General features: G+C 44.9%; 4 protein-coding genes across 6 annotated transcripts; 2 read left to right on the top strand and 2 right to left on the bottom strand.

Annotated features, from left to right (window-relative positions):
• Positions 1 to 36846: 36846 nt before the first annotated feature.
• TFAP2A (transcription factor AP-2 alpha) lies at positions 36847 to 57624 on the bottom strand. Of its 2 annotated transcripts, none has more exons than XM_059485738.1 (7): positions 57531 to 57624; positions 49062 to 49496; positions 46089 to 46140; positions 44222 to 44453; positions 43171 to 43289; positions 40725 to 40866; positions 36847 to 39129 (listed from the first exon to the last, which is right to left on the bottom strand). In XM_059485738.1, exons 1-7 carry the CDS (start codon positions 57561 to 57563, stop codon positions 38841 to 38843), a joined length of 1302 nt encoding a protein of 433 aa, XP_059341721.1. In that variant the 5' UTR covers positions 57564 to 57624; the 3' UTR covers positions 36847 to 38840. The 2 variants fall into 2 exon arrangements, with proteins under 2 accessions (XP_059341721.1, XP_059341730.1); XM_059485747.1 differs by lacking the exon at positions 57531 to 57624 and adding an exon at positions 50774 to 51584.
• Positions 57625 to 62039: 4415 nt separating this feature from the next.
• On the top strand, positions 62040 to 82414 carry GCNT2 (glucosaminyl (N-acetyl) transferase 2 (I blood group)). Its single transcript, XM_059467264.1, is given in 11 exon segments — positions 62040 to 62116; positions 79985 to 80069; positions 80071 to 80215; positions 80218 to 80253; positions 80256 to 80311; positions 80313 to 80374; positions 80376 to 80445; positions 80447 to 80667; positions 80669 to 80823; positions 81812 to 81929; positions 82411 to 82414. Coding segments are annotated over 11 exon segments (1029 nt in total).
• Positions 82415 to 99391: 16977 nt separating this feature from the next.
• Positions 99392 to 102985, top strand: LOC132073071 (transmembrane protein 14C-like). The gene is made up of 4 exons (XM_059471778.1): positions 99392 to 99541; positions 99897 to 99998; positions 101891 to 101975; positions 102194 to 102985. The coding sequence occupies exons 1-4, from the start codon at positions 99466 to 99468 to the stop codon at positions 102249 to 102251; spliced, it is 321 nt and encodes a 106-aa protein (XP_059327761.1). The 5' UTR covers positions 99392 to 99465; the 3' UTR covers positions 102252 to 102985.
• A 2469-nt stretch (positions 102986 to 105454) lies between these two features.
• MAK (male germ cell associated kinase) lies at positions 105455 to 141321 on the bottom strand. Of its 2 annotated transcripts, XM_059488680.1 has the most exons (15): positions 141187 to 141321; positions 134587 to 134924; positions 132870 to 132924; positions 131809 to 131930; positions 130699 to 130778; positions 128815 to 128947; positions 128547 to 128718; positions 124119 to 124286; positions 122072 to 122386; positions 120859 to 121049; positions 120188 to 120318; positions 118152 to 118283; positions 116222 to 116296; positions 109674 to 109802; positions 105455 to 106940 (listed from the first exon to the last, which is right to left on the bottom strand). In XM_059488680.1, the coding sequence occupies exons 2-15, from the start codon at positions 134685 to 134687 to the stop codon at positions 106786 to 106788; spliced, it is 1959 nt and encodes a 652-aa protein (XP_059344663.1). In that variant the 5' UTR covers positions 134688 to 134924; positions 141187 to 141321; the 3' UTR covers positions 105455 to 106785. The 2 variants fall into 2 exon arrangements, with proteins under 2 accessions (XP_059344663.1, XP_059344672.1); XM_059488689.1 differs by lacking the exon at positions 116222 to 116296.
• Between the last annotated feature and the right edge of the window lie 1883 nt (positions 141322 to 143204).

The raw sequence follows: 143204 nt of genomic DNA, 5'->3' as shown, positions 1-143204 counted from the left end.
ATTAGGCAGTGTCAGCATCTACCCTCAGGTGGCACACATGCAGACAATAACCTCCTTTGGATCAACTACATTGTTGGTGTTTCTCAGCCGGCTAGGGATTGGGGCATGGCTCCTTAGGGTCCCCGAAATCCCCCCTCATTGCCACCAAAGCCAGTGGCACTTGAGCACTGGGAGTGCAAGGAGCTGATGCAGCTGTGGCTGGAATCTTCACTGGGCTGGAGGCTACTCCAGGGCAAAATCACCCTTATCTTCACTGGGAGGAAGGTGGCACTCATGAAGTTCCCCTTATTCCATAAGGGGAGAAGCAAATTGAGCAATAACATAAAAACTCCCATATACTTTTCTTGATGGGTTTCAGTCTTCCCAACTCAAACTAAAGGCAACTCAACTGGGTTTAGTTAAACTCTTAAACAAACAATAAGAAATTAGCTTTCATTTTTTAAAAAAAGCCAAATTTTCTCAGCAACAGACTATTAGCAAACATGCCATTACCCCTGCAATATTGATTTTTGTGTTCTTTATGGTTCCTTTTAGATGTACTTTTCTGTATTCTTTTCACAGAGGTGATACAGCTGTACATTTAATTTTCTCACTAATAACTGAACATCCCCAGACACAGACAGTCTGTCAGGCATCATTAATAAATTTGTTCAAAAACATTGGGCCAGGCCCACTTGTGGGGTAACTTTTGGATTTAACAACACCACACAAATGAGTGATCTGACTGCCAATTTGTGAACAATGGTTTGAGTCCTCCCTTTTTTTCCAGGCAAAATAAAGCATGACATAACAGGGTGTACATACTACGTGGGCCATCTCTCTGAGGCATCTAGTATGTGTATTTTGCAACATTTTGATTGACACTGGTGCAAGTCCTAACGTTATCTTGTTTTGCAGACAGAGAAGGCAACATGGACTGCTTCTGGTGAGACCTACAAATTAAATAAGGCAACCAGTTATGCCCTATTTCTTTTTTGTTGCTGTTTGGTTTTGGTTTTTGTCTGTTTTGGTTTTGTTGTTCTTATTGCGCAGTCGCCTGGCTTAGTCCAGGGGCTGGTCTGAGCCCTGCTCTCCTGCAGCACTACCTTGCATGCACTGGGGTGTCCAGCCTGCAGCAGCTGTACCCAAACACGTCCTCGAGTGATTTCAGATTTCAGTTGTCTCCAGGCAGCCCAGTGAGGTATTTGAGAATACACATTTTACAGGTAATGGGAGTTAGGCATGTCCTCCTCACCAAAAATGTCCAAGTCACTGAGAGGCACACGAAGATCCTGGGGCAAAGCAGAGTGAAAAAAAACAAAACCAGTTTATTCAAGGCCTAGAATAAGTGCCCTAATTCATAAATTTCTCTTCTAAATGGGAGACATCTTTGCCATGACACAATTATGACACACCTCACTCCTGGAGGCTATACTAAAGGTGATGTGGGAAGGAAGGACACTGGAAAAAGTGTAGGTATCCTGCACTGGAAAGAATCCCAGCCTTAATTGTTTTCTTGTATATAATGTAATGAAAAGGAGCATCCTTTTTACAATTCAGTCATTGTAGAGGGCTGCTTTGGACTTGTTTTTGTTTTGTTTCGTTCTTCAGTTTCATATAGTGCACGTTGTGGTTGCCTCTTCATAACCACACAGAAGGCAGAAAACAAAATACATTTCCTTCTTATCTTTTGCTGTGCTTAGTGAATGCAAGAATTGTATCAGCTTCACCTCCACTGGCATGACCACCTCCCTCCAGAAATTTCCCAATTGATTGCATTTAATTGCTTTTGTGCTAGCAAAACACATTCCTGACACCACCTTCAAGCCCTATAGAAACTACCACTAAATTAAATCAGTTTTATGGAACTATTCCTACCAGCACTGATCCAAGGGCATAATAGGGCATGGGAGTTCACTCAGACAAGGGACTAGGAAATGCTCCCAAAACATGGTAATACTAACCTAGACTGGAATAGGATGCTATGGACCCCCCGACTGCTCCTAGTGCACCCCCAGTCTCCACACTGGGGTGGTGTGAGGAGCAGAAAAGGCTCTGACACAGTGCAACCCTGCCCAGCAGTAATGAAAACATCCCTGTGTTACCAGCCCTGTGCTCAGCACAAATCCAAAACACACTCCCATACTAGCTAATGTGAGGATAGTTAACTCTACCCCAGGGAATATCCCAGCACTTCTGTTGCAAAGTTCAGGGCTCCACTTCCCACTTTTTGGCTGGACCCAATGGAAAGAAGTTTGGATGATCTAATTACCAATGTCAGCCAGAAAGAACTGAACTAATTGCCTCCCTCTAGAACACTGGTCCCTGCTGCTGTGGGTTCTTCACCCATGGCATGGAATAAAATATAATCTCTGATCCTGCCCCATACAAGGAATTTGGAGGCATGATTAGTTCCTGATCTCTCTACCCATTCTGGCCTTGTACCCAGAACAAGCTAATTTTGGGGCAAAGTAGGCCAAATTAAACCATTTGCATCCATCCATCTATCTAGAACTGGTAGATCCCATGCCCAGGCTGCACTAAAGAGGAATGCTGCCACTTCTGGAGGCCAGGAAATGGCTTCAAGCCAACCTGATGTGCCACAGGGAAAAACACACTATTGCTTCTATTCTTTATGGTAGGTATGGTAGGAGGGCAAGTGGCTTCCTTTTGGAGATAGGCAAAGTGATAACTGTGATTATTTGCATTGGAATAACACTTAGAGACTATATCCCTGCTGTTCTAAATTATATAGCTAACTATCTATTCAGCCAAGGTAAAGGATTTTCAGACTCAGTATAGAAACATGAAGTTTCAGGAATGAGAGGTTTCACATGAGCTGACACAATTTTGGATGATCCTTTGAATTGAGGTCAAAAATAGTCACAAAGTATAGAAAAAGGAACAAGTATGAATGTGGAATTGAAAACATAAGGAGAGGAAAAGCTAAATTAGGCCATTAACTTATAAAAGAGGTATTAAGTGGAAAAGGAATTTGGTTGGCAGGATTTTAGGTTATATAATGGAAAGATACCAAAACAAGGCAGTCTCCTATACATTCTCAGGCAGGCTAACATACCTAAGCAAATTCATCCTGTAATTGGCTTCAGTTAAGTGTTCCATTCAGAAGTCTTTGGGATAATTCAGACTGCCACTAGGATGCCTGGCAAGTAAAAAGATTCTGGGAATTAAACAAAAGAGTATCAGAAACACCCCTAATGAAACCACTGGAGAGCAACAAAGAATGTGATGAAACCTCACCTGGTTTTTGAAGTTTGTTTGTCAACAAGACACAACGGGACTCCAAAAGAAAAAAAAAAAAAAAGAAAAAGAGCTTGCTAATGAAACTCTTGCATTCATGCATTCATGAATGTGGGTAGAAATAAATCACAGTGAAAATGAGTGCGTCCATATAGCACTACAAATCAGAAATCATATTAAGGACGCCATTTATCACATTGTGGCCAAACTGCACAAATCTGTCCAGCAAATTGCAAAATGAGCTCATGCTCAATATGAAGGGAGGAAGGAATTTCAAAAGACTAATATGAAGCAAATGCCCTGCGTTTCCTCATGTCCTATTTGAACCAAAGTCGACTTGCACCTTTTTTGAGGCAAACTGAGAACCTGACCCAGCCTGACTGGATTTAGAAAGCAGGGCTCCAGATGAGCAGCCAATGCACAGGGTCTAGGTACCTCCAGATAAGCACTTTTCTTTGGATAACAGAAAATAAAGACACTGAATAGCACATCATTCTAAAACAGTCAGTAATCTTAGTCAGAGCCTTCAGTGTTCAGCTGAAGCACAAGAACAGAGCTGGAAAAATTCCTTTGTAGATAGAGGAGCACCCACCACAGATGAGATAAGGTATCCAAGCGACTCTGTAATAAATAGCAGGAACAACATCCAACAGAATCAGAAAAACACCAAGATATTCCTGAAAGGATATATTCTGATTTAAACCAGAAAGGTCACTGACTGAGCTGCCTCTTACTTGCTATCTTCCTCTGGCTCAGTTTTGAGTGTTTTGATAAGGTGTTGCACAGCATATGCCACTGGACTAGCCAATTATAAATTCTAGTTTCTTTACATGCATTTTCACTTAAGTTAGAAACAACTACCGTAGCTTAAAAGCAGCTCATCTGACCAAATTATCTTTAAAATTCACTCACCATTCCCAGCCTACACCATGCAATGTCAAACAGCCTGGCAGATGGCAAGTGATAAAGGACTTGATAACAAAAAGTCTTGGTTGAGTAAAAAGGTGGGTATTTGTCATCGTTACAATATAACACACCTCACAACATTTTATTAGGCTCACCAGTTTGGGGCAAACAGGCAGAAGGCAAATCATATTCCTGCCAACTTCTTGAGCAAATACAACTAATTCTGAGGTATAGTTACAGAAGAAGGTTATGCCAGGACAAGAGCAACATCCAAACTTGCCAAATAGCTGCTATCTAAATAAAAGATATTTCAGCAGGTATTTGGGAACCTGACACACGTACGAATGTTGTGTCTGTGCCAAAGTCAAATATGAGGAGCCTGCATTACAGGAAGGCCTGCAGGAAGACCTGGAGCTGCTGGCTGTACCTTGAGGACATCTAAAAGCAGTTGGCATGGTTCTTGCTCTGGCAGAAAGCAGAACGTGCTCCCTCTGCTTCTGACAACAAAAAAAACAAAATGTGAAACTGACACACGTGCCAGGTGCTGCTGAACAAATGCTGCGGATGAGGAACGTAAAACACAATGGGAAAGTCCCGAGAGGTGCTCAGGACATGGTTGCCAATCCAAGCCCTGTGCAGCTCAACACCCTCTTCGCATCAAGGGGTTTCTGGTCTTCTCCTCCTCCCCATCTCCACATGCACAATATGTGCATTCATTTGAGTATGTGTTTGGGGGGCAATAGGAGGTAGGTTGCTGCTGTTTTATCATGTTTGCTTTCAATTTTTTTTTTCCTCTTTCAGGGCTATGGTTAAATAGCAGACAATGAAATAAAGACACTGACCTCTGCCCTATGGAAAGGACTCAGTCCTCCTCTCCCTGGCCCATGAGCAGAGCTCAGGGCACAAGCTTAGCAAAGCTCCTCTCTATGAAAGCTGTAAAGAGTGGTATCCTCCAAAACCTGGTGAAAAACTTCAGCACAGGTGGCAGAAGTGGCAGTGCAATGTTCCAAAGCCTGAAAAAGTTCTTGCATCATTTCCAGGTAAAAGGGTCAGCAATAATCATCAGCAACAAGAGAATTTAACTTCCAATTACTATTATTTTAAAGGACTTTATTATTTGACATATGATGTAATGAAAAGCAAAATGTATGGGGTTTTTTTTAGAGAATGAACTCTAAAAATGTAAGCATAATGGCATGGAATTGGATCTGGCTCACTTGTGGGCAAGCACATCCCAGGCAGTGACAGAGGGACAGAGAATTCGTATCAGCCACATCACCGACATGGGACACACAGACTGAAGTGAGTCTGCACTGCTGTACCACAGAAACACCAACTGCCTTGTAAATCACTTTGGCTTATCTGCCTGGAGATTTCTGAGGAACTGAGTCGTTCTGGGAAGGGTGAGCAGACAGGGACACAGGGAGCACAGAGTCCTGCAGGATGTGCAGCCATAGAGCATTGCAGAGGAGGGGAGGAAGCGTTTAGAGGGATCCAGACAGGGAAGCACACCCAAAACCTGACAGAGGAACTGCATGGGGGCTGCCCATGCTTGTGATCAGAACACAACAAGCAAACAGAAATGAGAACCCCAGTAGGTGCAGGGCAGGTAACAGGGAGGTTGATGCCCTCACTGCCACATGCCTCAGCAGTCAGGGACTCCAGCTCACTAGATTAAAAACTAACACACAGTACTTGCACTGAGGTCAGACTCCTCATTGCAATGCAGATAGACTCAGACTGGGGAAATAATTGACATGGGAACAATAATGAGAAAATCAATTGCTAAGTCAGATATCATTGACTGCAATGAAAATTTTGTGCATGGAGGATTTTCAGGATAAAGACCCAGCTTTTTTTTTAGGCTAGATGAGTTGCTAGAGATGTGAGAAGAGGTAATGTGGTTAATAGTGCTGTCCTTGTTACCCTACCCTTCCAGATGGGATCCAGAAGGAGTCTTGATGGCAAGGTGATTCTTCAGCCAAAATTTGAGGCTGTGCTTGGGTAAACGTTTAAGCATGTGCATGATTAAGACCTTGAGAGGCTAGAGCATTTCACTAACGGTGTGGGACCCTGCAGTTTCATTGAATTTGACATTAGAGCTAATATGTCAGCAAAAAAATACAGCCTAGTCTGAATGAGTATGTCCATGATAAGCCCTGCATATCTCTGCATGTGTGTGGGGCACTCCACTGGGTGAGGCCCACAGCGCTTGTAGTGTTACTTGCAGCAGTTTGCAGCTGTACTCAAAGCTTTTAATCAGTGCTCCACTAATGCAGGCAGCGGTCCAGAGTGTAAAAAAATCCCGATTCTATCTGAGAATGCTTAATACCATCATGAGCCATTCGCTGTTTGGCATGATGTTATCTCCACCTTCTGTCAACAGTATCTGCTGGAAGATCGATAGCAATCGTAAAGTAATGTTTATTATCACCTTGCCCCTCACACCTGCCCCACCGAATGGTTGCTCTTTGTCTCAGAGGCTACAGAAGTGCTGCAGACTGAAGCAGAGACACGCCTTCACCTTACAGTGATGTATATTTGTAGCAGGATTTCAGTGCTAATTAAACACCACGTGCACATCACTACCCTTACTCCTTGAGCGGGAAGAGTGGAGCAGGTTCACTGCAGGAGCCCTCTCCAGAAACACATTCATAGGTACATCCGCACCAGGCACGCTTTCAGCCTGGATGCACGGAATATTCGGATTAAAATCTCCCCTATGAAACGAGACGGCCACGAAATTTCAGGTGTGAAGGTGGCACACGGGGCCGGGTGCGGGCACTCTGGACCGCGCTAGGAGCTGCCCCGTGTGGATGCTGCTCCCTTCCTTGCCCCATTTCTCCCTTCAGAGAGCGGTCCGGACCCGTGGGCGGGTCGCTCCCTGCCGGGGGGCTCCCATGCCGAGGGTGGTGGTCCCCGGGCGGCTCCCGAGCCGGCGGGGAGGAGTCGGGAGCGTGTCGCGACAGGGACCGGCTCCCCTGGAGGGCGGGCGGCGGCGCTGGCGACTCCTCCGCGGCCCCGGAGAACAAAGCGGGGCCGGGCGGGGAGGGCGCTGGGAAGCAGCGGGTGCTCATCCCTCGGGGAGCAAACCCTGCCCGGGCTCGGAGAGCGATGGGCTGCTCCTCCCTTGGCGGCGGGGAGGTGGGGGGAGGGCGGGTTGCGATTTAACCCGCTGTCGCGATTTCGCGATTGTCACGACGTGTGACGGGACGGCACGCTGCTCGGGGCCCGCAGGCAGGGGGGAATTAGTTCTGTCAGGCCGAGGGGAGCAGCGGGCAGGGCGCCCCGAATCAGGCGCGCCCCGGTCCGGTCCCTCCTGCCGGCAGCGCGCCCCGACAGCGGCGGCCACTTCTGGCCCTGACGTCACCCGATCGCCGATACATTTTTTTAATTAGGTGGCAGCTAAATGAAGAGTGATGTAGAACATTGCGAATGTAATTATCCATTGTGCTTCAGAGAGACGCGTATAGATCTTTTCTCTCGCCCCCCCTCCCCTCTGAAAACTATCAAAAACCGGGGAAATTCAAGTAATCTTCTGTCCCTGTGCATGGATGGAGCCTGTCAGACCCTGTGCAAGGGCTACTGACAAACACAAAGGAGCAACAATAACTGCACACCACTTACAGCACTGCTAGACTTATTCATCCATTGTAACATAATAATTTTAGATGGTCATTGAAGAGAAGCATATGTTTCGGGCAGACATCAAAAGAACAACCAGACATTTAGATAAGACAACTAAAACTCAGTTTTAAAGTTTCAGATCTAATCCTGGGTAAAGACCGAACAAAGAGGCAGAGAGCAGAAATTACGTTATTTAAACTGACACCACCTAAATCGGATCCTTTCTTCTGCGATCTCACACAAACACAGCGTGTTCATCACATCCAGCCGGCTTCATTACTATTTATATTACCGTGCGCTGGCTGCGTGCAGTCAATTCATAATTGTCCAGTTTTTCTAATTAATCACAAAAGATTTTTGTTTTGCCTACAGCTACTTCTGGGGTGACTCACAATGGCAAGCCAAAGCTCATACATCAAAGGCAGCCCTCCTTGCTCCAGCCTCCTGCCGGAGGAGCTGCCGGGCTCCCCTCGCCTCGCCCGGCGCACGGGGCATGCGCGGCCCCGGGCGACAGCGCGGCCTGCGCTCTGGCCCCGGCCCCGTGCTCGGTATTTTTATCCCATCCTCGCATCCTCAGCCCAAACCCGACCCAGAGATTTTTTGGCAGGGTTTCTCAATTCAGAGCGTTTGGTTTCCCTCTCTCTCTCGTATGTGCGTGCGCATGCTCCCCTCTGCTGCTCCAGCAATCTGTTCGAGGTCTGTGCGGCTTCGAAGGAGGCGAGCTGCATCAAACGCTGCCCAAACTTCTGCCTGATCAATATTTCCCTAATGAGCTCAGCGCAGGCAGTGTAACCCGGCAGAGGCTGAGGCAGCTGCTGCATCTCTCTGGCTCCAAAGCAACGAGGCTTTTCAGTAACACTTGCAATAGGCCAGGTTGTCCGTGCCTCCTCTGCCCACACCATGAAGAGGAGCTGCTCACAGAAGTAAAATTTCTTGGCTGCAAGATGTCTACATGTGAAAGTCACAGCTTGCCATCCTGAGTCAGAGGACAATGATTTGACCCCTACTTCTTGTGCTGCCAGAGGTGTAAGCACACAGGAGCTGTGTGCCCATGAACAAAGAAATGGGGCAATTTGCCTGACAGCAGCATGACAGTATGTTCTTTCTCCACACTTTAAAAAGAAACCTAACAAAAAAGCCCAACCTTACACACCCCCATGCACACAATCCTTACCAAAAAAAAAAAAAAAACAAAAAACCACACACCGCTCTTTTTTATTACTGGTGACATTGTAATACTGAGTGTCAGCCCAGTTAGAATTACTTGAATTCATGTGAAGAGCAGAAAGCAATAGACACACGCTGCCCCTAAAGTACGCTCTAAGTTAAGGCTGCAAATGTTGTTAATTATGTGGAAGCTTTCTGGTAAGATGCATCTATCAATGCATCTTCCTTGATCACATTCTGCCCACTGCTGGGTTTGCAAGGAGTCAGCACAGAGGTGGGAGAGGGGTGTTTTATTAATAAACCTGCACAGAACCCTGCACTCACTCTGGGTATTTTGGAGTGAAAATGGTACTGAAGCCAAAGCTGGTTTCTGTACAACAAAGCATGGGCAAGCAAATAATTACTGAGAGAAAAATAAATAGGTTTTTAACAGCATAGAAAAGCGTGTTCTTGTATCTCATCGCATAGAGGAAAGGGTATCTCTGATTTATTGCATGAAATTTCAGGTGGAGTTGCTTATGGGGAAAAATATTATGTTTAGAAAGGCTGGGAAAATATGAATTAGCAAGAAATAGTGTTTTCAGAAACTTTTGCTGTAGATTGTTTAGCTTGCAGCAGACCCCTTTCTCTGCAGACCAAGGAGTCAAAAAAAGAAGGGGGAATGAGGTGAAGGCAGCAGCCCTTCTCAGGTCACCTGGGGGATAAATTGCAGTGTACCATTTCTGAATGTACAGCCATACCTCCTGGCATGTACAGCCATACCTCCTGGCAGTTGAAGACATGCTGGTATCCTTGCTTTGGAACTTTGAGCAGCCCCAGTAACATGCTGTCACTTTTTAAGTCATCCATGAGATAAATACTCCACAGAAACTCCTGCAGGACCAGAGTAAACTTTACACCTCTGCAGATAAGATGTCAAAGAGCAGATTCAGAGGATAATCCATGAGAAATATTTTGAAGGATCAAGCCATACTTTCATTCCAGTGCCCAACCCTAGATTTCCACCTCAGTATTTGCTCCTTCACGTTAGCATACACAGGCCCTGTATGTGACAGTAGCACACACATCAGCCCATCATACTGGCTCAGATTTGCTGCTTTGGTGCCAGGGATGTCCTTCCAGGAGTCACCACCAGCCCTGACAGCACACTATGCCTTCCGTTTTCCTCCATTGCATAAATTAGCAGTAGCAAAGTCCCCCTGTCCTTGCTATCAGCCCCTCACTGGGACTCACCTCTGCTGGGACGTGCTGGCCACAATCACAGGTGACACCAGCAACCCCGTCTGCAGCTCCTAAAGCCTTGGTCATAGCAAGGCTGTAGATGCTGTGCTCCCTTCTGGCTCTTTTCACTTGCAGGGAGCCAGATTCAAAGCTCATTAAGCCCAGGGGAGTATTTTTCAGCTGGCTTTGTCTAGCGGGTGAGGCTCCCCCAGTCTATTGCCACCTTGCTGTAAAGACCATAATTTTGCTGGGACAAACTGCTTATTACCCAGTTGCAAGCTTAATAATAACCAAGGGCTGTGATTCCTCCTAAGGAACTGAGGACCTGAATTAAATGTTATTAATACCAACAATATTGTGCTAACACCGGAAAAATAGCAGAATTAATAATAATGTTATCTAAATGACAGTGTAAATATAAGGTAAGTAGTGTACCTGGCTTCTGAAGAGTGTGAAGGCAAATGATGATTTCCTCTCAGGGCAGTGATAAACAACTCAGTCATACTGAGTTTACAGTTTTAGTAATAATTGGCTTGGAGGGAAAAAAATTATATAAAGCACAGTCACAGGTTAACTACATTATAATTACATGGTATAATTTCAGCCCCTGCTCCCAGAGTGGAAGGCACAGTTGTTATCTGATCAGGCTCCGTGTGTAATTCCCTGCTAGGTTTGGGGCTAAGCATTGCTGTGCTGGTTTTTAAAGTGACTAAGTGGAAATGCAGAGACTGCACCGCACCCCGGGTCACGGCAGGCTTGGCAGCAGGCTCAGGAGTGTAGCCTCCAGCCATGGGATATGTGGGGCTGGAGCTAGAAGTGCGGGCAGCAGCTGCTGGCCATCAGTGTGTGCAGTTCCTCAGGCCACCTGGGCAGGGTTTGGGGCTGAGCCTGGTGGTGCTGCCCAGGTTGGTTCTGGGGGTGCCCAGGTTCTCTGGGTCTGGTGGCCTCGAGCAGCGGCAATGACAGCTCCTGTCACGGTGTCTCCCAACAGCTTAGAAAGTCCTGATGCCTGGTCACCTTCCCAAAACACTCTGCCACATTTCTCCCAAAACCAACAAATAACTGGTCACAGCACGTGATTGGAAAAGGGACCTCCAAAAAGGCTTGTTTATGAGTAGCAGCAACAGGCAAAATCGGAAGCCAAGAGCAGCATCAGGTACAAATTGTGACTTGAGTGATGTCTTCTGGGGAAAGGGTAGAAACCTGTCATCTGTTGTTGTTGTTCCTTCTTGAATTTTCATACCTTTTTCTGTTTTCACTGGAAGCCTGATTGTGAAGCCAGGCTCCAGAGATGAGGGGAAGAATGGATGCCTTTCGCTTTTTTTCCTCTCCACAGCCCCTCCCTAACAGAAATCTGTGCAGCTATTCTGGCAGCATCAAAGGTTCTGCTTCCTGGGTGCTTTGAGATTGCCTCTATTGGCAAAGTTTGGGGGAGAGACCCCATGCTGGAGCAAGGGAAGAGTTGGAGAAGTTCTGCCCCTGAGGAGGAAGAAGTGGCAGAGACCATAGTGTGACCCCAGTCTGACCACAACCCTCATTTCCCATCCTCCGGTGCTGCTGTGGGGAGGAGGTAGAGAAAATCAGGAGTGAAGTTAAGCCTGGAAAGAAGGGTTCTCATTATGCTACTCCGATTTGATTGGTAAAAAACTACATTAAATTTTCCAAGTCGAGTCTGTTTTGCCTGTGACAGTAATTGGTGAGTGATCTCTGCCTGCCCTTGTCTCAACCCAGAAACCTTTCACTGTATTTTCTTTTGCCTGCACTAATGAGAAGGGGAGTGATAGAGCAGCTTGACGGGCACCTGTAGCCAGCCAGGGTCAACCCAACACATATACAATGAAGGAAAAAGTTAATCGAAGAAAGGCATAAAGGCATCTGTCGACATCCAGGCGAGCTCTGGTGAGGAACAACCCACTGGGTGTGGGAGCAGAAGTGCAACACAAGCAGCAACAGGAGACACTCCCACAGCTAGCAAAGCTGTCCTCCAACCAGGGGAGGAAAAATGTCCAGAGCTTGCAGAAGGACTTTTGTGTAATTTGGGAATTTCTACCACGCAGTCATGTGAAGTCCAGTTCTGTAATTTCTTGACTAAAGCATTCACCATTTGTGCTGTTTAATAGGGAGCAACTCAAAATATTGTGCAAGCTAATAATAAGCACACTTGGTCTCTAACATCTGTGTCTGCAAGTTTCTTTCTTCCTTCTTGTACATGGGTATGTCCCCAGGCATTTCTTCACCTCCTCTTTTCTTTAAATAATTTTTCTCTCCATCTTCATTTCTGCTACAGAGAATCTCCATGAAAGGGATATCTTTGATATCTTTGCCCTGTTTATCATTACCCTTGTTTGCCTGTTTAGTAAAAGAGCTTAAAAAATGACATAAGGCAGGATTATGTTCAGCAACTGAAGGCTGGGTGAGAACAGGGAAGCCTGCCCAAAATGTTGGTATTTACCCTCTCACAAAAAGCACTCAGGCAGCAGTGGAGCTTCACTCTGCCATAACGCTGCCAGGACCGAGGGTTTCTTAATATTTCTGTGGAAATCTTTCACAGGAGCCCAGGTAGCACAGGCAGCAGGGGAGGTCGCTGGCAGTGCCTTTCTGTCACTGGTGTATTAATGGAGTGATAAGACAAATGTAACGTCTTGACACGCCAAAGGATTTTTCCTGCTGTTGCTAAGCTGGCTGCTCCCCAACGGGGTTCGGCTTGTACAGGGGTTCCTGCTGTGCTGTGTTTCTGCCCCCCTGCCCTCAACCCCTCCCTAGATAGTTGTCCAGCTCCTCTAAGTTATTCTTTAGAATCCAGCATTTTAGTAAGACCCTCGGTCACACCTGGAGCATATTTGTATTGCCAGACACAGATCATTTCAAATAGGTGTGGTGACTCAGGAAAAACCTGGGAAGGACTTCAGGTGGACTCCAGAATATCAGTTTGGAGCTGTGGGGCAGGAAAGCCTCTTTCCTCAGGATGCCCAAGAACAGACCAAGACTGATGTGCTGCCCATAGAGAGCTGATTTCTGCCCTAGATGCACCCCATGAGTGATGGGGCATAATTCTGGTTGACACCACTTGCAGTGCACACAGGAGGCTCCTTGCTGCATTCAGTTTCCTTCCTTAGAGAGTAGGCCCTCTGCTGTGGATTTCTGTTGATTTTTTTGATTTTTTTTTATCAGGCTAAAGAGGATATATTTTATCATAATGGTTTCAAATCCAATGTGTACAGGCCAACGCAAATAGGGTATTACAAGTTGAAGAACTGTACCTCAGGCACCATTTTATTAGAACTAGTGTTTACATCAAACAATACATCCTAAGTACTTCATATTAAGCTTGGACAAATCATTTGCCTGAGGATTAGGGTGTTGTGCCACTGAAATGTAATCCTTCTGTTGATTTTTTTTTCCAAGCTGGCAAACCAAACATGGTAAAATCAGTAACTGTTAAAAAATCAGAAGGGTGAAAACCTTAGCTTCAATTTGACATGCTTAATGAAACATAGGAAAAATTATCAAGGTGGGTTTGAAGACAAATATCTGAACAGCAGGTATCTGAAACCTGCTCAGATCAGAAAAACTCTGCAGGGTTACAAAAAAATTATAACAGTGGGTTTCAGTGTTCCCCCATGGGGGCTGAGAAGGGAAGAGGGGGCTGGTCTGGCTGCTTCCCATAAGGTGTAAATGATGTTTGCATGTGGAACTGAGTGAAAACTTTGGGAAGCTGAGCCAGGAGCAGTGGTCAGAGCAGGCTGTTTCTCACAGGGCAATGCCCTGTGCCCCTGTGCAGCCCAGGCAGCATGTCCTGCCCCAGGGCAGGATGGCATGAGGGAGAGCATCACTCTTCTGGCCTCTGCTGAGATACAACAGTCATATTTGTAACAGCAGCTGTGAGGAGTGGTGGGGTGGCAGGGCCCCAGCCAAATTTGTAGTTTTGTGTGGAATGGAACCAGGCCAGTTCCCGCTGGCTTCACAAAAGCAACCTGCACTCCACAAAAACATCTCACACCTTTTCAGTACTTAGGAAAGCACATTTCTCCCTGTATCTTACACAACCATGGCATTTGTTTTCCCATGCATGTACTGCTTGGGCCCCTTTTAACAAAAAACACCCCAAAGGATGAGTGCTCAGGCACACAGGACGCCCCTGATGGGAGCTGCCATCATGTACTGAAAGGACAAGGATGGCATCAAGGTGAGCACAAAACACCTCCTGTCTCCTCACAGGCATTTAAGCTCAAGTCAGAGGCAACAGGAGTACTACAGAGATGCCATCCCTAAACTGAACCCACAGTAGTGCCCTGGAGACTGTTTTCAACAGAAGCCCCATAGCAATGGCTGAGGAGGATACATTTCCATGCTAGGTAAGAAAATACCTAAATATAAGTGTTTGGCTGTATTGGAAGCAAGGAGCAGGACTCTGGCTCCAAACAAGGAAGAGAGAAAACTTTCCTGGACTTCTGCAGGACTGGCATCTCACCTGTGTGATTTCTCCCACCTCCAGCAATTTGGTGGTGCTCACATGCACCTCAGGCACCTCTTCCCTGCTGTCTCTCCCTTCTCTCCTCCCAGAGCCAAGTCTGACTTTCCCTACAGGTACCCTCCATCCTCCCCTCTGCTTTTCACCTGGCCAGGCAACCTGAGATGTTACCACACTGCTGGCTGGCTGAAGCTTCAGGAATCAAGAGGGAGAAAAGGGGGGTAGCAATCCTCTCTACCCACCTCTCCTACTCCTTTTCCAAAAAGGAGTAGGTTACTCAATTCCACAGTTTCTCTAAAGAATCAAGAAGGTGGAATAGGTGTAATGCCAGAAATCAATATCTTGTTTTGGTACAAGCTTGCCAATAATGACTTTTGCTAATAATTCCAGGGGAATCTGTATTTGAGAAGTCTAGTATCCCATACTTGTCAGTAGTATGAGATAAAAAGACATGAAATGGGTTGTGCAACCACCAGTGAATGCCAGTACCAGCATGTGGTGCACTGGTCACTGGCCCTCATCTCTCATCACTACTACAGCTAAGGCTCCTGCGCAGAGGGAGCTGAGCCTGGTGTAATTTTTCTTTACTGCTAAAGGCACCTGCCCTGCAGGGCAGTCAAAAACAGTGAAGTGGATATTAATCCACAGAATATGCCTTGGGAGGCGCATTTAAGCAGATCTAGGTTTCCATGAGACTTTATAGTCAGAATTCTCCAACAAAGTGTACTTGTATGTTTTGGTTTTATATGTGTGTGTCTGTGGCTATGAATTTATCTACATCTGCACAATACTGCATCTTTGGGAGTGACACACAATAGATGTATGTCTTGAGAGAGATGTAGATACAAACACAGACATGAGAGACCTCTGTGAAGAGGTTACCCAACACAGTGACAAGTGATGGTATGCAAGTACATGGAGAATCCATGGGTCTGAGCCCTCAATCAAACAGATAATTCCCAAGTTTAAAGCTAAGGACAATATTAAGTGTTTCTGAATAAAAAATTAGGCCATCACTGAAGCAACCTCCATTCTTTTGGAAAGAAGAGTCCCTGAAGATGACATAAAAAAAACCCACAAAAATTTGTACTCTTGCATCATTGGGAAGAAAAAGAGGGATTACATCTAAGAAACTATTAATTGGCTAATATGCCCCCATAGTTGAGTGCATACACACTAAACTTACTGCTTGTTTTACCACAGTTTAAAAATAAATCTAAAACTAATTGATATTCTTTTGCCAGCCATGAGTTACCTGCTAAGTAAACTCAGCAGCAGCTCTTTGCCTCTTGTGGCAGCTGAGATGTGTCACAGGCTTGTGAGGGAGCTCAGCAGCTCAAGGCAGGTGTAAGAGCCACAGACTTGTATCCCTCCCTGCAGTCCATTGATGCTCTCACCAGCCTCATCGTGCCTTGCCATAGGTGGGCAGAACACCCAAAGTTGTGTCTGTTGCAGGGTGCCCATAATCACCCACTGCATTCCCATGCTTCTGTCTAAGACTTCTGAAATGACCAGATTTTGGACAGGGGCACAAAGCGGCAAGTTTCATTGAAAGTCCAAAAGGTTCTGTTCACTAGGTAACACTCCCCTAGGGCATCTAGATGCCCAAGCATTTGAAAGCCTTGTGAAGATCATGCTTGCTGCGTCTCCATCAATGTGTCTGGTTTGAGGGGTATCCACAAGATGTGGAACAGATAATGCCCAGTCCCTGCCCATAAACAAAAATTCATTGATGAGTATCAAGGCATAAAAGAACTGCAGCAATGGGAAGTATTATGTTTTTCTTACAAACAGCACAGTTAAAGCTTTTGAAAACGAGTCTTTGGCTCAAAATTACACTCTCAGACTCCAAGCACTCTGCTGTCGATTGGAACTGCTGTGCATTTTGTTAAGCCAAGCCACGTACTGAGAGGTGTCTTGATATTTCCTCTCCTTGTGGGCCCATTCTTCAGCAGAGGAGAAGGGGAGTGCTGACTCGCTGAAGCAGTCGTATTAATTGAATCTCCCAGTAGGTCCCATCCTGTCTGCACTCTCAGGGTAGCACCTCTGAACAAGGCACTGCTTTAAGAGCTCTGCTGTGCCAAGGCTCCAAGTAGCACTGGTGAATGCTGCTGCCTTGGCTTCAAGCAGAAATTTCACAGAGATCACACATGTGTGAGCAGGTTAAATAAAACAGCAAAAAAAAAACACTCAAGAACAAACTAACCCACAAGAGGTAGAACCTGAAAAATTAGGAAATTATAAACAAACGGGGAACACAGGCACAAGTATTGCACACAAAGGGCAATAAACATATGGAATAAATTAGGGGAGTAGGCAATGGAAGCAAAGCATGTAAATGAGTTCCACAGACACCTAGGTTTGTTGCTACAGAAGCAGGGGATGGGGGAGAAGAAAGAAGGATGGAAAAGCAGAGAAGTGAAAAGGGCCTTCTCCTGATCCCATGGCCTTTTCTTATGGTTCCTAAACTCTCTGTTTATCTAGATATTGCTGAGACCCCACATTAATAAGCACATGGTATTTGTAGGTACCACATGGACAAGCACACCTGGACACAGTTTCTCTTTGTTCAGATCAAACATCCAGCCTGCCTTCAAAGTATGGTATGAGGGTCTCTACTGCAAATTGAAATGCAAGTGTCTTGATTTCCCTGAAACTTTGAACTCTCATTTTTACTGTCCTTCTGAGAGGACAGGGGAGAGGATTGAGTTACTAAAAAAAAAAAAAATTAGGAAACAGAGAAAAAAAATTCACTAAAGCATGGTCCGACTTAAAAGTGCAAAATACAGTATGCCTATACATGGGAGAGGAACAACAGATTTTAAGATTTTATATTATTAAGAGTAGCTTGATCACAAGCTGGAGCTGCCACAGTTAATCTTACTTCACTGGTTTTACTGGCATTTTAATGTGTTACCCAGGACTTAACACTATATTATTCACTAAGAGGCTTGTTCCCACCACCGGACACAGAAACATCGCTGCTGTTAGCACGAAAAGGGGAGCCACATAAACACAGGGAAGAGAACAGCCCCTTGTGCACATATACTTTTGATGATGATGCTGTGGAGTTAACTCTCAGGATTTTTCCCCTTGATTCCCACTGTGCTCACTTGTGGTGACAGGATTGTAGCTGCAGCCAGGTTTGACACTCTTGCACTGGGGCCGAGGGGATATCGCCCCATCAGCAGGGCAGAGCAGAGGCAAGACAGAGCTGCCTGCTGCAGCAGAGGAGGTGCTAAATACAGGCTTTCTCCTGGGTTGGCAGGCTTTTTAATTTATCCTGTTGCTAATAAAGCATCCACTGTAGCTCAGGAAGCAAACGGGCCTGGGGAATGGCAGTGGGGGCTGCTGCAGGCAGGAAGAGTCAGCCTTGGCTGCATAAATTGAAGGTTTCACATGCTCTGCAAAGAGTCTCTGTGAGAGATAGAAAGAGTTAGGAGACCATCACAGACAATGTGAACCACAGCTTGCACAGGGGAGCTGAGGCTGCCGAATGCCATGCCAGCCTTTCCCAAAGGGAGCTCCACTTCAGTGGTTGTGCAGGAGGCTCCTCACCTGCAGCTCTTGCCGGGGCAGCGCTGACACTGACCACAAGGCTGGACCCCTGCCTTCAGCAGCACCAACCACCAGTGCTTCAACGCTCCAGTTAACACAAGTCTCACAGGTGGTACCTCTTTCCAGGCATATTCTTAAGTTTCTTTTGCTACTTGATCAAATTTGGGATAAAACACAGGAGAATTTACAATCTCATTTGAAATGGATCTTTTTAAAGGGGAAACAGGACTAAAGAAAAACCTACCACCACCATTTAGGCCCTTCAAATTCACACCTCAAGCAGGAATTAGAAGTTGAATGGGAAACATCTATTCTCACCTTCTACATTTGCAATATCCTTATATTTAAGTTCTGCATGTCTTGAACAGTGAGTTTACGACTATAGTCTACCTCCCGATGCCGGCAATACAAGCACAAAAGAGTGGCATGTTAGTAGGATTTAATTAAAGCAAATTTTATTCATGTTTCCATCCATTGATACAGGACAAATCCTTCTTTGCACCCAATAATCTAAAAAACCATTTAAAAGGCACTTGTAGTTTGTTTCCTGAAAGGTCACACCATAGTGCAAACTGTTTCATGTCTTCCTTTTATTCTGTATGTGTATGCCATGCTTATTTCCTCCAGTACACTGGAAACCCTACATCACTCTATATGGGAGAGTAGAGAAAAATTATTTACACAAGAGTTTGAAAGGCAAGAGGCTTTCCCATGTGGGGTGGGATGTTTGGCCTTGAACAATGTCCTTTAACAAGTTAGTTCTTCTATTCCCCTCTCACTGAAGGACTAACATCACACTGCCCTTCAAGTCCACAACGGAGGTGCACCATGAAGGCACAGTATTCAGCTTTTGCTCCTTCAGAAACTGCTCTAGTGACAAGTGAAACAGCAGAAGTTCCTGCTGCCTCTATTCAGCGCTGCTCTTTGCCCCAAGACACAGACAGCCTGACCCCAAAGCCTTTCCCTGCTAACAAGACCTGCCCAAGTAGAGACTGCTTTAGGGTACGTCATCTGAGTGGGGGCTGTGGGCCAGGCATTTCCCAGGAAAACTGCTTGTGTCTTTGTAAGCCCAGCATGGGTGAAGTTTATCAGTTCTCCTGTCTAAAATGTAGTATTCCAATGGCACAAGGATAAGTGGTGTGCTGAGCCATGGCTGAGGTTAATCAAATATCGTGCTGGATGGACACTCAACCACTTAAAACCTTTGCCCAATCACTATGCAAAATGCATTGCTGGAGGATCTTTTTTATTTGTTTATTTTAGGAGAGAATAATATTTGTGTGTCTTCCACTGCATCAAATGCAAATAATCATGGAAAATGTCTTCCTTTTTTCCCTGGCTTGTTTTCATAAAATATCCTGGCCTGTGCTTAACAGACGATGAAATAAAACCCAGTCTTAACAGGATTTGTGTTGAAATATTAATTGATTGACCAAAACATCAAAAAACAATGGAAAGAAAAATTCCCTTTTTTAGAATAGCCAGTTCATAGTAGCTGGCAAGGGAGTTGCTTCTGGATTTTGTCATCCTGTTACTAGCACATTGCTGTGTCTCTACATACCGGCACTGTTTTAGAAGGTACAGCCACATACAATGGCAGTTCTACTTTTACAGTCCAGAGACCCTTAAAAATCTCTAAGTTCAGAACCTGCCTATCTCCTAGCCCCAAGATGTAAAAATTCTGAGGGCCAGAAGCACTGGACTATAACACTAGACCAACACAGAGAGATCTAGATAGCCACATCTAAAAGAGGACAAATATTTGTATCACTCAGTTTTAGGTAAACCCAAAAAGTAGCAAAGTCTTGGTAGGAAGACCCCTCTGACATCATTGGGGCCATCTAGCTGATTTCTGGGGAGACACACTGGAAAGGAAACAGGAATGATTACAGAGCTTGGCCGCCTTATGCTCCACAAGCTATGGGGTGGTGGCAATGCCTCTCTGCATCCCAACAGCACAGGGGCTGCTCGGGTGCGCGGCTCCAGAACCGATTTTCCCCCTCCAAGCACAGCCATGAGGGCTGTGAACACATGAACACTGCAAGCCATTGCTGTACCCTGACTTGCAGAGCCTCTCCTTGCCGAGATGACTTATCTGACTCACTTAGAACAAAATTTGGAGAAGAAGGACTGATCATGCCCTCACTTGCCTGGGAGGCATTGCTGAACCATCATCAGAAATGGCCTGATTGCTGTGAACAAGGGGAAGCACATTTTGAAGAGGCCTAGGCAGGGATGCCAAGACACATCACGCTGCTCAGCTGTGTTCGGAGTCCTTCTGTGGGAGTTCACGGGAGGCGCTCAGGGACAGGACGAAGGGCAGAGGCTGGGGAGCCACAGGTCTGTCTGTCTGTCTGTCTGTCTGTCGCTCAGAGGGCTCTATGCAAAAGGCCACCAGGATGTGCTCTGCCAGCAAGGTTCATGTCCAATACCAGAGACTGGGGCTGGGGCAGGCCCAGGAGTTTAGGGACACACAAGCCCTTTGAGGAGCAGTGGAGAAACGTGACACAGCCACAGAAGAAACACAGCAGTGGATGCATGCAACTGTTCCCACCCTGGACACTGCCAGGGCAGCAGCCAGGAGGGAATCAGAAGTGACAGTACTACTTTCTCCTTCAACAGGGTGAATCCAGGACACAGGCACAGCTTAAAATGTGACTTTGCCATCACTTTGGGTTCAAACCTTGGTGTTATTTATAAGCAAGGTTGTGGAATTTTCTTCCTTTCCTTGAGAATTTTTCCTTCTCATTAATTTTATCAGTAAAACCAAAAGAGGAGGATGTATCAGTAAGGGTATAAGGGACGACATGATGCCATGGCATTGCAACCACTTTGTCCAGATCTCCAAATACCAAGGCTTGGGAACAGCTTTCCTGAAGTGCCAAGGCTCCCTGAACTGTGTAGGTGCAGACTGTCCCATGTAGATGTCCCATCTGCAGGATCCAGTTTTCCATATGGCTGTATTAGATGCTCCCCTGACAAATGTAAGCTTGAAAGGCACAGAGCTAGAGTACCCTTTTTGTCTATATTTTCTAACTTATTCTTAGAAACAGGCCAGATATTATTTTTAGTAAAATTTTCACCTGCTTCCAAGTCAGTTAGGCTGATCTTAAGATAAGGACATAGACACAAAGCACACAGGGATCAGATTTTTAAAGCACTGAATTACCTGAAAGTGCAGAGAGACACCTAGCTGTTTCCCATTGCTCTCAGTGCAGAAGAACTGGGCACAGCCCAGTGAATGCAATCCTGGTATCCCTATACTGAAAAAAATGTGAAGAACAAACAGTAGATTATAAAAGGGACACAGTGCCTTTCATTACTCTCAAGCTATCAACATCTTGCAAGTCGTATTTTGCAGCTTAATCCACAGCAGACAGCCACGTCAACGTTGGGGATAAACTAAGTACAGGAGCCTGTGCTAATCAGTTATAATCAATTATATTACTCAGACAATCAACAAAAGCACAGTACTTGTGGACTGTATTACAATCCCACCTCCTCCTACCTATTCCCTATGACAGAAGCAATAGAGAAGAGTGTAATTCCCCCTGGTCCCAGTCTGGTTCCAAGTCTCCCCATCACCACTGCCTACATCCCCATCAAGAGATGAATGAGCAGCCCCACTAAAAATACACCCATGAGTGTTCACACTAATAAAAGTGAAATGTTGACAAGTTTGGGCCCTATATGTTGTCAGTGTTTATTCTCATGGTTTAGCTAATTACTCTGTATAACATTGGTTTAAAAATTTACACTTCCCAGTGAGTAATGTACAAACCAAGACTCAAATGAGGATAAATTTTTACCAAAAATAAAAAATAAAATGCTTCAGAATTATGCTGGCAATGGAATTGCAGCCGGCATGACAATTAGACACAATGTTAATCAGATATGAGCAATATGTACCAGATTATTTTATTAGCCTGAGAAAGATGGTCAAGCTTCTTCCAACTTTCATTTACCATTTCCTTTAAGGTGATTGATGATGATGATGATGATGATTTTATTGTTAGAATAAAATTTCTCCTTTTGTTTTCTTCTTACTTAGAGTCCAACTTAGAATACAACAGAGTGGTTACTTAAGTCCATCTCTCAAGGAATTGTTGCTCTCTCTGCTGCTGCTGTTGCACTGAATTGTTTTTATTTTCAAATCCATCTGTCTGTTGCTACTTTTAACATACTCATCCTGATGAGAACTGCACTCCACCACCACAGTGAGCCTCACACAAAGGGGATAAGGGAACACTCCTCAGCTCCTCCAAAATCAGGGTTTTAGGCTGTGAGCTTCACTTAAATCCAGTCTTGAGAAGACAGGCAGAGCACTGTGGACATGCTCATAGTTTTCCACTCAGCTCCTAAATCTCTTGGGCACCCTACCACAAAGAAAGCTACCGCATGGATGCTGGCAGCCCTATCTGAAGCAGGACTTCTTCCCTTGTCAGATAGCTTCCATCAGCTCTGTGCAGGAGCCTTCACGTCCCAGAGGGATGCAGAGCAGTGCCCATTCCAGAGACTGTGAGGGGAGCACCCCTGCAATGCCAAATGTGGGTCAGCTCGCATGGGTGCACTAGCCAAAGACCACTATGGGATTAAGTAGCATAAACTTCCACCTGCAGGTGTGAAAATGAGCTGCGGTATCCCTCCCTGTCGTGTCCTGTCAGTGTTCCCTGCAAGGGCAGTGGGATTGCTCTCCAGGTGTTCACTGAAAACAGCACATAAATGTTTCAAACACCACTTCATAGGTGTCACTCCAAAGCCATAAAGGAAACAGAAGGCAGAAAGCATAAGCACAAACCCTTCTCCCCTCTATAGGATTTTACAGGCTGAAGAGCAATGTTAGCTAAAACCTTCATTTTACAGCTTTTTCTCTGAAACTCAGCATACAACCAGCCTCAGAAGTATTAGTGATGTTGCCTGAAGAAGACCTCTTGGATTTAGGGGCAATAATTAATCTTTAACTGCAGTAAAGATTGTGCTGCAGGGTTAGTAGGAGTCACCATGTTGGTAAATGATGATTGCACCACACACACAGCCCTGAGTGAGTACCCTGCAATTATGGGAAAAGGTTTCCTGGGCCACTCACAAAGGCCCTCAGGTTAGGAAGGTCTTGCCAGGCAAGCTGGAAAAACCCTCCTCCTCTGTGCAAAACAGAATTTAAGGCAGAGTGGCCTGGGCAGATGAAGCTCTGAGGACAAGACATAGACAGGACGTAAGAAAGAAGGATCCATCAGGTCACACTTGTCTTGCTGGCAGCAAGGCAGGACTGCTCTCTGCTCTGTCTTTATACATCAAATTAAATACCTTGGGTAACTGAATTGCTCCATTTGACCAGCTGAGGAGGCATAAATAGAGCATTTGCGTTAGGTGTATTTTGCTCCCTGTGGCTGCCATGGGATGAGAGCAGTGCTGCTCCCCTCTCTCTCTGTTTTGATTTCCACCTCAATTATATCCCTTCTCTGGAGTGGGAGTACCATCCATAGGTCTCAACAATTCCAGCTGAAGGAACCCCTGCTCATCACTTGCCTTGCTGGTGCAGCCCAAGATGCCTGCAGGCACCAAGAAAGTCTCAAAGACAAAGGGAGAGTGGCAAGACTGTGGCCTCTTCACTAGAGACCTATCTTCCTGACACCTGGCCAAGTCTGGCCTCTGGAAACAAAAAAAGCATTAAAAGAGACTAGCTTTTTCATGAGCCAAGGAAAAGACAGCTTTCCTACTGTTACATTTAAGTAACATCAGCCAAACACCCATACCCCAAAACAGCTCTGTGGATATTTTTAGGGGCCAGATCACAAAGTCTTGAAGTCATTTATTAGTCACAGCTTCAAGGGCTTCATCAGACCTCTGTCATAGGGTAGCCTATGCTCTATATTGAGCCCAATCACTTGGATTAGACTAAGTCACATCACCTGTATGGACATCCTCACTTCTACCAAAACACAGGGGGGAGTAGGACCAGTTTGTCTCTCAGTAACTTACTCTTGTGGTAAATCGCCTGCCTGTGCTTTATCTTGCATTTGAATTTGTCTGGCTCCAGCTTCTGGCCTGCTGTTTTGGAGAAGATCCCTTCTCTGCAAGGTATTTTCTCCCCAGGAAGGTATTGTCATGCAGGGCACTTGTTGCTCACCACAGGATTCCCCTCCCAGTTGGCGGCACCAGCCCCAAAGGCAGAAGCCAGAGTCATACAATCTGACACTAAGTAAATACCCCGGCTCCATTTGAATGGAAGGGCAGACCAAGTGGCCCCAAAAAAAAAGAAAAAATCCACAAAAACCCCTTGTGGGGCTCTGCTGTATTTGTTTTAGTCGCCTTTGCTGCCTAGGGGAAGGGGAAAGGAGAGGATAAATGTCCCTTAGCCCTTTTCTCCACGCCCTTTCAGCCCTGGTCGGGTGCATATGTACCACTCATCCCTCACTGGCTTTCAGCTCCCCTGGAGCTGAAGAGTGAATAAGACCTCTAGGACATTGTCTCTAAGCTGATAATTGCAGCCTCTTCACTGGCACAAGGCGTCTCTCATGCCATTTTGACCCAAACTATGTCTTTTTTCTGTATATTTTTAATTAGACTCAAGAATGCAGAAAACCCAGCGTGAGATCCTTTCATTCCCCTTTGTTTAATATCTGTTATTATGACATTAAGTGTAGGGTTTTGTTGTGGTGGGGAGTGAAAAATCCCCCTCGGTTCTGCTGCTGTAGCCATGGGTTCGTGTACATTAAAGTGGTCATTTTCGGATTAGCTCTTGCCTTCCCTTTGATGCATGTGAAACGCTGAGCCAGTTAGTTGGAGAAGGCATTTTACCTCTTTTGTTGCCCTTCCTCACAACCGACGGCAGGGAGAGGACGAAAGCCCCCTGGCTCTCTTAAACCAGAAAGGAATTTCCAAAGGGTTTAAAGCTTTAGTTGCCACTTCTGTCTGGGGCTGCCTGACGAAAAATAGAGCGGGTTTGCTTCTAAACAGAGCAGGCGGCGAGGAGCCTCGTGTTTGCTGCTGCTGTTGTCATCAGCGCTTGTGTGCCTGTTCACTGGGAATTTGGGAGTCCTGAGGGCAGAACCGACACTGAACAACGGCACAACTCAAAACTTTCCTCTGGAATAAACGTTTTAAGTGGTGGGAACCAGAATTTTGCAGCAAAGTTTTTTCCTCTTTTCTCTTCTTTTTATCTTTTGTTTTTTTGTTTTTTTTTTTTACTCTTCTTTTTGGTTTGGCAGTTAATGGGAAGCAGAACAAAGGTTTGATTGAACAAATGCTGGATTTCAAGTACACTTGACATTACTCAGCCAGCCCTATGATTTCTATCCATTTACATAAGACTTACACTCAGCACGGCTATTTTTGTGGGATGTCTGATATTTTCTTCCTAGGAGAGAGCATTCTTGAGCCTTCAGCTCTTCCCGCTTTAACCATTCATATCATTGCAAGTAATCCTAAGGGCTCTTGATTAAAATAAAACTGAGTCAATTGAAAAATGGTTAATTACCAAAAAAAAAAAAAAAAAAAAAAGGAAAATACACACGCACAACTTTTTTGCTGCCTTGGACATCATCCCAAATATTCGTGTGAAAGTCGGGCAAACAGGGGAGAGGGACTAGAAGGTCGGGGTCGGGGGGAGGGAGTGTTTATGTCAGCACGGCTCAGTGATGGAATAACGCGCTGCAACGTGAAGTCAGAGCCGCGGGGCATGTGGAGTCACGGCTTCTCCAGGTGACAGGTGCTGCAGCAGTTCAGATGCGAGGCAGCCGCTCCTGCTCCCCCGCCCCGGGCATCGGGAACCGGGGAGCAGGGGCCGCCCCTCCAAACGCAGCCCCTCCGCTTGCCATACGGATGGGAAAAACGGGCTCATGAAATATTCCTGACCCACCAGAATAATTTTTGCCTTGAGAAACCTTCTTCCTTGTTTTGGGTTTTTTTGGTTTTGTTTTTTTTTTTTAGACCCTAATACGTGCCTAATCAGCGAGATATGTTTTAATTTAAAAGCCAGTAGACTGCAGCTGAACTGCACTACCGAAATCCGATGTAAGGATAATTTGGAGTATTCGAAACCGCTGAGTCAGCGGCGGAGCCCATCTCCATGGCTAGAATATTGTTTTTAACTCCCGCTGCTGTGTTTCACTTACTGTTATACCGATTGTATCGTGTAATTATTGTTTGTTTTCCAAAAATGTAATTACTTTTTTTTCTTTGTTTCCTATGCGACGTTAAATCTGCTAAATGGCAGAGTAAGGCAGCTCCAGAAAATAAAAAAGAAAAAATAAATAAAGCTACTGAAAGAGGAGGGGGGGGTCTTTTTCTCTCTCTGTAGCCGAACATTTTACCTCTCGGGGACCTTCTTCCATCGACTATTTGGTAAAGATAGTGGCACGTGTAGAACCGCAGCCCGTTTTGAGGAGGACATCGGCTCCAGGGCAGTCCCACGCGTTCCTCGGGTGGTTTTCCCTGCGGGCCGCGGGCGCAGGATGCGGCCGCTCTGCCCAGAGCGATCTGCCGGGGGGTCAGCAGCGATGCTACCAATAATAACGATAATAACGTAGAGCTGTGGGGGTGATGCCAGCCTGCTGCTGGGGCCAAGCTGCACAACGGGACCAGGAGGCCCGGAGCCAGGGGGTGGGCTGGGGGAGCCGGAGGAGTCCCTAAGAGCCCGCTTTCCCTCTCGGCAGGCAGACGGCGAGGCTCGGAGGTCTGGCCGCCGGGCAGGAGCTGCCGGGGAAGCGGATCCCGGCCGTTCGGTGGCAAGGTTGGCCCTGGGGCCGAAAAGAAGGGAGGATGGAGGATGCTGGCCTTCCGTTGGAACGTCGCGTTGCTCTTCTCGGGGCAACTTTAAAGGCTCAGCCCGGAGCGGGGGAAAGGGGGGAGCAGCCCGGGTGGAGCGGGCGTGCCAAAATGCGGGGCGCGCTTCAACTCTCACCGTGCCGCATGTGCCCAGGCCAGAGCCGGAGGAGTCAAATGCTCAGACCAGTGTACAGCAACGCGCCAGGAGGAGTTACTGGACTTGCCCTCCTCTTTAATGTAGGTTTTGGGAAGAGTGGCACCGTGTAATATCGGCTCCCCCGATAAATTATACCTGCTTTAGTCAAAACGGCGCAGAAGGGTCAGATCCCCCACAGGCCAGCAAACCTTCCCCTGGCTTTCCTGGCACGTCCCCCCGGGCAAGAGCTTGCGGGCAGCACCGGGGAGGGACCGGGCAGCTGGAGACACTTCTCGCCGCACCATTGCTGCCGGGCTGGTTCTGGAAAGAGGATGGATGGGAAGGGTGGGAAACCTCGCCCTCGCCTTGCCTGTGTAGGAGGATCAGCCGCCTAACTCCTGTCCTCAGGAGCGGGGGCCTGGGGTTTCTCAGCACGGAGAAGCACATCGTCCCTCAAACCGCAGATTTTATTTCTGGCAAACAATGCTCCCCCAGCCAGCGTTTGTGTGCGAGACAAGTAATTGTGCTCCCTTGCTTAAATAAATCATTGATGGGTGAAATTACACATGCTCACTTAAAATGTAATGTGATTAAGAGATTATGGGATCGCAGTTAATATGTTGCCTCACAGCTTCTGGACCCAATTCCTGACACCAGAAATCCATCAGCCACAACTGTCCCTCCTTGCGGGGAGGCAGCTCCTCCTGCCACCGGCGGCCGGGAGGGCTTGGCTGGGAGGGGGGACCGGGGCGCTCCCGCCTCTGCTCCCCGCAGGGCGCCGGAGAAGGTGAGAGGGAGCGTCAGGTTTGCGTTCGAATGAATAATAACTTCTTGCTGTTGTTGTCTGGGGGGAGGAGAAAAAAAAAAAAGTTAAATGGAAAGGCAGGAGACGGGGGGTCGGGGGGAAACGAAGGGCTGGGGCTTCGCCTGCAAGCTTATTACCTCTCATCTGAAAGCTGCTCCATTTCCTCACACATCGGGTAAGTCCTTTATCATGAGGTGGCACAAGCCCTGCCGGGGGCTATTGGTCGCCCCGAGGAAGGAGCCGGGATGGCAAGCGGGATCCTATCATCAGGCTGCATAATAACCCCGGGCTCGCCACAGCTGCGCTGTGACCCTTTGTGATGGAGCTGATAGCGCTCCCGTGAAATAATGTCCTCCTTTTGGGTGTGAAATCACCATGTTTATTAATTGAGCTAGACATGAGGGTTACCTTTCTCTTTCCAAGCCATGAAAATTTGTGATTCAGGGCAAATGGTTCCCCCTTCCCCCCCAAGTTGTGTTGCCAAGGGGTTGAGGGAGAAGGACCAGCTGGGCAGAAGAGCTGGTTTGGAGAGTCGAGAGGGACTGAGCTTTACGGCGAGTTCAGAGTAGATTCATGCACAGACACCCCACACCTCGCTCAACCCCAAAAGCAGCCCCCACCCCGGGCAGGCACCGCGGGCAAGTACCAAACTCATTCCCAAAGGATGGGAGCCGGGGTGAGGAGGGATGCGCAGGGCGCAGCCCGCCCCGGCCGTCCCGCGTGGGGATGCGCGGAGCCCCACGCCGCGGTTACGGCGCATCCCCACGCACGCACTTTAGGAGGTGGGTCGTGCCGAAAGAGTACGAGAGTACGGCGTCTCTCCACACACACTTTTCTTTCTTCTTTTTTTTTTTTTTTTTTTTTTTTGCTTTGCAATTAGGCTTATAACGAGCTTATTGCAGTATGTGCTTCTGGGCCAATAATACTTGTATTTAACCTAATTAAAGCCGACCTTTTAAAATATCTGAAATATAAACACGCCTATTTCTTTTTTTTTTTTTTTCTTATTTTCCCCCCTCTCCCCCCCTCCTTTCCTACTCTGGTTTAACAATTTAACGTTTGACTCTCTGGGCTGGAACATGCAACCTTTCACCAGAGCACGGAGAGAGAGAGAGAGGGAGGGGGAAAGTAGCAAAAACCTGCGAATGAGGCGGAGGGACTGGCTTTGCCCGAGCATCCGCGACACCTTCCAGGTAGGTGGGCAGCTACCGCCACCCTCCCCCGCCTCCCGGGGCCATTTTTCTTCTCCCCTCACTCCCCCCTTCCTCATCCTCCTCCGTGGGCAGGGAGGAGCCGGGGTGACAGCCTCTGCCCCACGCGGGACAGCCAGCTCCGGAGGAGGCTGCGGAGCAAAGGGAAGCGCTTCGGCCGCGAGTTTCGGCGGAGCGCTGCCTGCCGGGGGCGGGCGCAGCTGCGTGGGGCCGGACACGAGCCTCCCACTGGAGGCAGCGGCGCTCCCGGCCCAGATGGGGCTGCGAGGCTGAGGCAGAGCCCCCAGAATAACTCGGCAATCAGTGTGTGCGTTAATGCCCCCTACGCCCGTCGCGCAGGAACTGAGCGAGCCTGTTTCCCGTGAAAGCCCACCCTCGCACAATCTCAGCGAGTTTTTTCCGATCAATAGGAAATATAAACCTTTTTATTTTGTTTTTTTTCCCCAGGGCAAACCCGAATATGCTAATTTTAATATTTTTTATTTTACTTTTTTTTTTTTAAACTGTGTAATCAGAATTATCCTGGGATTGTTTTTTTTCCGCTGAATGACATTACAAAGAATTTTGTTAAAGAAAGCCAGACTAATTGCTGCCAGAAGAGTCTTTTCATAGAAAAGTCTGGTTTTCATAAGGCAGTTTCTGTGGATGTTGCGGTTAAATACAGACCGGAATAGTGGAAAGGGGATTTAATTTTTAATAGTAGTGGAATAGTGGAAAGGGGATTTAATTTTTTTTTTTAATAGATAGATAGATAGATAGATAAAGGCGATTTTTCTCAGCAGCAGGAAAGACCCATGCTTTAGTAAAAAAACTATTCAGGGATTCGCGGGGCACACACCGAGAGGAGCAAACGCCGGCGCAGACCCGAGCGGCCACGTGTTTGCCGGGCGGCTCTGCCCTGGCCCGGCCCGGCCCGGCCCGGCCCGGGTGTCGCGGCACAGCCCCCGCAGCTCCCGGCGCGGCTTCGGCCGGCTCGGGGCTCTGCGGGCTCCCTCGGAGCGCAGGGCGGGGAGGACGGACGGACGGACGGACGGCAGGGTGTGAAACGCGGCCAGCCCGTCGGTGGCCCGACTCCCCGTTCTCCTGTGAAAGTCTCGGTGCTCACCTGCGGCGAAGCCAACGGGGGAGGCAGGACCCGCCCCCGGAGCCCCCGTGCCTGCCCCCAGCAGCGGCCAGGACAACAGGCAGCCTTAGGGAGCGCAGCGGCCTTCCCGGGAAAGGTGGGCCCGGGGTGATGGGGGGGCTGCCCTCCGTCAGCCATCCCAGACAGCTGAGCAAAAACAAGAAGTAAGAAGGACCTGAAGAGTCCCGCAAAGATCGCGCACATTTTTCCTCCTTTTTTTAAAAGCTTTTCTTTCCTCTTTAATTTTAAATTTCCCTCGGTTAAGCATCCCGCCTTACTGTTCTTTTACTCCCTCAGCTAAGGGGTCCTAGGTAGAATTTTTAACACCTTCCGCAACATCAAAAACAGAACAGGACTCCCAGGTCTGACGGAGAAGAGAGCCAAAACAAAGAAGTAAAAGACGGAGCCTTTCCCTGCAGCAGGGCAGAGCCTGCCCCACCGTGCCCCTCCTGGGTCCCGAGCCGGCGGGGAGAGCAGGAGCATCCCTGCTCCTCTTCCGTGCCCAGCCGCTCTGTCCCGCCGGGTGAAAGGGAAAATCGGGATGGAGGCAGATTTCTGCAAAAATCTCCCTTTCCGCTGATCACAGAGAGTCGCGGGAGTTTTCCAGCCGCTAATTCTCAGCCCTTCCCCTACCACCAGCAGCAATAGCCACCGAGAGGTGGGGGTTCCACACACCTCTTCATCACCTAATGCCCGCTAGGACTACCGGAGCTCTTCGCCGTAACAGTGAACAGAGCTCAACCACCGCACGGGATGCCTTTCCTTTTTTTTCTTTTATTTTTTTTAACCTTTTTTAAGTTGTTGTTGTTGTTTTGTTTTTTTTTTTTCCTCACAACAACAACAACATCATACTTTAACGCCTTTGCAGACAGAGCAACCTCAGCCCGGTGCTGCTCGGCCGCCCTTTTGTTCCCGGCGGAGAGACCCGATCTGGCTCGGCTCGGCCCGCCGGGGCTGCGGGAAGCCCGGTCCTCCCCTCCCTCCTCTCGCCGGAGCGGGGACGTGATAAAAGGAGACAGGGCTCTGAAAGGATTTGATTGAAATGGCGTGTGCCAAGCTGATGGGAGCCAGCGAGGGACAAAGCGCCGAGGAGCCATGGACACTCGAGCAATTATTCCTCCACGCTGAAGGTGGATTAGTGCAATGGAAAGAAGCATATGTTCGGCCTGGGGCGACACTCCCCCTGGCTGGGTTTAGAGAATGAGAGCGGAGAAAGAGGCTGAACCTGGAATATCAACTATCCGGGAGACAGCCCACCCCACCCCCTCTTATCCCAGCCTCTCCAAAAGTCTCAGGGATGGAGACAGAAATATACATGCCCATAAAGATAAATAGATTGATAGGAACAAACAGGCAACCACCCAAAAATACAGCTGAACACACACCTCTAGGTACAGCTGCATGTGCACACGGTGCTGGCACACCGGCTCTGCACAGATAGGCAGGAGCAAGAGGCGCCCTAGGTGAAAAACCTCCCCGGGTACGACAATGCAAACAAATAAACAGCCGGCCTCCAAGAAGGTCATAGCAGCAGCCAGTTCTGCTGGAGGCTCCAGTTTCCCCAGACCTTTCCCAGGAAACTCTCCAAAAGCAGCTGCAGCAAGGAATGGGTGATCTTCATACTCCCTACCAGGGCCTTGTCCAGGCCCTCCTGGAAACACAAAGCAAAACCTCGATTGTCCCTTTTCCATCTGATTTTCTTCTGAGCCACAGCCACCTCCTGTTTTCTTTGCCTTTCCCTAGGTCCCTGCAAAACCCTATCCTTTCCAGCAGGTTGGCTGCAAGCTATCCCAAGGACATGAGGGTGGGAAGAAGCCCCAGCAGCCAGCCTGTCAGCCCCCATCCCAATGATCAGCATGCTAGGATGCTCATCAAGGCTCCATGGCAATGGGACACCCATCAACTGCTGTCCTGGATCATCTACACTCATACACAGGCTCCAAAACTCAGGCATGGCAGGAGCACATTTTTAGCACTAATAAAGTGCAGCTCATTAGGCGCAATGAGGAAAAAGAGCACTGAGGCCGGGCAGAGCTCCTGCTTTCCTCCCAGCAGTGCCCCACTGGCCTCCCCCGGCCTGGGCACACCAGCACATGCTGCGGTGTTGGGTGTGTCCCCAGCTGTTGTCCCAGCCATCCCACTTTGCAGGGCAGAGAGATGAACTCCACCACAGGAGAGGAGGAGACAGAACAAGCACAGGGAACAGCATCCAGCAGCAAGGTGGAGGGCAAGGAGGACAAGCTGGAGGGAAGAGTGCCTGCCTGCAAAGTTTAATGGGAGGGAGGAAGAAAGAGGGAAGATAAGGGAATTGCAACTCTTCCCTTCTCCTGGGAGCCCCAAAAATGCTCTGCTCTACAACGAGAAATGTGCCCCAAATAGTTCACATTTCTGCTTCTTTACCCTTAGCTTTGGGGATCAGGATGGATCGTACGCAGAGAGGAGCGGGCCAGCTCTGCCCAAAGCAGTGCTGAGACAGGAAGTTCTGCAGGATGAACAAGCAGGCAGGAACATAACCAAAAACACTGTAGAGGACAAGCACACACCCCTCAACCTGCGAGTGTAACTGCACAGCTCACACCCCCACAAGGAAACAACTCTCCATTAGAACTCCTGTATCTGTTTTTAGTCGAGTATCACAAAGAGAATTAACCATACCACAGGCAACAACAGCAGTGGGGCTGGAGAGCATCTCTGGACAGAAAAGGTCTTTGTGCAGATGCAGTAATCTCCTATAGAAAATAGGATAAGTGTGCATGTGCACCCAACATGCTCAAGGAACAACATGGTGAAATGCCTTGCACTTCACACCTGCCAGTCCTCCACCTTCCTGCTGAACACAAGACAATTTTTTCCTCACCTAGGCTATGCTTCCCCCGTTTACTCTCCTTGGCCTGGTAAATGAGCTCTGTGACTACAAAACAGGACAACAACCATGGAGCTTGGAGTAACCTCAGGGCCCTGGTTTTGAGAGGGAGGGACTCATGGGGAAACCACAGGCTCTGGGTGCCAGGATGTGCCTTGCAAAATCAGAGCCTGAAAGAAAAGTGCCACAGGGAACCAGCAGGTCCCTCCTACACTACCAGAAAGCTCTCAATAGTCTTACCCTGATTTCCACACTACATTCACTCTGTGAAGATGCTCTTACTGCTCTCTTGGTATGATAAAAATTTTGGGCCACCAAAGTTAAACTCAGCATCAGAGAGACATGACTGCAGTTGTTGTAAGAGGGAATAAAATACCACAGATTTGTCACCTTCATATCTACAGCACCAGAAAGGAGTAACAGTCCAAGGATACAAATATTTACTGCCATCATCAGCTATATATCTGTTTACCCTGCCTGAAATATCAGCTGTTTCATTCACCCAAGAAAGCCTAGAAACTTTAACTAGGAGAAGAAAAACAAGGCTATTTTGCTATTCTGAAGCCAGTAAGGCTTTGCTAGTGATGGGTCATAAAATACTTTCACTTTTCCTCTGCTTCTAAAAGCATGCTTTAAACTACTTCTTTTTGGGAGTTTGGAGTTACTAAACTAAATACTGCAAATGGAGAGGCTGCAGCCTATGCAGAATAAATGATTTAAGAACTGGGCTTGGCTGATTTATTTTTTCCTCTGTACTGGAGATAAAAAGAAGGAACACATTCTAGTAAACCCTACTCATTTTCACAGCCATTCTTGCATCTGTAACTCAAATAATGAAGCCATTTGTTATTTATATTGCACTTTCCCCTCCATTCTAGATTTCTAACGATCTGACCCTGCTTTATGGCCCTGACAAAGCCTGAAACCGGTGTGGACTTCCAATAATTGAACGATATAAGGAAAAATCTTTAACTGGAATGAAGCAGATGTTAGCTTCATTCAGTTCCCTAACTTGATTATTCTTTGGCCACGTTAGACAAGCATTAGTGATTGATAATGATGCTAATTAACCTCTTTCCTTTCCAAAACAGTAAACCAACGCCAGCAGGATTCTGCAAACAACACATACACAAAGTGTATACCAGTATCTGTTCAATGTGGATCAGGGACAAAACTTCATTGCGTGGTGCTCAACCAAAATCTTATCCTGCTGACACCAAGCTGGCTCCAAATCCTCTCTAGGATAACAGCTCCAGCTGCTTGCAGGGCAGGGAGCAGAGACGTAGCTCTTTCATGCAGAAAAGGTGCATGGGACAAAATCAAAGGTACCATTTATTTTTTTTTATGTTCCCAACCTTTCCCATTTGATTATGGAGCCAGTTTAAATCACTGTGCCCTCACTAGCTGGGATGGACTTCACACTGATCCCTGTCAGAAGGGCACGAGTTATTTTAGCTACATTTTCCTAACATGAGGGCTGAGGCTCTGGGAATCCAGTCTGGGCTGAGATATTCATGTACCAAGGAGGGAAAGGGAAGCACACATTGTGGAATTTAAATGGGAGGTAGAAGACGAGTAAACAAACAAGGAGCTGATCTGATTATGCAGTCGAATTTATCATGGACAATAAAGAAATTGCCTTTAAATGTAAGGGTTTGGATAAATGAATACTCCTAGCCAGTGAATAAAATGTATTCAATTAACTAAAAACCTTGTGCACTTCTGAACTGAAGTGGAATCGACTGTAATTGATTTATTTGAAACCAGAGGTTAAGGACTGAATTAGCTAAGTACAACTGGGTATTTCAAGCCACTGACTTCTCAAATGTCAAATCTCTTCTATTTTAAATATTATTTCAGCTGCGGGGCATTGCTGTCCTGATGGCTGTTCCACCAGTTAAATCTCAAATTATATTAATATTTGATTTTTGGAGGGTGGGCTAAAATACGGTACAAAGAGGAGGGCTGTCCTTGTTCACGGTGGAAGAGCACCAAGCTGTATTTTGGTTCACATGTAGGAATTAGCTCAGCATGGCAGCAACGCTCTAACATTCAGCCACCACTCACCCCCGCTCCAGCCGATCTGGGGCGGGGGGGACAATAACAACAGATTTCTGTTTCGTGTATAAAAGCATGACCTAGAATTTCACTGCTGCACCTCGATCACAACGTTAAAAATGCATCCAAAGAATGCTGAAGTAATTAGCACGTTTTAGTAACTGCACACTGGTCACAGCAGAAGAGGCTGAACCGAACCTGGTCTGATTTCCATTATCGCCTGTAAAATCCTTCCTTAGAAATAACAGTAATAAAGAAATCTATGCAAGGTCATTTCATTTCTGGTTTTTGGTGGCTTGCTAATCCAGCAGCAGAATACCTAATATGCGCTCTCCTACCATGAAGTAGCTAATTATATGTTTAAAACATTATTTATTATGACCTTATAATGTTCTAGCATAAGACTGCTTTATACATTGACCAGTATAAAACGATTATATTGGGTACAGGTTTCAAAAAGTAACAAGCATCTGTAAATCCAGATATGAATGAATGGTATTTAATAAGATTGTTTTCGTTTAAAAATGAGTATTTATGTGTTGCTGTAGAAAGAGCAGCAATGTATTGCTGTTTATGAATGCTATTGTGCCTGAGGTTAGGATCCCACACACAATCTGAGATGCAGCCAAGAAAAACAGCCCTGATAGACAATGCTTCACTTCACCTGCTACAGTACTGTGCATTTCATTTATGTCAAGAATATGTACAGTTAGGGTTCATTCACCTCATTATTTTGTTACATCTACTTTACAGTTAACCAGTCTCTCTTGGAAATAATAAATAACTGTTTTTAAAACAATTGCAGCTTTGCATTCAAAAGATCCACTTTCAATTTATAGAAAAAAATATTCACCATTTTTATAAACTAGCTGGCTCACGAAAATAGAATTTAGACTCCAACTCTCTTTCTGCTTGGCAAGATTGATTTTACACTGCCTTCCATAAGTAGATTACCAAAGCAAAATGAAACATCTTGGGCTTTATCTAATGCTTTGCTTCACCAGCTCTACCAAACGTCAAAATATATGAGCAAATGTTAATTCTCTGTGCAGCTTTATTGTAAACACCTCCCTTCTAACCTCCTCAATTTCTGCCTGAGCAAAAAGGGGAAAAAAGGCAGAGAGAGAGAGGGAGAGAGAGAGAGTCAGGGAGGAAAGGAAAGAGAAAAATCAGCCTCCTCTACTAGAATACTGTCAACACTTAAAGGAGACCCTCTCTTTAAAATGCCTTTACATTCTAAACTCCATTAAGTCTCCCTTCCTATGATATAACATAATCCAGCCTGATCCTGACTTCACCTACCCCTCGGGCCAAAGAAAACAGATTCAAAATCTGAATTCTCACATGTTTTTATAGACCATCTTCAAGACATACACTCCATTTTTTTAAAGCGAACTTCCCTGTTTCACAACTGGTTTCCACAAGAAGAAACTCAAGATAAAAATTTCAGTCCCTTACAAACTGACACAGCCATCTCAAAATGTCAGTCTGTGCATTCCACTAAAACACGAACCATCAATCAGAAATAATCTGTCTCCTGCAAGATTTCACTAAAGTTCACAACCGTGAGATGATTTTGTTGGCATCAACTACGGAGCTTTTCTTTTCTTGAGGGGGAGGGAGCACCCAGCTCTGATTTATCAGTATAAATTTCTTTTCCATAGCAATAATTTTCAGTATTTTCTCAGTAATGATTCTTTTTAAAATGTCCTTCTTGAGATGTGTTTTTTAATCTCTGCTCTCCATTAGGACAACTACATGTACAAAATTTTATAGGCTTATAATTCTGTATGTTATATATAAACATAAATAAAAACCTAGAGGTCAACATAAATAAAATAAAACTTTTATTTTTTAAATAAAATTATGTTTTGGTTAAAGAAAAGATAGTGTGTCATTTTTGTTAGTAGTACAGACAATTTTTAATCCAAAAGAATACATTGTGCTTTATTGTGTCATTTGTCTGAATACAGACTCAGTGGAATATCTAAATGATACCCTGCTCTGAACTCCAAGTTGAAAGTAAGTTTTTATTATACTTGAGGGAAACAATGGGTTCAGCTGCTTATTGCAAGGAGCAATTGTCAAGGGAGAGTTAAACTCAATTACTGTAACCATACTGAATAAAAAATACTGCCAAGAACAAAAATACGCCTGGGTAAAGACAGCTACTGAATAAAAAAATCGACATAAAGCGTATCAAATATTTATTTATCTGGGCAACAAAGGACTATGATACATTGATAGGCATGGAAACTACTGCCGGCACAACTCAATACAACACAACTATAACTGCTTCCAATATGGCCAGTGGAAATACAGGATACCAGGTGGTCCCGAATGTCTGAAGTTCTTTGGGAAAAAAAAAAAAAGAAAAAAGAAAAAAACAGAAAAATAAAAACAAAAGAAAGGGAGAAAAAACAGAAGGGGGAAAAAAGGAAAGTAAAGCTAAATGTTGTTTTAAAAAACAATATTAATTTATTGCTCTGTTGGTGCTTTCGGGAGAAGGACAGTGGATGAAAATAACTTTTTTCATTTTCCACAACACATAAGGGTTGTAAAACCACTAACATGTTTAAAAACCTTGCCAGGGTCCAACATCACTTTATTTTATCTTCAATGAGAAACTAAATGTCATACTAATTATATATAAAAATTAATGGTTTTTTATTTGTTCAGCTGCTTCATTGTCGCTTTTAACATGCTACAATAGGGCTAAAAATGATGAATCCCAGAGAAAAACCCCCAAAAAACCTCTGATATCTAAATAATTACCATGAACCACATGATGAACTAAGAGGGGAAGATTTAAAACCCACTAAACAAGAGGTAAACGAGATCACCAGATAAATAAAAAAAGGCTTAAAACAGACTCACCATATTTACAATTCCCATTAAATTACACATAAATAAATATATACATACATGAACACTGATTCCCTTATATAATAACCGTGAATCGTGTTGCAATAGAAAGTTCAAGTTGGTCGCTTTACCTTGGACAGGAAAAAGTTCTACAACTGAAGATATGACATGGAACCGCTTGTGTTTTGTGTTCAAGTTTATTCACAATACTGATAAAATGTCATCAGTCCTCTTTGCCTTTTGTCTGTCTGCTGTTGCTGTTGTACTTTTTCACTTTTTTCTTTCGTTTTTAGTATGGCTACAATCTTAACTGAAGTTTATGTAAGGGAAGGTGGTGATTCAGTCCGGTGAAGCTCATAGAATTTTAAAGTATTATTTATTTCTTTTTGTTTGTTTTTTTTTTTAATTTTTAATATATTTTTAGAAAAAAAAGTCCTTTTCTTTTTTGTTTTATTTTTTGTTGTTTTTTTTTTCTCCTTTTGTTTTATTTAAAAAAAAGTTCACAAACTCAAGACAGAACTTTTTCTCTTTGCTGGCTCCGTCCCCCTGTTCTGTTCTCTTAGGCTCCAAACTGGGGTTAAACGACGGTGGCAGTGGGAAGAGAGGGGAATTTAAGCAGGAGCAAATGGAAATGTGGATGCTGGGAAGGGGTATGGAGAGAGGGCAGAGCAGTCCTGCAGAGTCAGAGAACAGGACTGGCAGAAGGACGCTCATTCTGTTGCTGTAGCCTGGGGTGCTGGGTGCCGGGGAGAGGGAGGAGGGAGATGAATGGATCGATTGGCCTATGAGGGGGAAGGGAGAGGAGCGTGTGTGGGGGGGATCCTCACTTTCGGTGCTTCTCCTCTTTGTCGCCGCTTTTGGTGCTGTTGTCTGTGTGGCTGTTGGGGTTGTTGCTGAGGTACATTTTGTCCATGGCCTTGAGCGCCTCGGTGAGATAGTTCTGCAGGGCGGTGACGGCAGCGCACACCGCCGGGCTCCCAAAGCCGTGCGAGATGAGGTTGAAGTGGGTCAGGCAGCTCTGGATGCCCGGCTCCAAAATGGGGTTGGGCCGCGAGTTCCCCAGGGGAGATCGGTCCTGAGCCAGCAGGTCGGTGAACTCTTTACAGATCTGTCTGTAGCACAAATGGAGCAGAGAGACAGAGGGAGGGAGGGAGGGAGGGAGGGAGGGAGGGAGGGAGGGAGGGAGGGAGGGAGGGAGGGAGGGAGGGAGGGAGGGAGAGAAATGAACCATCACTGGCGGCAGCAAAGCTCGTGCATTCTCCCTGCTAGACTGCACAAGCCCCTGGACCAAGGGGGTTCCTGCTCCTGAGCATACACACTCTCCTTTCTCCCTCTCCTCTCTATGCATCCTTCCCCAATTCTCACATTTCCCCAGCACGCACAAACCTCTTCCCTTCACCTTGCATGCACAGACAACAGCACACCCACCACACATCACACCCCAGCCCCATCCAACACACCGGCAGGCAACAGGAACATGGAGACACATGCCTCTTGCCCCACCACTCTCTGTATCTCAACCCCCAACACTCTTCACAAACACACATCCCTTCCCTGCTGGGGTTTGGAGCACAGACACAGTTTAAAGTTCCTGAGCAGGCTTAATAGACAGGCTGTGATATCCAAAGGTAAGCTAAGGGATTTATCCATATCTTAGAAGATTCCTTTTTTAGGGGGAAGCCAGAGAGAGATAGGGCCCTCTTCCTTCACAAGGCTGAAACACACACCTGTGTGTCATGAAGAATGAGTGAGGGCAAAGCTGGCAAGTGAGGATTTAAATTAGGGTATTCTGAAACATTTATATATGTAAATGTCTATCTCCAAATCCAAAGGGACCTTTCCACAGAGGGGAAAGCTGACGCTAACCAGCGCCTGGAAATTTCCTTCCAGGGAGGTGAAAAGGGAGGATATGAGGGCATGGTGCAGAAGATAGGTTATATCACCCACTCACTGTACAAATGGTTGGAGAAATAACACACCTTACAGCAAGAGAGCTCAGAGGCATGTTGAAACAGTTTGTATTCTAAAACCCACGTTAATGTCTTCCAGCCATAAAGCAGCTCCCATCTCCTGCTTGTGTCCTCTGGCACTGTGCCCTTTGGTGACACCTCTGTTGGTAATTAAGGGCTACTAAACAACCCTTTTAATTTCCAGCAAACATACCAAAACAATAATTTTCTTTTCACACACCACCTGGAAGTCTAGGCAGCCCCACCAACAATAAACTCTGCTAGCATTTTAACTGCGTACAGATTGTCATTTAAAATATATTTTTAATATCCCTGTATTAGCTAAGTAACAGTGCTGCCTAGGCAGGAAGAACCATTCCCGATTTTAATGAACTGAAATTGGTTTAATGTGCCAGTTTTATTTTACTGTCAATGAGAAGACTTCCCCTACTACTTAAATTGATAAGCTAAGTGAATAGGCCCAGAAGATGTTTTGCTTTGAAGAATTACTGCTTTTTCTGTAACTAAACATCCACTCTCAATTTGCACAATTCACATTCAAGGTAATCTGCACAAACAGACTTGGAGGAAACCAAGCTCTCCTATACCAGGAGAGCCAACACACACCCTCACAACTTACAAAGCCATCAGCCACTGGTTATGCAGAAAACAAATATCTTCACAAATAAAAGCCCCAAACTCAAGTTTGTCCCCCTTCCTTATTTCTAAGCAACATGCCAGAAAGTTAAATGTCTTACTTTGTAGCTAGAAGCATGTTTTTTCTTGTGACTTGCTCGTTTGGATCGGAATGTTGTCGGTTGAGAAATTCAGCTACTGCTTTGGCAGGAAATTCTGTCTCACAAACGTACCCAAAATCTCTAGCTAGATGTACTGCTTCTCCTGAATAGGGAGGCACGGGTGGGGATGGAAAGAAACACAGCTCATCAGTACACACTGAACAGAGGCAAAAATACAATTAAAAAAACCATTACATTCTACTTGGGCTTTTCTTCTCAAAAGCTTGGACATTTTCTCTTTGAAAAAGTTAGGGCCAGAAATGTTAATTAAATCTTATCTTGCAGTTTTCGTTGCTTCAGTTGAAGGCAATGCAAATGCATATTTTCATAACAACTGTTACGAGTGAAATCTCACATAAGAATTTTTAAAAGTTCACATTGACTAAGAGATACTTTTAGACAGACTGGCTCCATCCACCTAGAATGTGTGCTTCGATTTACATCTCCATACCTGTAGAGAGCCATTTATGTACATTTTATTCACAGCTATTTACTCTAAAAATGTGTTTGCCTCAGCCACATTTCTATATTCTTTTGCAATGCATCAATGATTAATATTGATCATAATTACTCCTAGAGCTCTTCTAAATAAAATGCATTAAACAGCTAAGTGTTTAAAATTTAACTTGATCGCATATAATTATATGTTCACCCCCAAACGATTAACCATGAGAATTTTAGGGTCATTCCACCGAGTCTGTCTGTTTTGTTGATTTTCAAATCTTTGGTTTTAATTTCCTGAACCAGTTGGTTTTTACTGCAGGGCTTCCTGCCATTAGCTCTAGCTCCGGAAGAACGCATGCGCCAATTAGAGCTTCAAAGCCTCAGTCCAGTGAGCTTGTTTCCATAAAATGGAGCGGATCATAAACAATAACAGTGCTCTAGAAACTGCCTCATCGCTATGGGACTTGAAGCCTCAGCAATGTTTATGCTATCATCTCCCCAGAATTAGCCACCATCACTAAGTTATCTGAAGATCAGGCCTCTGGTTTTGTTTTTTTAAAAAATCATTCTTTTCAAAGCCATTCTATGTGAAAGCCAAACAGAACAATGGATTACCATAAAACCTTCTCCATATTCATTAACATCACAAATAATGTTAAGCATCTACCAAATCTAGACTTTTTACAAGTTTTCCCCTCGTGATTTTTTTACCACAGCAGCGTGTCAATGCAATTGCAAAGCCTTTTCAGAAACATGAAGCCGTGGTAATTTTCACGTGGTATAAATATAGTTTGTTCACTAATCCTGATGTTTAAAAACATGACGCCTGGCATCATCACACAGCGCGTCTTTCCCCGTCCCTTTGAACATGAAACATTTCTCGCAGAATGAGAAGCGACAACAAAACAAATTCCTGCCTACACAACCAAACTTAAGCTGAATCTGGACAGCTCAGGCTGAGCTTAAAAGCACTTTACAAACTGAACCAGTTAAAAATGCAGCCGAACTCGAAAGTAAGGGGAAAGGAGAGGGGTCTCTCTGCAGGCCTCAGACATACTTTGTGTCAGCCAGTGTGACACAGCCACTGCTTCAAAATTAAATGACTGCAAACTCTTGAGCTTCCCACCTCCCCATACAGACAGCACAGGACATTCCAAGGCATTAAAGCAAGTTGCACCTTTTCCAGCCAAAGCAGAGGAGAATGATACAGCCAAGGGAACATGTGTTCTGAAAATGTGAACCAAAAGGGAGTGGGGGCTGGCAGTGGTGCAACTTTGAGGCTTTCAGGACACCATTAATTCATGGCTGAGGTCAAGGATTCCCAAATTAATTCAGGAAGTAATGGTCACGCATTTCTCAAATGCAGATGTCAGAAAAGTTAAATGATTTACTGTTATGTGGCTGCAGGCTGGGAGGGAAAACAAACTTAAAGTAGCTGCAGCTTCTGACATTTAAAATTGCTTGGTTGTCCACCTGTGGCAGAAGAACAGCAGTGAAGTATTAGAGGCTCTGCTGCCCCTAACTTTCAACTCGATATTCATGGGTCTCTTATGGGGCTCACAAGCCCTTCATATCTCCCTTCACAGGGATCCTTCCCATGCTGCTCCCAATGGGATCTGCTTACTCCACAGAGGGATTATTCATTTGAATGAGTGAGCAAGATGGGGCCCTGAAAACATCTAGCTCAGAAACTTAAAAGCAAATAAATAATAGAACGCTTTGCTGAGACTGCAGGACTCACACAAACCCGTTTCAGGTTATAACAAAAAAGCAAAGGCACACAATTAACCTGATCTTTTTTTGAGACACAGAAAATAACGCCCTTCCAAATGCCAGTAAGCAGCACCAACTCTGGGAAAAGAGAAAGAAACCCCGAACAACCCAACAGCAAATATTCTCCCATTTGGCAAAAGTAACAGGCACATTTTCCAAAGGAGCCCTCCCAACTCTTGGAGTCACTTACCCTCCACGAGCGAGGTGAGCAAGGTAACGTTAGCAGCTTTACGCCTCCCGGCTGGTAGGTTTAGTCCTATTTTGTCCAGTTTCTCCCTCAGAGATCTCCCTCCGTTTTTAGACTTTGCCCTGCTCCACACAGAAAGGCATTGAGAAATGGGGCTTGGGGGAACACCTGCTCCTACTTTGGCTCCCGCCCACACATGCCCCCAACACATCATTTTCCAGGGAAGGGAATAAAATGTTTAGGCACAAGGGATGGGATGCATGGCTGTGGGAGGTTCAAGACCAACTGTTGCTGAAAGCTGAATCCCACGTATAGGGATGGTGCTTTGGATCACACCTCAAGAACAGCGGCCCTCACTAAGGTCTAGATCATCCCAGGAGCTGATGCGGAGCTCTGAGGTGTCTCCCTGAGCTCCCAAGGTGCCATGGACACGGGGGCAGCTTCTCCCAGGGCGTGAAGGGAGTGGGATGATTTGCAGGGCCGGCAGCCCAAGAGCATCACTGCCCGAACTCCAAACTCTATGTAGCCCATCTGTGGTTTCGAAGCAGAGCTGGGCTAAGCGGGGCTGCAGAGATGGGAGCTGCTTTAATTAATCCTGGATGGTATTCCCTGCCCAGGCACTGCCTAATTGCCTGGGTGAGGCCACCACAGGGTGGGAGCCCATGGCAGGGTGCCCGCCACTAAGCCGTTCCTGGGGATACGTGTGTGTGTGTGTGTGTGTGTGTGTGTGCCCGTGGGGGTGTTCATGGCCACGAGAGGGACGGGGACACGCAGGGCCCCGCCGGCGGGGTTCCGGGGGCCGCGCAAGGCCGCGCGTTGCCATGGCGACAGCGCCCGGGCCCCCTCCCGCCGCCCGGCCGCTCTGCCCCGCCGGCCGCGCGCGCCCCGCCCCCTAGCGGCGACCGCCGCACTCCCCCCGCGCCGCCGCCCCGCGTGGGCGCTCGTCCCCCGCCTTCCCTGCCTCCATCCCTATCCCTATCCCTCCCTCCCTGCCTGCCTGCCTCCCGCACGGCGCGGCCCGGCATCCCGCCTCCCGCGTCCCCCCGCCTCTCACCTCCGGAGCACTCCGCCCAGCAGGGAGGCGTTGAGGCACTCGGGCGGCGACAGGCGTCTCTGCACTTCCGCCACCGTGACCTTGTACTTGGAGGTGGAGCTGAGCAGCGAGAGGCGGCCCGGCACCGAGCAGAAGACCTCGTTGGGGTTCACCACCCCGCCGAAGAGCGCGTCCTTGTTGATGGGGATGGAGGAGACGGCGTTGTTGTTAGACTTGGAGAGGGACACGGGGCCTGCAGGGAGGGAGGAGCAGGGAGGTGAGGGTGAGGAGCGGGCGGGGAGCCGGGGAGGGAGGGGAAGCAGCCGAGCCGCTCTCTGCGGCCAGCCCCGGCCCGCACCGCCTGCGGGGCAGCGGGGACGCAGCGGGGGCACCCCTCCCCTTTCCCGTCGGGAGGCGCAGGGAGAGAGCCGGACATCCCTCGACCCGCAGCGGGGAAATTGAGAAGACCCCGCTGCAGCCCCCGTCGGGCGCCGACGCCGGGGTGCCGCACGCCGGTACCCCCGTTTCGGGCCGGCAGTGCCCGGGCAGCGGCGCAGGACGTGCGGCAAGCCCGGGGCCCCGCCAGCGCACAAATTTAGACACGGAAAAGCCGTAACTCGGCGGAGGACCGGCACCCCAAAATACAGCTCAGTCCCTGCCCGGCGGCGGCCGGCGGGGAGGTGCCGCCGTTCGGTGCCTCGGGTCCCGGGCGCCTTCCCTTTCTCCTCTGCCTTAGCCCGCTCCGCTTGGCGGGCGCAGTCCAACCAAGCGGGGGGCTCTCTCCGTTTTGGATAGATCACTTGTGACATTAATAGCTCTGGGAAGGCTAATAGATACAACAGGAGTTAAACGAACTCTTGAGATTACTAATAAAAGAGCCAATTATCATGTCGACTTGGAAAGACCATCTCTTAAGATTTATCCCTTGCACATCTAATTTGACGTGACAAAGGCTTTACGGGCGGGGGGTGGGGGGGTATGAAACTTCAGGTTCGCTGGCTGTACGGCAATTAGGGTTAGAGAGGAGAGTGCCTCTACTCATCACCTTTCTCCTGTGGTGGCCTGGGTACCCAAATTCCAGGTGGCCACGCAGCCACAGCAGCCCTCAGAGCAGCAGGAGCTAGCTGTGCCTTCCACCCCGCCAGTTTTACTCCAGCAGCCTTCTCACTACACAGCGTCCAAACACAAAACCCATCACTTGCCACCAAGAACCTGCTTGTGAACAAAATGCCCTGTGCCACCTTTCTCAATCTTTCGATTGTCCAAAGAACGACGGGAAATGAAAATCGAGTGAAATTTCGCAATAAATATTTAGCACGATTTGGATACCAGCTTCCAAGCAATTCAATTCCAAGTGAAGCAAGCGCACAAAGCCAACGAAAACCAAACCACCCTAACCACCGACAGACATCAGTTTCCAGAAACTCGCCCCTTGTTCTCCACCAGTCCCACCTCATCACCGGCGTGATTTAAATAAGAAAACCCGAAGGAGGGGGAACAACGATTTCACGTTCACAGCTCCAGTTTACCAACAACGATTCAAGCCCTCCGCTCAGCCAGATGCATGGGGCAAACCATGAAGCCAAATTGTTCGCTAAAGCACTAAAAGACCGGCTCGGATTTTCTAGATCATCTGCTAACATTTTTCCTCGTTAACGGCAATAATAATTTAAATATCCGGCAAACGTGGCCATTTAAGAGGGCGGATTTCAACACACATCGCCCGTTTTTCTTTGCTTCCAACCTTTCTCGGCCAGCAGTACATGCCAGAGGAAGGCGCCCGGGGCCGGGGGGCTGGAGGGGAGAGGGGGGAGGCCGGGTGAGTCCTCCCAGCGAGCAGTCCCCAGCCTGTGACGACATGTTTGGTATGCGCAAGGAAACAGCTTACCTTTCTTAATTACAGTTTGATCTGGGATGTTAATACCGGGGTCTTCTACGTGCTGCAACAAAAGGAACAGGCAGGGATGTCAGTGCACAACCACAACAAAAGGCAGGGAGGGCCGAGCTGGGATGGGGTGAGGGAGAAGTTTTGTGCTCTCCCCGTTCCTGGGCACGCTGTGGGGAGGGAAACAACAGATCCTGCACGGAAAGGGATAGATGGGGGGGAGAAGGGAGGCAGGAGATTTGTGGGAGGTTTCCTTCATCGAGAGGAATCCTGCATCCCTCCCAGCTCTTCCCCCGAACCCAAGAAAAAATACAATAAACCACTCACACCCCCGGGGCCCGAGTGGCCTTAAGCTTCTGCGGGCTCCCTCCTGCCGTCCGTCCCTTCCCTCCTCCCCGGGAAGCAGCCCCGGCCCGGCCCGGCCCTTGCCCGGGGCGCTGCGCCCGCTCCGTGTCCGTGTCCGTGTCCGCGCCCGCGGGAGGGAAGCACAAAGGAGCGGAGCCCCGCGCAGCCCCGGGCCCCCACTATTGTCCCCGCGCAGGGTCCGCGGCCGCGGTACAGCTGCGCTTCGCGCGGCCGAGTCGCGACGTGATTAGAAAGTCAAATGAAATCATGTTTTCTAATTCCAAAAACTGACAGGCAATATAATGTCTGGCTGTGTTTACAAATTAACACCAGCGCTGCTGAGATAGAAGATTTCGCAATCGTTACAAAACCCAGGCATTACCATTTAAAAAACTATTACTTCCTTCTCTAGTCTTTGTCCAACAATAATACTGATTCTAACATTTTCCATTCTGTCTTGGATTTATGCTCCTGTTAATTGTGCCTGATCTCAATGATTCCGGGTGGATGGTACTAAGTTGCTTTATTACAGGTTTTATTATACTCAATGCTCTCATTTGTAACTTGCCTAAAGTGCTTCTGGATTTAAGTATAATTAAATTGAGAAATGTTCAGAAATGACTAGTGCTGCAGTTCTTGTGTTTTAACTATATGGGGAAATATGATCCCTTTATGCATGCACCCTAAACCCATAAAGTAAATGTAGTGTGGCATAATACTTTTATTTGTGTTATTTCTACACATATTCCGTACAGGGAGGACTGTTAAGTTTAAAATCCCACAGAGATATTTACGATTAAATAATTTTCACCGTCTACTTGACTTTCTTAAATATTAAGCAGTCGTTTTTATTAAAGGTTAACTGTTGCAGCAGCGGAAAAATTCTAAAATTATCCTCCCAACTCAGATTTCTGTAACGGATTTTTTTTTTTAGCCAGATAAAACACACCTAAAAGATGCACCCTCTTGTTTTATACTCTCCTTCACGAAGCCTGCTGATTCAGCCTTACAGAGAAAAAAAATGGCTAGACTGGCTCAAGGATTTAAACCAGATGGCATTTGGTTTTCACGAAGTATAGCAATGCTATTAATTCATAGATCTGAAGAGGAGGCTTCCTGAATCAGCCCACTGCCATGGAGCACAACTGAGGAGAGGGAGAATTCAGGAGAACATTTTAGGTCATGTTTTCCTACAGCAATCAGGGGATGGCAGTCAACAAATTAGTTTATTCATACGATTGCCTCCATGTTATTTTATATCAAGTTTAAAGAGTCGACCTGCTTTTAACAGATCCAAATTGCTTACTAAATCCTCCACTTTGGAAAATGTATGCGTTTATTGCAAAACTGCTAAACACAACCAGCAATTTTCTGTGGCTAATTTAGCCAGATGAAGGCTGTAATAAATTCACTATTTTCTCTGAGTATAATTTACAAAAGATTTCAAAATGACCCCCAAAAATAGGTAAGTTCATCTGAACATTATCCTTGCAACACGAAACTGTACTCATTAAACTGTCAGCGAATATATTGTTGTAATATTTGATCCTGTAATTTGGGATGGCATTTCGGCAAAAATCACATCCAGATACCACAGTTCCCTCCTCCTCTTTCCTCCTGCAAGTCGAGCAGCTTCAGTCCCTCAGCATGAGCTCTGTGGGCTTTAATAAATTTATTGCCATGTTCTAATTCCATTTTCAGGGAGAAACCCAGAAAGATGAACTTTGATCACGACCTATCGTGTTGCATAAGGCCACTTTCCTAACTGAACAATAGCCCTGGCTTGCTTTGTAAGTAGCCTGTGCGCTAATGTCATGCTTAATTAGAAATCATTTTTAAAGTCTGTACTCATCGATAATAGAATTAGGTTCCCCCAAATAATGCATCCTCCAATAGGCTCCCAACATTTGATTTAATATAGGGTGTAGCAGGTCTGACTCAAATTCGATAACCTATAGGTAATGATTTATGAGGTCATCCCTTTGCACCGCTACTAAAAGAAGGCGGCAGCATTTTAGTACACCTCTTCCCTGATTTGTCAATTAATTCCTTTAGAGAAGAGGATCTGCCCATACCCCCTTATAACTTTGTATGTGGTTATTCCATATGCCAATCCTGTAATCACAGGAAACAAATTTTTCCTTCTTAGGCCACTTTCACCCATTTTCCCCCCACCCCCCCTTTACATTTGTGAGATCTCGTTAAATGTCCTCACAGGCATTTCAGACTAGTGTCTTTCCCAAGGCAGTAAGAAATCCCGAAATGCACGGCTCTGTGGTGATATTATATATTCTTCCAATCGTAACAGCTTATTGTCATTGAGAAGGAAAGATATTGTTAACGATGACAGTAATTTGATTTATTTATATTTTAGTGGGCAAGTTAGCAGGGAGACGTCGCTCAGGGACGAGAGCTGGGAGAACCTTTTGTTCTAGGTGGGGGCTTCACTTTTCCCTGGGGGACGGGGAGGGGGCGAGTTCTCTTCTTCCCTTCCGCTTTTATTTTTTTGGAGGGGGGGCGGGGGGTTCCCCTCGCTCCCTTCCTCCCTCCCTCCCTTCCTCCCTCTCCCCCCGACGTTGATCTCCCGCGGTAAGAGGGACGAGTGGGCTCCGGGGCGACCCCTTGGCTTACCGGCACGTCCTCGATGGCGTGGGGGATGGAGTGCAGGGGCAGGTCGGCCAGCCCCGAGCCCAGCCCGTGCGGGGCGTGCAGCAGGTCGTCGTGCCGCCGGTAGTCCCTGCGCGGGTCGAGCCCCGAGAGCTGGTGGGGCAAGCCGCGGTGCGTGTGGAGCAGCCCCGTCTCCTGGCTCTGCCTCTGTCCCGGCCATCCTGGGTGCTGGGGCTGCGGCTGGGCGTGCAGGGGGTTGAGGCTGTACGGGTCGTTCACGTGGGAGTAGGGGTCCTGAGACTGGGGGTAGATGGGCTGGTAAGGGGGGGGGAAGTAGGGCGGCTGGAAGTCGGCGTTGGGGGTGTGCGAGAGCGGTGGGGCGCTGGTGTAGGGAGACTGACCCACGGTCCCCAGCTGGGGTAACCGCGCTGTCCCGTTGCTGGTACTGTCGTGGCGCTCCTGAGATGGGGAGCGGGAGCGGGGGGGGAGGGTTGGGGGGTGGAGGGTGCAGAGGAGGGGGAGGAGGGGGAGGGGAAAGGAGAAAAGAAAAACAAAGATAATATCAAACTGATTTTCCTCAAAATCGCCTCGAAAATTTCATCTATAGGGCGATGAGGGGCAAATCATCGTCTCCGAGGCGGAGAAAAGCAGATCTGGAGATCTCTCTGCCTGATTTCCCTTCCCAAATAATTAAGGGGCAGTCTCGCTTTTTAAAAAACCAATAATAACGGCAATAATGATAACAGCAATAATAGCAATGATTACAACAGGACAGCTTATAGTAATTAATAAAACAATGCGGCGATACAGCGCGGATTCACAACAGATCGTGCCCCGGCATTTCAGGAGCAGGTATTTCCCACAAATAAAAAGAATTATTCACAAGCGAGCATTATTGAAATAATAATTCTGCCACAACACAAAATCCTTCCTCTGGCCCTTAACAGAACCGAGATAAATACTGTCGCTGACATTACCGATCGCGTCCCAAGAAAACCCTGGAAAATCTAAACCCACTGCCATTTTGTTACCAGAAAACGCCGAAATAGCCTCCAAACAAACCGGTAGTTCCCCCTTAGAGTTTTAGCAATGTTTCGGGGAGAAAGCACTGCCATGGTTCCCCCTGCTACGGGGGGAGCCGGACCGCGGGTGCCCGGCGGAGCCCCGGGCTGCGATTTGGGAGCGGAGCGGAGTGGGCAGCGCGGCCCGGCCGCCGGGGAAGCGGAGGAATGCGGCGGGCGGCCGGGGGAAGCGCCGCCGCCCCGACGGGCGAGCGGCACCGAAACGAGCCCGGGCACGGCTCTGCCGGCTCTCGACACCGGGCACAGGAGCCCGCACGAACGTCTGGGGCAATAGGAATGGCCTCCACGGAGGAGGATTCGAAGGGAAGAACCACGGTCCCGAAACAGAGGAACGAGAAAGCGAAAATACTACGTTTGCAGGTGGCGAGGTTAAGGAATCGAAGCGGTAAGGTCCAAGCAAAGCCTTTTGCCTTTTGCCGTTCGCTCGAAGCAGACCAAAGGGGGGGAAAAAAGGGGGGGTGAGGGGGAGGGAAGAAAAGAAAAATAAAGAGAGAAAGGGCAAAACGTAAACCACCGAATTTATTAAAATGAACGAAAGGAAAAAAAAGCCCTCTCCGGAAAGCTGGGTGTGAAACCCCCACTGCCACCGCCGACAACAATAGCAACACCCAGCGCGCACCGAGCCCCCTCCGAGAGAAACGTGAAGCAACTCACCATAGCCGAAAAACTGTGCACTAACATCTGCGAAGAGTCGGGGGTTACAAGTCAAGGCAGAAAAAACAACAAGAAGGCAGAGGAAAGGGACCGGCGAAGCGCGCAGCCCCCGGCGGAGCCCCGCGGGTGCGGGCGCGGCGCGGGCGCGGAGGGAGCGCGGCCGGAGCCGGCGCTAGGCGCGGGCGGCAGGACCGGGGCGCCGGGGCTGCTCCTGCACCGCGGGCGCGCCACGATAATCCATCAGAACTTGCACCGATCTCTGCTGCCCTTCATCGGGTGATCCCAAGGCGAGCTCTCTATCCTGGCGCGGTGTGAGGAGTCAAAGTTGGTTGCTTTTTCTTTTGTTTTTTTTTGTTTGGTTTGGTTTTTTTTTTTTTTTTTTTTTTTTTGTTGTTTGGCGCTTTTTTTCTTTTTTTTTTTTTTTTTTTTTTTTTTTTTAGCGTGTGTGTGTTTGTTTCTTAATCCTTTTTTTTTTCCTCTGACTCTTTCTTTTTCTCCTTTGACTTAGCTGCTGGTTCACTTGAGCTCCTAATAACAGATCTGCTGCCTTCCTGGAGACTCCTAATAGCAGATATTCATGACTATTAATATTACACGAACACTTAATAAGGGAAGAATGGCTGGAAATCGAGCGTGAAGCGAGAAGGCAACTCAAGGCAGAGCCTGTTCTAAATGACGTCCATTGAATGAAGAATCAGTGTATCTAATCAGAGATGGGGGAGAGGGAGAGGGAGAGAGAGACAAAAAGGGAGAGAGAGGGAGCGGGAGAGAGAGAGGGGGCACATGCTGCTGCGTCTGACGAATCACAGGAAAGGGGCAACATTTTAAAAGGTTGCAGGGCATGCAAAAGTGAAAGAGAAAGAGATCCGGAGAGAGGGAGAGGGTGGGAGCCAGGAGGGGGGGTGCAGAAAGAGGGGGGGGGGGGCGGGGAGGAGGGAGTGGGAGAGACGGGCAGAAGGAGAGAGGGGAGGGGGCGCGGGATCCCCCCCTCATCCTTCCTCACCTTCGCTTCGCTTCCCTTCCCTTCCCCCCGGCTGCCGCCTCCCCGCGTCCCCAGCCCCGCAGTCCTTCGCGGGCGCACCTCGGGCTGCGGCTGCTGCGCGTAGCCGGCCTCAAAGCCCAGGGAGAAGAGCGGCTGCTCGCTTCCCGCTTGGTTCTTGCTGCCCTCGGCCGCACCGCCGCCGCCTTTGCGCGGGGTGGGCTCCGCGGGACCGCCCGCCGCCGCCGCCCCGTCCATGCCTGGACGGCGCCCCGCCGAGGGGCTCCCCTCGCCGCTGCCCCCGCGGCGGCCGCCCCGCGACGCCGAGCAGGCTCGCCTCCGTGCCCCACGTCCCGGAAACCGGCTGGGAAAGTTTTTTTGGGTGTCTCCCCCTCTGGGTGTCAGCCCTCCTCCTCCTCCTCCTCTTCCTCCGGTTGGAGCCCAGCGCAGAGACCAGCGGGCGCCCGGGGCGGGGGGGGCTGGGGAGCCCAAGGAGCATCCGCCGGGCTCCCCGCGGCCCCCCTCTCGGAGGATCCGGGAAGAGACGGAGGAAAAAGGCAGGAGGCAGCAAGGCGGGGAGGGAAGGAGGGCGGGAGGGACGCGGGGGGGAGCGGGAGCCGGGAAAAGAGGCAAGGCTTCTCCCGGCCCAGACAAGCCGGGGCTCCGGCGCAACCCGTCGGACTGGCTGTGCAACTCCCAAACAACTCCCTTAAAACAGGCACCGCTCCGCTCGCCGCCGCCGCTGCCCCGCCGCAGCCGCCGCGCCGCCGGCGCCCGGCCCCACGCTCCGCCCGCCCGCCCCGACCCCCCGGCGCTCCGGCCGCCCCGGGCTCCAGTGCCGCTGGCCCGGCTTCTCTGCCCTTCTTCGGGGCTTATCTTTGTTTTTCCTTTTTTTCCCTAATCTTTCATTCCTTTCTGTTTATTTTTTCCTTTTTTTTTTTTTTTTCTTTTTCATTTTAAGGCAGGTTGTACCCCCGGCGGGGTACAGCCACCCTCTTTTCCATCCTCTCTTAAAAGTGCTCTTGCACCGAGGTAAACACGGGGAGCCAGCCAGCCCCACACGTACGCGAACAGCCCGGCCGGTTCGCGGAGCGGCTGCTGCTCCCTCCGTGTTTGCTAACACCTCGGTGCGAAGTCCCATTAACGCAAGGCAACAAAAGCCATTTGCGATGAAATCCACACGCTCGCACGTGTGCAAACTGGAAGACCGGTCCTGAGGGGAGGGAAGGGGATGAGGCACGCTTTCCACCCGAAACGCCGCTGAGGGGTATGTGGCTTTTTTTTCCGGATTAAAAAAAAAAAAAAATTAAAATCCAAAACACCAAAAAAACCCAACTCAGCTAACTAAAAAAAAAATTATTAAAAAAACATTACGCAACCCACAAACCCCAACACCCGACACCTCATTCATAGAAATCAAGCACCGGCCAACGAGTGGATCTAAAGCTCAGCTCCCGCATCGGGAGACAGCTTCATCCCAAACTCCTCCATCCGGGACTAGATCACCAAATCACTTAGTCGGCGCTGAGCCTGCCGAGTCCTCGGTCCCTTCCTTAAACTACAGCATCGCCCAAAAACAGCGTCAGGGTCGGACGGGAGAGTGCCCCCTTGGAGCCAGAGATGCAGAGATGCATGTCGGCAAGGCTCCGCCGAGGCTGAGGGCATCTTCCCGCCTGGGTCACGACCAAACAACAGCGTTCACTTGCAAAGTAGAGTCCTTTATTGCGCGGTTTGAACCCACTGCACAGGCAACGTTTTCGAAACGGGTGACAATAGTATTCGTTGGTTTGAGACTAGGCATGGGTCCTGGGCATCGCTCTTCTTTTTCCTCTTCTTCTCCTTTTTGTCAGATTAAAAGACACTCGCCTCTTTGTAAAAATAGGGATGCACATACAGGCACAGAGAGAGATGCACGCGCACCATCTGTGCTGAACGGCTCCAAAACCGAATGAGGTGGATTTTATTTATTTTTTCCCAAGCGGTAAATTGCTATGTCTCAAACCCGTGGGAATGTGGCCCTGAAAATTAAGAGGCTGGGGGAACACTGCTCCCAAAACCCGTGATTTCATTTAGGTAGCTGAACCCTGTAAATTTGTGCAGCTCGGTATCATGAACCCGCAGATATATCGAAAAGGCTGCTTTTAAGCGTGGGTCCTGAGCCAATTTATTTGGATGCCTCGGGTACCTAGGGTGCAAGAATAATTCTCTTCCCTTTGTCTCTTGGCCCTCTCATTCATTCATGCGTCCATTCATTCAGCCAACCGCCTATCCATCCATCTATCCATCCATCCATCCATATGGATGAGTGTAGCATCCTACAAGAGCCTTATCTACGGAAGATCTACCTATAGACCAGGCTGCTTCAGGATCCTGTTTGCCTTTCCTCATACACTTCCGACAAAGCCGTGTTTCCACAAGCCCCGAAGTTCCTGAGGAAGGACCCCAGCCCCTCTCCGGCTGCAGGACCGCAAGGAAGCCTGGCGACGGAGCAGAAGTTTTCCTAAACGAAATTGAGAGACGGAGGGATGCTGAAGGCTCCCGCTTGTAGCTGCGGGGCCGGGGCTCTGCCCGGGCCCGGGGGAAGCGCTTACCTCACATTCCTCATACTTGATATTATCCGTCAGTTTCCAAAGCATTTTCATGGATTGGCGCGAGAGAGAGGATTTGGTTCTCCCTGCCTTGCCTCTCCCTACGGTGGCGGTGCCGGGCGGCGTGGGGAGCGCGGCTGGCGGAGGCTCGGCAGCGCTCCCGTCCGCGCTCGGAGATCTCCCTCTAATGGTGGAAACTTTTCCCTTTTCCAGCTCTTTACCCACAGTCTAATCGCCTCATTAGCATATCAACAACAGCCCAATTGCTCGCCAGCACAACAACCTGCAGCGATGGACACAGGTAGAAGGGACCCACGAGCAAGGGAAAAAAAAAATTAACGACAAAAAAAGATTTCTTCGCCTTGCCGAGCCCCGGCGCGGGGGGGCAGTGGGTCCTGTCTGTCTGTCTGCCTGCGGGCCGCTGTGTGCTTGCCAGCGGGGAGCAAAGCGGCCAGTGAAATCAGAGGCTCCCGTCAGATCCGCAGAAAGTTTGGGGCTAGCCATGAAGCCACCCCATGGGATTTATCTCTCCCCCTACCCACTTTTTTTCTTTTTTTTTTTTTTTTTTTTTTTTTTTTCCCACTGAGGTTAAAGGAAGCAAAGCGAGGAGAAACAAGACTCGTGTCCTGCTCGAAAGAGGTTATTGTCTGCGGAGGCTTCTGTTGCCCTCTGGATTTGGTCTTTTTTTTTTTTTTTTTTTTTTTTGGATATTTAAAAAGCTTCTTCCCTTCGCAAACTGCTTTATTTTTTTTTTTTTTCCCTTCTCGGCTCTGTTGGTTATTGGTCTTCAAAAAAAAAAACACCACCCCAAACAAATCCAACATTATCTCCCAAACAGAAGTGGGCGAGCGGTAAATTGACTGTAGCAGGAGCCAAAGTCTTTTGCAAGCACTTGAGCAAAAGGACAAAACAATGACCACAATAAAACTTTGGTACTTTCTTAGGTGGAGCGCTTCGTTTGCTTAACAATGTGCCGCTAAGGGAGCGCTCAGGCTGCCCTCCTGGGGGGCTTGCCTCTCCACCCTTCTCCTCTTTTATTTCCCCGGGTGCCCAGCCTTGATGCATCCATCGCAAGGCTTCGTTTTTCCCGTTTTTCTTCTTTTTTTATTTTCCCCCCTCATCTCTGAGCGATCCCTCGCTTCTCCGAAGGGCAGGGCATCCCTCTCGGCGGGGCTGGCGTGTCGGGCCTGGCGCAGCTCGCCGTGTCCCCAGGCGTCCCCAGGAGCCGGGCATCCCCACGGCTGCCTGCGCACCTGGCTGCCCTGCTGCGCACCGAAACTTCCTTTTGCCGACGGCAAAACCTGCCTCGTCGGCCTGGAAGACCCTCCCGGGGCCACCTACCCCCCGCCCTCCACGTCGGAGGAAAATTTACAGCCTCTAGGAGCGAATGGCCCCAGCGCTGCCGTGGGGAGCCGCAGCGGGCCCACGTGTGGCCACGCCGGGAAGGGTGGCAGAGCCCCCGGGCTCCCGGGACTGCTCCTTCTCACACACAAACATCCATGTCCCCTAAACGGATTTTTCTTTTTTCTCTTTCCCCTTCCCCCCTCCTCCACCATACTCCCACCCCCGATGCTCTTTTTCACCAGCGCTTTTGTCTACCACTGGCAGGAGAGTAAATTGTTGTTTTTACTCCCATTGAGGTTCAAATGGAGCTGGCAGATTAAGCCTAGTTAATGCCCCGGGGGGGTTCTGGAGATGAGAAAAAGAGGAGGGAAGGGGGCTGGCGAAGGGGCCCGTGGCCCCTCAGCGCCGTCCTGTCTGAACCGGGGCGGCCGGGAAAGGCTCCCACCCGGGACAGCCGCCCAGCTGCGGCCGCTCGGGGCTCCCGTGGGCCAAAGAAGGCCTGACCCTTTCGCCTTCTCTCCCGGAGCGCAGGGCTGCGCGGGGAGGGGGCGGCTTTCCCCGGAGATCCACGCAGGGCAGCGGGAGGCGATTCCCGCGGCCCGGCCCCTCCGGCCAGGCGGGGCGAGGGGGCCCCGCAGCGCCGCGTAGAAGGGGCAAGGAAGGCCGGGGTGTAAGGAAAAGTCAGGAATAGATTTCAAGGCAGATAACCCGTAAATTAGATTGCGCAAGAATTGATTTCAGTGAAAGAAAAGAAAAATCTCATTTTGATCGCTTTTTCGCACCGGTCTGATAAAAAGATGTTAGCCGATGTAAAAATAATTTAAATAACTTTTGTTTACTTATTTTGTTCCCTCATCGGTTTTTTTAGACGACTTGCTGCTACCCTAAAGAAATAAAAAAATAGGGTAGTCTAAGGAAAGACTTAGTCTAAGACTAATTCTGAAAGTTGGGAGCAGAAAAAGAAACCAGGCTTCCATATGGAACTGGACTGTCCTGGGGAAGAAATAAATTCTTTAAAAGTACTTTTGAAAAGAAAATCCCGTGTGCTTGAAGAGGAAGGTGCATCTTCCCCTTCATTAGTCGGCAAACTGCGGTCATCCGGCCCGAGCGGACGGGCATCAGGGCGCTCCAGGGTTTTTCAAGGCTCTCCCGGTCCGTGAGCCTCGGGTAGCGTGTACTCCACACGTGTAGCCCGGCCCGTGGTGCGTGCGGGTTTCTTGGGGTCCGTGGGGCCGGCCGAGGCCCCGGCGGGCCGCGTGTTCCCCGCTTGGCCTCTTTGGCCGGTGGGTTCTGCTTTTCCCTTCAGCTCATTCCCGGGAGTGCTTTCCAGGGGCGCCCCCGGCGCATCTACTACCGGGTGGGAGCCGGCAGCGTTGTTTTTCCATGGGACAGGCTGGGGTGGGAGCTCGTAGGGAGCTTCAGCTCCCGCGGCTCTCCCCGATGCGCTCCGGGTCCCGCCGGTGCTGCGGCCCCGGCCCCACGTGGGTCCCGCCGCGTCCCGTGGGCCGCCCCGGGCTCCGTGGCGGGCCGGCCCCGCAGGCCCCGGGCACACGGACCCGGGCGGGCACACGCCGCCCTCGGCCGGCCCACGCTGCCGGGGTCGTGTCACCCGCGGCGACAGCGGAGCAGCCCCGGCCCCTGTCGAGCCCAGTCCGCCGCTCTCTACCTGTTGCAGCCGGGCCTCACGAGGGCCCGCGGGCGGCTCCAGCAGCGAGGGCCGCAAAACGCCCAGCCCCAGCGTCAGGCTCGTCCCCAGCTCCCTGCGGGCCCGTCACCTCTCTCGCTCCAGCCCTGCCTCTCGTCCCAAAGTAACAATAAAGCCCCCCAGGGCAGAGGGTCACCTTACCTGCCAGTCCCCCATCTTGGCAAGGATAGACATCCTGGCTGCGGGCTCCGAGTCCCCAGGTCCCTGCCGGTCATGGACTGCGAGGGCAAGCCACTCGCCTGGGACGCCTGTGGGTAAATCCTCCCCTTACCTGAGCCGGGACTCTCTCACCTGGCCATAAAGAGCTGGGTGCTCCCTGCCCGCGCCTGCGCGCTGCCTCCGCGCTGCCTGCGCGCTGCTCCCCGCGCTCCCACCGCGCCCGCCCGGCCCCGCCGCTCCCGGGACACCGGCCCCGCCGCCCCCGGGGGCTCCGAGCGGGCCCCGGGCGTCCTGCAGCCGCCGGACCCCTGCCCGCTTGGCCACGGTGTCGCGTCCCGGCGCTGCCCCGGCCGGGTGAGCGCCCGGGGCTTCCAGCCGCGGGCAGAGGGCAGCGCTGTCCGCCCTGGGCTGGGGCTGGCGAGACCCCCAGGCTTCACCTTACCCCGGGGGGGCCGTGGAAGGTTATCGCGGGGGCAAGCTGTCAAGGAATACATGGACCTAGTAGTACTAGTACTAGCAATAATAATAGTAATAATAATAATAACAACAACAACAGTATCCCAGAAAGGCAAAGTACCGGGATGGCTGAACTAGCCCAGATGGGTGACGGAAGCACTGCAAATCGCCTGGGGAGTTCAGGGCCAAACAAAGACACCCCCCCACCCAGTGCAGACAGTCTTTCCAGCCCCCGGCGCGGGGGCCAGGAGGGGGCGGGCGGCAGCAGCGGGCGCACCAGGCCGGCCGGGGGCTGTCCCGCCGGGCTGCGCGGGAGCGGCGTGTGCCGAGGGACGCTGCGTCCCCCGGGGGAACCTGGCCTGCGACAGCCGGTGGCCTTTGGGCCTCTCCGTGTACGTACCCCTTGTCCCCGCCCACATTTTGTTGTTTTGTTTTTTTTTTTCCCCTCGGGGATTCATGTGCCGAAGTGCCCTGGAAGCTGGCCAGTGTGTCGCGCAGCCCTGATTTCACACCCCGAGAAAGGGAGGAAGCACGGACTCTGCCTCATGTCTAGGGGCAGGGCACTGGGGGCGTGGGGACGAGCATACTCCAGCTACAGGATTTGGGGGAGGGATGCAAACAACTTCCACTTCGCAGTTGCGCAGCGAGCCCTTTCACATTTCAGAGACAGGTGAATGGGGCATCGTGTCCCAGGTATGGGACAGCTTGAGGCTTCCTGGAGGTCGGGGTGCGTTGTCACTCACCAGTGAGGCTGGGCTGGGTCCTGGGCTGAGCCCAGTCTCCAGCAGCAGGAAGGGGATCACACCCCCTCGCCCCACCATGAGGGCTTGGATACAAGGACCCTACAGAAGGGAGTTCCTGCCCCGTCTCCAGGCAGGTGGGAAGAGGGAAGCAAGAGCTGGCACCCGCAGCCATTGGATCCCGGGGGAACACCGGGGCCGTGGGCAGGCGGATCGTCGGCTCCTGCGGGGCTTCGCTTCTCACGCACGGCCCCAGAGCGCCGGGCCCGGCGGGGACCGGGGACCGGGCACCCTCGGCGGGGCGGGGCGGGCGCGCTCAATGGGCCGTGCGGGGCGCGCTTCGCACCGCCGCTCCCAGCGCCGGCCCGCCGTGTACAGTTAGCGTCAAATTACACCAATTAACCGGGCACCGGAATTTAATTACACAGCCCTGCCCCTTTCCCAGCCCCCTCGGTCCTGGGGAGACTCCTGCTTGGGGACGACGCTGAGCAAACACGGCCCCGTGCAAAACGGGAAAGGAATGGGAAAGATGAGCAGAGATTTCGAGGCCACTGAATCCTGTCGCCTCTCCTTTCCCCGCTTGCTGCTCGCCCTGCCTCCTCGAGTCCTCTCCAGGGGGCGGCAATTTTGGCCCCGTAACGAGTATTTAAAATGCCAGCTTTTATTGCTACTTTGCCGAGAGGGGTGGGGAATTAATTCGATTTAAAGTTGGCCTTCTGAGAAACGTTCCCAGTAAACTTGGATGCCACACTTCTCCCGGTAGGATCTCTCCCTTGTGCCGAACTCCAGCGCTCCCCACACGGGGTTAAATCTCCGGGCTCCGGACCCGCAGCCCGGCTCTGCCCCGCGGCGCTTACCAGCGAGGCGGCCCGAGCACAGGCGGCCGGCGGGGCGTGAGCCAGGCTCTCGGGGCTGTGGGCAGCCCTGACTCGCACCGGGCTCTGCCCTACTCTTTTCTTTAGCCTAGGGGAAGAGGGCATGGGCTGGGCGCGCAGCAGAGCCCGGTGTTGTGGGGCTCTCCTTTTCCCCTCCCCGGGGCACTTGGTGACCGCACTTCGGGGGTGAATTCTACTTCCCTGACCCGGGCGTTGAGAGGACGCCTTTCCCTGGCAGCCTAGAGGGCACACCCGGCCCGTGCAGGGGACAGGAATCTCCGCGCCCTGAGCTGCTGCCATCCCTGAGATGCCAGCTGTGTCTCGCCCTGCCGCCTGCCTCCTCCCTGTGCAAAGGGAAGCTGGAGCTGAGGCACCTCCTCTCCTCAGACAAAACTGTCTTCTAGCGCTCAGACATGTCCCCGCTCCTCTGTGTCACACCGTCTGCTTCACAGCTCGGCGGTGGCTCTGGCAGGTGGCTCCGAGGGAGTCATCGCGGAGCTCTGTGCGCCCGGAATTGTTTCCGACGGACGCGCCGGGTCCCTCCCCGTGTGTCACAGCGCGGGCGTCACACGGGGCAAAGCCCTGCCCGCTTCCCTTTCCCTCCACCGGCAGCTTTCTCATGGCTATAAACCCCATAGCCACGGACCTCTTCCCAACGTGAAAGTAAGGAAGAGATGGTCCTGGGGGTCATTCACCGTCCCGGCGTCGGGGTTCCCCAGCCGGTCTGAGTTACCGAGCTCACCCCTGAGTGTCCCCACCCTGCCGGCCCGCAAGGCGAGCCGCAAGAACATTTTGATTAATCCGGCTTCTGATTCTCTGCGGGGAGTTTAGGCTTGGTTATTCTTTCTTCTCACTGTTGCTTTCCAGTTCTCCCTGCCCCAGCGCCGCCCGGCTGGGGAGAAGCTCAACGTGGCTGATTTCCGTCGGCTCACTGACACATAAATACCTTTTTTTTTTTTTTTTTTTTTTCTTTCTTTCTTTCTCTAAAGTAATTTTTGGCAGTGGCCGGCCTGCGCCCGTGGGGCCACTTGCAGCTCGGGCGGCCCCAGGGCCGGCAGAGGCGGCGCTCCGCTCCGCGCCGTGCGGGACACGGACAGACAGACAGACGCCCCGCGGAGGATGCGCGGCTGCGGGCTGGGCTCGCTCCCCGCCCCGTCCTCTGCCCAGGCTGAGCTCCCGGAGCCGGTGTTTTCGGAGGAGAAAGGAGAGATTCAGGTTGGTGTGGGTGCACCTCGCCATGGCCGCTGCTCCCGGGATGAGGGCTGCCTTCGCTGTCCTCCGTGTCTTCCCGGGCTCTCCTTACAGCAAGAGAGGGGCAGAAAGAAAGAGGCGAAACCCGTCAGGACATAGAAACACCCCAAACACCGCAAACAGTACAAAACAAAGACAAAAAGGGAGAGGAAAAAGAAATACAGATACTCCCCGCCCTTTTTCACTCGCACTTTGCGGTCCAACGCGATTCAATTACTTTCGGGAGGCCGGTGCCGGAGAAGGGGAGGTGCTGTGTCTCGGATGTTAGCGGAGAGGTTTTTCCTTTGTTGATTTGGGGTTTGTGTCCTGTTTTTATGCCCTGCTGTGGGGGAGACGGGTCCCCGAGCAGAGCAGTCTCAACCCTGCGGCCAGTGGATCGGGAGAGCCCTTCCGATGAGCGGCTTGGGATGTTGCAAAGGAGAGAAAAGAAAGGATAAGAGAAGAAATCCGTACGTGACCGCCTTGTCCACTGTGCTGTTTCCCAGCTATTCAGTCTAGCAGAGTTTGGGGTTTTTCCAAGCCCGCTTCGAGGAGCTCACCGAGTGCAACAGGTCGCTTCAGCTGCTCCCGGGACCTCAGGAAACCGAGTGCCTTTCCCTGCCCTCCCTCCTCTGGCTGCCCCCGTCGCGGCTTTGCTCTGGGATACGCTCGGAAGGGGATGCGGGACGTCCCGCCTGGACAGGACGCGGAGCCGTGGCCCCTGCGCAGCCCCTGCAGAGGGGCAGGAGGAGAAGGATGAGGATGCTGTGTCCCCGAGCCACGGCACTGTGGGACCTCTCGAAGCGTCTCTGCCATCCCCCCTCACACCCCACACCCCTTCCGAGACGCGCTCTGCCCCCGGCCCGGTGTGTGAACCCCCAGAGCGTTGCCAGGAGACTGATCAGTTTGGAAGTCAGCAAATAAATACTTAAAAATGCATACAAATAGCAACTTTTTTTCAATTCCAAGTGACGGTGTGGGAGAGGTGTTTGAGCGCAATTTTTTGGAAGCGAGCTGAAAACTTTTTTTTTTTGAAGCGGGGGAGGGGGAAGCGAAGTTTTTTCCAAGGAGCACGTGGATCTCACCTGCTCCTTTAATATTTATTTGCTAAACCAACTACACTAAACCAACTAAACAAGCAAAACCGGCAAGTGATCAGGAGTTAATTCTGAGCACACACTGCGGTGCCAATGCAATCCAGCTACCGACGACTGGCCGGTGTTTGCATGAGCAACCGCATGGTGCAAATTCCCATGCTCTGGACCTCGTAGGGAAAGGTGACCGGTGCATTCTGCTTCACCAGACACCTTTCTCAACCTAGGCCCTTAGGGGCTGGCTACTGTCATTGCCAGGTCTAGAAAACGAGCTCCTGAAAAGATTATCTCTATGAGTAAAGCGTCCGTGGGGTAAAACTCCGAGCTTCATCTTTTTTGGATTCCCCAGGGAGTAGTTGTATGGTCTCACGCATGAATGTGGTGAGGTTTGGTTTGTTGGGGCTATTTTTTTCCCCTTGCAAAGCACAATAAATTCGTGTTAGAGATACTGAGCACTTTTGTCTTCAGAAAAATAATTCTATCCACTAGATGCAGGTCAAGATATTATTTGTTCACTCCAACTTGGGTGCTTTCTTCTGTTGTACATTTCGTTTTCTAAACAGACAAAACCCACCCAGTTTTAAGAAAAAAAATTGCATTTGCAGTTTGGATATAAAATTGGAGTATTTTCTGGGCAATTCTGGTTGCTCACGTGTCCTTCAAAAAGCTTTTGCATTTGAAACACAGGCAGCTATTTTGCCAGCAACCTCATAGCTGCAGTAGACTGCAGTTTTACTGATCATGCCACCCCTAAATAATTTTTCTATTTTACACTTATTTTCAATTTTTGATCAATAACACTGTCAGATGAAATCCAGAAAAGGATAAGCTGCCTAAGGTCCTTCAACACGTCGTCTTTGATGAAAGGGTTATTGCTAATTATAAATGTTCCAGGAAGGGCTGCTTTTCTCTAGCCAAAGCTTCACTGCCTTTGCTACCCCCTTGCCCTAAAATCCACTGATGCAACTGCACATATCCTGAGTACAGAACACAGTTACACTCCAGCATTAAGTCTCCACATGGGGAGTTTTGCTTGGATTAAGATTTCGAAACTGAGCCCATAATAAGATATGCTATAAAACCTCAAACAGCCCTCCTCCCCCAGGGATATTTATCTTACACATTTAATTGCCCGGTAAAATAAATTCTGTATGTGTACACTTATATGGGAAGGATTTTGATCTGGTAATTTCAGTGTATCTTCTGATCTGTAGCAGCTTAGAATGACATCCTTGAAAACTGTGGAGAAGCAGAAACTGTGCCCTGCTAAATTATGCCTATTCAGCTGCTAAATATTTACACATAGGCAGGAATTAACTTTTCTTGTAATGCTATCTCTTAACTCTAAATTAGCATTCAAGAAGAAAAACAAGTGCAAGTCATTTAAGCATAGGCCAAATCCCTGCTTCTGCTAAAGCAAATAACAGAGCTCCCCTGACTTGCATGGAGCAGAGTGGGGCTCCTTCATGTTACCTCCCTGTCATATTAGCACTGTCATTTTTGTAATGACTTCCCTCTTACAGCACTCACTGCTGTGTAATAAGCTTCAACAAACCCGCGAGAAGTGCAGTGCTATTAGTTTATCTGCTTTACAGATAAGTAAACTGATGCAAGGGGAAGATAAGGAATTTCCCCAAGGTCTTGCAGCTGGTTTGCTCGCGATCAAGGGAAGGAAAGGAAACCAAGAAGAGGGACGGAACTAACCACCAGAACATGTCCCATAGCCAGGAAAGCTGTGTGGAGGAGCAGGCAACTGGAAACTCCATAAAGCAGGCCATTTCCAGTCTGTTGGCTGGAAATCAGCTACTCTACTACTCTTTGGTGGCTAAGCTTGAGCATTCACGTTTGAAACTCTCAGCTTTTCCAATAACACTTTGGTGTTGCATCCATCCTGGCATGACATGATATAATGGAAGTGGAATTTCATTTTCAGTGCATTGAATGAAACACCCTAATAAGACATGTTTGGAAAACAAAGCCTGGTATTTCCCACAGCAGAGCTTTAATAAAATCTACTTTGATATTTCTATGCTAACATTGGAACTGTTGTCTGCATGGCATATATTTTAAAGTGTCAAATAACTACAATAAGACATATTACTGGAAAATGACTGTTGGAGGCTCTGACATCCAAAGCAAAATTATTCTGCACAGAAAAATCTCTTAAATGATTTAATTTTTTTTTTAACAAGAAACTTCCAGAGCTCTAGTGCTTATTCTAGCCCAGCTTGTATGCAGCTGCAATACATTTAGCCTTTAACATTAGCTCTAGCCATTGTCCTAGGACATGTCTACACCCCACGACACTCTATGGTATTAAAAGAATTGCTGTGTGGCTACAGCTGCTTGTCACTAAGATATATCACTCAATGGAGAGCAAGACAAAACAAAACCACTGAACAACATGGCTTTTTTTTTTCCCATGGCAGCTTATGCTATGGTTATAGTTTGCTTGGCTCAGTTGGGTTTATGTGGTGTTTCATACAAAATGTCCTGCCTGCCTGAGAACTATGGAGTAAAACTTGTGGAGGTGAGTGAAAGAGCAGGCTGTGCACTGGATGATCTGGTGTAATCGTTCCACATGGCCATTGGAGGAATACCAACCCGCTACATGGACAATGCCATTGCAGCCAGGGCTGATGAAACAGCTCTTGCACCAGCCTCCTCCCTCTGGCAAAGGGAAGCGAGGGCGGGGTTGGAGCTTATGGCTGACGAGCACCCACATTACAGCTGTCCGGGATTTTCACCTTGGTGTCCATTCCAGCAGCTGCAGGCACCACCACATCAGGCTCAGCTCATGGGGACAAACTGACCAGACAGAGGTTCAGACCGTCGTCTTCACATCCAGGAACACAAACACTCGGACCCTGGACAAACAAACTTTTTATTCTTCGAAGTGTGGCATTCCTATACTGCTACAATGGCAGTTTCCCAAATCCATCTGGGAACTTAGTCCAGAGTAAATCTGAGGCCACGCTTGCAAGCGCCGTGCCAGAAGGACGAAGAGATGCTCCAGCCTCCCACGGGAATCAGAGCCCCACACACACACCGGGGCACATCCCACCTCTCCCCAGGACAGCCTGGGAGAGGCACTGAGTTATCAGCAGCCGGCAGCCTGTTTACCCCGCGCAAGGGTAAGCGATTGCGGAGCCCCGGAGCGTCTGCAAGTGCAATCAGCCTTGGGATGACGAGCTGCTCCCTTAACGCTGAGCGGGAGCGAAGTCCTCCCGCTGCACCGGCTGAGGAGCCTGACAGACAGAAGCGATAAAAAGGAAAAAGGCTAAAGCTTGCCTTTCTTTTCCTAAGACTTTGGCGCCCCTGTGTGTCTTCTTTTCGGGAAATTCAGCTGTAGAACAACCCCAAGGTTTCCTCCCTTTAACCCAGCAGCAGAAACACTGCACTCGAAACTAGGAGAGCTCTGCCAGTGTTACCCAGTGGTCTGACTCTATTTGAGCTGTGCCATTTCCACTCCTAACCTCTCCTCCTTTAGATACTGGAGATTGTTGGAATTGCCTTCTTTGGCAACTTTATCCAAAGTGACTAATGTCCTTAGAACACCACTTCCTGGAGTCTGGACATTTATTATTCGCTTTTCTACATCCCTTTATCTCCCAGTATGTCTGAGGTCCAGACTGGAAAGAGCCTTAAAGACCACAGGTTGAAAGAAAAAAGTATAAGATGTATCTCAAGCTATCAAAGTGTCAGATTTACAAACTAGATGGGCAACACATGCAAAATGCTTGTCTATATCTCTGCATCAGGGTTGCACTACAACCAATTTTTGTTCAAAGGTGAAGGCAGAGGTAGAGGAAATTTGACACCAAAATTTAGGAAAATCCTAAGATGAATTGTAAATATCATAAACATTTTTTTTTCTGTGAGGTAGTTACCATTATTTACTCATTCCATATCTTCAAAATAACTGTGACACAGAGGAATGAAGTGAGTGGCCTAAGGGTAACAGGGATGTGGCAGGCAGCTGGACATAGAGGAAGGAAATCCAGCCAGCCTGAGTTCTGGCAAGATTTACTCTGTTGGAGGTCCTGGTACAAATGGGTTCTGCAGAAATGAGTCTCATAAGTCTTTGTCCCCTTTCCTGCCTTCCAGCTGTCAGTCTTTATTTCAAAACAAGAAAGAGATGGGCATGTCTGAGGGGTGTGGCGTTTATTTGGGGCTATATAGAAAACATAAAAACACACACTCTGCAAAGTGTCACTGGAAAAAATATGGCATGCAAACACAGGCAGGCTATCACTTGCCCCAGAGTCAGCATCACCTGCTTCACACTCAACCTGGCTAACCTGGAAAAGGCCCTCCTTTCCTGACACCATGCCTGCCTTCAGACAGATGGCCCCAGCTGTAGGCAATGCAGATGTAGGCCTACCCTAGCTATATTTATGGGTGGGTGGTTACCCTGCCTTCATTTCCCACCTGGAGAGCTTATTACTCCTTTCACCAGCTCTTCCACTGTAGCCTTCCTTGTCAGAGGTAAATCTGCTCCCTAAGGCAACCACACCAGGGGAAATTATCCCAAAAGATTTCCCCCACCTGCTTCACTCCCTCATTTCTTTTTTTGTTTCTACCCCTCCTTCCTGCAGTATCAAGCTGTCCCACTAAAATTTTTGGTGAGGCACTCTGCTGAATTCAGGTAGCCAGCCTAAAATTAACCCTGAAGAAAACAATTAAGGCATTGCTTAATTCAGGGGACTTGTCCTGTGTTAGGACTTATGTCATCTGCCTTGCTGCCTCTTCCCCTGCTGGATATTGGTGTGTCTTATGTGGTCTTGCATGCTGTGGGCTGCATTTCAAAACCTAAGAACAAGCTGCTATTTAATCTTCTTTTAGATCCACTAAGGAACCTGAGCTTTGCTAACAGTCTAGAGCTTATGTGGAGCCTTCCCAAGAGTAAAAGCCTTTCCCCATGTTCCTGGGAATCCTGCTCCTGGCAGCACAACCAGTAGGGTGATACTCCTTTGCTTACCTCAATTTTCTGCTCTCCCCTCACAGAGAAAAAGTGGTGCTCCTTTATTTTGCAAGGCCGGCAGTGTTGGTCATAAAAGCTGCTGGGTGAGTGTGAGGTCAAACTCATCCTGGGATCAGAGGAAATTGATTTGCAGCGCAGGAAAAGAGTTTCTGTGCTTTTCCCCTACGACAGGGCCCATTGACTAAATAGGAGAGATATCCCACTTGTGAGGGAGCAGAGCACAAACGCTGCTCCTAAGGGCTGTAAGCCCCAAATGCCTGCACTAATGGGCAGCACCTAATGTGTTCCTTTGGCCAGGTTTACAGGCTGTTGATTGTGCATAAGAATTTAGAGCACGAACAAAAAATTGTCCCATAAATGGGCTGGCTGCATTTTAAACTAAATTAGCCCCACAGTGACTGGCCTCCTCCACTGTATTGCAGCATGACTGAGCCTGCACTGGGGATTGAAAGGGATTCATGTGGCTGGTTAAGAGTAACGTTATTAAGATTATTACTGGGGGCTGGACCTGCCCCAATAGCAATGCAATTATTCAGGACCTTTGAGCTACAATTATGTGTGACAGAAGAAACCTAGGTATGATGGCAGAGAGTATTTGGGCCCTTATGGCTAAGTAACTCACAGGCAGACAGGGCTTAGGGCTCTGACAGACGGGTTGTGGTGAAGCTTGCTGTACTGGTTGAAGATGTTTCCATCTCCAGCAGCTCACTCCAATAAAAAAGCTGGCAAAAGGGAATTGGTTCCTCAGCCTCAGTTGCTCTTGGTAGGATCTCAGCACCTCAGGCTGTGGTTTCACACCACGGAGAGTTCAATGACAATAGCAGCCTTAAGGGATTCACACCCTCTTCCTCAGACTCTTGACAACTTTTTGCCGACCTGCTGGATTGGTTCAGTTTGTTACAGGAAAAGAAAAAGAAAGAAAGAGGGAGGGATCGCTGTTCCCTCCAAATTTACTCCGACCAAGGCCTGAAACTGCTTACAGTCTGCTCCAATCTCTCCAGTCAGCTGTAGGCATAGGATGGGAACAGTCACAAATCTGGAAAACAGGGCGCCTTACCTTAAACTGCTGCCGAGGATGATTTTTTTTCCTGCCTCCCTTTCATTCCTCTGCCCGGAAAGTGGTTTGCTTGCAGCCTCTGGGTGGGCGGGAGCGCTAATCCTGACAGGCAATGTCTCCTGGCTGGACTGTGCCCTGCAAGCAAGGAGGCAGAAGGCATGGATGATCTTGGAATGGAAGCAGCGTGGACAGCCGTGTTTGGAACAGCACGGAATTTTGCTGATGTTTTCATCTCCGACTTGGTCCCGGCCGGTTTACACGCGGCAGGAAAAAACTACCCCTTTGTAATGGGTGACTACCTACAGTTTATTGGAACAGAGCTGTTGCTAAACACATGGAGTAGCGATGTATTAACACATTGTAAAAGGCTGTTTGATCACCATGGGATTCCAGATGAGCTAACAACAGAAAATAAGCCATGATTCACAAATGACTCATTTCAGCATTTCTCTTTGATCCAGCAGTTCAAGCAAGCCCTGTCTATGCACATTCAAATGAGTTCACTGAATAGTCATTGAGCCCAGCCATGCCGCACTTGCAAAGTCTTTTTTTTTTTTTTACAAAGTGTAAGTAGAGTTTTAAAGTATAAACCTTGGGCAATTTCTAGTAAGCCGCGCCAATGCATGACTCCAGTCACTCCTTCCGAAGCTTAAAAACTCGTCACCAGACACTAGTTTTCCGTGATTCGAGCCCTCCAAGTGCGGGGCGCCTCAGAAACCACACGCCGTGGTTCGAGCATCTCCTTTCAGGTTGAAATTACAGCCAAGGATCTGACGTCCCAGCGGGACACTCCCAGGGGCTTTCCACGGCAGTGCCTTGTCCATACCCCGTCCGTCTGCCGGCGCTGCGAGCCGCCCTCCTCCTCCTCCTCCTCCTCCTCTCCCCGCTGCGGGCTGCGATCCTTTATCCAGCATTGCCATCCAGCGGCACCGGCCACAAACGACAGCTCAGCTTGCGGATGGGAGCGGGGACCTTCTGCGCTTTAAGCGCTCTGTCAGGCGGGGATGGGGCTTGGCAGGCTGGCCCGCACTGGCAGTGCCCTGATGGCTGGATGGAACGGGTCAATTATTGCCAGCCGGCTGTAACCGGGATGTCGCGGAAAAGGCGGCGAGCATTTACTGTAGGCACTGACTGAAAGGTACCTGGCCTCTTTCAGAGAAAGCCTGCCAGTGGATCCTGCTTTTATTTGAAGTTTTCTGATTTTTCCTTTGTTTTGTGGTTTTTTTTTTTTGTTTTGTTTTGTTTTTTGTTTTTTTTTGTTAGTTGGTTGGTTTGGCTTGGTTTGGTTTGGTTCCCTGCCCACCCGGTGTATATTCACAGTGGTTTAACAGTCAGAAGTCTGCTTTAGTACTCCCCTATGGATTGCAGATCCGAGTGGATTATAAATGGTCACTCTAATGCACTCATCTAGCCATATTTCTTTTTCTTTTCTCTGAGATGTTGCTAGCCAGGTTGTGCCCTAAAACCTCAAGCTTTATGTAACAGACACGGAAGACTACTGGTAAAAATTATCTGTGAAAATATGGGATCATTCTTTTCCCAAGAAGACTTGCAGTATTTATATTGATCTAGTCTTTGAAACACATCTATCACCCATCCACTGTTCAGGGCACAGCCAGGTGCCATTTCTTGCTGCCCAGAGAGAAATTCTCTGAATCAAAAGGCTGGCAAAGGACCAAAGCCCAACCCAAAGGAAACATTGACAGCCATTTTTCACTACTATTTGAATGGTAGAAAACTGAAAACCAACTGCTTGGGTTTAAATTATAACATTTATCATCAGTCCTGGCAAACTGGGGAGGTACAGGATCACTGGAGGTTAGTCAATAAAGAGCCCATCCCCAAGAAGGGTTGGAAGGAGGACCAGAGGAAATACAGGCCTGTCAGCCTGTCCTTGGTGCTGGGAAAGGTTATGGAACAGAATATCTTGGGTTCAATCACATGGTACAGACAGGACAATCAGGGAGGGAATCAGGCCTAGCTAGCCTGGGTTTATGAAAGGCAGGTCCAGCTGGACCAGCCTGATCTCCTTTCATGACCAGGTGATTTGCCTGGTGGATGAGGGAAAGGATGTGGATGTTATCTACCTGGACTTCTATGGCACAATTCTGGACAAGCTGGCAGCCTGCAGCTTGCTTAGGAGAACTCTGTGCTGGGTTAAAATCTATCTGGATGGTCACCCACTGTGGTGGTGGGTGGTGCCACATCCCCTTGATGGCCTGTCACTGTCAGGGTCTCCCCCAGCTCAGTACTGGGGACAGTTGTGTTTAATAGCTTTATCCACGACCTGGATGAGGGGGTTGAGTGTACCCTCAGTAAATTCATAGATGACACTTAGTGCAGCGGCAGTGTTGATCTGCTGAAAGGCAGGAAGGCTTTGCAGAAGATCTGGACAGGCTGGACTGAAGGGTCAAGGCCAATGAAATGAAGTTCAGCATAATCAGGTGCCAGGTCTTGCACTTTGGCCACAGCCCCTGCAACTTTACAGGATGGGGAACAGAAGAGGCTGGAAAGCTGCCCACAGGAAAAGGACCTGGGGATGCAGATCAACAGTGCCTGAGCATAAGCCAGTTTGTGCCCAGGTGGCCAGGAAGGCCAGTGACATCCTGGCCTGTATCAGGTACAGTGTGGCCAGCAGGAGCAGGGCAGTGATTGTCCTGCAGGACTCAGCAGTGGTGAGGCCACACCTGGAATCCTGCATTCAGCTGTGGGCCCTTCACCACAAGGAAGACACTGAGGGGCTGGAGCTTGTCCAGACAAGGGCAGTGGAGATTAGAGAGCCACATGAGGAGCAGCTGGGGGATGCTTAGCCTGAGGAAAAGGAACACCTGCGGTGACTCTATCACTCTTTACAACTACCTGAAAGGAGGCTGCAGTCAGGTGGAGGTTGACCTCTTCTCCCAGTTAACAAGTGACAGCTCAAGCGGAAATTAGCTTAACTTAGATAGGGTAGGTTCAGGATGAACATCAGGAAAAATTAATTTTTCACCTGAAGAGGTGGCAAAGCATTGGAATAGGCTGCCCAGGGAAGTGGTGGAGTCATCATCTCTAAAGTGTTCAAGAACTGACTGGATGTGGCACTTAGGGCTATGGTTTAGTTGGCATGGTGGTGTTTGGTCAAAGATTGGACTCAATGAACTTGGAGGGCTTTTCCAACCTATTCTTTGAATATATAATTCTATGGTGAGTCGTGGCATAAGAGGAGTCAAAGGACTGTTTACTTTTTGCAAAATCTGGGTAAAAGGGACAGCACAGAGGTTACTCTGCAAGTCCCAATGCAACTGCTGGCCCCACATCACAAGGCAGGTCCTGCTGCCACAGCAGAGCTTATCACTACAGATCAGAAGGTGCTGGCTGGTGAACACCAGGGGCAGACTGCCTGGGGACGCTGTGGTGGCCTGCAACAGATTTGCCACAGAGAGCTGATAAAACCCCCAGGAGTCTGTGCAACTGAAGCCAGGGTGGACTATGTGATACTCCAGACCAGGCAGCCAGCAGGAAGAGGACCACACTCCTGGTGTTCCCATGAAAGCAGTCAGGTCCCAGAAGAAACTGAGAACAAGCAGAAGCTTCAGCTAGCTCCCCAGATGGCCGTGTAGTTATCCATGTTGGAGTGGCAGCAGTAGGACTGGCTGGAGGAAAAGAAAGTAAGAACCCACCTTTGCAAGAGAAAGGTAAGGCAGGGGGGCATCAACAGACATGATGTGCTTTAAGACTCAATCAAATAGGATGTAAAACACCACAAATTTCATTCTGTACACACAGCAGCATCACCAGAGCTTAGTCCCTGAGCAGGTTGGATATTAAATTGATCAAACTGGTAATGAAAGTGGGAATTGTTCCATCTCAGTTGACACAAGGCAGGTGACCTTATTAAAAAATATGCCAGTGTATTTAATGGGGTAGGGCAGTTTCTCGGGGAATTCATGATTAATGTGGCTATAACTCTGGAGATCCCATAGCTAATGCCCCTGGAAAAAGTCTTACTTCCACTATGAGATGGCCCAGCTGAAATTTTTAATATGGCACTGTATGAATACAGTACTGCATGCATACGGGCACATAAATCCACCACTGCTTTCTGTCTGAGATGCCAAGTTACTCCAGAACTGCTGTATTGATTAGAGGACACGATGGCTCATGCTGGACGCAGCAATGTGGGTGTGAAAGAAACCTCAGAGCCTGCTGAGGGGTGCAATGTCTCTCTCTGAGGTCTGTTCAGGCTGACCACCAGGAGCAACTCCGACTCCCACACTGTTTAGTCACAACAGAAGCCACCATCCAAGACACTGAGCTCATGTAATGTCCTGAGCAAGACCTGACCTGGAGAAATCTCAGAAGCTACTGACAATCAGTGCCTGGAGCAGGGCAGTGTTTGCAGCTGAGCTGTGTGTGTGTGTGCCTGAAAAGGGTCTGAGAGTGAGAAAAGCAATCATTTGTGCATCCCTGAGATGGAGAAGGAACTCAGGAGAGTCATAACATCCCAGACCAGTATTGTGTCCCCAGCAGGTGCTTTGGAAGAGCAAAGGAGATGTGCAAGCAAATGTGGCACTTTTCCTGACACCCTTCCCAGCCTACAACCATTTGTAGACCAGGATCTTCTGAGAAGGACGTAACTGCCACGTATCCAAAAATGCCTCTCTGCCATGAACTTGCCCAGATGTGTAACAGAGCCCTCAGAGGTGGAATAAGCAGGGGCTTAGGGATAAAGCTGCCTGTTTTCTTCTGATTGCTGTAGGTACAGGGAAAAGTGTACATTCTTTGCGAATAAAAAATGGTATAGCAAAACCTAAACCTAAATAAAGGCTTGGGGTTCAGGCCAAGGAACATTTTCAGTGTGAGCAACAGCCAAGAAGCTGTAAGTAGTTCCCAAACAGAAATTGAGCTGAACTGGAAGAAAAGAAACAAACACTTGCAGAATTTTGACTGCAGAGTACAATTGTAATTCAAAGGAGGATCCAGACAAGCTGCAAAAGAAAGGTTCCAGAAAGCACAGTGAAATAACCTCAGGACTGAAAACAGATGTTAGGAGATCAGCTGCCAGGTGTGTAGAGTAACTGGGCAATCCAGTAAGAAAACCTTGGCCTGGGAGAAGCTGTTTAGCAGGAAAGGACCAGACAAGACAAGGCTGCTGCAGGAGCTGAGGCATGCAATGTTGTGCAAGGCAGGAGATTTCCAGCAGTTTTCTGGCCTCTTTGCCCCTTTATAACTGTCTTGGCAACTTTCCAGTGACCCAGTATGGGAAGACAAGGTTCTCCCAGCCTCACTAATGCTATCAGGGTCTGTCTTCAGCCCCATGGGGAATGGTGATTGCAGCCACTCCCCTTCCCGTAAAACAGCCGTAAAAGGTTTTTGTGTAAGCAGTTGAACTAGGGACCAACACATAAACAGAGCCTCCACCCTAAGCAAAAGCAAACAGGAAGGTGCTTGGCAATTTCAAGCACTCAGGAGTGAAGTTCGAGGCTTTTGCTGAGCAGTTTTGGGTGTGCGCTCATCAAGAGCTCCAGAAGATAGCCAGGAAAAAGATGTGGAGATGATGTGAAAACTTGATAGAGCCTAAAGCAGGACTCCTTCTAAAAAGGGTGATACAGGCTTCCATGTATCTGTGGATAGCAAAGACAGGGGGAAAAATCCCCTATGTTCACATTAGAACTGTGATAACTTTCAGTGCAAATTTGGTGTGAGGTGGAGGGCTCAGCAGCACAGGCTGCTTTGCCCAGATTCCTGGTTATGCAGTGAGAAGACCTTGGCACACAACAAAGCCTCCAAAGGGAAAACAAGGCAACAGAAATTGAAAATCTTAGGCTAAATCTTAAGAAAAATCTTTGGGCTACAAATGGTGACTTTTCCATTGGTGGGAAGAAAACTGCAGCTGTGCAGCACTGGTGAACTCCCCCGGCAGCCAGGGTTTGCACTTCTGCCAGTGGACTCTCATTACCCACAAAGAGCCTGGCAGGCTCCAACAGTCAAGGATGTCTAACATCATCTCCCCAGCAGACTTGCAGTGCAGTGTGATGGGGTTGCTTCCAATCCTAAAGCCCTTTGGGAGGTTCCAGAGCCCCAAAAGCCAGGTGGCACCCCACAGATGCTGATGGTGAGGAGAAAAATGCTTTTCCAAGGCAAGTCCTGGCTTGGTTCTACCTAAACCTGCTGAAAAATCTCTCTTAGGTAAGAAGACATTAAGGACAGCTGACACCTACTACAGCCCTCTGGAAAAGAATACTGATAATTCAGTGAGGGGGAAAAAATGGAACAGTGATCAAGCTAATTTGTGTTAAGATGAGAAAATATAAGAGATGTGAAATACCCGTCAATAGGTAAACTGTTAGACTTAGCATTTATTAAATGATTTTTCTTTATCCTTAGGATGAATCACAAATATCACAAATGTTTTTTCTTCATGAATGGTCCAGGAGTATCCCGATTTTAACCAAACTGCAATGTTAATAGCAATTAGCAGAGATCATGAGCGCATTTCTAAATGATTACAAACTCCTCTTGTTACCTTTGCCGAGTGTAACAGGATCCCCAGCCCAGTTACACCTAAGTTACAGTAGTGTAATATAGACCATCAGAGGAAAGAAAGCTGGAAAAGACCTAGAAAATTACCAGGTCTGAACCAGTATGACCCGTAAAACTGCTGAAAAAGCTACGCCTGACCTGCCAGTGAAAACCATCATCAGGAAAATTCCAGCCTCTCCAGACAATCTAATCTAATCCACTGTTTATCACTACAAAGCTCCCATTATGTCTGATCTTCACCTCTTCTGATGCTATCTAAGATGATTAGCTCTTGTCCTATGCACAGAGAACAGAGAGAATCAGCTACTCCCTTCCTGTTTGAACCAGAATTTCCTTCTGGTTTACCTTTTTTACATATTTGAAGACTTCCTGCCCCCCCCCTTTATTTTGTCTAATGCCATAATAAACATATATATCTTTCAGTCGTTCCTGACAGTAGGTGTTTTCTGGATCCCTACGAGTTCTCTGCTCATGTTGTACCTGGCAACAAGTTATATTGTCAGAATAAAGAGCGTGATACTGCTACATGTGTAGTGGAGGCATTAAAAATAATGGCAGTGATCTGATCCACATATCTGTTCTCTCTGGCACAGCCAGGCACCCGTACCAGCACCCAGGGCTGTGGAGCAGGGCTGTCAGGCCTGATTGGCAGAGCAGGTGACTCCCAACCTGCAAATGGGGCTGCTTTACTCCTCTGGCTGCTAACACACCTGCAGCTGGGAGCAGACCCCTGGCCAGGCAGACCCCAGGCTGCAGGGACACTGCCCTGCCCTGACGCCTCTCTGAGGGTCTGACACCATCGAGGGGAACACCTCGGGTTCATGCTCATAAAGCTAGCAAGTGCCCAAACGTTTGCAAAACCCATTGTAAGCTGCCTTTGGACACTCCTCCAGGGCAAATGGTGGCTGAACATGTACAATTGTACTTTATTGTACATTAATGCGGATTTTAATCTGCAGGGAGAAAACAGATCCCTATCCTGCCTTGGCTACACCAGTGTCAGCTATAAAATCTAGTCATATTTACAGAAGAAAACCAGCTAAAACCAGCTTCACCACCACAGCCTGCCTGTCCTCTGTTAGGAGGTGTTTAATTATGTCTTGCGTTCCCTGTGCAGGAGGATAATCGAGCAGGGAAGAGGATGCTGTTGCTCCTGAGCAGGTGATGAGGAGTAGTTTGCACAGAGGTGAGTACGTGTCCCTGTTGGAAATTAATTGGAGGAGGGAGCTGTGAGTGCTCTGCTTTGGAGCACTAGTAATTCTGATTTGCAAAATGTGCTCTGCTAAGAGGTTAGGCAGCTTACCCATTCCCAAAACCTTTGCACTGAAAGTCGGCTGCAAATGCAGACAGGCAGGGAAGCTCCTGCAGGGTGGGAGGCTCCGTGTCTGGAGCTGGAGACGGCAGCAAGACAAAGGCGGATGGGATGGATGCATTGTCTGGCCCCTGCTGTCTGTGCAGACAGATGTGCTCACTGGCTGTGTGCAATTAGATTACTCGATGGCTTTGCTGGACCATGTGAGCTGAGCTAGCACTTGCCTCAATGTGTCATTCCGTCTCTCCTCCCGTCTGCTGCCTGTGCTGCTGCGCTGTGACTGTCCGGTGTCAGTGCGCCCGCCTGGGAACTCCTGCTTCAGGTAGGTTTGAGTTTTCTTCTCTTTCAGCAGTCAGATTATGGCTGCCTGGGAAGTGCAGGAAGGGCAGGAACTGCTATAGCAAGGAAAAGGGGAAGGCAGAGGAGTGATAGGAATAAATTTTGACTGCTTTTGTGCTGCTTTCACTTCCCCTGTGATGACAGCTTCCAGCCTTCCAGCTCAGACAGGGCATGTGAGTAAAGCTCGTGTTAGAGGAGACCCCTGCCAGGCAGGGCTGCTCCAGGGGGAGAGTTTTAGAGACACCATGCACACTGTAGGACATCCCAAACCAACACAAGACCAAAGCAGTTTGATCTCATTCAGTTCAGAAGGTGTGAGGGATGAAGAGATCCTTTACTTGGGCACAGAACAGCAATCCGTGGCTGCGTGCACTTCCCAGAAAAACCACGCTGAGGAAAAATTGTTTGCTCCCTACAGGCTCACTGTGAATTTAACAGTGGTGCCAGCTCAAACTGACAGCTTTGCATGAGAGGGCCAGGAAAAGGAACATCATCCTACAGATGATTTTGTCCTCATAACAGAATAAAAAATGCCAAGTGACTCCAAATAAACATGAAATGTATCACATTTGTTGCTACTGACTGAGGCCAAACAGGAACTCAAAACCATTGTGCAAAACCTGTGCATCTTGCATTTTAATTAGCTAACAAATTAGCTGAAACCAATTACCTATATTTCTTAAGGGCAGGAGCAGTTTACTGAGTACTAACCCTATTCCTAAGATAATATCCTCATTGTCTGGAAAGGTCTACTTCCATTCATCCCCATGGAGGACATTTCAATCCCCAATCCTACTGGGGAGTATGTTTCCACTACAGGAGCCACACCAAAACCTCCTCTCAGGCTAAAAGAAAATTGCTTCAGTGCAGGTCCAGGGAACAATAGAAAGGAGTGGCACTGCAAATCTCAGCAGTTTTAGTTCTGCCAGCACAGAACCCTTTTACACAGCCTTTTTGTTAAATTGCATGGTAAATTCAATCATTTATTATTTTTTTGTTCCATAACTCTGTTCTTGTATCCAGAATATGCAGATGTCCAATACAATGTACAACAGAAGAAGCCAGGACCCTCATGATGTTTCCACACACCTTGGTGGTAATAGGTGCTATAATATGATTCAGATGTATATCTGACTGCTCCTTGCATCTGAACTTTGGATGAGTCTGTAAATCAACAACAACAATACCTGAAAAATACTTTTTCCATTGAAGTGGCTCATGTGACTTATGCATTTTTTTTTAATTTTTGACTGGCCTTGGTTTGGTTTTTTGGTTTGTGTGTTGGCTTTTTTTTTTTTTTTTTTTTCTGGTGTGGGTTAGTTTGGTTTGGTGATTATTGCCTATAATTCACGCATGGGCCTATTTCACACAGAGCAGCACAAGGCAGAACTAAAAAAGAAACCCAAAAAAGTCCCTAAAAACCCCAAAGAATTTGACAGTTTGATTTCCCACAGTTATCATTTACATGTATGTTTTCAGGTATCTAAATACTAACACTGCCAGAGAATCAAGACACTGGGATTAAAAAGTAGCACTAAGTACGCAGCCTTCTTTCCCCTAAGGCTTTTGGTACCAAAGGACACAGTGACTCTGGATTTCTGCAAAGGTGTTGCAGGAATGTCTGTGCAAGGAAAAAAACTCCAAACCAACAGCAAAAGACACCAAGGAAAAATTAAATCTTGCATTGCACTCCTGCAAAGAGCAGACTCATCTCATTTTCTGCATGTAGCTTTACTTGTTTCATATGGACCATGCTAGTAATGCAGGCTTCAACAACTAAGAATCTCCTTTCATATATATATATTTTGAGATCCTAGAGGCTTTCCTGCCCTGTAGCAGATTACACTGTTTTAAAAGATTACTGCAGTTTTAAAAGATCAGGCAGTTTCTAAGACATCCAAATGCTTTGAAAGATCTCGGCCTTTGTACTTCAGAAAAGCTACCTGTGCTCTCTGCCCCCAGCTGAGACCCCTCTCAATGAAACCCTGGCTCCTGGAGGAATGCTGTGCTTTTCTTTGCTAGACTCAGGTAGTGGTCTCAGCTCAGGATCTGTGCACCTTTATCAAGCTGCATTCTTGGCCTGCAGCAGCATCTCTCCCTCTGTAGCATGATGCACTGCCCACTCAGAACATTCACTGGCAAAATCTCAGATCAACTGGTTTTGCCTCAGCATTGCTTCACATTGGAGCAAAATAATGTGATGTTGAGAAAAGTTTGCATGCCCCAAACGTGCTGTGTCATGGCAGGAGATCCTCATGAACAAACTCACAGCTGGAACAAAGAGACCAATGATTTCACTTTAGTCAGAGCTGTGTTAAGCTCTCATTGCCTTCACATGTTATACCAGATGCATTCACAGTTCTTAGAAATACAAATTTTTCATCAGTAAGCCTAGGGTTAATTTAAATAGTTTAAATAGCAGGCTTTGCTAACCCATTTCCTTGTGATGGATGTATGTCACTGACATATTTTATGAAAATCCTTTCACTAGGATTTCTCTCTTGAGAAGCTGAGAGGCCTCAGAAATGAAATATAAAAAAATAACTATCTGATGGCTGTGGAATGTGGTCTGGAGATGGTTTACCGACAGGTGCAGCTTTGATTGGTTGCATGTGAATTGTTTTTAATTAATGGCCAACACATAGCCAGTTGTGTCGGACTCTCGGCATCTGTCACAAGATTTTATTATTCATTCCTTTCTTAGCCTTCTGATGTGTCCTTTCTCTTTCTTTAGTATAGTTTTGGTATACCATTTTCTTTTAATATAATATATATCATAAAATAATAAATCAGCCTTCTGAAACATGGAGTCAAGATTCTCATCTCTTCCCTCATCCTGGGGACCCTCAAGCACCCCCACAGATGTAAACCTGGAGCTCATCACAAGTCATCCATGACTCTTAGTAGAAACTGTTTGTCAGATTTCAAATTTGCAAATGAAAATATTGCTGAAAGAAGCTGATGGCTGTGACATAACTCTACACCAGGGCAAAAAAATTCTCTTGCTTCTTATACGTGAGTGTTGGTGGCCTTACATGAGAAATGAAGAATAGTGAAGACAGAAATATAGAGGTAGAGGATGAATGAGTGGTTCTTCTTAATCCTGTGTTCTTTGGCTGTAAAACGGTATGTATTGAACTGGGTTTCTGATTATTGCCTTCTGGAAATTGTATTTATCCAGAATAACAAAGAGCAGGAAGGCCACAATAGTTTACCTATATGCTTGGTCTAGTAGTGTAATTGTCATTGAGACATATTGAAGTAGTATTTATTTCATGTTACAAGTCTTTCACAATTCAGAAGCAGTGATGGCTGACACATTGGAGTGGTTAAAAAAAATCCTACAAGTAAACTAAAAAGAATGGCATGAGATAAATATGAGGTTTTTCTGTCATAGGGTACATGCACAGAAATTTTAACAGCTATATGATACATGCAGGGAGAGTGGGGAGGAAGCAGTTAAGAACATACCCATACATTGAATTTGGGGACACTCTGAAATATGTGCCAGCTTGCTCATTGGCAAGACAATAATTATGCAATATGTCTGTTTAATCTTCAGGGTGCTGTGGAGCAGCTTCCATCTGCAAACTGTTCTTCACTTATACTGTTTCTACATCAGTGATGACTGTACAACTATTAATACTGAAAGTAAGGGCAGCAGCTGCACGCTCTGCATCAGATGGATCCATGACTCTTCCAGCAAGAAGCAAGCACAGCCATCAAAACACACTGTTGGTGGTGTCTGATGTTGTGTTTCAAGAGAGACTTTTTCTGAGGAGCAATGAAACACACAGATATTGCCCTTTTGGTGTTCTGAGTCACAGTGTTTCATTTCCATTTGTTTTCTACACTGTTAATTTGCAAGCACAAAAACATCTTTGGAGGCTGAACATCTCAGCAAGCTTGATTTTTAGCAGAAGCCTGTAAAGCACTTTCTGAGGACAAGGTGTCCTTCTGAAGGAAAATGCCATTCAGAGAACCCAGCTGCACAGAGAATGTCACACAGAGCCACTGCATCACCTGCGCCCTGGCAGCTGAGGAGGCTGCCTGCACCCTTCCTACTTCATGACTTTGCACAAAGAGTTTGAGAGCTTTTCTTCAGGGAGCTGTTCATGCTCCAGAATGACTATTGTGTTCATGTGGATGTCATTCAAGGAGCCATTTCCCTTCCAGCAGACAGTGCTGATTTCTTGGTGCCTCCCTCATTTTCTGGGCAAAGAGGGTGGTCTAGGGCAGCACCTGCCATCTGTGGGCTGACCTGCACTGCATGAGAGACCTGCTTGCCCTTGGCCATGCCCTGGTGCTACCTAATCAACACCTGTGGTCAGGACCTCTCCTTGAGGCACAGCAGGGAGATCATCCAGCTGCTGAAGAGCCCTGGGAGCAAGGACATCACGCCCAGGGTGCTGCCACCTCCCCACATCACCACCTGCACCAAATATGTGCACAGGGAGCAGTTCTACTCTGCCTTTTCTTTCATGCTGTGGACATTTGTGTGCAGATGTCCATCTGACCACCTGTTTTGGCTCTGTGTCTGTGGCCATCACCTGGCTCTTTGTGGAGTTCCTGCTGCAGGACCAGTGTGTTTTCCATCTGCTGGCATGGCCCAAGGACACCAACAGCCCTGAGGGGCACTTCTGGGTGATGCCCTGCAGGATCCCAGGTGAGCATGATTTCTTCCACTTGTTTTTTCTGTAGATACACACATTTGTGCTTCTTTCACACATGGACAAAGCTGGAGAGGGACTTCTTACAAGAGTATGCAGTGATAGGATGAGGGGAATGACCTTAAATTTAAAAAGGGTGGGTTTGGATTACAGGTAAGGAAGAAATTCTTTGCTGTGGTGGTGATGTGGCAAAGGAACAGGCTGCCAGAGAAGTGGTGAATGGCTCATCCCTGGCAGTGTTCAAGGCCAGGCTGGATGGGGCTTTGAGGAACCTGGTCTAGTGGAAAGTGTCCCTGCCCATGGAAAGGGGTTTGGAACTACCAAATCTTTAAGATCTTTTTCCAACCCAAGCCATTTTATGATTCTATTTCATAGGTGCACATGCAGAAGCATTATCTGAAATTGATTTTGGCAAAATCTACATGAAAAATTGGATTTTTATATAAGGCTGATCTATCAAATAATCTTACTGGCCCTTTTTGAGCATTGAGGGAGAGGTTTCTGTGCTGTCCAGAATGTGCACTACCATCCCATGACCAAGCAAAATGATGTCTGGGGATCTAAGTTCAAAGAGAAATCCTTGGACATTTCAGCTGATTCACCTCTAAAATCTGAGATGATGAAAAGAGAAGTGATAAAGATTAAAATATGCAATCTATGCAAGCATTGTAGTGAAGAAAATTTATACAAGATGTTCATTTTGGTGTGGGAAATTCCATTTTTCAACAAATTGAAGTCAATTCCCCCAGAAAATCTGAATTCAGGCTGGAGTTGACTTCTAGTCTTCACATGCTTTCCTTTGGGGCCACACAGAGCAGCTCTCCCATAGCAGTTATAAAAAGCCCACATTTTTTAAAACTCATAACCACTGCCTAAACTCTATTGTACAAGGTCAAGAATTTATGCAGAGAAGCAGAATAAGAACCAGTATTTTCATATTTACTCTGTGTATTTATTATTGCTTTGTTTACGTGACTGGGAAAGGGTTGGAAGATGAACAGGATTTCACCCTCGTGCATGCTGCTTTTAGAGGCACCTGGCAGGACTCCTGCCTAGAGCTTCCCAGCAGCCCAAAGCAGGGATATGAGGAATGGAAGCACAGGTAAATTTTTTTTCTCCTGTCTTTTTCTTTCTTTCCACTTCTTCCCTACTGTAATTTGTGAGAAATAAACATAGGGGGCAGTAACAAAGACAGAACACATTAACTTTCAAATTATCACATAACTTTATGAGCATAGTGCATGCTCTTCTGGTATTTTATGACTGGCCTGCACAACAAGCACAAGTGACTACTGATTGAGATATTTATAGAATAATTATGAGCATGTATTATTTGTAGCTAGATCACTTTTCCAGGAAGCAGGTTGCTGTGATCTTATTACAGTCCATTGCCTCAGAAGCCATAAACCTGGGACCAGATATATTCTCCACAGTCAGAAAGCTTTAAGTGGTTGACATTTGTTGTACTGCACTGTGTAGCTCCCATAGCCTGCATATTTCATTGTTATTTCCATGTCAATCCCTGTATGTTTTCCGGTATGGGCATAACATTTTTTTGTGAATGTTCTTTTTGTGTCTGAAAGATGAAACATTTCCACAGCACATATGTTTATTCTCCTCTTCCTTTTTTTTCCTTGCCATCACGTTAGATTGCCTGTCCAAAAGTGGCCATGTGGCTCTGACAGATGTACTCAGAGGCTGTGGTTGCACAGGATTTTGAACCCAATCTTACAAGGATAACACTCAGTCAGACACTCACCTGAATGTATCCTAGTCAGATCCAAGAATGCTGGGCAATTCTTGGGTGAGAAGTCATCCCTCTCAGTGTGTGGGATGTTAGCCTGGGACTCAGTTCCAGGCTCTAACAAAAAGCTCCTGTCCAAGTTTGACCAAGGCACTTCCTTAAAGTTTCCAGGTGCATCACAGGGAGATAATGATTTCAGAACGTGGTCCAGCTGTTTGAACAAAAAGTTGCAGGCCTCCAGGCAAGCAGAGGAGTCATTTAAGGACCAGTTTGGACGGATAGCATACCATGAAAGAGCTAAACCAAACAGTTATTTGCAGTATCAGTATCAGCCATGATAATCTCAGTTCAGGTAAAAGATAAAACAAGACTTGCCCACAAATCTTAAAATAGCATGCTTGTTGCCTAGAGTCATGTAATGAAGACCAAGACTTTTCCTTACCCCCTTAGAGGCTAAAGACTTTCAATCCTATTCAGCTGGTTTTCAAATAACAGCCTTAACTTATCTTTGGCATTTATCTCAGGCTGCTTATCTTGCACATGACTCCTGCAGGACAGAAAATTCTTGAAAGTCACCTTTCAGATAAGAAACAGAAGCATGGGGGAATTAAGAGAAAGTATTTCCAAGGTATGTAGGTCTGAAATGGCCCTTAATGACCTTCCCCAGGACTCTGGGGAAGCACCACAGTGCAGGTCAGTGGCCACATACCAGGCCAGCTGTGTTACCACTGGGACACCTTTCCTCTCTCTAAAAAAAGAAAAGAAAACAGAAAAAAAAGCAGAAAGTGGATTCTGATGGCCATGGGAGAGGTGTACATCCCCAGGCCGTGCTGTTGAGCCCCCTTACTTCTTCCAGGCCAAATTCCTGCCCTCACTTTCATGCAATATAGTCAGATCATATGGATAATTTGGGACACAAGCAGTCTCTGGGCAGACAATCCCTCAGGGTATACAGGGGTGTGCCCATTGACATCCATCTCTGCTGGTCACCAGCAATTTATGCCTTGCTCAAGTGGGAAAATAAAGGTCACAAGAAGTTATAGGAGCACTTCTCATTCAGAGACACCAGCATGCTTTTACAAAGGAGATCAGTGCTTTTATTTTCCATTCACAGAACCAGCCAAAAAGGATGAAATGATATTCCCAGTGTATTAAAGCAGACCACGGGCAAAGCCAGCACTGCTACACTGACTCCCAGTCTGATGCACTGGACTGTACTGCTTTCCAGAACTGGCTCACCTCTGGAACGACAGAATGAGGTTCCGCTGTCACCTCTGCTCTCTTTGCTAAGAGTGAGTGTGCACAAGATGCCTGAGCACCAGAAGCTCCTTTTTACCCTTTCTGGAGTCCCTCTTGACAGCTCCTTGGCAAGTTGGCCTCTGTCCTCTCTGCACTGTTAGAAAGACACCAGAACTGTTACTGCAGAACTGTTACTGCAGCCTGGGAAACACATTGGAGGAGCTGCTTCCTACTTGCTTTAACAGGATGTCTTCAATAGCTGCTGCTGCTGTAGAGATCAGTTTTCCAATGTACTCCTTTCCTGTTACTTTCCTTCCCTGATGACAAGTGTACGAGACATCAGGGGCCGGCACTAATCCATGATCTTTGTTCCTGATTACCACAAAAAAACCCCAAAAAACCCTGGATGAGAACATTGACACCCAGGCATTGATTTTCCCATCTCACCCTAAACCCAGCATCAATAACCTCATCCCACTACTCACATCTCCTCGGATGCACTTACTGCAGGAGGTGTGGGAGCACACTAAGGTACTGTGGCATCACTAGGCCGAGGCAGAGGTTCAGTGAGTATTGCCAATGGAAATATAAGAGCTGCTAAATGTTAAGCAATCCCCTCAGGCTGAGAGCTGCAAGAGAAAGTTTGCCTGTAGCTACTGGCTGGCACAGCAATCACCCTTCACTCCCTTCCCTGTGCCAGTGCCCAGCTCTGTCCTGGCCACTGAACAGGGCTGCAGGGGCATCCTGACATGCTGGAGCAGCCCTTCCCAGCTTCCAGGCAAGAAAAGACACTAATGTGTGCTTCCTCTCTCTTCCCCGAAATGTGGGGCATCTGCCCCAGGGAAAGGGGGTGGGAAAGGAGCACCATGCCATGTCTGCTCTTGTACCAGCTCAAAAGGGACATGGGTGCACAGCAGTGTTATAGATGGATAATGAGGCAATTGGCTCTCACAATTAAAATTTAACTATTGTGTGAATATTAAGAAAAGTTTTATTGATGTAGAGTTATGTTATTGTAGTTTAGATGGCCTCTGCTCACCCCATAGTTCCCTTTCTCCCCCTGTACTGTGACCATCAGACAGCCTGGGTTGTCTAGGACAGGTAGACAGAAGGTGTGCACATGTGTCCCTTACCTGGAGCAGTCGGGAATGGAAAAGCTTGGTGCTTAGGGGGTGTGGCATGGCAACACCTGATCTCCAATTAAATTGCAAGAAAGCAGTAACCACCGGTAAACGGCAAAGAAGAGCTGACTGGCAGACTTTGGGAGGGGCCAGGGCTGCTTGATGCAACCCCCAGGGGTACAAAAGACTGAGCATCCATCTTGGAGATGAACTGGCCATGTGGTATCCATGAGGGCAGTTTCCAGCCTGTGAATTTTTCCTTATATAGTCCTTTTGTAGTATTTTTGTTAAGGTTTAATAAACCTTTTTAAATTTTCAAAGTGAGCAGTTGTTTCTCACAGCATGGTGTCACTGCCTGCTGCAAATGTGACAAACATAGTCACACAATCAGTGTGACTATGAGGTAGTTGATTACTAGAGCAGGGAACCCACAGTGTCCTGTGCAAGTCCACAAGCCCAGACCACTCATGATCTGAAGGGGTAGGTCGCACTAACACAGGGCTGCTTTCCACCAGATAGAGACATCTGAGAACATGAGCAGCCTAAACCTGCAATCTTTCAGTGTATTTTTTGTTGCTGCTAATCTGACACCAAAATTGGGAATCAGTGGAAGAAGATGTTGCCTTCTAGCTTGTGCTTACTTTTCCTAGGATCCACACAGCTGTGTGCTGGCCAAAATTCCAAGTGGCTTTGACACAGTTGCTTATTGTGTCTGTCTAAACTCTAAGAATCAGACTCACAGCAGCTCTCTCCAGGCAGGAAGAAGGTTGCTAATATAGCCATAAATTTTGTCTGTTGTTGCAAAGGAATGAAAATGGTGGATAGTTCTGTTTGTGGGTGGAGAGCTAAACCACTCCTAGACTTTGAAAGTATATCTACATCATCCTGATGCGAATTCCTCAGCTGGGAGCTGAATGGTATACAGGAAAATAAGAAAAGTGGTGACACGTATGTGTCCAGTGGTGGCAGTAGGATCACAGGGAGACGGGAGTTTTCCTTCACTGCAGTTTTTCTGATGCAGCGTCCCAAATAGAGCTGTTAGCTGTCAAAGAACACGTCTTTCACACCCCTTGGATGTGAGTGTGAGATGAAAGAGAAATACCAGAAGTTTCTGAGTAGCAATGCTAGTGTATTAATCTACCACGTTAGACATTTCCTTATTTTTAAGTTTTTACATGGCCAGTTGCTTGAACAGAGAGACCTGTGGTTTTTTTTTTTCAGATGCTTTAGCTTGCACTGAACTTTACACCACAGCAACTTAATAATTCAAAATCATTTTGGTGCCTCTCCATCCCACTGTCATTTGTAGATGGGCTCTTGGAAAACAACCTTCCCTGCAATGCACACGTCATTCTAATATACACTAATGTGGCTCTGTTCTGCCTGGGATAATTGTTCATTTTCCTTAGCTTAGTCCCCACCCTTCAAAAGTCAGACAGACAGAGACACACAGATTTTTTAAATATGATTGCAGACAGTGATGCTGGTTGAATAAGCCATGCTCTAGAAAAAAGGTATTTTGTACCTATGTCTTCATCATTACTCATATAACTAATCCTCGTTCTTTTGTTCCTATTCTCCATTATTTTAATGAGACTTCCTGATTGAGCAAGAACTTCTCATAGGAATAAGGAATTAAAAAAATAGGGATTTTCCTGTGACTGTTTTTGAGTCTCATGCCCACGAAGTTGTTGTAATCTCACCATCAAAACCTTCCTCTTTTGAAAAACCTGCTCAAGGGAAAGTGTTGCAACACCATTGCAGCAATCACAAAAACACCTTAATTGCAGAAATTCTGAAAAATTTCTCTTGTCCTCTAGCCCCCATGCAGATATTATAGTTCACCTGAGAAGATATCACTTAAAGCAGGCTTTGGTCTGTGCCCAATTCACAGTCATTGGAATTTAACTACTGGAAAGGAATAGTCCCTTTTTTTCACAACCAATTGTTTGTCTCTCACTGAAACAGCACTTAGTGATGATGGGATAAGGATAGGTATGTCTTCAGTAAGACTTGTTGGAAAAGCACAGCTACTAAATGGGCTTGTGCTCCCTCACTTGGTTCTCCTTTACCTTTTCAACTATCAGACATTGGTGTAAGAGGCTTCAAAGAAAACAGCTCCTTGAAGAGCAGAATTAGATGACAGTAATTTAATGAAGATTTGTTTTTCTCTCTAAACAACAACATCAGGTAATATCTGTGATAACTCATGCATAAAACTAATGAAACTTCAGTCCAGCAGTAACAGAGACTTTTCTTCACATTCCCAGATGCTGAGTTGCCAACAGCCCTGGGTTTTTTAGGAGGAAGATTCAACCAGACCACCTAAGCCTATGCCCTCCTTTCACCTATGAGCAAATTCATCTGACCACACCTAAAACTGTGTTGCACACATTGAAATACAAACCCTGATGCCAGCACACAGCCAGGGTGGAAATTGGCAGAACCATACCTAAATGGGAGGTGGGGTGGGCACTGGCAGCTCCTGCAGAGCAGCTCTCCTCTTGCCTGTCCTTGGCACCCATCATGTCCCCACAAGTCCAGCTCACTCCCACTGGGAGAGGCAAGTGTTTCCTGAACCGCCCTCTAGAATTCAGCTCCTCAAAACCAGGACTGCAGCACTCCCATATACACTAGAATTAGTTTAAGGGTCAAAAACAGCACAGAAAAGCTTCCTCCGAAACATATCAGAGGAAGCTACTAGAAGTGAGACTTTTCCTTATTATCCATCAGATGTTTAAACACAGGAGGTGCAGTTAGCACTCTTACGACTGTCAGCAGCCTAACAGCTCAAGAAGATGACATGCATTTCCTTAAATCAGAACACTTTGTTTTAAATAAGCTTCTTGCTTGTTTCTGAGTTTCAATTCTTTCTTTCCAACTTCTGAGGTCTGCTTTGAAGCTCAACAATCTTGAGTTTATTTTAGTTAAACCTTCACCCTGCCACACACACACTTTTGCTTTTGCATACCCCACTGAAATGAAAATTTCTGGTGGCAAAATATGAAATTGAGCCTTTGTACATATTTAAGGAGGGGTGTTGGTTTTCTTTTTCCTCCATTGTCGCAAACTCATCTTGAAAGAAAATCTTTTCTTCTGAGGAATGCCCTCACATCTTTACCAGCTACCTCCCTTCCCTGGTCAGGTGAGATAACTTGTCTTGCTGGGCAAACAAGAAAACAGACAAACCAGAATTCCAGAGCAAATCATTCTTGCATGGCATCTCATGCACCTGGTCAGACAAATTCCTGTTGCTGCACAGAGTTAAGAGGTGACGCTTTCCATCCTACCCATAACTGCTCATCAGCTTCTCTCCATCTTCCTAAACACTGGACTGAGGCTGGGTTGTGGGTGGTGGGGAGTCTGCCCTTCCCTGTAGTAGGATATGGCTCGTGGCATTGGTTTCAGGAATGGGATCCTGCAGGAGCTGCAGGGGTGTGCCAAGGCTGGCAGTGTGGGCACTGTGATGCAGGTGGGTGAAGGGGCTGCTGGTGGCCACCTGGGTGCTGCTGGTCACTGCCGTGCTGCTGAGGCACACTGGGGCCAGTGGTGGCACTGGGGGCTCTCGGAAGGCCACGGGGCATGCTGCTGGCAAGGCAGGCACCCTGCCTGAGGGGCCGGCAGCACTGGGCACGGGCCTGCCAATTGTAAGTGTCCTGCAGTGTCAGAACCCAGGACATTCCTCTGGCTGCCCTGGAGGATTCGAGACCCTGGCAGGGGGCTCAGAGACCTTGGCATGGAGTCAAAAACACCTGTGCCTTTGATCTTAGCCCATGGAAAAAGTTACCAGCTTTGTGTGAAGATTTACAAGCCACAAGGGTTTGAATAGAATGGTAGTTAATTTGTCACAGGGTGAAAAAGTAGAATTTTGGGGATTTAGAATGGGCATTTAGAATGGGGGTTTAAGAGGCACGATGGGGGAATCTGGACATGTCCTGTCCTTCTTCTTCCTCTTCTTCTCCTCCATCTTCTGCTGGGATGGTGACATTTCTGAATTGGTTTAGGGTAGAGACAGACTGTCTAATATAGGTAATAGGTATTGGAAAATTATTGTAAATAAAGTACACATAGTTTCTATTAGAAAAAGATAACACTGCCCTGAGGGTGGCCAGTGTACCACAGACTGACCTGCTGGACAGATCTCAGAGGGTCCAAAAAAGAATGTATTACATAAGAGAAAATAAACAACCTTGAGGACCAGAACCGAGGAATCCCTACTTCTTTGAGTGTGGGACTGGGAAAAAAGACCTTTTAATACCTCGGAAGCCATTCCAGCAACAACAAACTCAATACTGCAGCCCACTTATATCTGACCCACCTCAAGCCCTGCATGTTTCCCAGACATAAATATATGGCTCCAGTGCCCAGCAAAAGTTGCCGCTGATTTAAATCTTGTCTTGCAGAATAATATTCCCAAGGATGGGAACAGTTCAGGCAGATTTCTAAAGAGCAAACTCCTGTGCATCACCTTGTGAAGTGCAGGAGAAAAACTCGGATCAGTTGGTGGCATAGGAGTGTAAAGAAATTGTCCCTTTGCCTAGAGAGAAATGCTGAAGGGGAAGCACAGGCTGTTTCAGGGGGCTGGTGGAGATTAGCCTGTTAATAGATAAGTTTGAACCTGGAATCACAAGTACAGCATTTGGAAGGTCAAGGCCAATCAGGCAGCCTTTTATGCTGCAAGATTTCCAGCCTCATGTCAGTTTAAGTGTGCATGTTACAGAAATGGGGCTGCAGTGGCTCATGTGTAAGCTGCCTGTGTTTGTCTTCATAATCTGTGGTGGTGATGCAAGGAGGAAAGAGATGGGAAGATGAAAGGTTGCCTCTTGGAATCAACACATGCAGAACAGCTCACACTGGAATTGTAATGGCACAAAACTGAAGGGAAGGGCTTAGAGGGGATGTTGCCTTTGGGTTTGTGTTGTCTTTGTCCTGTGAGAGAGGTCCAGGCTCTGAAGCAGTGCTTTTCCTTCCTCCAAACCTCCACCACTAAGAAAAGGCATGAAATTAAAGGCAACAGAGGGGCTGACACGTCTCTCTTGTGGCTCTCTCCATACCTGAGCAGTGCAGTGCTGCTGGTGGCTGCTCTTAAGCCCTGGTGGCAGCAAACCTGTTTCCAGAGCAGTGCTCAGTATTGCTGCCCACGAGGTGGCTCTTTCCTGTTTCTGGTTTTGAAAGACAAAACTCTGCTAACCATGATGGAATGAGAGAAAAGAGTGAACAAAAGTAGAGTGGGCAGCTCATGACAACATTTATTTTAACTTTCATAAGCAGCACCACTTCTCAGACAAATTGTTTTTTTAAGAACAGCATCCCAGGAAAATTCCGAATGTGAAATCAGTCGCTCAGGCAACTATTTAAAGAAAAAAATATGTATAAATTAATTTTCCCCCCCATACTGAGCTACACTTTACCCTACTTTTTAATTAACTTACAAAGATATCTGATTTCCTCAGTTTGGGAGACAGTGAATAATGTGAAGTCAGTAGTTTTGTATTCCTAGAAGGCAGTGCCTTCCAGTATATTTGTGGATGTCCTGGGGTCATTCCTGTTTTTTCAGATATCTTTCTCCTTTGCCATTGTATCAGCATTTTCCAAAATTTCTCCCACACTACATTTATTGCCATCTGTTATGAACAGATTTTTAATTGGGATGGTAATGCACATCTCAGGCTATTCAAAGCATTTATTCCCTGCCATCACTGTCCCTTTTTCTCTTTCATAAAATGTTATCTTTACCTTAATGCTTTCTGTGAAAAAGTAATAATTTTCTGAATTTTTCCTGGGACAAAGCCACACTTTTTGGCATGCTGCTTTATTTGGTAAATGCAATATACAGAAGGGGAGAAATGAAGCTGTTAAGTTCTGGTTATAGCTGACACACACTGCTGTTTATGGCAAAGTGCTATGGCAGTTCTGCAGTTGGATCATACAGCCCTTTTTGCATTTGCTTTAAAAGTCATGAGGCAGTTTTTGTGGCATGGCACTTGGTATGAGTGGCATTCCTCAGGGGTTGGTATTGGGACTGGCACTGTTTAACATCTCTGTCAGTGACAGGGACAGTGGGATTGAGTGCACCCTCAGCAAATCTGCTGGTGACACTGAGCTGTGTGGTGCAGTCAGCATGCTGGAGGGAAGGGATGGCATCCAGAGGGACCTGGACAGGCTGAAGAGGTGGGACTGTGCAAACCTCATGGAGTTCAACAAGGCCAAGTGCAAGGTCTTGCATGTGGGTCAGGTCAACCCAAGGACAATCACAGGCTGGGGGAGAATGGCTTGAGAGCAGCCCTGAGGAGAAGGACTTGGTTGCTCAGCATGACCCAGCAGTGTGTGCCTGCAGCCCAGAAAGCCAAACATGTCCTAGGCTGCATCCAAAGCAGCATGGCCAGCAGGCTGGACGGGTGGTACTTCTCTCTACTCTACCCTCATGAGAACCTGCTGGGAGTGCTGCATCCAGCTCTGGGCCCCCCAACATGAGGAGGACATAGACCTGCTGGAGCAAGGCCAGAGGAGGACTATAGAGATGATCAAGGTCTGGAGCACCTCTCCTATGAAGACAGGCTGAGAGAGCTGGGGTTGTTCAGCCTGGAGGAAAGAAGGCTCTCAGCTGATCTTAGAGCAGCCTTTCAGTACCCAAAGAGAGCCTGTAAGAGGGCTGGAGAGGGAACTTTTACAGGGTCATGTATGGAAAACACATGGGGAAATGGATTTATACCATAAGAGGATGGTTTTAGATTGGATATATGAAAGAAATTCTTTACTGTGGGGGTAGTGAGGCACTGGACAGGTGGTCCAGAGGAGTTGTGGATGCCCTATCCCTGGGAGTATTCAAGACCAGGTTGGATGGGACTTTGAGAAAGCTGGGCTAGTAGAAGGCGTTTTTAGAGACAAGTAGAAGGTGATAATTAGTGACAAGCAGAGGATAAACTCTAAACTTGTTTATCTCCTGGATAGGTCCTGTTGTCTGCCTAAATGTGTATCTATTATTATATATCATTATAGGTTATAACTGAGTTTCAATAATTCCTTCCAATAATATCATGCTTGAATTTGTTCTGTTAGTCTCTTTCCTTAAACAAACCAACCAACCAACCAACAACAAAAACCAAAGCAAAAATCCAGTACTTAGCACTAAATTCACGTGAAGGTACTATGTGTTAGTGGTCCAGTGTTCAAATAGCACTTGGAGGGCAGTGCTGGGTGGGAAGGTTACATGAATGATCATGTGCAGTATCATACTGAGGCTGCTGCAGAAGAGGGATTTTATTTTTCAAATGAAGTCTTTAGGTCTTTTGTGTTGACATCTTGTCTTTGTAATGAAAGTGTTCTCAGTGAAGGACAGCCATGTTAGCAGCCAGGCATCTGTTGATGTGTATCCCAAAGCATTTTACCCCAGCTCTGTGGAGAAAGGTCCCAGAGAATGCACATAAACCCGAACACAAAGTACTTAAGAGGACTAACTATTTGATTTTCTGTTACCTAGTTTCAGAAGTCCCAGGATCCATGGCCAGCACACGATGGGGAGGTGGAAATGGTGAAGTGGATTGATATGGAAGAGAGCCATGGAGTTTGTCATGGTAATGTGTACATTTTTCTCCATCTTTTCTTTCTGTGCTAGCAACAAATATTTGGTTTCAAAAGTCCTTAATCGATAACATAGTTATGTGTATTGATGAGAAAAATAAATTGAGAACTTCAGTCAGCTTCAATGACAGCAATTTCACATCAACATAACTATATTGAAACCAGTGAAAATACACAAATAGCACCCAGAATTAGTTTGTGGAAAATCTAGTGTGGGTAAAAGTATTGGTTTCTCTTCACTGACAGAGGAAATTCAACTGCTGTTTTCAGGTGACAACACCCCAGCCTACAATGTCACTAAAAGCAATCACGAGAATAGCAATCTTAATTTCTGAGGTGTCAGAGCATAAACTTATGAGACAGCATTTTTAGGGATGTTCTGTAAATGCAGCTTAGATTGGGTTGTTTCACACTGCCTGCAAATCACTTAACACTTGGAGACCAAAGTATGAGAGATCCAAAAGAAGACACCAGGGTAAAGGTCCTCTTGCAGCTGCAGGAGCTTTCCATTTTTGTCATTTTTAATGGGATATTTTCTAGCTCCAACTTTTGTCTTGCTACCCTGTCATTGCTGTATTATCCCACAAAAAATACAAACATAGCCATGTATTCCTGGAACTTTTTGTGTCTAAAAGACAAGTGTAATGAGTCACAATCAGCAAGATCTTAAACACAGGAATACAACTGCTGGCTATACATATAGATATGGTTCTGTCAAATATATTGATATTTACTATAGAGAATAACAGAAAACTACTGGAAATGGAATAAAGATGCTACATTTCCCAGATCATACCTGTTCTTTAAATATCTGTTGGGACAAGGTTTGTAAGAACAAACAGGATCTTTTACTAGATCAGTGTGCCTGGTTAAAAAAATCAGATAGGGATTTAGACACAGGAGTCTTAGAAACAGGGGCTTGCATATTTGTCTTACTTGGCTGACTAAGTGAACTGGAAAAAAAATTAAAAATAATTATTTACATGCATATTTTGGTTCATCAGTGTCCTTAGACTGTCCTGTGTAAGGACATAGAGGGAGAGATGGAATGTGGAAGATAAGTATTTTCACGACTGAAAAAGCAGTAAACAAGCTTTGGCAATAACGTAGTGTTTCTGGTTTGTATCTTGATGTGGCATAAGACTTCTTAAGACTTCCCAAGAGTATTCACTTTTGTGGCATACAATGGTTGATGCAAACACAACTTTGGGTTTGGTAGATCACAGCCCCATTTGAATTCCACAGTAACAGCCACTAGAGGGAGGCCATCCAACGTCTGAGCAGATTTTCCCTTCAAACTCTTGGTAAAGTGCACAAAATCTCAACCAACCTAGTATGCTGCAGAGTGAAAAAAAATAAAGAAAGAAAAAAACGGGAGCTTGAGAATATTTTAGTGTGGCAAACAGAAGACAAAAGTCATGGCTATCAGTCATCATGTCCTAAAAAAGAAAGCAAGGAAGCAAACCTATGGATGCTTATTCCTCTAGTTATTGTGGTTGTATTCACATGGCATGTTAGCAGCACTGTTGAGTGACCCAGGCAGCTGCACAAAAAGCAGTAAAAATCGGGATGCCTGAATCTAGGGAGACTGTGTGCTGCTCTCCTGCCTTTCTTCTGAGCAAGCAGTGATGGCCCAAAGAATAACTCTTGAAAAAGAGCAGTTTACCACCAACTTTATGAAAGCATTGCTAATTTCAGGGTCTTTTAACAAACTGGATTGCAAACTGCAGCAGTTCTGTAACAGGAACACGAGACATTCAGATGTCCTGGAGCGTGGCTGGTAACCTGCAGAGAAGGTTCTGAACAGACAGGATCTGCCTCAGTCAGCTTGTTCTGCTTTTAGAGCAGTCAACACCTAATGATGCAGATTCCGGCAGAGAGGCACCAAAAGTTTACCTCCAGAGAATAAATTCTGCTTAGTATTTGGAAGAGGGGAGAAGAGGGCTTTGCTATCCTGCTGTCATGGAGGAAGCTAAAGAGAGAAATATTGCAGAATGAGTAATTATTTCAAATAGAGAGTTTTAGGAAGGTCTAGAGACTTAAGAGAGATCTGGGACCAGCCCATCCCATCCTTGGTCTAACAAGCTGAATATTTCCCAAACTGAAAAAATCCCAAATAAAATAAAGCTGTGCTCACCATTTTGTGTGAATATTTAAAGTAGCCCAGAGTACAAACATCACATTTCATTGTTAAGACTCCAGAGGTGAATAGCAAAATGTCAACAGCAGAAGCAATGAGCTTGGCAGTTTGAATTTGATGGATATAATGGCATGTAGCAATCTGAACCTGAAGAAATACAGATATTTTATGGGTATACAGATACATTCTGAGTTAAATTACCTATTCAAGTAAGAATCCAGAAAAACATAACAGATTTCTGTCCATAGGTTATTTAAGATTATTTAAGTTTTGTTGGTTTTTTTTTTTAATTTGTTTTCTTTTGTTTTCATGAATGCTACTCCAGGTTATGCTTTTCTGTAAGTAAGTCAATCTGGTTTCACTGTGTGATTGATTTTTGAGTGCCACACCTGCCTCATCAGTCTCTTTTTTTTTTTTTTTGTAGCAAGAACAATACAGTTATTCACTGTAGAAGAGACAAAACAATGATTTCTGGCAGCTAAACTGAAGAAACCAGTGAGAGCTTACCATAGTGGTGTTAATTTGAAATAGCAGTAAAAGACAAGGGAAGATTAAAAACTGAAGGGGGTGTCTGGTAGGAAGGATTTAAAGGAAGGTTAGACTCCCCTGCACAACAGTGACAGCAGTGATTGAGTTCAGCAGCTGTGGTGCACCTCCACAGCTTTGTCTTCTATAAATATGGCAGAGCAAAAAAAAAAAAAAAAAACCAACAAAAACCCACAACACAAAAAAAACCAAACAAAAACAAAACCAAAAACAAAAACACCGCCCAGATGTTTGCCAAGGTAACCAGCTTCACTTTAGTAATGAAAGCAATGTGTATGTAGAATCATTGCATTATAGAATGGTTTCAGTTAGAAGGGACCCTAAAGATCATCTAGTTCCAAAATCGCTACCATGGGCAGGAATGTCATTCACTAGATCAGGCCCCCACCCAGCCTGACCTGGAACACTTCCAGGGGCACCCACAGATGCAGAACAAAGAAAAATCCGAACACACTTTAGTGAGCTTGCAATCTGGTTTTTTCTCTCTTGCATATTGCATTCCTCTGTTGGCTGTATCAATTCCTCTGCCCTATCCTTCAAACCTTGTCTCACTTAATTTGTGAGCACACAGCTACCACAAACCCATCATTCTGAAAGCCACAAATGCAAGGCTGAAGCATTGGCACCCATGAATAAATCATAGCATAGCCACAAGAGGCATAAAACAGAAGTAGCCAGTAGGATTGTCTGCTCACTGGCTTCTGAGTCAGTCACTGGTTTCTAATTCAGTTAAAGCATCAAAGATTCTGATTTATGTGAGCTGAGAGGTCAGCAGTGGCATCAGCAGCACCAAACGATGAATGAAAGTGCTGCAAACATAATGAAGGGTGGTCTCAAAATCACAGTAAGGTGTTACATTGTGATGTGCAGGAACAGATTGACACCCTCAGCTTTCACCAGGAACCAGCCTGTGATCATACAAACATCTAATTAACAGCTTGACATAATGCTTAAAAAAAGTTTTACTGGCATTACTCCACAGCAGAGAGGCACTTTTGATGACCCTCTGCAAATCATTCTCAATGGATTTAAACAAAGACGAATTTTCATTGTTCCAGATTCACCCTCCAGTACGACCCTCTAGCTATGGCTTTGCTTTCCATCTCTGTCCTCTCCCCACTCTAGGAATCCAGGGAAGATTCAGACCTTTGGTAACAGAGGGTCACCCAAGAAAAGGTCTTTGCCTAGCAAATCCTGCTGTCTCATGGCTGGTGACTGCCAGCACAGTGGTGGTTTGCTATGTGAACATGAAAGCTTACTCAAAAGAATGATTAAGAATTAGCTGGTGTGTGAATGTCATTTTTGTGAGGGGCACCTGAAGAGGCTGGAAACAGGCATTAAAATAGACCTAGAAAGGCCTATTTCTAATGCACTCAAGGCAAAACAATGGTGTTAAGTAGGTAACACCAAACCTTTCTACCTGATTTGATTAGGTGCTTAAATTAAAATGGAGAGAGCTGCACCTGTGGATTAGCATAATAAGTGAGAGATATAACTAGCAAATAGACAGGGGGTCAAGTAGTAATTATAGGAAAGTTATATTACCAATGGATGCTTCTGCCTTAGTTTGATAAAATCTATAAATAGTACAATCAGTTTGTTAAAATGTATACATAATATAAAGTATTGATAGCAATGAGCGGACCAAGCTGGCTACTATGTGCAAACTAGAATGAGGGATGGTAAGACCTGCCTCAGTGAGTGAATTGGCACTGGGCACCCCTTAGCAAGCCTGCCTTCAGGACAAAGGAATGCATCCGGTGCAGTGCCGGGCTGGCTGCTGCCCCTGGTGCTGGGGATTGTGCCCTGTAGCAGAGCACCACCATCGCTCTGCACACGTGTGGCGTCCTCAGCAGAGCTGCCAAGGAATCCAGATGCCTTCTTTTGACATCTGGATTGGGCTTCCAGGGCAAGGTTGGCTTCTGAGAGGAGAAGCCAGGACCAACTGTCATGTTTGGCAGAGTCAGCCAGCTCCAGGACAGACCCGCTGCTGGCCAAGGCCGAACTCATGAGACAGTGTGTGAGAGCACCTCCTGGAGAGAGGAATGAGAACCTTTGGGGAGGAACAGCCCTGAAGACAGCAAGGTCAGTGAAGAAGGAGCACAGGAGGTGTTCCGGGTGCAGGAGTGAAGGTTCCCCTGCAGCCCGTGCTGCAGCCCCCCCCTCCAGCCCATGGAGCAGAGATCCTCCTGCAGCCCATGGAGGACCCCACACTGGAGTGGGTGAACGTGCCCCAGGGGAAGCTGAAGCTGCAGAGAGGAGCCCAGCTCAGAGCAAGAGTGCTGGCAGGACTTGTGACCACACAGAAGATCCACTCTGGAGCAGCCTGTTCCCGAAGGACTGCACCCCACCGAAGGACCTATGCTGTGGCAGTTTGTGCAGGACTGTCTCCCGTGGGAGGGACCCTGTGAAAAATGCCAATCACTTGTTTTTAAATTTTAAAAGTTTAATGATAATAAAATGGTTATAAAAAAAAAATATCATTAGAGTAATAATAATTTGGACAATTTGGATTAGGACAATATGAGACAATAAAAACAAAGAGTTATGGATGTCCAGGAACCTTTTTCTGGGCAAAAAAAGCCCAAAAAAGGAGCCATGTTAACAGAGGATTAACCCTTAAAAATAATAGCTGGTTGCATATTCATACATCTCATACATGATGCATAAATTCTGTTCAAATATAGGATTCTGTCTGGTCAGTGTCAACTTCTTCCTCTTAATCCTAACGGCGTCTTCATGGCTGAGCAAGGCAAGAAGAAGTTCGTTACTTCTGATAAGAGAGCAACAAATTCTCTTTCTCTGAAAGATTTAGGTGTCCTGTGGCTGCTATCTTGCTGTGAGTCCTTTCTTTAAAAAGTATCTTACATAGCATAGTTTCTATTTTAACATTATGTTATAACCTAAAACTATACTTAACACACTACTAAATAAATTAATACAGCATAACTTTCTAACATAACACATATAGTATTCATTTTAATATTTGCGAAAAATATTAAAAATATTTATAAAATATGCATTTTTCACAGACCCCACGCCAGGGCACGGCAGGAGTGTGAGGAGGGAGCAGCAGTGCAGGAGAGACGCCATGGACCGACTGCAACCTGCACTTCCCACCCCCTGGCAGGGCAGAGTGATGCCGAGCCTGGGAAGAGAAGGGGAGGTGGGTGAAATACAAAGCTGTGTTTCGTGTCGGGTACATACAGGCAATGTGTGTATTTGTGATTGTGGTATGTGTGGAAACCGACCATGGGGCAGTTATAAAGACGAATTCTAATAATAACTGAGGAAAGTAAAGCATGGAAGAAGGCCTTTGAACCTATCGTTTGTTCGCAATTAACCTTTATAAGTGTTAAGCTGATTTAGGAGCGTTTGAATTAAAGCTTTAAGGATGTTGCTTTTTGACAAGAACATTCTGCTTGTAGTTAAGCCTTAAAGAGTTTTGCAATAATAACCTTTTGAGGTATAATTTTAGAATATTGCCTGTATCCTTGAAACTATAGCTTTGGAATATATATAAAGGAAACATGCTTATCTCACACCTTAACAAAACAGTGAAAAGCAGCTTGAGAAAGGAAGATGAACATCAACTCAAGGATTAATAGTTTCGACCAAGAGAAGCTGGACATCACTGGTATGAGATTTATATTCCTTGCAATTAAAAGGTGGAGCCACATCCGGAGAGCTGGACTTCACCAGATGGGATGCTTCTTCCTTCTCTCAGGACCACCTGGGGACCATCTGGGGATACTCCTTTCTGGGATACATCCTGAGAAAAACTAAATCACAATAGCGTTTAAAATTGTGACGTAAAAATTTGGAATAGAAACTGCTGGTGAGTAAAAATTGGGAATAGAAACTGCTGAGAAAGCTGATGAGTACCCCTATAAATACCTGTAAGCCTCAACTATCGGTGTGCAGTTGGAAGGAAAACTTCCCCTACTGTACCCAGCGCTGTATTGCTCATACTTTACCATATTAATTAATAAATTGATTGCTGCTTGAATATTGGCCTTGTCAAGCTCTCGTTTATAACAGGTGGGTGTTTCCTGCTTCACTTCTAACTCGGAAAAATTGGAAAACTGCGTTACTGGTGGGCAGTCAATCAAGCAAATCCTCCCGGCCCCGAGGCGCCGTCATGGGCGGCGGGCGGGGCCTCCGTGAGGCGGCCCCGGCGCGGGGCGGGGCGGGCGGCGTGAGGGCGGCCCAAGGTCGGCGCTGCGCTGCGCTGCCGTACGCCGTCTGTCTCCGCGGCTGCCCGCAGATGGAGTACGACTGGCTGGGCTTCGGCTACGCGGCGCTGGTGGCGGCGGGCGGTGTCGTGGGCTACGCCAAGGCAGGTGGGTGCTGGTGGCCCTGGCTGTCCCTGTCCCGGCCGTGCCCGCAGGCAGCCCCCGCTCCGCTCCCTTCCGCCCCGCCCCGCTGTGGGGCCGCTGCCGGCGGTGACACCACAAGTGCCGCTCAGTCCTTGCTGCCACCAAATAAGTGCAACGAAACGGTGCTCGCGGAGGTCTGCGAAGTGTGTTAAAAAACTCTCCAAACCCCTCAACCTGAGCCCTAATGCTGTAGTAGTTAGATCGGTTTTGTGGATTTACTAGAACGGAGAAGTCGCGAAGTGCTTTCGTTTGGCGTGCAGGCTGGCTCTGTGTGTCAGCCTCTCTGTTCTTCCGCTGACTGCTTTATTCTTTATTCAAGGCAGCGTCCCGTCTCTAGCTGCCGGTCTGCTGTTCGGCGGCTTAGCGGGGCTAGGCGCGTACCAGCAGTCCAAAGATCCAAAGAATGTGTGGCTTTCCCTCGGTAAGTTTGCTCGGCAGCCGAGTACTGAGTGTTACTGGTAGCGGTGGGAACAGTAACCTTTTTTTCTCTTAGCATGTTTCAGCTGCCCTGTGCCGTTGTACCTATACAAATGTTGTAAGTGGTGGCGGGACCCCCTGCCCACAGCCAGGAGGTATTTGTGTAAGAGCACAATTTTTGTTTGTCCTGTGTGAATCCAGAGCTGGTGAGAAGCACCTGTCTCCTCTGCCAGATTAGATAAAGTGTTACACCAACACATTAGGTGCAGGAAACATACATGGAAAATTTTTGGTTGTGAAGCAGCGCTTTTAGCCTGTGGTGGTGGAATAAGCACTATTTTTGCAATAGTGACAGCAGTGTGACAGGAGGTATGTGGCCTTAGGGGACTCTGGTTTGCACAAGCATCTCGGAGGAGCAGTACATGTTCTAATGAATCATACACTCTGGAAGAAACAGTATATTGAAGAAAAGAGGCAGTGATCTATTTTGCTTGCTTTCAGTAGAGTTTAATAGAAGTTGTGGGTGTTAAGCTTGCAGTTAAATCTTCTGCAGGGGAAGGAGAAGGATGAAATCACTGTGGAAAGTATTATGAAGCACTCAGGTGGACCTCAGGGAGTTCCTTTGCTGCAGGAGTGTAATATCTGGGGTTAAACCACTATCAGGAAGTGATTGTGCCTTTGGGGACTAGGGTATCCTAGATGAGTTCTTGAGGATCCTGCTAGTTCTGTAACTACCCCATAGTGTTACTAGTGCTATGATACTTTAGCTTTACAGTGATTTAAGACTATTTTAAACCAATAGGACTAATGTGCTGAAAGGCCACTAGAGGACCAACCTCATCAGTAAGGAATGAAATGTAAAATGCAGCTCATTGTAAAGCACAATTTCATTTGTGAAATGTCCTTCTACTCTGGCATACTATGGGAGTGGCTGTGCATCTCTGGTACGGGTTTTTAGGCCATGTCATGGCGAGGGATGAGCAGCTTTTGTATATCCTGATGTGGTGCATGGAGTGTTTTCAAGTGGACCTCTTGAAAGCAGTGCTGTGTCACAGTCTAGTACAGCTCTCCATGCTTGCATCCCTCCTTGCAATGTGCAGCTGTGGCTCCTGCAGAGCTATAAATTGGTCCCAGTACATCAGGGGTAGAAATAGAGAAATATAACCTTGACAGAGTGTCTCTAGAATACCTTTTACCCTGTCTGATGCAAACAAACTTGAGGCTTTGGAAAAATGTATACCACACTTTCACCTGCCTTTCTTCAAAAAAAAAACAAAAAAAACAATGGCCCTGTACATTTCTTGTAAATGTTGATGGGATTCCTTTTCTACATTTAGAGATAAAACAATTTGCAGTAATGTCTAAGATGTTAATTGCTCTTTCAGTTTGATCTTTTGGATTGCTTTCTGTTTTCTAATAATATTTTCAAGTGGGGTTGTTTTCTATCCAGTTGTAGTATTTACTGCCACTTTCCAGTTCAGAATGTCACAGAGAAATGAGAAGTGTAAATAATATTTACCTCCCACTTAGTGAATACTGTCACCATCCCAGCTTTCTGGCAGTTTTGAGCCTGCCTGTGTTTGAGGGAATAATCATTCTTTTGCAAGTAAAGGTTGAGGGAGAGGTAGTGACCTGTTCAGAGGATTAGTTTGTGGGTGATCAGACCGTGGTCTCCGCCCTGGTGAGATCTCCTTGCTTGTGCTGAGCAGTGGAGCATGCTTACCAAAGCTGCTGAGAAGCTTCTAATGACAGCTTTGATGCTGAAGAGAATCAAATAGTTTACTCCCAGAGGGAGGCACTCCTGTCTGTATGTGTGGTCTGCTCAGTGTCCGAGTGTGGCAATGCTGTACTGGCATTTCTGTGTCAAATGGTTCTGACTGGGCTTCTTTTCAACAGTGGCATCTGGCACCTTGTCTACTGTCATGGGAATGAGATTTTACAACTCCAAAAAGGCAATGCCCGGGATAATTGCCGGTGCCAGGTAACCACCTGTACTTTGTTTTTGTCTGTGTTATTAAATAAGCATTTTATTTAGCTTATTTGTGGATTATATTGTTTTAATATGGTGAGTTCTGTGAAAAATGAAATCTTGTGGTGGTGTTTAGGTAAATGAAATGATGTCAATGTTTTCTTCCTTCTTGTTCTTTATGGGATTTTTTGCCTCCACCACCCTTTTTTTATAACTATTCTGTTCCACAGTTTACTGATGGTTGGACGGCTTGGATTGCAGATGATGGAAAAACCTCTTAAGCCATAAATATGCATCAAGTGACTTGAAGACACATGACTGAGAAGCCCAAAATGCAACTGCCTAAATATGCTGCACAATAGTGGAAAAGGCACTGCTACCTGTGCATTGTATTTTTCATATCCTAATGCACATGCGTTGTGTTTTTAAGGGACTGACACGGAGAGCCCTTGTCATGGTATTTGTCTTAACATTTTCTGCACTGAAAGCAAGCAAGAAAATATGAGTGTAGCATTAGTTTAGCTTCTGGTCCTGCAGCTTAGTGTCAGCAAAGACCTCCTGGCCCTTGCATGCAGACAGTTGCAGGATTGAGACTGAATTCCCCAAATGACTTGTCCTTCTAAAATCATGTGTACCTCTAAAAGCGGGGGAGAGGAGTTTCTGATTTGTCTCTAGTAATTAATAGAATAAATGTGCTTATGATGTTCCATCTCCCTTTCCATGCCAGTTTGTCCATTCACAGTGTTTGTCTGTCAGGGAGTTTGTTCTCCCAGCACTGTGTGTTAGAACCTGGTCCCACAAAACACAATCACAGAACCAGCTGTGGTCAGGGCTCTGCTGTAATGCAATAAATGCATAACCATGCCTTGCAATCACTTGTAAGCTCAGCTCCATGTCATTCACTTCACTTTTACAGATTACTACCCATAAATCAAAAATATGCTTTATTAGGAAATGCTGAATTGTAGGCACAGCTTTATTAAAACATTATTTTAAATAAACTAAGAAATTATTATTGCAAACTTTCGTGTTCTACAGAGCTTATTTTGTCTCTAATTGTTCATCTGGATTGATACAGTTTGGTGCCTTTCCTGCAGGGTGTCAGGTTATATTTGTGAGCTTGAATTGTATAAATAATCTATCCCTGCATCTAGTAACTTGTAAATATAAAAATCTGAACAGGGAGGGAGGTGGAGAGCACAAAAGCATACAGACTACATGTACAGACAAGTATTATATTCTTATAATATAATACTTGTACATTTTTTAGTTTGAGTTTTGGGTTTTGTTTGTTTTGGGCTTTTTGTTTGGTTGGTTTTTATTTTTGTTGGGTTTTTTGTTTTGTTTTGTTTTCTGAGGGGATAATCTATTTTAGATTTAGAAAATACTGTATAAAAGTTTATTTAAAGACTGAAGGGCTTATTTCATCAGTCTTTGTCCTCAGTTGATTCCCTTAATGCCTGAAATAATTCTAAATATAAACCTCCCATAGAGAAAAATCCTGGAAGATACACGTGGTTGGTAATGTATTTTCTGGTCACATTGAACTTATGTCCCTTTTTGCACAGATCCTGAGCTTCGATTTCTTCAGCCTTTTTGTTTGGTGCCTGGTACTGAGAGAGATGGAAGCAGGAGGGCTGGTGCATTAGATTGATGAGACTCTGGGGTTGCTCAGAATTCTCTGAGTATCAGGGTAGTACCTTGGCAGGAGGGTCACATCCTGTGGTTTTCCTTCCCTCGTCCCTTGTCACAGCAGAACAGGCAGGGCAGTGACCTTGTGCTGTGTGAGCAGGAGGCGCAGAGCTGGGCCAGGCTCTGCCAGCAGGGAGGTGGCTTGCCAGGCAAGTCACAGGGATGAGGCAGGGCTGAGATCAAGCCAGGAGTCAGGTCAGTCAGACTGGGTTCCAGATCTGCAGGGACATGGCCAGGAATGGGTGCAGCTCCAGCAAGTGTCTCGGCAGCCTGGTCCCAGGCCACACAGCCTGGGTCAGAGCTGGCTTGAGCACAGACAGGTCTGGATGGGGAACAGTGCTCAGAGCATCTCCTCAGAGCCCTTATTCATCACCCTGCAGAGTTCAGCTTCAAGTGTTCACCTGTATTTACTTTCTTCTCCTACCTCCCTGCATGGAAATAAGGGGTGTGCAGGACAGCAGATGGTTTGTTACCATGTCACCCTTTTAAGTGCCTAATTCCAGCCCAGGACCCAGCACTGGTAGGCAGTGTTCTAATCTTTGTTCTAATTTGAAAAAGTTAATAAGCCAGACATTAGCATTTAAGAGACACTTCTCCTTAAACTGCTTTATGGGAGTTTTTTTTTGCCTCTTCATATTTCTATTGAAGCAGTTTTCTTCTGTAGGAGTAGGGTGCAAACATAAATGCATCTCCTGCAATAAACTGAGAACAGCCATGACCCAGCAATTTTGTAATTGTATAATGCTGGTCTCAAGCCAGGTAACTTGTGAATTTGAATTGCAGTTGTCTTTACCAGAATAAAGACAATAAAAAGCAGAAAACTGGACAGTATGTGTGTTGGTAAGCTTTTATACTTTAGATCAAAGTGTGAACCCTTGCTGCTGTTTCCTGAGCTTTGGAAAGCAATAGGTTGAATTGAGAACTGCTGGTAGAAGTCCTTTAGAACTTGTGGTAGAATGCTCATGCTCAGGATAAACAGCATTAATACAGGCAAAGGGACAAGAGAAAAAGTGTAGCCTTACATACTTTTTACCCCTTTGAAATTTTATTAGCATATAATAATTTTTTTTAAGCATTTATGCACTAGCCGTCCAATGTGTACCAATGGATCAGAATTAAATGACTGTACAAAGCCTGTTAGCCTTTTCTCGCTGCTTGCAACAAGAATTATTCAAAACTTGTCATGCTTTGCTTATGGACAAGTAAAGACTGATCAGGTAATGTCAAAGCCCTTTCAAGGTTCATTACCATGTGACAAGGACAGCATGTTTCTTCTAACCATATTTAGCGCCATAAACAGTAGCTGTTTATTTTTCTGCTCTAAGGTGACAGACTCACAGACACATGAGTTATCGGCACATTATTAGTTAATTCTTGACCAGGCTGTGATTTTAACTGTCACTGGCATCTTGTATGAGAGTGATTAATTTTGTTTTTTAATTATAAAATCACAGCTTTTATGGCTGTTGCAAACTGTCTGAGGGTGTTCTTCAATGCCATAGCAAGTTACAGATATGTTCTACAGTTACATTAAGATGCATTTAAGTAGCATAGGGACATCTCTTAGTACTAAGGGAATGGCAAATACTTAGTCCTGGACCAGTGGCAATTGAATTAAACTCGCTAGTGCATTACTAACCAGACAGCCCTATCCTCACAGAGCTCTGACAGCATCAAAAAAGGGGCATTTTCTTTAGGTGCAATTTTTCTAACAAAATATTTGACTTTTTAGTACAACTGTTTTAGATTAAATTGCTTTCCAGAAAGTTAATGTAACCCATATATTATGACACACTGGGTCAACAAAAGGAGTTTAAATTTTAATATTCATTTATAAAAGTCATACAAATAAATTAATTTTTTTAAAATGCTTGAAGTCATCATTAACAACTTTACATCTTTAAAGAGCATACTCACTTTTTACTTTAAAAGGGCAAGTTTAATGTTACTATAAACTCTAAAGCATTTATTCTAAATGCAATTGTTAACAGAAGTAGCCCAGCTCAACATCCTAATAAAAAATTCACTGTACATTGCAAAGTCCTTTGGGCAATATTATTATAAAAGTTAGCATAAAAGCTGGGGAAAGTACTGAATGTGCATATAAACACTAACATACTGAATTATTAAAGTTTTGTGTGTGTTTTCAGGTACCTAGATTGGCCTTTAAGATCTAAAACAGAAACCAATGTCCTTGAAGAACAGACCAATAGTCTTCCTCATGTAGCCTATTCAAACTCTGTAGTTTAGTCTGGTCACCCAATAAAGAATGTAGGAACATGAGTTTAGTGATAGTTTAGGCATTTTGGCTAATTCACCTTTAATATGACTGACTGCAGTTATTTAGGCTCTTTAAAGGTCACTGTGAAATGCCCTTGACAGAACAGTGATAAATCTCTACAGATCTTTGACCAAAATTGCCAACAAGTTAATTAAAACAGTAGAATCTGATTGTTAGGCTTCACTTCACAGCTTGGTAAGCGGTATTCAGTACTTGTTTAGCTATTTCCTAATATTCCTGTATCATTCAACAGCCCTCTATCAGCCAGATTTCTAGACCTTCCTTGTGTAATATCTATCACTGGATTGCCTATGTCCTTTTACAAGGGTTTCAGTTCTCATTGCTACATGAATATTTGTACCTTACAGACCCTGAGTAACTCTTTGTTACAAGTGAGTTCTGAAATCCTTGCAGGATACTGATGCTCTTCACAAAGCCAGATCTGTGCTTTCACTCTTCCTGCTAAGGAGCCAGCCTAACACCTGGAAGCCTGGTGCTGCTCTGCTTCAGCTCTTCTTCTGTGTGCTTCAAGCACATCCCAGCAACAGATGTTGCACTGGATGAACAACCCTAACCCAAGCTATTGCAAAGAGTATGAGAACAGGAGATCTATCTATAGAAAACATTGGGTGAAATCTACATCTCAGTTTTGGCAATATGTGTTGTACAATACTTCATTGCATCCTACTTTACAGCCAGTATTTTACATGGTGTTATATGTGCTATACAAATAATAGAACACAAGGTCTTTTTTTCTTCTTTACTGTCGCATAGTCTTAGGAAAAGCTGGAGCAAATAGGCTTTTCAGGTTCTCACAGAGCATGTAATATCCACACAGGATGGTATTTTCTATCTGTTTCCTCCATATTTGGCCACCCAGTCTGTTCTCCCGTGTACTCGCTGAATTGTTGGGGGGCGAGTGAAGATACTCATGTTTTTTGCTGCTGCATTGAAAGCAGGACCTGGTAATGGAGGACGAGCAGCTTTGTTTTTCCAGGAATAATCTGAAAGGAATAAGAACTCAGAATTAATTATGACTAAAAAGGAATAAGAACTCAGAATTAATTACGACTATTTTACTCCTCTACAGAGAAAAGAATGAGTGCTTACAGAGCACTTATGGTCCTCAAGGATGCTGATGTAACAGGATGCTTTGGTCTCCTATATGTCATAAAACATCCAGATTGGAAGGGACTCACTAGGATTATAGAGTCCAGCTCCTGGCCCCACACAGGACAACCCCAAGAATCACACCATGTGCCTAAGACCATGCTGTCTGTGCTTCTTTTCAGAAAAGATTATTTTTCCAATAGTTTGTGTGTATTATTCTCACCTACTGAATAGTGGTTTTGCAGCAATCCTCCAAGAAAGCACTGAGAATGAAATTCAGTGGAAAAACTGATGCAAATGCCTGCAACTCTGTATCTCCTATTACAAAACTGCTACAGTATGAAAGTGTTCTTTCTTCTATCTCAAATATTTAAAAAAGCATGTCATTATAATATTGATAAACTGAGTAAGATTGAAACAGCTTGGCCTGCAGAACACCTCTCAGAGACCCTCTTGTTCCTTTTGAGATTTTATGGCTTTTATTCCCCTCTTGCTTAGCTCAGAACTCCTGGTGTACTTGGTGGCAAGTCTTCTTTGCCCCATTTCCCATTTCTCCATTGGTTTAATAGAATTTATTCCAAGTTTGAAGGCCTTTTTTCTCTCTTAATAATTACACCCACCTGATTTCAGACACTAGCAGTAGCACAGTGCTGTATTCCTGACCTTCCTATTCACATTTCCCCTTCTGACATTTCAGGTAGTGGCTACTTCCTTGAGTTTCATGTGATTAAAGTAATTGCTCTGCTGCAAGGAACTGACATTTCTTCATGTTCATGACCAATTCAACCATTTTCCTAAGTCTTTAAAATCACCCAGCCGGGACACCTTTTATTCAGACTCCTGCTATGCCTTAGCATTGTTTCCTTAGCATTCCTAAGGTAGTTTCTGCCCCTTCCATTCCTACTTTTGTATTTTAATCTTACCGTGTACTGATACTCTTTAAAATGAAATTTAACATTTAAATTGATGGGGGTTTTGGTGCCTAGGGATCATTATGTTTTTTAGAGAAAACCACCTGGTTTTGGTAGCATTTTAACACCAGTGGATTGAACCTGTTAAGGAACAGGTGAGGATCAAGACATTTAAAAAGCAGGAACATCAAGGACCTTAAATCTGGGGTCAGGTCTCCACCTCTGAAAACTCTTTCTTTTTATTGTAGGCTGGCATTCCCTATCTTTCATCAGCAAGTATGATTCCAGTCTATACTATCTTGGCAATAAAGGCCACTTTTCCTGGTATTTTCCTTAGAAAAATGGATCTTGTATATTACATTAAATTATTTAAATTACGGCATAATAAAATAACAGAAAAATTAAAAGAGCAGAAAACAATTGAGAGCATAACTTAGTACATTTTGGATAATATAAAGCAAGGGGTCACCAAAAATGTTAATGTTCAAATACTGACATCGAGGAGATTAAACCTGCCATTTGCTTTGTCCTTATCTCTATTCCCATATAACTCTGAAGACTTTAAGCTAAATATGAGTGGTTTGAGTGATAGGATTCTTGTTCTTCTCCAGGACACAGAAGAGTATCTTAATTGACCTCCATCTGCCAGCCTTTCTGACTTCTACTACACATACTCCATTTCTAAATACAGATAACAATAAATTTTATCTCCTGTGGCACATCACAAGTGATTTTTTTTTTCACTATTCACAGCAGTCTAGAGAGAATTGCAGATTTTGTCCTCCTGTGAACCTCCTGATCCATGCATTGTGACAAATCAACACTCGCAGTTTCGTTTCAGCAGTGAATCAATAAAGATAATGAAGTGCAGCTCCAGCCTTTCTGGGTGGGTTTCTGATCAAGTCAGACACAGAATATGCATACATCTAAGCATATTTTATATATATCTATGTAGATATGTATGTGTGTGTGTGTGCCATCTCCTTCCTTCCCTCCTGCTCCAGTTCTCTGAAGCCACTTGCAAGTTCTTAAGGAGAGGAGGTAACTCAAAGGACCATGTCAGCAAAAAGACAACATTATTAAGCAAAACTGTGTGAGATTGGTCTGCCATGGACCCTTTGGTTAAACAATTCACCATTGGTTTAGGGCCTTGCTATTTCCTCTGAAGTAACCAGAGAAGTGGGCTGCTGGGTGTGGACAACAGCTCCAATCTTCACTCACAAACTTCCTCCTGCATCCTGAGCACTGCTGTTCATCTTCTCTGCATCAGAAACATGACAATGAAGGTGCTCAGAATGCCACCAACGCTGCAGAGGATCCAAGGTAACAGTTACATTCAGAAGAGATTTCACACTGTTTTTAACAAATGAATGTTAAAAACATGACCCTTTACTACAGAGTTGTGGAGTTACATGTTTTTACAATTCTGCTTAGCCCATCAACACTAATGAACAGTAGTTTAACAAATGGTCCAAATCTTTTTTGCACCTTTTGTAATTATTTTCTCTTTTATGTAAAAAATATTAGTAGCAGTAGTTTCTCTATCAGGACAGGCTCTAGGCACCTACATGCAGTTCACTTGTATTAAGAATTTATGCCCTACAATTTTATTTACAAAACTTGAGGAAAACCAAGAGCTAATAAATCCCTTAGAAAGCAGGGAAAATTAACATTTCTCTTTGTCTTGGATATGAGCAGTAAAAGAATATTTCTTACCCGATACAGGTGCACCAAGAGGTGCTAGCTGTATCCGTTGTCCAGCTGATCCAACTTCTTTTTTATGGAAGGAAGAGGTGTGTAGTCCCAATGGGTTGTAAGCACCACTACTTACAAAGCCAGGATTTCCTGTTGACATTGCAGAATTTTAGAATTTTCAGCTGCTTTCAGAAAACTCTGCCTACTTTTTATACTCACTTCATATTATATTTGCAGTACTACAAGAGTGCCAAGTATGCGTGTTCTTTAAAAACTCCCTAGTGCACAGAAATTCAGCAGGAATAAAGACAAACAGCAGGATGAACATTTCCTTAGTTCTTCCACTAAATTTAAGACCACATAGAAAGGTTTTCACTGAGTTGCAAAGAAATGTAGGATTTTACCTTTTGTTTACATCTACTTGCTTTACCAGAAGCTGATTTAACTAGTGCGCAGTATTAGTCTTGTAGTCAACATGTTTGGCCTAAATCTATTGAAAATAATGGAATCCAACATCTCTTGTGGAAAGTGGTGCACCGCTTCAAGTTGACTTTGACAGTTCCCACAGTTAAAGGCCTGCTATACAAGTCAGAGCAAATGATCTGTCGGGAGTTTAGTTCAAGCACGGCTTAAAGAAAAAGGCCACGAAGCCATGCAGCTGAGAGAAAAGTAACAGGTAGCTGTGAAGCAGTTTCAAAGCAGCTTCCAGCCTGACTTCTATAAACAATTAGTCTCTCTCAGGCATCCTTGTATAAACAATAAAGTTCTCAGGCAGTCTTCCCATAACAAAGGTAACATCCTCTCTGGGAAAAGATGGCACCCTGGGAACAGTTATGGAAGTTTTGGGAACCGTTCGTGTCACAGTGAGAACACTGATTTTGTTTGATGTAAACAATCAACGGTATTGTAAAACAAAAGGAGTGGTTAGAGTTTTCTCTGTTAGCCTATCATAAAGCTGTATTTTGGAATATGCATGAAGTTCGTTAACACTATTATTTAAGGTGACGGATCGATCAATAAAGTTGGAGTTCGATGCATTATAGGATGGTCGTTCTCCCCCTCACTTCAACAAATTGGTGACACCCGGACGTGATAGCGGACACGACGACGATCGCGGCCATCACGGGGATTGCAAACACCAAAGGATAAGTGAGGAATGGTTCAGGCTCCGAAGCAGCGGGAGCGGCAATAAGCGTGAAATTAAAGCGGAGGAAAAAAGAAAACCGCCGATACGCGCCGTGCCCTGGCGACCATAATTAGATGGGCCAGCTGATACGTGCGGCATAGAAGTCTTGGAATACGCTGCTAGGTGAAAGTGCGCACTTAAAAAGAGGTATGGAAAGACAAGCCGCATATGAACTTTTTATTACATTTTTGCAAAAAAGGCAAATTAAGGGTATAGACTTACAGAAAGAATTGCAAGGTCTTTTGGCTTATGGTCTGGAACGGGGAGTCTTTGTGAATCCCCACACAGTTTACGAGTTAACGGAATTGCGTGAATTCGGTGATTTATTGTCAGAGGCTGCTTTAGAGAGTGGTAAAACTGCCAAGAAGCTAAGCAGGCCATGGCGAGTGATGTCTGATGCACTATTTTACTATCTCTCTGAGTGCAAGACAGCAGCGGCCGCAGCTCGTGGCGCTTCCGAGTCTTTGCTACTCCGAACTCGGCACGGGCGCTCCGCCATGGCGAGCAGCCGCGGCGAGCGACCGCCTAAAATGCTGCGCTATAGCGGCGGGAGCGGAGGCAGCGGCGGGAAGAGCGGAGCAGCCGCGCGGGAGCCGAGGCGCGCCGCCCCGGGAGAGAGCGAAGCCGCCGCAAGGGGAGAGCGAAGCCGCCGCGGGGGGAGAGCGAAGCCGCCGCGGGGGGAGCCACGGGTGCAGCGGTGCCTGCAGCGGAGTCAGCCTGCCGGCGAGTAAACAAAGAGCCCAGCGCAGGGGGGGGGGTTTCGCCCGCTCCGACACACGCACCGCGGGACTGGAGCGCTTTTTGCAGCGGGAGCATTTCTCCCTCCCCCCACAGCCGGCAAAAGCTTCAGTTTAAGACCTAACAGCCTAATGGATGTAACTTTTGTCAACAAAAGGAAAAGATCCCTGTTGAAATTAAGAAACAAGTGATGGTAAACAAGGAAAGTTAAAGGCACTTTAGTTCTTCCTGGTAGAGACTGAAACAGGAATCAGCGTACTGTATGCATGGGTCAAATTTCGGCCGGTTTGGCTCGACATTGGTATGCTGTCTTGAAATCACCTGTATTGGCAGAGACTTTAACATCAGAAGCCCAGATGGCTCAGTCAGTGGAACATCAGACTCTAGAATTATATTTTGAAAAGTTTAAAAATGTTAAGATATGTTAGACTGATTGTATGAGTGAGATGTTGTGAGTGTGCTTTTTGATATAGAAATGCTATAGCAAACACGTGAACAAAGTTATTTTAGCTTCATATTTTAGAATCAGGCCTGTAAGTAAGTTATAGTAAATGCTATATTTTATGTCTATAGTAAGTTTTATCTGTTATTAAGTAGTTTAAGTTAAATTAAATGCTAAATACTATTAAGGTTAAGTTTGTTAAGTTTATTTGCTGTTAAGTTCGAGGTCTGTTAAGGTTAAATCATATTAGGTTTAAGATAAGTTAGATTCTGTTAAGTTTGATCTTACATTATTCACAAATATGTCTAAAATCAGTTAGATTTTGTTATAGTTTTGTTAGAATTAAGAGATTTTACATGTAAGTTCTGTTGATTTAAAATTCTATTAAGTTTAAGTAAAGATAAGTTTAAGTAATGTTAAGTTCTATTAAGTTTAAATATTTTAAGTATTTTAAGTATAAGTGCTATTAAGTTTAAGTGATGTTAGATAGATTTATGCTTTTACAATAGGTGTTTGTTTTATGACTTGTGTTCAAAGTGTTGTTGTGAACATCAAAGAAACCTTGCTAGCTGAAAATACTATTTAGTTATTAGAATTGCCTATTCTTATGTTGCAAAGAGTGTAGCACAGTTAGCCCATAGAATTTTGAAGCCAGTTAAGTTCTATTAATTTGAAAATAAGTCTGCTAAGTTAAGTATTTTAAGTGCTTCAAGTGCATACTACTTTCTCACCACTCCAAATCAACAAAGGACTGAGAATCGCCCAGCTGATGCCATTTCAGCCAAATGACTAAAGGATTACAGACTATAAAACTGATTTTGAACATTTTTGAGAAACCCAGGGAAGAGGTGGATGTGAAAATCTCAAGGACAAAAAGGATCGTTTTCAGACTTACCATTCACCTCCTCTCCAGGTTCACATAAATGAAAACAGCTAACAGCTTTCTTTTCTTAGTCCAATTACCACCTACCGTGCAATGCCTGATAAGGCCAGACATTGTGGCTCAGCTGAGGGTGGTTTTAACCCTTTGGGATAAAACGCTGTTGCCGGACGACCGGGGAACTGATTGACATTATTGAATTATCATCTTTCCATATAAAAGGACTGGCAAAAGAGAACTGCCTTGAATGTCACAGCCCACATTGTGCTGCTTGGGTTGCACTGTGTTGTGGAGGTTGTGATGAGACCTTTTGGGTGGATCGGTTGTCACTTTTTCGTTTATGGTGTGATACCTGTAATCATAGACATAACTGGGAACATAATTGGGAGTGGGCTCTACCGAACGAATCAGGACTAAACACTGCCTCAGCTTTAGATCTTTATGAATCACATGAGCAGAAAATCTTGGCTTATTATCGGTGGGAGGTACAGTGTATTTTGAAAAGGGTTAAAGGTTAAAAACTGATAAGAAAAAAAAATGTCAAAGTAAAAACAGAAAAATGAGGTTTACTTTTGTTATATTGCTAGGTGTAGTAGTAGCTGAAGAATTAAGGGTAATACAGTTTAATCAACCTAGAGATAATGTATGAATAACACTTGCTAGACAGATTAATCAGTCGTCGCCTTGTCTCAGCATTGCCAGTATCGTCTCCTCAAGAATTCTGCAGTCTTATTAATAATTGTGCTTTATGTATGCACAATATGGTAAATATTAAATTGCCTGCACAGAAAGGGTATACTGCCAGTCAGAGTGATGGCTACCGACAATGTCTGTTAATTCAATCACTTAATACTCCTTTGCATTCTCCACCTGAGGAGTTGGAGCTTTTTGGAAGTGCAAATGCTAGCATGACCAGCACTTCCAACAGTGGATGGTTTAGCTTTGATTATTCTAATCCTCAAAAGATGAATCCATATAAACAAACATGGGCAACTTTGGATTCAGTCCTAAAGCCAAACATAGTATCTAAACAACTCTACAGCCATTGTAAAGGCTCTAGCATCATGACACCTAAGAAGTTACCTACAGGAATATTTCTAATTTGCGGAGATAGAGCCTGGAATGGTATACCTGCTCAACCTCAGGGTGGACCTTGTTATTTAGGCAAGTTATCACTATTTCACCCTAATATATCTGTGCTGATGCAATTAAGTCATCAGGTAAGCAGGCAAAAGCGTAGCTTACACAATTTGGACTGTAGTCAAATAGGAGATCCGTGGTTCTGGAGTAAATTTAAACAAGTGATGGTTTCAGCTTTCCTACCCTGGGGTGCTGCAAGCAAAGCATTGACTCTAGCAAAACAAATAGGGTGCTGGGCTAAGGGTGAACTAAATAAAACTTCACAGATATTAGATATGTTAACTTCAGATGTACAAAGTGTTAATCACGCTGTTCTACAAAATAGAGCTGCTATAGATTTCTTATTATTAGCTCAAGGCCATGGGTGTGAAGAGTTTGAAGGAATGTGTTGCATGAATTTATCTGATCATTCTGTATCTATTCATGCTAAGATAAAAGAGCTACAGCTAGGACTTAATAAGCTTAAGGAAGAAGAAGGATTAGGTATTGATGGGTGGCTTAAAAGTTTCGGATTGGGACCCTGGCTAAGAAACCTTATAACATATGCTATAGGGATATTAGGAGTACTCTTATTGCTTTTACTTATATTACCTTGTTTCTGTAGCTGTATCCAAAAGATGGTTAGTAGAATGATAGAGAAAATGTGGCAAACTAACCTCCTTTCTTTTAAAGAAAAAGACGGGGGAAATGTCGGGAGTTTAGTTCAAGCATGGCTTAAAGAAAAAGGCCACGAAGCCATGCAGCTGAGAGAAAAGTAACAGGTAGCTGTGAAGCAGTTTCAAAGCAGCTTCCAGCCTGACTTCTATAAACAATTAGTCTCTCTCAGGCATCCTTGTATAAACAATAAAGTTCTCAGGCAGTCTTCCCATAACAAAGGTAACATCCTCTCTGGGAAAAGATGGCACCCTGGGAACAGTTATGGAAGTTTTGGGAACCGTTCGTGTCACAGTGAGAACACTGATTTTGTTTGATGTAAACAATCAACGGTATTGTAAAACAAAAGGAGTGGTTAGAGTTTTCTCTGTTAGCCTATCATAAAGCTGTATTTTGGAATATGCATGAAGTTCGTTAACACTATTATTTAAGGTGACGGATCGATCAATAAAGTTGGAGTTCGATGCATTATAGGATGGTCGTTCTCCCCCTCACTTCAACAATGATCCTCTCTCTTTAACCCTGGTTATAATTCTGTTTGTGCCTAGTTTTGGTCCATGTCTTTCTTTAAACCAGCACTACCCTGGGAAGGCTGACATTACCATCCTCATTTGGAAGCTAGGAAGCATTGTGCATGTACACACAAAATTAGTTCTGAAATTAGTGTCCACTGGAAAAGCAGTCTGTTACAATACTTACTCCCTGCTCCAAGAAAATTCCTTACCATCTCCATGTCTGTCATCACTTGTGACAATGTTAAGACTGTGCTGACATAATGTCCAGAGAGAAATGCTTTTCTCTAGTGGTAAGGTTCTGTGTTCAGTAGTATTAAGTTTATTTTGACCTTTATCATGTGTGAGCATATTCATCAGAGCTTCAGTGGTAGTTACAGTAAAATACAGCTTCTGCTTTACCAGTTTTTCTGTCTCCTAAATCTTTGGCCTTTGGGCAATCCCATAATGTTCCTCTTCACACAAACACTCCCAGACTTCTGTGATAATTTCAGAGCAGTGGAACTGTAAGGCACAAACTAGGCAGCCTGGAATCTTGAGTTTCCTCCCTTTTACTCAAAGGTAACTCCACCAAAACCTGCACAAGCACAGCACTGTAAGATCAGTGGAACGAGCAGAGAACCCAAATGCAGGAAAAGGTGCAAGTCCTGAGTGCTGTCAGGGACAAGCCATCCCTGAGGGAAAATGCATGTTCTGCATTAGAATAATTTCCTCACCGTTATCCAGTGACCTGCTGTGGGTTATGATTAGGGTAATCAAATATTCTCAGCCTTCTAAAGCACAGTAAGTTCCAAGAATCCAGAAGAAGCCTTTACATCACTTCCACAAATGCCTCCCATGCAAAACCACCACATTGCCATAATGAGGAAAGCAAAGTTTGACAAAACAGATTGCAATTAAAAACGGCAGGATATGATCATCAGGAACCTGTGTTATAAGTGCAATTTTTTTTACAAGAAACTGTAAAACATAAATAGGAAATGTACAAAGAACCAGGCTATAATTGCTACAATTTACCTTTTGGATCTTCTAATTTTTCATTCAACCTTTCTTTGCATGATAGCTTTTCAATAGGTATAATTAAGTTCTCATCTGTAGACAAGGAAAATTAAAGGAAGAAAAAGATGGAAAGACAGAACTTCAGAAGAAGGGTATGAAGAACTAATTTAGGTCATATAAAAGAAATGAGGAAGGAAAAAGCAAGCAAGAATGAATATCTGACACATTAGTAAGTAAAATGTCTTATCCTTGTTTTCTTGAGCAGAAAATGTTACTCCAAGAGGTTACTTTACAAGGCCCGTTCTAAATATGCACTAACAATGTGATTTTCCAACAATGCAATTACATTCCATTTACAATTTTAAGGACTTGGTGGTATCTTCAGAGTTGACTGATCATAAACTTACAATCATTCATAAATAAAGCATTTGTAACTATTTGCTCTTATCTTATTTTGCCTTAGAGCACTGTTGGGGCTGATGAAAAAAAAAGCCCACTTAAATAAACTATACATAGTTATTTAAACACAGCAGCGTTGACTTTCCGGCTGTCAATATGAAAAGTGAAAAGATACAGTTTACATGTATTGTATTCCTGTGATCCATCTATTCTGGTTCCATGTGTTTCATGTGTGTCTTAAATGTTGCTATCTCCCCATATATGAAACAACACATACAATTTAACATACTGATGGAAATACCAAGTATTTTCAAACAAAAATGAATCAGTTTTAGTGCTTTATTTCTTTAAATTCTTGGTAGAAAGACAAATGCAGGATTTCTACCATTAGCATTCATTCTAATTTTATCTTCACGGCAGTTCAATAGGTAGATGGCTAGCCAATTGATGAAAATTTTTGGAAGCAGCTGTTTGCTTTTCTGTGCCTGATTCCCTTGCAAGGTTATTTATAAATAATTTACTTCTGAGGCACATGGATACTCTATTTCAGAAAACAAAAAAGATATACAAGATGATACAAAAAACCTCTTCTATTTCATAATAAACTCTGGTAGGTGCTGTTGTTTCTCCACTTTCTAAAATTTTGCACATTAATTCAAATGAAAAACTTCAGCTTCCCTGACTTTCAGAGGGGAAAATGAGGTTTGTTGACACTGCAGAATGGCTACCAAAGTTCTATTAAAAAGGGGTGCAGCATCTGCATGTAAACAAACCTTCTGAAGTTCTTGCTGTACAAGCATGTGAAGATGGGTGGTTTATTGGCACTGAAGTATTTGGAGATGACTCATGCTAGCGGGACAATGGCTGCAGAGTTGTTAACCAGGTAACCTCCCATAACAGGGATAGTGTACCTGAGTTATAGGGCTTGGGGTGAGAAGACATATTTCAGTCCACATTCTGATGCTTTCCTCAGTGAAATCTTAGATAAAGTGTTTACTAGTGTTGGACTTCACTCTATAGAATGCTGATAATAGTGTTCTTCACAAAACATAGTCTCACTGGAAGTTCCTTTCTGGAAATAAGGGGACTTTTCTTGCAGCAAAGGATTTAGGACAAGGCCAGTAAATTGACAAAAGACATGTCTAGAATATTAGGCAGCACTTTTATTACATGAGCACACCACCCACCCTTATGTTTTCATGGGTGAGACTGCTGTTTGATAGTGTTCCATGGCATAGGGAGCAGGCAGTAATGAGGCCAAACTACTTGCTTAAATACAGTAAAATAACGGTCTCAGTGGATTATGTACAAAATTTATCTTGACACAACTTTATAAATAGGGGCTGGTCTGTACCTTCTTAATGTTCTGAAAGCAAAATACATCATACCATATATGAAAAAGTTGGGTTTTTTAAGAGTCTTTCACTAAAACAAAAGGAAAAAAAAAGAGTCTAGAACCTAAGCTTAACTGCAGAAGTTAAACCAGATGGTCTTAACTAAATTAAAGTCTGAGGAGATATAATGTGACCATTTTCAATTACACTTTTACCTGTAGTATTTCTGCTGTAAGTCACTCCTCCCCCAGCATTTCCTAGTGATTTAGCAAACAATTGGTTGTTCCAGGCTCCATGTGATCCTTCTTTATTGACTGCTGCTAAAGAGACATTCTTTGGGTTTACACCTTAGAAAACAAATGACAGAAAATGTTATTAATACCAAATTTCAAACTTAATTCAACCAATAAATTACATTTCTAGAACAGAAAACCAACACTGAACCATTTGTCTTATAATGCAAAACACCATTAATGTAAATTAATCATGTCCATTGATTAGATTTTTAAGCAGAACCATGAAAACCAGTGACACTAATTTAAGAACAATTCTCTTCATACTTTCAAGAGAACTTTTACAAGACTTTTCAGTATAGCTACTTGGTTTCTATAAAACCATAATCTCATAATTGATACTTCTGTTTGTCAAAAAAGGAACACACAAATTAAAAATACATATCAAAAATTTGGGTTCCAAAGGCTGAAAATAAACTATTTCTTCAAGGGTTAAGTTAAAAAGTAGGACAAAGGTTCTTGTGACTTCAGCATGTTACAAGCATTACAACAGTTAGTAGGATTAGAGCACATGAAAGCAGCTCCCAGATCTACTGGTTGCAGAACTAAAGCAATATAGATAAATAATAACAATGTTCCTTGGACCTATTATTCCCTTAAATGTTGAAATTAATTATTTTTTACATCTATGCCTCTCTCATTGAAAACCATGGAGACATTAGAATTGTGTTTAATAAAACATAAGAAATACAAATGAGTCTTTTATTTGTGTTACCTTTAGATACGGAAGTTCCTCACTCTTTATATTTTTCTTTTTCTTTTGGACTTAAACTGTTAATTCTCTGAGCATCCTATTTAATATTCTAGAATTGAAGTCATCACTGCCTAATGAGTTCCTGACAAATTAATCATATGTTCTATCAAAACCACTTGCCTGACAATGGGGAATTCCTCTGTGAGCCACCTAAATTCTCAAATGTGGATTACAGAAGTCATAGTATGATTACTGTAATTGTACAAACCACCACAGTAACAAAAGACTGAGACACCAAGAAAATAATTTGATTATAGAATATATTCAATACTAACTAAAGGAAACATTATCTTTGCTTTCTCCTTTCCATTCTCATTCCCAGTAATTAAATAATATAATGTTATTTTCCTGACAAAATCACTCAGATTTAGACTAAGATATCTATTTCTAAAGAAGGATGACTGCCTTGAGAAAGGAAGTGAGTGTATGAATTCCTACCAGTGCCAGTAGATGGATATTTCTAAACACTTTGTACAAGGAAGGGGACTGTGTTTATCAGAACTTGTATGTTCAGAAAACCCCAAACATCCTGACAATGCAAAATTGGTAAATATGCGCTGTATAAAATCATAGAATGGTTTGGGTTGGAAGGGACCTTAAAAATCATCCGGTTCCAAATGCCCTGCCATGGGCAGGGACTCCTTCCACTAGACCAGGTTGCTCAATGTTCCATCAAACCTGGCCTTGAACACTGCCAGGGATGGCGCATCCACAGGTCCTCTGGACAATCTGTCCAGTGCCTCATGACCCTCACAGTAAAGAATTTCTTTTGTATATCTTTTCTAAATTTCCCCTCTTTCCATTTGAATCCATTACTCCTAGCCCTATCACTACAGTCCTGATGAAAAACATGTATGTAGTTTCTTTAGTCCTCACATACACCTGCTCATAGAGTAATCAGGATATATTCCTAGTAATCCAAGAGATGTTGGATTTATATTACTGAGGATTTTTTATATTACAGGTCATAAGAGGGCCTGTGCACTTTTATAGTGTACAAGCAGTGTTGAGGTCCTGCCATGTTTTCATAGCCAGGAACTGCTGCATCAATTGTGATATCTTCTAAGGAAGCCATTGAGTCCAAAACATGAAAATTTAGTTTGGTTAAGACAAAATTATCCAGTAAGAAATCTAAAGCTTAAATGTATTGTATGTAGATTGTGCACAGCTTGTATTTTCCATATGTATTGACTTTTAACCTTACCAGGCAGATATCTTGATTGGCTTATATAATAATCTTTAGCTGATGTATTTGATCTCTCAGAATCATTTCTCATCAGAATCTTGTTTTCCCCTCCTGGCTGGACACAGTGTGAAGCTTTTGGTTCTGGCACACTGAAAAATCAAAATTTTCAAACCATGTGACCAACAACTCCAGCTCAGAATACCACAAGCTGATCTTAGCCTGAAGAACACAGTGCTCTTTGCTTATCCTACTTTTCTCAGTAGAGTATGTTTCCACAAAGTAACAGTCAGACCTAACACCTCACAAGAGCCTGACCTGGGATTTGAAGAAAGAAATGTATCCAACACTATGGAATAAAAGCAAATATGCCCAAATGGCAGAACACAGTACCATTCAACTGACAATGGAAGTAATGTTAGTATGTCAAATTTTAGTAAAACAAGTTTCTTAAATACACAACAAACACCTGAACCATATAGTGCCTGAAAACAATTTGATTCTGTTTGGATATGTTGTTACTGGCACTGTAACAACATAACGCCCAAAGCTGATCTGCTCATGCAATTCTTGGCATTCTTGCAGAATTCTGGTGACTTGAATTTTAATAGACTTGTCTTAATCAGTCCATAAATCTACTTCTGGACACTGTTTACTAAAAGAAATTGTGATTTTATAATTGCAGGACCTACCTAAAAAGAAATTCCTTGTTTTTCTTTTCTTTTAACAGTGCAATGCTAGGCTTCTTTGAAGATGACATTCCAAATTCAGGGTCATCCAAGTCATCCCAGCTATCCACAGCCTTTACCAAAGTCCGACCCCACCGTCTTCTGCAGGTTTTAGGACCTAGTACACCATTCAGAGGGCCACTAGCTGCTTGTTTCTATTTTAAATAAATTAAAATAATAAAAGTTAAAATAAAAATAAAAAAGCACTTTAATTCAATTCTAAAATTTTGTATTTTGTATCTAGTATAACTCCTGACTACAGACTTTGAGCGAATTACAGAATTTGAGGGAATTTTTGCCAGTGTGTTGTACCTGTTTTGGTCATAGTCTCATTATGACTTTAAGTACAAAACATAATAATGCCAGCATGTACTTAAAGTGTAGTTCTTTTGGACTTTCATCCTTGAATTACTCCAGTTTACCTGAACTAGTGAGGTTAACATTCTGTTTGCAAACCCAGTTCAGTGCTCAACCACTGTTTCTGGCATCTTGCTGAACTCATGCTCTGAACAGTGGTAGGTGAGCTGTTGAGAAATAGAGCACAGTGGTGCAGAACACTGCTGTGCCCCCAAAGTAAATACAGCAAATAAAAGAAATATTTCTTTAACATTCTGTTTCAAGGAAATCATTAAGTTTCAAAACTCTCCTTCTATCATTTGCTTTCCAGTATTCTCTGAATACCCGTTATTTTTTACATACTTTGTATTGCAGTTTAGTGAGTACAAGTACAAAGCAAAATGGAAGTTACAAACCAAAGTTTACTACTAATCTTCCTAAAAATCATAATTGCCAAATTCTTACAAGGTTAAGAGCTGGATGAATCTTTCTGGGTATTTTCCTGCATAAGGCAAGTGAAGTTCTCCCTTTCCACTTCTTTGTTGTGACAGTATTGTTGTGATTGTTTCTCAAAGGTCAATAAGTAACAGCTGTTCCAACTCCATTACTGCATAAGCATGTCACTGAGGGCTATTATGATGAACATTGTTGTTACAAGCAATCTATTCTTCTGACTTGCTATAAAATTTTAATAAGCAGACAGTTATATCCTCACTTATTCCCTAGTTATCTATCTGCATCTCCTCTAATAAAACATATGACAATTTTCAAGGGATCACCTGGCTGAACATCCTAAGAACTTTTAATAAAACCATCTATCTAGTTATTGAAGACAACTTACAGGCGATGAGTCTTTATTGATCATTGGAAAAAGTGGTTGTGACTGTGGCTGCTGCTGCTTTGGTACTTGCTGGTTAGCTGTATTCTGAGGCAACTGAATTTGCTGGAGAGGCTGGTGGTTAACCTTTGGCAAGGGCTGTGGCTGTGTTTTGTCAGGTAAATCAGGTGAAGACAGAGGTTCTGGCTTAGCTTCCAGTTTAGGTAAAGATGGCTTTGGCTCTGTTGGCTGAACTGGTTTAACAGGAGTCTGCTTCTCCAGATACTGTGGGGGAGGTCCTAAAATTTGGCCAACTTGAAAGTAAGGGTGCTTCAAAGCCTGCAGAGGAAGATATAACACATCAATTTTAACTTCAAAAAGTTGATTTTGGTAACCTCATCAAGGATCTAAGCAGGTTACTGAAACATTTGAGCAAGCTTTACAGAACAGATGGAAGGGTAATGAGATCATATGTAAAGTGTATATTGAGAACTGGCAGTTCTGTATTTCAAACTCTTACATAACTTAGTAAGTCTGATCCACTTGTATATGTAACAGCAGTCATATCCTTTTGTTCCCTTCTTTACTGCTAGGTGGAGGTGCATTATACATTTAACACCATTCTATATTTATGCAGTAACAAATTTCTCTTTTAAAGAGGTAGATCCCACTACTTTTAGCACATGCTTTATTTACATGTCTCCACTGCTGTGTTTTAGCAACTCAGTGAATAGCCTGAGTTTTTAAATTAAAAACTAAACAAAACTAACAACAACAAAAGCTCCAGAAGTGAGATGGTGTATGGATTCTACAATTAGAGAATGTTAATGAGCAAGGTTTCTCCCCCATTTTTCTTATCACCAGCTTTTCCTTTCCTTTAAAATACATTCACTATGCCTGCTGTGCCTTCATGGTGTTTATTAAGAAAATATAGTGTCTGTCTTAAGGCAGATGTTCATTTGATCCTTTCCTCTGACCTTTCCATGTCCTCTGTTAGATGCAGAGCTCGGACACACCTTAGTAACACACCTCCCACTATATCAAAACAACCCACTCTGTTAATCCTTCTGGATAGGATCCTACTCTTTGTTAGTTCTCAAATGCATGTTTTGCCTCAGCTGCACTCAAGAATAGCTGCCTTTGAACACACTGCCATGTATATGCATTAAACTCTTCCTTTTGACTGTGGATTACACATCTGCTGCAGCTGCTTCCTCGATAACTCACCTGGGTAAAAGCTGGTTATTTGCTTTTTTATAAAGCACCATAGAGTGTTTTGTGTAGAGGTACATAGTACTAGACCACAGATAGATCTCCATCTCTGTACAATAGACATGCTTTATAAAGTGGAGAGGAATGTTTGCTTTATTTGGTACCATCTGCTTAACTGCTTCTGAATCACTTGCAGTACATCGACCTAGGGTAACTTGCAATATGTCATTTCTTTCTCAATTGTATTCCTCTTTTATATGTTCTAAATAGGATTACATTAGGTAAGAATAGTAAAAAAAATCCACAGAATGTACCATCTTTGGTCCTTGAAATATGTGTTTTGAAAATTAATTTGGACAAAAATTGTGATCTTTGTGACCTATTGGCATGTTCTTCACAAAGGTCTTTCTTTATCACTTCATACAACTTATATTCCAAGTAAAAATAAGCCTTAGGTCTTCCATTCTGCATTCCATCTGTGGCTTCACAAAAAACAAAGTTTTCAAACTTTTTGGTACCTCCCTTTGTACAGATGGGGAGGAAAACAAAAGTGGCAAAGTGATGACAGGCACAATTGAAACATTTGCACCTCAGCTATTTCTCTATCCTATACAGAGAGAATTTAAGATACACAGTACAGAAGACAATATTGCAGAAATAACTGAAGAGTTTCTGATGTCTGCTGAGCCAGGTTTAGAACTTTCTCTTCTCATCACTTAGTCTCATTCCCATCAAACTGTTCAAAATGAGGAGACATTTGTGGCCATCACTATTATGACAATCAATTGGTCTCTGTATCTACAATTTTTTAAAATGCAAGAAAATTCAGTCTTATACTTAATCATTGATGTGCTCACACCTGACTTGCTGTAGGTCTCTTCTTTGGATTCCAGTTCAGCATATCACTCATAAGCTGTATTGCTTCATTGCTTGCATTTGGGATGAGAGTTTTTAGGCTTATAGGGACACATTGTGGGAAACGGAAATTCATGGCAGAAGCAAGGTGGTATCCTTCTGTCCAGTCACTCTGTTTCAAAGGAAAGAAAAATCAGCACCAAAAAAGAACAAAGATGTATTTAGATAAAATTTAAGGCAGCTTGAGTCATGTTTGGTCTGCATGGCTCCTTCCTTTATGGTCAAAAACAAGCATTCCTGTTTTCCGTGACAATTATTACAACACTGGTGAATGCAGCATCAATCTCCAATGACAGTCCTCCTGAGGTCTCCTGTAGCTACAGGTGGAACCATCACCATGGACACATCCTATCTGAAGGAGACCAGAGTGCAGCAGTACCAGGAATGCCACATCCCATCTGCCACAGAAATGAGCCCAGCACTGACTTCAGCATGCCCTCTTTATGGAAATAGCAGAGGCAAGGCCCCTCCATTCACCATGTCCCAGCTGTATAACCATGATGCAGCCTATACAATATAGCACTGATCCACCATTATGACAGTCGATGATTAAGTTACAACCAGACTTAGTATGGTTACAACCAGATCAGTATTGCAACAATAAAAAAACATGATCACCAAATAAACACTTTTTAAAAAAGTGTTTAACTTTCTAAAAGTAAACCTTGAAGTCCTTCATTGCTTGATAACTGCATTCTTGTAATACAGAGCTACAACATTATCCAAGATCTCAACAGACCTTTACTCCACACCCTTGTTCCTTCCTGACAGGTGTTAAGTCTCAAAAAGCTTCCAATTTCTGGCAATCCCCAGCCAGATTCTACAGATTACTCCAGAGAGTAATCTCCTCATGATTAGGAAAATGGAGGTTTCTCGTACAAAAATAAATTACCATTGTTGAATGTCCTGTCATCCATGGATACCAAGAAGGACTATCTGATTCTTCCCTCTAGAGTGGCCTTTTTAAACATTGGAAGGTGTATTTCTTTTAATTTCTTCCAGTCTTTGTTTGTACAGGCTAAAAAAACCCAAACAATTCCTAAGGTCTAGGCTTTTAAAGTTTTATTTCCTCTCTAGACTCTTGATTTTTTTTGTCTTGAAAACTCTAAACTGGATATAATATAGCAAGAGAAACAGAAAGATTAGTTCACATGTTAATGGGCAATACTCCTTTTTCTACAAATTGGTATGGTATTTGTCACTAAATAGTTCCTATGGCCTCTCCTACAGATGTGTTAGCTGGATGGTGATCCACAGCTATTCATGTAGCTTATTACTCCTGCCTAAGTACAGCGTTCTGTGCACTACTGAAAAAATTTCTTTAAAGCTACATCTCTAATTCCATACATAAAAAAAAAAAATCCTTCTAAATTCCAGTCTTCTTTTCTAACATAATTCTTCTCTGCCTGCCATCTACTAGCTTAAGCAGCAAAATCTACTCCATCAGACAGCCTTCAATACAATTTTAAAAATTTAATCAGAGGCAGAACCACTCAAGTTTTATTCAATGAATCTTTTGAATAAGAGACAGTGAAGCTTACTGTCTGGACACCTCTTTCCAAACAGGTATGCTCTCATCCTGCAATTTGTATAGAAATATGCTGCTGAGAATGTTATGAGGGACGGCATCAGAAGACGGCATACCTTACTGAAGACAAGGTATAACATTTGTGCTCTTCCTCTGTCCACCACGCTTTTCGCACTGCTACAGGGAGAATTGGACTGATTTGATACAATTTGGTCTTAAATTACCATGATAGCCATTACTCATCTTTTAAAGTACAACAGTTTTAGCTCTGTTAGCACAGTCCATGGTAATAAAAAACTCAAATATAATTATAAACCACATCTGTTTAAGATAAGTTTCAAGATTTCAAGTGACTTCCTCTTTCACCTCAGAGAAAAAACCTCAGAACAAACCTCAGTTTGTTCATTTAAATCAATGGAGAAAAACTTCCCTCCTTCACTGCATTGCCCTTCTTTATTGAGTCTGTGGCATTCTGTCTGCTAGAAATAAAGGAACAGTTTACAACAAAGTACCAAGGGCTGCATGTTAAACTGATGAAGCATAGGGATAAGGTGAAAACAGTACAAGAGCAAAATGAAAAATACACTTCTATTAAAAAAAATTAATTTGCAATAATTTAAAGTGCCATTGCCAACCTTCAGCTAATGAAAAGGCATTTCATTAATCTCTGCTATTGAGGTTGTCATCAATTTTTTCATTAAATTCTCACAGGACAAGTGCACCACCACTGGCAATACTTGAATGGTGCAATTTAATTTATTTAAAAAATAAATAAAGCAACTTAATTTATAAAATAAAACAAAAAGGTTACTTGCCACTATTTAAAACCCAGATTCACAAAAGTCATTGGTATGTTGTTATGGACTTAAGCAAAGGAAGGTAAAATGGAATGAAGATAGCTTCTGGGCATAATTCCTGTAATTCACTATTGTGGGATAACAGCATAAATGAAAATGAATGTCTGAAAAAAAAATATTTGTAAAACTATCTGCAAAATCAGACTATTAAAATAACTACTTATATTTTTCAGAATATAAGTACTTGTAACAAGTGCATTATTTGTTGTGGTAATTCCTATCATACTATTTAAGTACTCCTTTTGCAAAGTAATCTCCTTGAAGAATGCCTTAGCACTGTTGTAAGGAGAGAAAATTCCCAAGTCTGCCCAGCAGATGACACAAAGTAATTAATTATAGTTTCCTGATTCAAGCAGGCTGACTTAAAATGTCCTTAACTCTTGGGGCCTTTAAAGGAGCCTACAATTTTTTCTGGAATATTCAGCTTGTAGTGGTCCGTGCTTTCCCAAGCACTAAGCTTTCTAGTCAGGGAATGACAGACTCTAAACAGTCACATTTGCTTCTGTTAGCTCCTTGTAAGGTGAGAGAAAAACTACAGCAATCAGCTCAATGCTTCTGTGCTACTGCACACAGTGAAAACCTCTCTCTGATCTCCTTGCATTTCAGAGCTTGTTTATGCTGTATATTGAAAATGTTCCAGAAGCCAGCATGGTGCTGTCTTTCAGACAGTCTTCATAAACATCAAAATGTTCCTCTTACTATCCTAGATTTGTGATCTGCTTAAGAAAGTTCACATCTGCATTTGAAAACTCAAGTCTTAAAATACTGCTCCTATCTGCACATTATTCCTGAGGCACAACTCTGTCATACTGTTTTACACATCATACCAATTTTCACTGTGTCCTCCTGATTCAATTTTCACTTCCACAACATATCATCCATAACTCTCCACCTGACCTTTTCCTCTTTGCTCTGTCATGAGTTTGCACCTGTTTCTCAGAATGTTCTCTTGGATGTTCTCCCACCACTTCAAGCTCTGCACGTTCCTGGCTAAGCTTAATCTATTTCTGTTTTAAGTTTTCTGTTCCTTACTACTCTATTGACAGCAGCTTCTTTACTGGACAAGAATTACATTGTATTTTATACAGGTAGAACACTAATGAAACTGATGTGTCTCTCTTCACCCTTAGGTTGTTCAGATCTAGGTGGACTGTGTTTGGTCAGTTACTCCTCCAGTTCTATTTGCACCCATAAAATGCTCATATGTATCTGCCATTTCTTACTTTAGCCTACAAAAATATTTAATAGCATATGGTCTTTTTTTTCAGTTAATTTGAAATTTTGAAAGCAACCTTATTCTTTTCTTGCATATTCTCCCATCCATTTATTAAAACAACTTTTAAACTGAATATAATTGCATCCATTTTTATATGCACTACCAAAACTTTCCTTATAATTTTAAAAAGTATTTAGCTCATACAGAAAATAAGTGAAAAGAGTTGTTTCCTCTCTAAAATACTGCACATTTTCCCTCAATTACTTCTTATTGCTAATAATATTTATGAGACATCTGTGTTTGAGATTAAATGGTTTTATACTTTAAAAATAAGAAAAGCATAATTTGTCTTATTTATGGTAACTTTTACAAGCTCCAAATTCTGTGTGCCAGCACAGAAGAATTACACTTTTGGGAAGTGAAAGCAAATTGGCTCTGGTAAATTAAATCCAAGGAGAATTCTGATTTGCTTTCCATTATAAATAGCTTTAAATAACAAAATTAAACAATTTTATCTGGTTTCCATCAGAGGAGATCAAGGCTTCATATAATGGTATGATATACAACAGATGCTAATATACAATGAAAGACTAGCATTACATGCCTTAATGGAAGCTGGAAAGAAATACAGTTGAGAAAACACTAAGTCTGCAGGAAACTTACTGAAACAATAATTCAATATGTATGTTCTGAAAGATAACACTGAATATTTTATAATAATTTGATTTTTTTTTTTTGTAATAAAATGGTGTGAGGTTTTTAAAGCCTCACCTTCTTTGGAGTCCCTAGGACTTGGCAAATTTTGAAGATTTCATCTACTTCACTTGTGCCTGGGAAAAGAGGTCTGAGTGTGTATAACTCAGCCATTATGCTGCCAACTGCCCATATATCAATAGGTGAGCTATAGACAGACGATCTCAGCAAAACTTCAGGAGCACGGTACCTGTGAGGATGGAGGGAAAGAATAAATAAGTTATATAAGAATGGTAATAGGAGGGTAATTAGTTAAGATAATGCATTAAATTCTTGATATACTTACCACCTGGTAGAAACATAATCTGTGTAAGGTGGCTGAGATCTTAGTTCTCTAGCCAACCCAAAATCTGCAATTTTCACAAGTTCTGGTCCACTACAGAGAAGGTTTTCAGGCTTCATATCCCTATGAAAAAATCCTGTAGAAGACCAAACAGAAAAGAACTGCAAATTATCATAGAATCACTTCTTAAGGAGCAATTTCTAATAAGAGTAATCCAGTATTTACTTTGGGATGTTTTGGAATAATATAGTGGTTTTCAGTCTTTTTTCTTTTTATTTTTTTTAATTCAACATAAAATAATTGGAACCCTCCCCCAACAAATGCACACATTTTCCCTCCAATGATTATTACACCAAGTGTTCTTAAATTAACAAATGTAAACTGTCATTAGCACACTAAGGAAAATGAATTGGCTGGCAGCAACATCAAGTTAAAACCAGTTTCAGAATGAAATCTTTTACTTTATCAGTTTTGGATAATGGAAAATTGAGCACCTGACACACTTGCTTGATTAATAAAATTGCTTGAATGATTTTTAGCTAGTTATTTATCATTGTGACAACGATTTGGAGATACAGACATTTACAGGATATCCAAATCCTGCTCAGAAATGCTTATATTAGTAATGCAGGCACATAAAGCTTCTTCAGTGTTTGCTGTTGGCTTGACGATCTCTATATTTGGGCAATGGTTAAGTCACTAAGCAAATCAATTCTGCTGTTTAATTGGAACACACAATTTGTTATGTTATCCATTAATTTGATTGAAATCCACTTGCTAGAATAAAGCACTGAATTTCTGCATGAATTGAAAACAACTGTAAGAAATTCGTTGAAATTATTACAGTGAAATGTAAATGTTCAAATTTATCATACCTGTTATTCCCTTATACACTTGTGGTCAAATCAAGATATTAATATTGTAACTTAAAATTAGAAGCTTTTAAAAAAATCTAATTTTCTAATTTATTTTGCAGAGAAATGATGTAGGAAAGGAGGATGCTAACAAACAGTAAATGATCCTGATTAGAAGGACAAGAAAATGTCAATTTCTGGGTATTTGACACTACTAAGCAATTATTAATTTAATTCACCAACAGGCCTCTTCAGGGTACATTAAAAGCAAATCAAACCTCACTAGGAACACATTTTGTTTTCAGCTAATGTTTTATTGTCTTTGGAAAGTTTTAAGGATACCATTGTGATGTGAAGAAGAACTACAAAATCAAAAAGTTGAGCATGAGAGTGAATTATTACCTTTTTAAATGCAATACAGTTCACAGACAGATATTAAACATGAGCTTTAGGAGTTTTGCAAACACTGTGAAACTTTTTATTGTTGTGAGCACACCTCAGAGCTCTTATTTAGACTCTTCCTGTAATTCCTAGAAACATCCAATTTACTAAAATATGTAAATCCAGGTTGTATTTGATAAGGATACTCTTTGAATTTCTTAGTGAACAAGTTATTTTAGTATTTTTTTATATGTAGAGTATCATGTTAGTTATAGTATCTCAACAAAAGAGTACTTAGGTATTAATGCTCCTCAATTAGATCTTTTTGAGGATGCCGAAGTGATTAGTACAGGCAAGCATATAAATTTCTTTAGTTTGTTCATTCATCTACTAAGTAAAGTAGAAAAAACTACTGCACAGTGTATTAACAACATCCAGTGCTTTCCAAGAGAAAGAGGAAAATCCATTTATGGGAAAACAAAGAGTAACTTCAGGCAAAGTTTAAAACTGCACCACACTTGAAACAGGTAACCATGATTTTATCAGAGATGATTAATAGCCCTCACTAGGTTATTTGATTCATGTTATTTCTGTGCATGATCTTATTTTCTAAAAAAAGTGCTACACAGTTAAACTCTAGTAGGAAACCTACCATGTTTGTGGATGAAAGCCAGGCCTTGCAATATCTGATACATCATGTTTCTGATGACTGACTCAGGGAAAAATTTGTTTCTGTGAAGAAACAGGGTAAAAATGTACATAATTCAGAAAAATAATGTGCCTTCAGAACATATATGTTTCTTTATTTTGCCTAACACATCATGAACACAAGAAAACACACCCATCAAGTCAAAGCAAGAGAGATGCAACTCTCATTTCAAAACTCCCTTGGGCCTTAATCTCAACCACTTCAAGTGCAGCAGCAGGACTTCTGTGCTGAGATGTTCATGGTGCTGTCTCTGTAGAAGCTGGCTGGCCAGCAGTGTGCTGGACCAGGTGGGTGTGGAATGCACAGTGCTGTAGCAAGGCAGAGCTGGCACAGTGCAGCACAGGCAGGTGCATTACCCAGCAGTGCCCTTAAGGGAGCCCTGCTAAGAGCAGTTCTGCTCAGCTGCAGAGTAACATTGTGGTCATGTCACCAGCAGCTACCTCAGGATGTCAACCCAGGGCTTGGCACATTAGGAGATACAAGTGCATGACAAAATCTGAAGGAAACCCACACCAAAGGCAAAACAATTCATCAAAAGAAAATGTTATTGAAAAGGCAGGTCCTACTCTGAAGACCACCTTGCAAGCCTTGCTATGTTACTGTTTGTCCAAGATTGCAACATCAGAGTTAGCCCATGTTAGGCCATTCTTACAAAGATGCATCCATGCACCATCCCCACCTTAAGTCAAACCCACGAGGAAAAGTAGCATGAACAATGTTCAGCCAATCCTTCATAAATTAAAATGAAGGCTAATGAAGAAAAAAACCCATAACACGACTATTTGAAATTTCTCTCATGGTTCTACACAAAGGCATGCCAACTCTCCTGTTAACAGGTGATCAAACTTATTTCCAAAGCATTACAATATGCAGCGTTGTAACAGAGCAAAGCAGAACTCTACCCTCAAATAATCGGGTGCAGCAAATCCTGTTCATGCCAATGGCACTACCGGAGGAGCCAAAACCAGACATCCCAAAGTGTTCTTCAAAGCAGTGTGAGAATCATTAAATAGAGCATGATAGCACACTGCTTTTCTGTGAAAAAAGACATACCTATCCTTCATTAGCTGATAGAGATTTTCCTTCATGTACTCAAACACAAAATAAAGGTGGTCATTTTCTCGTATGACTTCCTTCAATTTTATTACATTGGCATGGTTTAGCTTCTTCAGAGACTGCAACAGAGCAAAATACAGCTTCAGATAACCCCACAGTGACCTTGATTCCTTACCAGAGCTAAATTTTTACCATCTCAGTTTCTAGCACAGAATCCACACAACAAATTCATATGATACCCCATTATTTATCTTGCAATCTGTTCTAAAGAAAAACAACCCAAAAGTTTAAATGAACCTCTAATTAAAAGCAACAACTATATTAATAGTAGTTTAAACCTATTTCTAGGGATTACCTCAGAGCTGGAGTAAAGATTAGCACAAAAACCTAATTCCCTACAACAAAAGGCAAATCTGAAGCTGTAAGAGCTCTTGCTCACTGTACTGAACAAGAAAACCTGCATAATTTTTCCCCTTATTTTTGGCATGAAACTTTCATGAAGAAGGATTCTCTTACAGATGCTCATTTTGGACATACTGATTTGTATGAAGTCTCCAATAAGTTAAATCAAAAGCCCTTTAGTACGGAGTTTTGTATATGCAGAAAATCAGATGCCCAAAACATGGAATTATTTGGAATTTATGCCCAGGTTTTCAAGTGTTATTCTATCACTTGGCTAGCCAAAACTCCCAGTGCTTTCTACAGATGCCCCAAACACAAGGTATATGGAATGAACACAGCTAGAAATCTGGAAGTAAAATTAAAGAAGAGGACAGTAAACCACAGAAATAAACACATCCAAAATCAATTTCTTTTCCTTTCTCAAAGGTAAGAGGCTTGGCTATGAGACATGGACACTGCTTGAGAATAGTGGGATACTCCACAAATCAGCAGGACCTCCAGGAGTGCCAGCACCCCACAGTTTTGTGGAATCTGTCAGCATTTAAGGAGTTCACAGAGTCTGGCCTCACTTGGACACTGTGAGGGTAGCTGCCCTTTTCCTTCATGCAAGCCTAACCAGACATTTATTTTTAAATGTGGCATGTTCACCACTTTACCTTGACTTCTCTCAAATTCATACATTCATCCCATGAATAGAATTTTCTTTTCATTCTGAAATAAAGTCCAAGATAAAGTATTTTCAGTGAACAGTACACAATGCTTTTAGAATTAGAAAATCTAAATTATATTTTCCAAGACTAGCATTATCTATATTTTGAACTCAATTAAAAACATTCTAGCATACCCATCAGCAATATAATTAAAAACAAAGTCAATGCTTAGAATTGCTAAAACTTTACAGGGATTAATCATCAAACACTGAAACATATTTTTAGAAGAGTACAGAGACCATGTAACTCTAAAGTAAAAGGGACATAAACCCTCTTTGGGTCATTTGAATTGTGCTTTTAATAATAAAGCATGCAACAATGACACTGTACATATATCATGGAAAATGATGTCTTTATGCCCAAGTTGCATATCCTGGGGGAAAAAAAAAATTTGAAATTTGCAAAATATCTGGACTGCTTTCTATTATAATTAAGCATCTGACTTGACTGGTCATTTTAAAAATCTGTTTCAATATATTAATTAAAAAAGGTTTCATTTTTTTCAGGCAACATCATAGCCTCTAAACTAATTGTTATATATAACAGTGTAATACATTTATTTGTAAGTCCTGCATAAATCCAAATGTGGACATTTGGTGTTGCTCAGATCTTGGGATGAAGTTGTGAATGTCATTGCTGTGTTTTGGCAAAGTTCTAGCACCTAAAGTGAAGATATTTAAACCCATAATTTAAAATAAAAGTATCTTCAAGCAAAACTGTACCCAGTCAAGTCCCAAACTTAAAAATCACACTACAGAATTCCAAATCCTGAAATCACAAAATGAACCACTTCCCACAAAATGTTCCTTTTGCTAATAATAATTAAAATAATCAATTGGAGATTCTTTCTTTAGCTTAGATTAATATTAACTTCAGTAATAGTACCAGCAAGAGATGGTGAAACATGAAATTCTCAGTAATTCTTAAAGAAAAAGGTCAGTCAATTATATTACAATTATCTTACTGCAGTAGATTCATAAATGAGAGAAAAAGTCCGAGCAAGTTACAATTTCTGGTATTTCAACTTACACTCTATATCCTGCTTGCAATTCTCTAGGAATACAAGGGGAATTCCCCACACCTTGAGTAGAATTTTTCTTGTTTCATAATCATCTTTTAAGGCAAGTGTGACAGTACTCTTGATTACACAGAACACAAGTTTATTAGAGCCAGGGTAACAGCCTTTATTTACCTAACCAGATTGTTGTGTTGTTTATCACTGTAGCAACACCTGAAACTTAATGCAGTACTTACAAAGATATGGGGGGCTGGGATGGGATTTCAAATCTACCTGTTAAGATCACTATTCCTGCAATTCATATAAATAAACTCCCTGATTAATCCCATTCACTTTTGCTTCTCCCTTGGTGCTGACCTGACATTTTTAGAAGGAAACATGTTCAAACTGAACAAAAGCAGCATGCAATTTTACAAGCCAATGTAAACCAGTAAATTAAACTGATGTGCCTCTCTATTGATCAGTTACCAGAAATCTGACTCACAATCACCTTGTTAAACATCTTAATTAAAATAATTTTGTTATGTTAATTTCCTTTTAAAAAGCGACTTTTTTCAATTCTATACAAATGGAAGACAACAATAAAGTCAAAATTGAAAATCTAAGATTTTGCAAACACCTTTACTGAACTGAGATGCTACATACCTTTTGATAGCCACAAGTTCTCCTGACTCATTGCTCCTCCCCATCAACACGCTGCCATAGGTGCCATCACCCAGTTGTTTCATAATTGTGTAACGATTCATTTTTTTACGACTCAGACAGCCAAAAGCTTATGAAATGGTAAATATATTCTGTTTTATTAAAGGGTTCTGTGCTCTTTGATTTTCTCAAGAGAAATCTTGTTCCAGACTGTTTTATGTTGGTGAATGTTTCTCATAACTCAGCAGGATATTCACTGCTCTCTTCCAAACTATAGCTGCTTTGAGATCCAGTTACGAGGAATGGGAGACAGAAGAACATGGTCATCCTCACACAGATCCCTAAAAAGAAAACAAAAAAAAAAGACTAGGTAGTTTTACAGTATTTTAGAAAAGAGACACACTACTACTTGTATCAAGCAATAGCACCCTCCAAAACCATATGTGTAGGGGCCTGAATATATGTATTGTTATAAAGGAGTCCTTGTGAATATATATATGTAGTGAGAGTCCTATGTATTAGATAGGTGGGTCCTGTTGCTCTGGATGAGCTACAGCTGTGGGATCCTTGGTTGGGTAGCAGCTGTAGCTCATGAAGGGCTCTGGGATAAAAGGGGGTTGGGTCGAGAGCCCAGGAGGAGCCCCTATGGAAGCCATGAGGAACTGTGCTGCAGAGAGGAGCTGCATAATAGGACCGGCAAGAAGGTATGGACTTTAAGATGGGACTCCAGAAATATGAAATACAATAAGATAACAACAACAATTGGTGACCCCGACGTGATAAAGAACATGCAGCCAAGGAGAAGGTATGGAATCCCCCGGACAGCCGAGAGCTGTGGCAGCCGGAGAGCTGGGACAGTGGAAGATAGGACAGCTGAGAGCTGTGGCAGCCTGAGAGCTGGGACAGATATGGATATTGTAACTGTGTAATGGAGAAATTGTTAAAAGAAAAGGGGGGAAATGTAGGGGCCTGAATATATGTATTAGGTATGGAATCCTCCGGACAGCCGAGAGCTGTGGAAAATAGGACAGCCTGAGAGCTGTAGCAGCCTGAAGAGCTGTGGAAGATAGGTATGCAGCCTGAAGAGCTGTGGAAAATAGGACAGCCTGAGAGCTGTAGCAGCCTGAAGAGCTGTGGAAGATAGGTGTAGCAGCCTGAAGAGCTGTGGAAGATAGGACAGCCGAGAGCTGTGGCAGCCGGAGAGCTGGGACAGTGGAAGATAGGACAGCCGAGAGCTGTGGCAGCCTGGGAGCTGGGACAGATACGTATATTGTAATTGTATAATTGTTAAAAGAAAAGGGGGGAAATGTAGGGGCCTGAATATATGTATTGTTATAAAGGAGTCCTTGTGAATATATATATGTAGTGAGAGTCCTATGTATTAGATAGGTGGGTCCTGTTGCTCTGGATGAGCTACAGCTGTGGGATCCTTGGTTGGGTAGCAGCTGTAGCTCATGAAGGGCTCTGGGATAAAAGGGGGTTGGGTCGAGAGCCCAGAAGGAGCCCCTATGGAAGCCATGAGGAACTGTGCTGCAGAGAGGAGCTGCATAATAGGACCATCAAGAAGGTATGGACTTTAAGATGGGACTCCAGAAATATGAAATACAATAAGATAACAACAACACATATGTGCTTTTTAAATGGACGTAAATGCAATTAGCTCCTTTAAATTTTTCAAACCACAGAAGGTACCTACTGTACAATTAGGGTTAGAGTAAGCAGAGACTGGAGAGTTGAGGTTACTGTCATAATTCCCTAGAACCAGCAAAGTGTTTATAAAGCTGGTGTATTCTGATAGAAGCCCTTACTCTGAATTTGTAGACAGCAGCAGCTTCCTGAACTATTACAAAGGCATGGCTGAAGTTCTGGAAAACATAAGGACACAATTTTTGCACAGGGTGCCATGGCAAACTTAGGGTCTGAATACTGTGTTTGGGATTGGTAATACAAGCAGGCTTCCTATGCTTAAAAGTTAGTGAGGAAATAAGGTGGAGCAGCAAGATAACCACTACATTTTTCACCCACATAAATTGATTTGTTATAAATGGACATCTTGCTCTGAAGTTCACATAATTCTTAGGCATGGTAATGGCTGAAGAGTTAAGTTTATTCTTCAGTTTTACAAGGCTCGGAGAGAGAAGCATAGAGCTTACATGCACTGGTATGGAAGATTAAATCTGAACTGTCATTTGGAAAAGAATCCATATTGAACAATGCTGAATCACCATATTTGAATCCATGCAAATATTAATTTGAATCCCAATCCAAGTTTGAATCTGAACCCCAGCTTCCACTACACACAATACTATCTGTCACCAATGCTTCAGATGCCTGATGTTAAACACACAAACTCAGAAGAGTCACCCATTTATGCTGGAGTAGGAATAACTAACAACCTCTTATTGTACAATTTGCTCCCTGTAACCCAAATGCTAATACACAAACATTGAATGCTAACTGAATAATAGCATTCTCTATCTTTTGCCTCTGCTGTCTGAAAACACAAAATAAAACTCAAATCAATGGGAACACACTATCAGTCTACCTTTATAGGAGATTGAGAACTCAGCATGCAACTCTCTAGTCCTTATCCTTATACCAAAATTAGCTACAGTCTGGTCTGTTCAAACAGATTAAGAAACTCTGATTCAGCTGATAACAAGATTCAGGCTTGAGATTTACAGGCCTGGCAAAGTAACAACAAAACTGGCCTCTCAAGGAATGTGAAATATACATTCTCAAGCAGACCAGCCTGCTATGTAAAGGAAACAGCTGCCTGGACAATAGACCAATGTTTCTAAGTTGTTCTGGGTTGAAATGCTGCTTTCTCTAAATTACAACACAGAGCGTTACTCCCTGTTGCTTCTGTTAGCAGAAAAGAAATCTCACATCACCGGTCAAGATGCCACTGGCCTAGTGGACATCTCAATTTATAATCTTTGCACCAGGCAACCTTCATTTTGTCAGAGAAAGTTACAAACAAGATTTTTTTCTACACCCATCTACACCTCCCCTTCCCTAAAGCCACAGCTACAGTGAAATAAGATTTCTGGTTAATAGCATATTCTGAAAAAAGCTAAAAATCATTTTTAACAAAAAGTGACATAGGCATCTCAAATTATGATGAGATTTTAAATTGGACTTCCACATATTTAAGCAAATTGTTTTTCTCAGAGTTCAGCTTTATATCTTACTCCCCAGAATGCCTGCACGCACTCTAGTCTTTAATACCATCAATAATACCTTTTTACAACAAGGCTATTTGTTGACTCTGGTAATAAGCAGATGATCAAGTGTATTGATTCCAAGTTAAGATACACTCTGCATACACATCTTGCAAGTTGTCAATGGTTAGCTCTAGGTATATATTAAAAAAACAAACCAACACAAAAACCTTGAGGGTATCCTTATACCCATTTTACAATACAGCATCACACCTAAAGGGTCAGTAATGATAAACTGTGTTTGCATTTTGTGTATGGGTGTACACAGGTGTATCATGTGAAGTGAAATGTAACAAGTTTTGTCTGCTTGTGTTTCTCTGGTTCAACAAATATCACTGAGCATTGTTTAAGGTATGTTGTTTGTGAGGGAATTTAGCAATATCTGCTACAGATGGCCCCAGCTTGAACTCCTAGAGTTACATTAAGAAGTTGGAGAATTTGCACGCATTTCATGCTCAAGTTTTTGCTCTCTAACAAAGTGTACCAAAAACAACGTGAGAAAAACTTGTATCTGCAATAAACAGAACAAGATCTAGACACAACCTCAAATTTTGACCTTTAAATCCTCTAATTTTGGTGCCTAAATCCTATCAGCTTTCCAAGTAATTTTTGTTGGAGTATATATTAATCACCAGCTTTAACAATTATTCCTTTTGTCCAATTATAATATTTGGGCATGTGCAATCAAAACAACTTCACATAAATTCTTCCTTCCCTCCAGAAATTCTGTGTAATACAACACAGACCCAATTATTCATTTTGTCTGTTCTGTAATATATTTTATTACCTTACTCCTTTTCTGCTGTATACTTTAACTTTTAGGGTACAAAAACACTTGATCAAGTAAAGTACAGAAAAGTTGGTGCATTCCTTCAACGACCAAGTGGAAGTGTCAAATCCACTCAATGGAAATGCACAAAACAAGGTGTGAAAACCACATACCCTGACAACAATGTCTGTGTACCATCACACCTACCCCACACTGACATGTTTTGGAATTACAGAGCATGATGATTAGAACATAAATGGCCCAGAGATTCACATTTCACTACAACAGACTTCTGCATACTTTGTAATTTTCACCACTCATACCCAGCTCGGGTGTCTGATTTTTTCCTCAGCGGTCTCTCTATATTTTCTTTTTCAAATCTGCAGTTCAGTTTTGTCTTTGGTACTAACCTGAGGAAAAGCAAGGGCTCAGTCTAGCTTTTCTGGTTAAAATAAGCCTTTGGAGTGGCCTGCTTATATGATATTATTGTAGTGATGTAAAGCTCTAAAATGTAAAATTGTCATAACAGGTACCAAACAGACAAGAGAAATCCTAGTCTAAACAACAGCTTGTTGTTACTCTTAATGACATACTGCACATAATCTCTTTACACAGGATTAAGGAAAGATTAAAGCCAGGGACAAATAGAGGACAAAATAAAATAGCTTGACAGAATTCTTAATTTGTGTAAATTTAGGGAACCGGGACAAGTACTAGAGAATTGAAACAAATCATCATTTTTACTGTATTACTGGTGTCTTGAGCACTAGCAGCAATTTTATATTATTTTAGATATCTGGATTACATTTCAAAACGTAATGAATAGCAACAAATCACCTACATTTCTTATATACAAATACTAGGCTTTACCAAGAGTTCTACAATTGCATCCTAAACAAACTAGTCTCAAATAATTAGGAACTAGGATGTATGACCCAATAAGAGCTCCCACCCAGAGAAGCAAAACACTCACAACCAAATTTTACCCTGTTTACAGTAACTGAAGAAATCACCAAAACCATTTGCATGGCACAGTACTGTTCTCAATGATCAGAACTGGCAGTATTACACAGGACAGAACGCATGCTGATACTGATTTTAAAAGTAAAAAAAAAAACAAACAAACAAAAACAACAAACCCAAAACCAAATCCAACCACAAAACAGCAAACAAATTTTGCTACAAGAACCCTCTTGGTAGTGAATGTATATTACTAAAGCTGCCAGTAATCAGGTCCCATGACAGGTGGCTCCAGTTCTTGAGATTAACCTCAAATCCATTACTCTAATCAAATACCAGCAGTTATTTAAAAACATGACACTGAGCTGCAAGAAAGAAGTCAGTAACGTTGACAATAAATACTGGTGCTTTGAAATAGATGGCCTAAATTTTTTTTAAAGTCCCTTAAAAATCTAGTATATTGTTCCACTTGTGTATATCAGGCATTAAGGATGGGATACATCAAATTAAGAACTCCAGTTTGCTCTAAGTATTTCCCCCTGTTTTGTTCCAAACTAACTTTGGTTTCAAACCACAGTCATTCACACCAACTTTTTCAGCAGATTACCACCATGCCAGCAAGGCTACCACTTCCTACCCACATGAAACCCCTTCCCACCATGCAGTACAGCAAGTTTCAGGATAACAGTGGTTTCAGTGCTGCTGGAACTTCAAGTCTCCAGTTTGGGGCAGCATCCAGAAGGAATATGAACCACTCATCTTTCAGCATCTGCACCACTGTAAGTTTCAATAAAACACAGAATCGTTGTGGTCGGAAGGGACCTCTGGAGATCCAAACCCCCTGCCAAGGCAGGGTGACCTAGAGCAGGTGACACAGGAACACATCCAGGTGTGTTTTGAATGTCTCCAGAGAGGGAGACTCCACCACCTCCCTGGGCAGCCTGTTCCAGTGCTCTGCCACCCTCAGTGTGAAAAATGTTCATGTTGAGGTGGAACTTCCTGTGTTTCAGTTTATGGCCATTGCTCCTCACCCTGTCGCCAAACACCATGAAAGACTCTGGCACCATCCTCTTGGCACCTGCTTTTGAGGTAATTATGCGCACTAATGAGATCCCCTCTCCGTCTTGAGAATGGAAACAAATGCTCGTTTCCATTCCAGTTCCACCAGGTGACATCCATTCGCCTCCCGAGTGCGCCAGTCCCTTCCTCAGCACTCACAGCGCCGAGGGGAGCGCGGCGCTCCAGCCGCTCACTCCGGCTGTGAAACTCGGCACCGCCCGGCCTGCCACTTTCACCCCGCTTCTCCCAATAAAGCTTCACCTACCTCCTCTCATTAACCGCGGAGCTCTCAGGCCGCCAGGGCCCGGCTCTACCCCACCGAAGCCAAAGCAGGCAGGGTGCCTGTCCCCGCAGGTTCCCTGTCCCCGCAGCTCCGCACCCACGCTCCCGCAGCCCAGCACTGAGCGGGGCAGCTCCCCCCCACGCCAGCTCACCGCACACCGACCCCAGCCCCCGGAGCACGCTGCGGGCCGGCAGCACCCTCCCCTTTAGGAACGGAGCTCTGCGGGCTGCCGCTCCAGCCCAAACCCGCACCTCCTGCGTGCTGAGGGGACCCCAGGAAGGCCCAGCCCCCGGGGCACCGGCGCTCACCAGCTCGGTCCGAGGAGGGTTCTCGGGCTGCCGTCCCCGCCGCCCCTCACTCACCGCGGCGCCGCGGGCGGAGCCAGCTCGATGGCGCCGAGCCCCCGGCCCGCCCGCCGCCTCCCTCGGCCGGGCCGCTCTGCCCCGTCACCGGGGCGACGGGCGCGGGCCGGGCCCGGGCTGGGGCGGGCCCGCCGCCGGCACCGCCCTCCCGGCCGCGGGCACGGCTGCCAGGGAGTCCCCGGCGGAGCGGAGAGGCTGTGGATAAACAGCTCTGCGGGGAGAGGGGACAGCGCCCTGCTGGAAAGGGAACGCTGCGAAACGGGAGCTGAGCCCGGTGACGAGAGCCGCGTCACAGGATTCCTGAAGGTGGCCCCATGATTCGGGAGATCCTCTTTGGACAGTCCCTATTATAATTACTGCTAGTAGTAATTATATATAGGATATGTATTTGGTGCTCTGGTGAGACCCCACCTGCAGTGCTGGTCCCAGCACAGGAAGGCCAGAGAGCTGCTGGAGTGAGTGCGGGGCTGGATGCTCTGTGATGCTCAGAGGGCTGGAGCACGTCTCCTGTGAACCCAGGCTGGGAGAGCTGGAGCTGTCAGCCTGGAAAAGAGAAGGCTCCAGGCTGACCTTAGAGCAGCCTTCCACTACCTAAAGGGAACTTTCATGAGAGATGGGTAGAGTCTATTTACAAGAGCATGGAAAAAGGGAAACGGCTTCAAATGGAAAGAGATTAGATAATAGGGGGAAAAAATCTTTTCTGTGATGCTGGTTAGGCACTGGATAGGTTGCCCAGGGAAGTTGTGGATGCCCCATCCCTGGAGGTGTTCAAAGCCAGGCTGAATGGGACTCTGAGCATCCTGGTCTAGTGGAAGGTGTCCCTGCCCATGGCAAGGGGGTTGGAACTGGGCAATCTTCAAGGTCCCCTGCCAATCCACACCATTCTATGATCTTAGAAATAAAGCTACCAGCTAAGCCACAGTGTACTTAGGATTTGTACAGAAATTTCCACCTGTATTACTCACAGCTGTAGTGAAGCCCGAGGGATTTTTCCCCCTAGCATTTTTTAAAAAGTATTTATTGTAAGCAATTTATTAAAATGCAAGTTGCTAATACTAATGCAAGGGAGAAACTTTGAGTGCTCTATACATTCTAAAATATATGTATTTCTATTACAAAAATAATAATGAACTTTCTCCTTGGTCCTTTGTATTCTTACATTTCTCTAGGGTGTACAGAAGGCACAGTTAATAAAAATGGCATATTTAGTGTCTGATCCAGAGGTACTTTTGGAAGGGAAGTCTCATTTTAAGCTTCAATTCTCAACATTCACTTGAGCTTCCTATGAGAATCACTTCCTTGAGAGTGATGAGCAAGAAAAGGAGGAGATCATTTCAACACAATAACTACTAGAAGCACCATGGAGTGAAAGGCAGAAAATTGTTTTAGAAATTCAGATTCCTATCTGCTTCGCCATGCTGGCAGCTCAGGCTTGCTGAGCAAAAATGGGAATCTGTCTTCTTTTTACCTTTTTTTCTCTCCCCTCCCTCCTCCTCATTAATTGGCATGGTAACTTTGTGATGATTTAAGAACTGTTGACAGATTAATTGATTCTACCTCAAGTCAACTGGGTGGAACATGGGGCTATGGGAATTGGTTTTCTGGAATTCAAAGGATTTGACCACTCGCACATAGCTTGCTGAAATAGAAGTACAAGAAAACAACATTATATTTTCTGAAACAAAATATGCATGTTTCCTTTACTGAAATAAAACATCAGAGGTGACTGCCAGGTGACTGCCAGGTAAAATAAAGTTCAAAGGTGAGACTTGGACATGAGAAGGAAGAAAGTACCATAGCCCACACAGCAGAATTTAGGCAGAGATTCAGCAGGAGCTGACTGTACGTAGCAAAGAATTTAACCATGCATTAACCTCTAAGAATATGTTTGATCACTACTGCATGGATATGTCCCTACCTTAAATATGTGAAAACACCTCTCCGCTGTCAGTGGAAATGATGCA

The sequence above is a fragment of the Ammospiza nelsoni genome, chromosome 1 (assembly GCF_027579445.1).
Source record: "Ammospiza nelsoni isolate bAmmNel1 chromosome 1, bAmmNel1.pri, whole genome shotgun sequence".
Classification (NCBI taxonomy): Eukaryota; Metazoa; Chordata; class Aves; order Passeriformes; family Passerellidae; genus Ammospiza; species Ammospiza nelsoni.
Note: the sequence above shows the minus strand (reverse complement) of the source record. Positions and strands in the feature narration are given on the sequence as shown.

Excerpts from the sequence above, each read along its gene's own strand:
- TFAP2A (XM_059485738.1), bottom strand. The coding sequence starts at position 57,563 with ATGTCTATCCTTGCCAAGATGGGGGACTGGCAG. Across the intron at positions 46,141-49,061 it reads ACGCCATCGAGGACGTGCCG|CACGTAGAAGACCCCGGTAT; the intron begins GTAAGCCAAGGG and ends CTTTTGTTGCAG. Across the intron at positions 39,130-40,724 it reads AACATGCTTCTAGCTACAAA|ACAGATCTGTAAAGAGTTCA; the intron begins GTAAGACATTTA and ends TTTGTGCTACAG.
- MAK (XM_059488680.1), bottom strand. The coding sequence starts at position 134,687 with ATGAATCGTTACACAATTATGAAACAACTGGGTGATGGCACCTATGGC. Across the intron at positions 130,779-131,808 it reads TATCAGCTAATGAAGGATAG|AAACAAATTTTTCCCTGAGT; the intron begins GTATGTCTTTTT and ends GTTTCTTCACAG. Across the intron at positions 120,319-120,858 it reads AACAAGGAATTTCTTTTTAG|TGTGCCAGAACCAAAAGCTT; the intron begins GTAGGTCCTGCA and ends TTGATTTTTCAG.
- LOC132073071 (XM_059471778.1), top strand. The coding sequence starts at position 99,466 with ATGGAGTACGACTGGCTGGGCTTCGGCTACGCGGCGCTGGTGGCGGCG. Across the intron at positions 99,542-99,896 it reads CGTGGGCTACGCCAAGGCAG|GCAGCGTCCCGTCTCTAGCT; the intron begins GTGGGTGCTGGT and ends TCTTTATTCAAG. Across the intron at positions 99,999-101,890 it reads GAATGTGTGGCTTTCCCTCG|TGGCATCTGGCACCTTGTCT; the intron begins GTAAGTTTGCTC and ends TCTTTTCAACAG.